The sequence below is a fragment of the Argentina silus genome, assembly GCF_951799395.1.
Source record: "Argentina silus genome assembly, chromosome: 13".
NCBI lineage: Eukaryota > Metazoa > Chordata > Actinopteri > Argentiniformes > Argentinidae > Argentina > Argentina silus.
In genome coordinates this window covers 16,546,895-16,691,073 of record NC_139667.1, presented here as the reverse complement: position 1 = coordinate 16,691,073, position 144,179 = coordinate 16,546,895, and the positions used below count along the sequence as shown (strand labels likewise).

At 40.5% G+C, this 144,179-nt stretch overlaps 3 protein-coding genes across 3 annotated transcripts; 2 read left to right on the top strand and 1 right to left on the bottom strand.

Annotated features, from left to right (window-relative positions):
• Positions 1-1,809: 1,809 nt before the first annotated feature.
• On the bottom strand, positions 1,810-47,782 carry gabrb1 (gamma-aminobutyric acid type A receptor subunit beta1; the record flags this gene model as incomplete). Its single annotated transcript, XM_083682872.1, has 9 exons — positions 1,810-2,157; positions 2,945-3,195; positions 10,627-10,779; positions 11,035-11,169; positions 13,550-13,632; positions 26,490-26,710; positions 47,246-47,313; positions 47,466-47,557; positions 47,703-47,782. 9 exons carry the CDS (start codon positions 47,780-47,782, stop codon positions 1,810-1,812), a joined length of 1,431 nt encoding a protein of 476 aa, XP_083538998.1.
• A 27,434-nt stretch (positions 47,783-75,216) lies between these two features.
• Positions 75,217-98,892, top strand: gabra2a (gamma-aminobutyric acid type A receptor subunit alpha2a; the record flags this gene model as incomplete). Its single annotated transcript, XM_083683055.1, has 9 exons — positions 75,217-75,287; positions 76,320-76,435; positions 82,054-82,121; positions 84,727-84,947; positions 86,538-86,620; positions 87,140-87,283; positions 88,044-88,196; positions 96,282-96,484; positions 98,590-98,892. 9 exons carry the CDS (start codon positions 75,217-75,219, stop codon positions 98,890-98,892), a joined length of 1,362 nt encoding a protein of 453 aa, XP_083539181.1.
• A 13,663-nt stretch (positions 98,893-112,555) lies between these two features.
• On the top strand, positions 112,556-125,009 carry gabrg1 (gamma-aminobutyric acid type A receptor subunit gamma1; the record flags this gene model as incomplete). Its single annotated transcript, XM_083684114.1, has 9 exons — positions 112,556-112,656; positions 116,867-117,030; positions 117,924-117,991; positions 118,419-118,639; positions 118,972-119,054; positions 119,639-119,776; positions 120,101-120,253; positions 122,676-122,881; positions 124,734-125,009. 9 exons carry the CDS (start codon positions 112,556-112,558, stop codon positions 125,007-125,009), a joined length of 1,410 nt encoding a protein of 469 aa, XP_083540240.1.
• Between the last annotated feature and the right edge of the window lie 19,170 nt (positions 125,010-144,179).

The following is a 144,179-nucleotide window of genomic DNA, read 5'->3' as shown; positions in this document are numbered from 1 at the left end:
ACGTTAGGATCAGATAGAATGTTGTGCAGGCCAATTTAGTTTTTTCCTTCCAAATGGTAAAGGTTAAAAATACACTTCAATTCACTTAAAGACATATACTTATGCAGTATAGGCTTACTAAATATACCTAGTGTGACACTAATAATTACCCCTTGATACTACCAAATTACAGCTTTTTCTACTACTCTCACCACTTATCTTATTTGTCTTGGTTTAAATTGTTTCTGTTCTTTAAATGGTAGCAATGAAACCAGTGGAAATTAAAGCTTACAGCAGTTCACACAATTGATTATCACCCTTGACTATACAGTATAGGCATAAAAATCAAGAGAGGGGAAATACAATTGAAATCCAGAGAAGGGTAAAATGACCCCTCGGTTTCCTTCCCACATCCTGCTCTTTCTTTGAGCTAAAGGTTGATGGAGTTCCATGCCAAATCGAATAGGTGTCCCCCACTTTCACTCTTTGCTATTTTCTCAATGCCAATGCTGGATTACTTGCCACATAGGATATCAATTGGGGTATACTTTTTATATAATGTATTTATCACCACATGTGAACAACATTCCAATATTTTAGCTGTATATTGAGAATTTGGATGGAGATTTAGAGAGATCGGCAGGACTCAACACTTACAGCATGTATTATCAGGGCTTCCATGTTTTGATGTGGTTTCGAAAGCTTGGTGGTGACATCATAAGTCATTCTTTACCTGATTTCTTTTAAAGAAAATTACATTTTACATGCTCACAGACGCTGTGAGAATAGATACAAATTTGAACATATAACTTTTTTTGAGATTAGTCGAGTTCCAATTAACATCTGTCTTGTACTTACCCTAAATGCAATGATTGTTCAAAAGCATACAGTATAATGATTATAATACAGGTAGGCTCAACTATGGAGCCTCGCTAAGCTCTTTATACAAAGGAAAGAAAACAGGCTTTGTTCTAGAGTGAAAAAAGCAGGTAAGCGCTCATGCACCCAGCAGAAACCCAACAAAACCATGTCACACATTGAGAACATGCACGGTAGCATGTTCTTAAACTCTAAAGACTGCTGTAGTCACAAGGTCATTTTTCTTTTTTTCCCCTTTTTTTAACACAATAACTGCTTGAATCATGGCATGGAGCCTACACTCCATGAGGATTAACTTAGTCAAAACATGGAGTTCAAAAAATGAGTACAACCTTATTCACAAGATGAAGTTTAACTCAGCTTCGAATCACAAGATGGGGTTTAACAAAAGTGAAAACCGTCTTTGATACCCACTGTTTTTGCACTGGGCTTTTTTTTCTTTTCGAAGCAAATAAAATGTGTGTTCGGTCTGCATGCAGAGAGTGAGAGGAAATAAGGGTGAGAGCAGGAGTTCCAATAAATTAAATGCCATTGCATCCTATAGTAACAATGGAGTCACCATAGCCGATTTGGCATAAAGTTCAGACTTATAAATGCGAGTGCACAGCTTCAACGTGTCTTAATTCAGAACTAATGACTAGTTAGAATAGTATTCTATGTTGTATGGATGAATACAGCGAAAAGTGAGAGAATTTATTAAATTATACTTCTCTTTTTATATATATATATATATATATATATATATATATATATATATATATATATATATATATATAATATTAAATTGTATTTACATTGGAAAGACATCTGCGTTGCCTTGCATTCCTCAACAGAAGTCATACAAACAGGGGCTGAATGAATGCCCTGTCTTGCCCTCACTGTACAAGAACCTAGCTAGCTAGATAAATAAAGTGCTAGCGAAAGTAGCAGCGCAGGCTAGCTAGTGCCACTCTACTGGACATAGTAGAGCCAGTAGACCAGGTTGAAGAAAGTGAAGGTGATGGGGAAGATGACACGGGACCACTTGTCTATGGCGTTGACGTCCGTCAGGTCGGGGATCTTCACTTTGAGCTGCGATGCCCTCCTCCTCAAACGACCCTTCTTGTGGCCAATTGGGCGGTCGATAGCCGGTCGACCGTACAGGTCCCGGCTGGTCATGGGCTTGCGGTACTGTATGCTGGCGCTGTCATAGGAGAACATAGTTGCCCGGGGATCATTCAGAGCCCCCATCATATCTGCCCCTCCCATCTCATTACGGATCTCCAGGTTAGTCAGAAGAATGTTGCCGTGGGCGTCTACCTGAGGAATGAGGAGTAGAGAAAGTCATGTCAAATTATGTTACAAAAAAAAGCAATCTGGGCTTTAAATGTGGCACAGAGTCTGACACGTTTTAATGTTTAATGTATGAAATACATGCCATACAAACTCAGTTTCATCATGAAGACAGGGTTTCAAAAATCCAAAGACTAGTACTAGATACAGACTAGTCTGCAGATTGAATGATTTACAACTGGTCAATGAGACCTTAAAGAGTAACTCCAGTGACAAATCGAGCCCCTTATCCATTCATAAAATGCTTGAATACTAAAAGATGGGAGTGGCGTGTGGAGCAGTCAAATGGACTTGTGATTTTTCTACAGTTTTAGCCCATTCCTGCACTTTTCAGTATGGATTTTTTCACAAGGATTGATGCATTTCACCATGTACAACCTGGTCAACGTTTTTCAACTAAAAAAGTAGATTTATGTTTTTCAACGCAAAAAAAGGAAAAAAAACCCCACTGAAGTCATACAAGTGTTGATTCCAAAATGGACTGTCATAGCATGACAATTTTGGACCAATTTGCAAGTCATAGAAGAAACATGCATATATTTATAATGCAAATTATGTATTTAGAAATTGTATTTGGTGCACAAGGGCCTTGAAGGTACAGTCCTTAAAGGCATGCTCCAGAGGGAGCGTCACTGCGTTCTGTGATTCAATTTATCCAAACTCTAGAATATTAGGTGTGAGGGGTTGTCTAGGATGGTGTGACAATTCACTGTAAATGAATATGATTGAGCTGGGGCATTCAGGCATTCCACACCTGTACTTTGTTGCTCTCCAATCTCTTGTTCTCATTGTTGGTCTTAGCCGCCTTCTCTGCTACCTTCTTCTGCAAGTGAGGGCCCCGTCCAAAGAAAATATAGTTGACAAATGCGTATTCCAGCAGGGCGAGGAAGACGAAGACAAAGCAGCCCATCAGGTAAATGTCTATGGCCTTGACGTACGGGATCTTGGGTAGAGTCTCCCTCAAGTGGGTGTTGATGGTGGTCATCGTCAGTACAGTGGTTATACCTGAGGGAAGGTGAGGGAAGGGCTTACAGTAGATCAAAGGTTCACTGAGAAATGTCATCAATGAAATGGGGTTCCTGCTTAAACATCAACATTACCAGAGTTAAAATCTACCAAGGTTGTCATCATTGGCTTCCATTATACTCTTCATGACTTTGTACACCTCCCCTTGCCTAAATAATTCAACCCAGTCCAGGGGTAAACCATTACACTCTAATGCATTGCATTTGATCTTGTTTCACTATATTAAATCTAGGTGCACATACAAGAAAACCTGGTGGATCAAGGAAAGATTCTAATATATTGGTATGCTACCCACATCGATCTGCCCATTCTTAGAGAAAAAAGGTTCTACCTAGACATTGAGAACATCTTAGCAGTGTGTTCTGGATAATTAAAGTTGCATAGCCAATATGCCAAGGTTTAATTCAGATGTAATTGGATGCACCTGTGCAGCAATGCTGAAGGTTTAATCTCTCTTGCAACGTACCAGTTTCAAATGTTGGTGGGTGGATATGTTCTTCTATTGTTGTTCCACACGTTAGACCAAGGTTTACCAGCATGCCTATATAGTCTACTGGAGTGCTACATTGTTTATTCTCTGAAATCGTAATGCTTGAAACCCTAACCCTAACCCTCATACACATAATCTCCATTGTGAGAAATGGAGTTATAATATATATTATATAAGGTTTTTGATAAACAGAGTAGGCTACAGCTCAAACTCTTCATCTGGGAAAACATAAAACAGCTGTTATGAACAAAATATTTCATTTCCCAGACCTACTCCTATATTCCTTCAACAAATCATTGCTTGTTTAATGGGTTTAGAAATGTTTATTAAGCCAACTCATCATAGGCTGACATAAGCCCAAAATGCATACTGTACCTTTTGAATTAATTGATAGATAACCTTTCCTGTCCTTGGTTGAATGAACTGTGTTATACCAAGTTAAGACATCTGAAATAACCAGGCTTATGTTGTAGGCTACATCTTTATTATTGTTTCCAACTTGCATTAAAGTAAACATTTATTGATCAGCAATGATAAGTCTATTGTGCGCACACAGGCAGCTACTGTATACGGCTTGGCATGAAACAATAAGTTTGGGTACAAAACAAACGGGGCACATTACAAGATCCTTCCACAGGCCTGGCAGAACATCACTAGAGAAGATACCCAGCATCTGGTGGGGTCAATAGGTCACAGACTTCAGGCAGTTATTGCATGCAAAGTATTCCAAATTCCAAACATGAGTGCTTAATTTGGACATTTGATAAATCTGTTGCATTACTTTTGGGTACCCTGAAATAGGGGGACTATGCATAAAAAGTGGTGTAATTTTTGAATGGTGATACCAATATATACACAAATACCATCAAATAAAAGCTAAGAATCTCTGCTTTAACCGCAGAGGTAGTTGTTTGATTTCAAATCTTTTGGAGAGTTGGGCTGAAAGAAGAAAAAATGCTTCACTGTCCCATTACTTACGCAAGGCACTGTATGTCATCATCATACTGGTGCAACTTCCTGCTGACAGACATCAACAATAACAGAGCTCAAATCTCTTAAGTCTGCCCAATATGCACCCTGCCTCACAGCACAAACATATTGGGAAGAGCCAGATTTCAATAAAAAGCTATTTCCTTAGTTGTATGTGTGATGATGTCATATTGATGAGTCTACCTTTAATTGTACTAGAATCACAAGATCTAAGATAAAGTATAAATTGGGTAAATTTTCCTACATTCATTTCATTAAAATACCCTCTACCTAATAAGATTTTATTCTTTGTCATACATTTTTGCCTACTATCTCTAGTTACTCGCATTCAAAATGATGTCAATGTGTGTAGGTCACCTATGTACAGTACAGTGTGTGACAAACAGACACACCAATAAATCAGATTCTAAAACATCTGTATCATGTTCAGTCTTGGCATTAAAGGCATAATCTCATATGTGTCTCTTAGCAAAACAGCGGCCTTACTCTTGTTTCGTTATACAGCTGAGGGATAGGGCTGAGGAAAAGGATTTATTGAGCTGTATAGCCGTGTACTGTCTCTCAGAATCCTCGTATTTGAAATGTTCTGTTTGCTCCATAGAAAATGGTCTATAGACGTAAGTTTGAGTGGCCTTGCTTTTGTGCGTTTCAGCTCTCACCTCAAACTCAGGTTATATCACTGATGCACACCAATGACTCAGTAGCTTAGTCCTGTATTTGTAAGGGTACAAACCGCCCCAGGGTGAGGACATGTACGCATGTAAGGACACAAGGACACACCCTGCTGAGGGGTGTGTGTGAGTGTGTGAGTGTGTGAGTGTGTGTGTGTGTGTCCATTTCAGGATTTATCTCTGCTTTTTGTGTGTAAGGCTACACACTTTCATGGTTAGTAGGTGGGGGAGGATGCAAATAAAGAAACACCTTGGAGGCTGTGTTGGTGGGGGCACACTGGCTCCAGAGAAACAGATAGACTCTGCCTCAGGGGCTGAGTGTAAGGATTCACTCTAGGGATGGGCATGAACGGACGTTAACTCGATCTTTAACCAGAGATAAAACAAAATGTTTAATACAGTCAATTCTAAACATGCGTGGTATTATTTTTGGAATGTAGATAAGATAGGAGGCTCTATGTATTTGTGAGACTAAACTCAGTCAATGGTGAAATGTTCAGGTTATTTACGGAAAAAATTAGTTTTATTATGTTATGCCACTCCTCTGCTATCAGCCTGCACACACAGATCACACATCTTTGCTGCTCCTGCCTTATGACAGTCAGCCTCTGATTAGTTAGACTCAGTAACCAGTGTCTGTTTTGATTCAGTTTGGCAGCTTCACTAGCTTCTATAAGCAAATTAGTTCTTTGATACATTGATAGACTAATAACTCCCATATTCAGCTGATGGTTGGCTGATTGATGGAAAATCATTTTTCCTCTCAGGTCCTCTCGTTTTGGGTCCGGATGGTCAATGTATAGTTCGTTCAAATATAATCTACAAATTGAATCATCGTTTTACCTCATTCAGCTACGGAATCCCTAGTTTATCAGTGCCAGCTTTTGAAGCAGCAGTACTGTTTAACTGTCAAGTGCCTGTGGCATTGGGCTGTGTGGAATCCACGTGCATACGAGCCACACTGCGGGCACGTGACAGGGGATCAATCGGCAGTCAGGCGTACACGCCGCAAAAGCTCGTGGCCACTCGTGGTACCGTTGTAGTTCTGCACAAAAAGACAATTCCCAATGTAATTCCAATGGCAGAGTCGGTATTGTTCCTGGCCAAATCAGGTCGATTCCAGCGTGACTTTGATGTTCTACAATTACTTATACAAATAATATATAGAAATATACAAATTCATACCTTGGCCGGTATATTTGCCCTATGTCCATTGCATTTTTATGGGATAAACTAACATAGCCTATTGATCTATGGCATTCTACTTATAATGCCCAGGCAATTGAGCGTGTAATTTTCACCTTGATGTTGATGAGCTGTGCTAGCATTAGCCTATTGCCAACGCGAGTAGTTGTTGTCTTGTATCTCAGATTGTAGGCATAGGCATATTTACTGTGCATCAGCCTACACAACGTTACACTGAAGTTAGCAGCATCGCTTCTCTCGAATGACTCGTGACTTTACTAGTCTCCAGGTGTGTGTTATATTCTACGACAGTTATATTTCTGCATCCATTTAGTGGAAATACTCATTTAGTTATGTACGCCATGTCTTCAAATAAATCCATGGCATTTGCATACCTGTGACACAATTACAGTGAAATCTGTGCTAATCAAGGGTTGATAGAACTGAGGGACGCTGCCATGAGCAATGAGATGATCATGAGATGAGATCAACAATCTTGTCAGTTGTGTCTGGAAGATATTAAGAAGGCTTATTTGGCTATTTAAAATTGTGTGATATTTGGACCATGTTTTCTGTGGGATGGTAATTTACTTCAGATGATGATATCAAGTGGATAATAACTGTAAACATCATGGCTGAAGGTAAGGCTTTCTATAAGTATACTGCAATGTTTACTGTTCTCTCACGATCGTTATGCTTTGGATCAAACAGTTAATTCATTTCACAAATCATTACTATATGAGTGAACTTCAAATGCAGTACTGAGTTTCTCAAATTACCTAACTCCTATACTTTTCTGAGTAGGCTACGTCGAGAATAACATGAGATTTAGTAGGCTAGATGGGATTGACAATAAATTAGTTGAGGATGAAATAACATTAAATATCGTGTCCATATTGAAACTAATAGCTTGCTATATTTTGAACACCTCTGCAGATTAGGAGCTTCTCATACGTAATACAAAAAATGGATTTGCACAGAATCTGGATAAATTACACTACGTGTATCCTTATTTTACAGTCGTTGATTTTTACAGTCGTGACCCTACCATTCCAAAATTCAATCTGCCTCTGACCCAATGAAACTGTTCTCCACAATTTCCTCCCTCCTCAACCTACCTCCTACCTGTCTGCGGATGACTGTCACCTACTTTGAAAAGAAGGTTGATGACATATTGCAGCTCTTTCTCTCTACCTCTCGCCAACACTGTTACTACTCCTCGCAAGCCCACTGCGCTACACTCGGTTTCTGGTGTATCAGCTCTTTCCCCCCTCTCCCCTGATGATATTCTAAAACTGGTCACATCCAAGCGGGCAACCACCTGCCCCCTCAATCCTATCCCCTCCCCCTTTCTCCAATCCATCTCCAAAGATCCATCTCTTCCATTCCTTACCACCATAGTCAAGTCATAGAGTCACGCCTCTTCTCAAGAAACTAACTCTTGACCCGTCTGCTGTCCATAACTACAGACCGGTATCTCTTCTCTCCTTCTTATCTAAAACCCTTGAACATGCTGGCTCTAACCAATTGTCTCACTATCTCCTTCAGAACAACCTCCTTGACCCTCACCAATCCAGCTTTAAGGCTGGGCACCCTACTGTGACTGCTCTCCTTGCTGTCACGGAGGCCCTCCACTCTGCTCGAGCTTCCTCCCTCTCCTCTATTCTCATTCTTCTGGACCTGTCTGCTGCATTCGACACAGTAAACCACCCAATCCTTCTCTCCACCCTCTCAGAACTGGGCATCTCTGGCTCTGCACTCTCCTGGTTTGCATCCTACCTGGCCATTCGCTCTCACCAGGTGACATGGAGAGGTTCGCTGTCCTCTCCATGAGCCCTCACCACTGGGGTCCCCCAGGGCTCTGTCGTAGGGCCCTTACTGTTCTCCCTCTATACCAAATCTCTTGGCTCGGTAATTTCCTCACATGGTTTCTCCTACCACTGCTACGCAGATGACACTCAACTCTTTCTCTCTTCCCCCCCCTCTGAGTCACAGGTGGCAACACGTGTCTTTGCGTGTCTTGCAGACATTTCCGCTTGGATGTCAGCCCATCACCTCAAGCTCAACCTTAACTGAGTTGCTTTTCTTCCTGGGGAAAGCCTGCCCTCTCCAAGACTTCTACTGTGACCTCCTCTCAGACAGCCAAGAACCTTGGGGTGGTCCTTGACAACCACTTATCCTGTGCGGCGAACATCACAGCGACAGCACGCTCCTGTAAATTCTTCCTCTACATCATCAGAAGGATACGTCCATTCCTCACCAGAGAAGCAGCACAACTCTTGGTCCAGACACTTGTGATCTCTCGCCTTGACTACTGCAAGGCACTCTTGGCTGGGCTCCCCGTCTCCGCCATCAGACCTCTGCAGCTCGTCCAGAATGCTGCCGCCTGTCTGGTGTTCAATCTCCCAAAATTCTCCCAAACCCCTGCCCAATCACTCCACTCTTCCACTTCAGCTACTCGGTCACGGCTTTTCACTGTCCTAGCGCCCCGCTGGTGGAACGAGCTTCCCACTGCTGTCAGGACTACAGAGTCACTACCTATCTACCGCTGTAGATAGAAGACCCATCTCTACAGGCTACATCTTAACTGTCCCTCCTAAAGACTCCTAAAAAAATTCTTCCTTCTTCTAGCATTGTGATTGCCAACCGCCCCTTGTCCTAGCATAGATTACTTTTTCTTATGATGACTGATGGATAGATGATTCACTTACTTAGACAAATGTATTTGTTGTCAGTCGCTTTGGATAAAGGTGTCTGCTAAATGGCAAAAATGTGAATGTAATAATCAATAATCAAGATTTAGGCTACCCATTAAGGTTACTGCAGTTTATCTATATGTGCTTTAGCCTTGGTTAAAGAAAAGCAACTTCTATGGCGGGTATTGTTTTATCAGCTGAATGATGTTCTGTGTCTGTATTGCCCTCTTGCCAGCATTGCTTGCTGGCCGAGGGCTGAGGCACATTCCCCTGTGCTTCTCGTTTGGTAACTCAGTGTGCGTGCTCGATCAACAGAGGCCTACACGTTCCTGTGTGCTTCTTGTCTTGGTAACCCTGTGCGCATGCTAGATCGGCAGAGGCCTGCACGGGGCTGCCCAGGGGTCACCTTTTGCTCATGCGTTCTTCTCGAGTTGTTCTAGACGAGAGCGAATACTGAGCACAGTTCAGACGGACCAAAATGGCGACGAGGAAATACAGATTTGGTTTCTGCTAATCAGCGCTACGTTTAGAACTGTAGACTGAAATTATCAAATTATCCTGTAGCTTTAAAGCTGCAGTCAAGTTATTTTTTTTACATGTTTATACAAGTACAAAAAAAATCATGAGGGTACTCGAACAGTCAAAATATTTAAAATGCTCATCCCTAGTAAGCATACACTCTGTTCAAGGGGCTGTGTGTATAAGTACACTCTGTTTAGGGGGTTGTGTGTGTAAGTATACACTGCCCTTAGGGCTGTGAGTGTAAGTACACTCTGTCTATGGGGGTTGTGTGTGCAAGTATACGTTCATATTCTGCCTAACAGACTGTGTAGGCTCGGGGCTATGTGTGTAAGAGCATAACACTGAAAGGGTTGTGTACAGACCTGTGTGTAGGACCAAGTTGTGGTCAATTCTAATTGGAATTCCATTTATTTATAGAAATCACAATGAACGACAATGGGCCATATTTAATTCACACATTTAATTTGAATTCCCTTTTTACATTGGGTACATTTAAATTCAAATGAACCCAAACCCTGCAGTATCGACTACTGGTATACAGTATATTCCTGGGTAACCAATACCGCCGTACCTTTTACTAAGGCTCCATTTTCCTTTGACTAAGGCAAACAAAAAAAGGGTAACATTCCAAATAGATGGGATGTGGCAATCATTCAAACAGAGTTTGAAATTATCCAGGTTGCAATGAATCAATTGAATTGTTCCATATATTTGGAATGTTACCATTTGCATTAGATTTTTTAATTTGATTTTGTCACTGGGACTGCTATTAAGTTGAGGGAAAATGGAGCCCTCTATTGAAGAGCCCCAAACCCATAAACCCCCCTCCGCCCCACACCAAAAGATATATACTGACCTAGGGCAACTCTGGCCGCAGAGGCATCATAGTTGATCCAGAAGGAGACCCAGGACAGGATGGTGATCAGGGTGGAGGGCATGTAGGTCTGTAGGATGAAGTAGCCGATGTTCCTCTTCAGCTTAAAGCTCAGAGATAGCCTAGGGTAGGAGCCTGGGAGAGACAAGCCAACATCAGGGCCAATTCCATTTCAGTTACTATAATTAATAAATAAGTTTCATTGAAAGTATTGCCATTTATCTGTTAATATATTCATATTTTATTAATATATAATATTGTATCTTATCTCAGATGCTACCCTCCACACTCTAGTACTACCTTTATCTGAGTTTTAAACTACCAATTATAATAAAGCACTATGCTACATTTCAAGACCAAATATCACAAAAAAATGATCTATAATATTACCTGTGGCGAACACTGCTTTTTTAGACAGGGTTTGGTAGTCTATTATGGAGAATTGGGGAAGTTCAATGTTCTCCACACCAGTAACGGAACTTCCGCCTTGCCAGTAGAACTCAATGTCATCAGTGGTGTAACCGTCTAAGCAAAGGAAAGAATGTTGTGTCGACTGAAGTGGACATAAAATTGTTAAAACATTTTTTTACCAAATCTAAAAGAAAATTATGCAAATGGTATGCTGTACAAGGGTACAGACATTTTTTTTGTTAATTCGCTTGCTTTTGAGAAACTTACCCCACCAGCGATACCCCTCAGGCTACAATAGAAGTACTAGGAGCAATTAAGCAACTGAACAAAGGCTTCAAAAACACCTAAATACATTGTTTGTGACCCTCCAAAGGCTCCCAGTATAGTGATGCAGGTATTTAGATGTTGCACATGTGAAATTGTGGCATTGCTGTATTATATTTTGCTGGACTTCTCGATTATTGCATTTCTTTCTTACTTTGTGAAGTATGACTTGAGTCAACAAAATGGAATATGGTGGGGTAAGTTTCTCAAAACCAAGCTAATTCACAGAAAATGGACAAACAGAAAGCTATGTTATTGGTGATGCATCCAAAAAAAGAAAAGGAAACATGTTATGTAATTTAAGATCAACAGTAAGCTATGTCATTGAAAGTGTACTTGTCTGAAGCAGTGGGTCAACTCAACGTGTCAGTCATTTTCTAAGACTTCTCTTTGACCGGTCTTAGATTGAACAGAAATGAATGAAACAGTCAGTTATTGGCCTTTCAGTAATTAGACAAACTTAATTGCACTGGGTTGGCTTTTTCTCCCCTCAGACCTCTCCGTTTATCTAAAGGGAACCGCAGGATTTCAGGGAATTAGCTTCTTCTCATAACTGGATGCAGTCCATCAGTAGGTTTTTGTCTTTATTTGTTCCTTTCATTTCAGTAATATGTGAGAGGGTCTTGGGTTATCAAATCACCAAAAGACTATGAGAAAATGATGTGTGAAGAAATGTGTGCACAAATAGAGCATATGCTTGGAGCATAATACAGAAAAATTGCTTCATGAATAAAGGTATTACTATCTACTGGATTTCAAGGGGAATGCATTGAATACTGCATGACTTGGTGTGTTCCAATGTGTTAAATCAATGATCTTAAAGATCAAATTATATAGTTAAGTAAGTAAATCGGTAAGATTATGAACAGTAGTCACTCCACAATCACAGTCATGCCACCACTATAGGTGGTGCTACTGTACACTATTACCTAAAAGCACCTTAACCCTAACCCCACAAAGAAGTGCGAAGGCAGCACTTTTGACAAGAAATACAAGTTACACAATGTGCCATTACACTGTTAAAGGAAAGTGTTTTGAAACACTACCAATTTGGATGAATGTTTTTAACTAGCTGCCACTGTTGGGGGGTCTTGTAATTCAACTTGTTCAACTGTGTGCTGATGCCTCACCCAGGTGGGTGCTATTACATTGGCAGTGGATGAGGTCCAATGTGACATACAATGTGATGTGCTTTGACCACTGGAAAAGTGCTATTTTGCAATCCATTTTCACTTGTCATAAATCAGTAAGGTCAGTTGTTGAAAGCTGACACCAGCTTTCCTGACTGCTTATGTTATGTCATTTTCATGACAGCTGATAACGTCATAAGGCTCTTTTAAAGAGAGCTGAGGAAAAATGTGGTTACATTTGTTTTAATAAATCAACACTGGCTGATAGTGATAGCTATACCCTTGCCGTATCCCAAACCCAAAAGCACACGGCCCACGTCTATGTGGACTGTGTCGGGTGATTTAACTATGCATGCAGGTAACATCTATTATTCAACTGAAGCACTCCGGCAAAGTTTGATTGAACAAGAAATGCCAGTTTGCATTAGTTGGCATAAAGTGCTGACGTTTTTGTTCTTAATTTACAGTATGTCCTTAATGTGGGAGGCATTTTGCAATAACTTTTAGGAAAGTGTGCCTGCAACTGATTTGTACACCTGTGTAATTGAATAATGTGTGGCTTATCTTAGATCCTTGTTTTTATCTCATAAATTATGATGCTGGGCATCATCTCACCCTTATACATAAGAGGCTGGCATTGGCTGGTTTCAAAGCTGCCAAAAAACCTATTCTACAGAGATGGGTCTTTCCAGACATTATATCCCCAGAATGTAGTACAGCTAAGATTAATAAGGCTTTGTTTGTTTTGTTTTAATTTTTCTTTTACTTTTCCCTTTTAGTTTTTTATTGTTTAATTGGATTATTGCATTCATGTATATTTGTAGCATTAGTACATTTTCAATTACTCAGTTGGTATAATGAAAAATTTAAAAATCAACAACAACAAAAATATCTGATGATAGCATTGTGCCCAATGACGGTATATTGAGCTCCATTTTAGCTTTTATGATGTGTTAAGAGAGAAGTCTCCACAATGACGTTAGAGATTAGTCTACACAGTGAAATCATTGACTTGCACATGCACACACGCGGTCACTCACAGCTCTCAATCTCCAGGGTGCAGTTCTGCTCGTCCAGCGGGTATCTGCGCAGGTCCATCATGCAGGCTGCAGTAGTGGTGATCCTGAGAGACAGAGAGAGAGAGAGAGAGAGAGACGGTGGGGAGGGGAGGGGAGGGGGGGGAGCAGGCATGCAGGCAGGCAGGCAGGCAAAGGGGTTGGTGGATGAAAATATGTGGATGAAAGATAGAAAAAGTGGGTGAGGGAGGTAGAGAAAGAAAGTGAGAGAGAGAAGACACTGGTGTCATTTACTGGTATGTCGTGCAGAACTGTGAAATCCATCTTGCTGCAATCCCCCATAATATATGTCCTTATATGTGCTGAATGTAATTTCTTGCACTGGCATAGGCAGGAATATGTAAATTAGTAAACTACATTAACAAGGATATCATGACCTATTCCTTATTATTCTTTTTTAAGTTTTGGGTGGGAGAAGGGCTCAATTTCATAAATATGAACACTCCCAGGTGCTCATAGAACTTGTTCTTTTGACTTAATAGGAGAAACTGCACACTCAGTACCTACTCAGCCCTCAATCACACAAATCCCTCCATGGTTTCACTGGAACTGAACTCTCTGTTTTTCTCTCATAATTGCCTTCATAATGCTTAAGTCATGGCTGTGCCCCCCCCCCCCCCCACCCACCCACCCACACACACACCACCGCCAACCCCTCTTTGAAATGCTTAATTACCACTATGATTAATTAAGAATTAACAAAAAAATCCAGGCAATCGGGGGACTCTAAAATCCGTGACTTCTTCGCTTTGAGGTCTCATTTGAAGGAGCCCACTTCAATTTGACGATTTCAGATTGAATTTGCGTTGGAGTGCTTTCATTCTTTTAGTATTGATTAAAGCCCCCAAATTTTCCCAAACAGACGGCCATGCTGATGTATTCACAGCGCTCATTTGGTCCCTGACAGATAAAGGTCAAGGTTATGGCCACATGCAGCCGTGTATTACAGGATGGTTGTCGAGGAGGATGACTGGCCCTTAGGAGCGAAAGGGTCTGAGTGACATCCATTATAGTGTTTACTGTCTACAAAGAGTAAGAATATTATTGATTTTTAACGTAACTGTGTTTTTTTGTTGATGAACAGTGAACATTAAGGTGCCATCAGGAGTTTCCATTTTCAATGATATCATCCCTGTTTAAAATTGGAAAGAAAAATAACACGTACACACACACACACACACACACACACACACAAACACACTGACGAGAAGTGTGTGAGTCATAGACCGCAATGAATTCACCTAACCAAAACAGAGCCCTCCAGCTGTTTGAGACATTTCCAGGGATCCTCCACAGTTTTTCCCATTATTCTACAGCTTTCCTGGCCACAAAATGCCATGCATCACCAAGCTCCTAAAACTCATTCGAGCTGTCACCCATTTAACTGGAAAGCATACTGTAGTGGTATTTATACGATGCTTAATTCCAAAACGACCCCTTAGCCTAGCCTCTACCCCATAGACATGTGTGGACGTATGTGGATCTGAAAGCATTGGATAGGTGTTACCAACATGGTGAATATGCCAACCCCACAGTTAATAATAATAATAATAATAATACTTCATTACATTTATGAAGCGATTTTCATGATAAAAGAATAATCTCAAAGTGCATAAAATAAAAGATTAAAAAATAATCATAATATCATAATAATCATAATGTCATAATATATATATATCATAAAAGCAGCAATCAAAGTCTAGGAGGAAGGGTTGGCCAGCCGATAAAGGCCTGCGTCTTAAAGCCTGCTTTAAAAGACCCAACAGTCTTAACAGCCCTCAGACTGTCAGGAATACAATTGGACAATATAGAGCTATGGACCATATTCTGTGTTTCCAATCATTTCAAATCTGCATAAAGTCCCTAGGGGTTAGAGTTCTGCGCAGGTCCATTTTTCACAATCAACACCCAACCTGACCCGCAAGAATTCTGCCACAACCCGAACCCTGACCCGCCATCAGGAGAGTGTTCTGCTGCAACCCGGAGAGTGTTTAGGAGAACCGCAGATAACCGACCCGATGCAGGACTCTTCTAGGGGGCTGGGGGATTTGGAATTCAGCATGAGAACAAAATGAAATCCTATGGTGATCTCCATTAGTCCATGTCTCCATCCACTCCAAGGGCCTTGTCTTGTTAAAGGCTAAAGACCCATTGCCCACGCTCTTCACCGAGTGATGGTGAGTGTCCAGTGAGACCAATATCCGTCAATTTTAGCAGCAACGATGTAGAGAAATAAAAAGTCCCCCCCTGGCCATGAATATTCATTATTTTCTTACACTGCTGAATATCTTGTGGCTGTCAACCCATGTCTTAGACACACCAAATGCATTAGGGAGCCCCGGATGAATTATAAACCAGGTGCGGAGAACATGGACGGGGTAAAAATAGGGCATCAGACCTGTAACATGTCAGTATCGGGTGTGTACTCTACATCCACTCCCCATATATATGAATCCCCATGGAACAACCCTACCAATTAAAAATGCTGATCAATGCAGATCAAATTAGCATCAGAAAAAGAGCTTTGCAGCCGTGGCAGTAATGACTTACGTTATGGGAGTGACCAGATAGGAGTGATTGGTGTTACAGGGGTGACTAGATAAATGCTCTCAGGATTTGGCTAAAGCAGAGAGAGTGAGCAATGATATGGGAGTGAGCTTCTATCTATTGGAATAACTGATTTTAGACAAGAGAAATGTTATGGATATGACTCTTGTTGGATATGGTCTGTCTAATAAAGAGAAGTACTTTGGAGCTTGTTACAGTGTGCAGGTACATTTCAATCTAGCACCTGGTTTCTCTCAGTGTGTGCATACCATTCCTTAAGAACAATTAATACCATTATACCAGTAATTGTCACTCCACTTTGCCAAATTTAGATCAGACATTTATTGGCATGGTTATAAGGGTCAAACGTGAATACTTGGAACAGTGGTAATAATTATAATAGGAGTGCTTAAACAAAGCTGATCCATGTCATTTAACATGTCTTATTTTCTGTTTATCATGTATGTTCAAGTAATGTCTTAAATATTTTTCTTTTCATTTGATTTTTTTTTTGAGGCCCCAGAAAAAAACACTTGTTTGTGTTGTTTTTTTCTTCTCACCTTTTCACCTTGTTTCACTCTCTTATTTTTAAAGTGCCAATCAAATCAAAATCAAAATAAAATTGTGTGCACTATAGGTAAGATTGAGAGTATTAAGATTAGAATCACTAATAAAAACACTAATAATAACATTAAATTATATTTATTATGTCAGCAGGCCAGCTGGCTTTTTAATGTGACATGCTTGCAGTCTCAACTGAGGCGACGTGAAATGACAGTCTGATACTGTTTAAGCTACGTCCAAAACGGCAATATAATCCTTTCATCTGCAAGGGCCCAGTAGCAGAGTCAAAACAATCCCCCTCTATCATCTCTTTTTTTTTTTATGCGGCAAGCCAGAATTGGTCAATCTGCATTGAGCATAACTAATGCTGTTAGGTGGTGTGTGCAGTGACCATTGAAACTCGCCATATGTATATGGCTAGATTACAGTAGGTGTTCAGCTGGCAACAGCAGACATGTGTACACCACAGTCACTGGTGAGGTCATTTTAGGCAGCCTAAATATAGCTCACTGTAGGCAGCAGCACACTGGCTGAATAATTGTGTTAGTCTGCGGGGAATAATAATTCTGCAGCATGCGAGTGTGAAAGAAATCTCCCGGCTCCATGTGAAACTGTGAGAATTTCTGTGCGAAAGAGGCAGATAAAAGTGAAAAGTTGTCACAATGACATGCACATTATTTCTGGGTTCTCTCGTGAAGGACGGAAGCAGGAAGGGGGAAGCAGAGTGGCACAGCGAGACATCAGAGCAGGGAGCGACGCACATACACTCGCACACTCGCGCACTCACACACACACACACACACACACACACACACACACACAGATAGGCATCTGAATGACATGGCTGTGGTACATAGTAATACTTGACTGAGCATCATAAGTGTCATGGTACGTTAATGGTATGGTAATGTTATAAAAATAGCTTTTTGTATGACTTGACTAAGTGTCATAACCATGGTTCATATAATTCTACTGTCATATGACCAAGTGTCCTAGATTATGACATATATGTAGTTCAGAATATACTGGTGTTTTATGTGTTATTGAGTGTTATTTTAAATGACAAAGGCATTATTCATATTCCTATAGTATTACTTGACTAAGCATCAGAGAAAATGACAGAACCATGGCTCAGAATACATTGGTATTTCATGACTAAGCTTCATAGGAAATGACAGCTTCAGTTCAGAATATTTTGGTATTACATGACTACATGCCATTTGAATGACAAAGCTTTGGATCAACATAATTTACTATAATACTGACCAAGGGCCATTGGACTGGCACAACTATGGCTCAAAGTACTGCAGTATTTAACAAGGACACTGGTTATAGTATCACTCTTATTTGACAAATGAGGGGAAGATATTCATTGGGGCACATTTATGAAAGCAGCTTTAAGAAATATACAGTGTATATTGTACAGTGAATGCTCACCATAATTAAGAAAAAACCCAGATCAGGAACGCTCTCCAGGAGGTAGGCGTGAATGTGTCAGAGACTACCATCCGCAGAATACATCACCAGACGCTTCACTGCAAGGTACAAACCACTAGTTATTTTGAAAAAGGATGGTCATGTTACAGTTTGGTAAAAGGTACCTAAAAAGCCTGCAGAGGTCTGGGAAAAGGTATTGTGGACAGATAATATTCATCTTATCATGTACCAGAGTGAAAGTTTGGAGGAAAAAAGGATCTGCCCAAGATTTACAGCACATCACCATCTGTGAAACATGGTGCAGGGGGTGTTTGGGCATGTATAACTTGCGAAGTTGTCTTAATTGATGATTGTAACTGCCGACGGCAGCAGCAGAATGTATTCTGAAGTGTACAGAAACATCTTGTCTGCTCGAGCAAATGCCTAATTCATTGGATGGCGCTTCTTCGTACAGTAAGACAATGACTGAAAACATACTGCCATAGCAACTAGGGAGTTTTTCAGGGCCAAAAAGTGGAAAGGTCTTTCCTGGCCAATTCAATCTTAAGATTTAAATCCAATTTAACATGTATTTCATTTCCTGATGATAAGATTTTAGGCAAACAAACAAAACAAAGATGACTGCAGTGCAGGCCTGGCAGAGCATCACCAGAGAAGATACCCAGCGTCTGGTGGGGTCAATGGGTCACAGACTTCAGGGAGTTATTGCATGCAAAGGATTCTCAACCAAATACTAAACATGAGTGCTTAATTTGGGCATTTGATAAATCTGTCCCATTACTTTTGGTTACCCTGAAATAGGGGGACTATGCATAAAAAGTGGTGTTATCTCTGAATGGTGAAACCAATATGTACACAAATAGCATAAAATAAAACAGAAAATCTCCACTTTAACCTCATAGTAATTGTTTTATTAAAAATCCAAACTTTTGGAATAGGATATAGAGCCAAAAGAAGAAAAGATGCTTCCATTATGCAGGGCACTGCATATACTGTGTATATTGCATTAGTCTCTACAGTCTTCTACAGTCTTCTCTTGATCTTTGTTTTTTACTGTTTATGTACAACAGTGTGTGAAATACAAATGAAATTTGAGTTGATGATTTTGATTTGATTTACAAATCCAAGCATTGCTGCAGTGGTGGAGTCCATGTGGGAGACACATACTATATCAGGGAACTCAAATTTGGATGCCAAAAAGGAAAGTACAACCAGATAACTGGATGTACAAAGCCTTGTTTACCTGCTCGTAAAAGGCACATAGACATTGTCAATACGATACAGTTTTGGGTTAGGGTTAGGGAGAATACTTGAGGATACTTCTATATGAGCATATAGTGGTATATTGAGCATTTTCATAAAGGCACATGTTGCGTGTTGTACTGTACATGACTGTTCTGTACTGTGTCATGTGTTCTATGTTATGAGTGGACCCCCGGAAGAGTACATGCTGCAAGAGCAACAGCTAATGGGGATCCTTAAAAACTAAACTAAACTAAATTATGCATAAATACAAATACTGCTGGATTGGTGGGGGGTATGACTTAAACTCAAAACCGGAAGGCAGTAAAGGATGTACTAGTTACCTGGATACACAAGGCACAATTTCCTGTAGAGTCATATCATATACACTACAGTAACATAATCTACTTTATGTATGGTTTTACCATTTGTGGTGACAGGGACTGGAAATGAGCTGCAAAACAGTGTGTTTAGTTGCACAAACAGAAAACATTTTGAAATGGAAAACAAGCATGCCTACTGAACACGACCCAGGTTTTTTTCTGATGCTAGTGCTGAGGGTCCATGTTGTGGCCACCCAGGGAGTGTGCGTATGGTTAGGGCAGACGCTCAGCTGCCAGTTTCAGCAGGGTGACTCACCTGATCCGCAGAGCATGGCTATCGATAATGAATCTCTCCACAGGGCCAAAGCCAGCACCAAGCCACTGCCGACTGACTGACCATGGCCAGCTGAACCAACAGACAGCCAAACTACAACTATAGGCTATAAGTACATATGTGTGCTTCCACTGTATCTCCAAGCGTCAATTAGCAATATAAGATATTATTTGTTAAATGTAAATTTAATTTCAATTCAGTAAATGTTGGGTGATAGGATGAGTACACGACTTTCAATATAGTTCAATGAATGAATTGAAAAGTACCCTTTATTTTGTATGAGGGCTTTTCAACACATTAATTTAGATGGAATTCACCCTGACCCGGCTACAGGTCTCACACTGGATGGTTTGGGGACAATTATTGTTGTTGTCATAACGTCTTTTGTTGTTCACTGTCATGGAATGATGTGACAGGTGTTGTCATTCATATGAGGGGGATTTCAGGACGCTATGGCGGCACATTTCAAATTAAGTGTTACTGTGATAATCATGTCTCCATTGGCACAGACATTCATGCCAGTAAACTATCAGGAGCATGCTGTTCAGCCACCTGGTACACCAAACCAAATCCTTTGGCATTGTAAACGAGGACAAAACAAGCCATGCTAGCCACCAAATGACACAACACAAACTGGACTGTACATATGCACACCAAAAATAACCACCAGGGTTTGGGTCAATTCCATCAATTCAGGAAGTGATTTGAAATTCCAAAGCTTTTTATTTTCAAATGACTGTAGAACGTAAATAAAGAAGAGACACTACTGTAGGTGAACCAATACCTGGATACTCAGATGTTCCAATTTACTTAGTGAATACTTTACTTTTCAATAATCTAATTGGAATGAAATTCACTTCCTGAACTGACAGAATTTTAATGGAATTGACCCCAACCCTGATAACCACATTTAATGGACCCTGCAAATATGAGCTGCATGAACCAATACTCAATGACATTACACAATTAGAAACGTTCCTTAGTGTAGGCCTACACAAGATTGGCAACACTCACTACATACTACTTCTACCTCTTAGCCATAATTAGCCTAACAAGGTAAATGGATGTCTGCACAAGCACTGTGAGCATCCTGACAAGGACAACAACCGCACCAACTACACTGAATAAAGCACAGTGAAATCACAACAGCTCATGCTAATGAGCTTAATTGCCTGGTTGTCGTCAGCTACCGCCATGACAGATTCTAGCTCCAGATGTTAGCTTTTAGGGCTAACGGCTAGATCAGAGAGTTAACTGTCCTTTTTGGTTGGGGGTGCACAGTAGGCTATGTACAGTTACACCAATTATGACCTCAATATGTTATTTTCAATATGTAAGCTCTTTAAAATACAAAATGTGATAAGGATATACAAGGGCGAAACCTCTTCACGGTTCGATTTGAATGATCACTGCACACAATGTGACAAGAATAATTTCTCCTTTCCCAGGCTTATCTCATGAAATGCACTTGCCGAAATAAAGATTTGATTTGACTTTGCTTGCGTGATTTGTGAATTGCACCAGCGGAGCGAACTCATTTGATGGTTAGAATGTTACCAATTTGGAGACGCGATTGCATCAGCGATTCTCTTGTCACACTGAACAGCAACCAGTGACAGCAGTCACATCTGGTGAAGCCTTTACTGCTAGCAGGCTGATTTAACTTTTCGTCTGGATTGCTGCTAGCTAGCTGTAGACGGGCGCTTTCACACCTAGTTCGTTCGATTCAAAGTTCGCTTGGTTGTTACATGGCATATTTTTAATTTGGTCCCCTTCGTTTCACATTGCACAATTGCAAGTGCACCACAGTTCTATACAAAATCATGCCCTGATGCAGGATCGTTCGCTCGTTGGCCCGACATTTGTTAACAAACAAATCGCACACTATATCACACACACACTTCACAATCCAAAGGTTATCAAAAGGACACACAGTCACAACAAAAACAAAAAGGCCAAAACAAAAAATATATATTCTTACGTAAATGAAGGGGCACAGGGACATATGCCTACGTAATAATTTAGTAGCTCACCACTGTCTTGAGTCATCTGTATGAATTAGCGGAGATTATTGGGTAGGAGCCGGAGGGTTCTTGACAAATGACTCCATAATGTTGGGTGGGTTACTTGTTGGTCTTGTCCCTAGTATTTTCTCCAGGTCATCATACAGTGGGAACTTGTCCTTCTCATTTACTATGAAACATTGGTTTATGGCTTACCGATAATTACTAAATCAATTTATAAATACATAGTACAACAACAATTTAACACACTCTTGCACAGAATAAAACATTGATGGGACAATGTTGTACAATCATTATTAAGGCTTTTCCAATTGAGGGACTTCTTTTTTCATTCAGGAGTTGCACATTCCGCGAATCCACTGGGAGGGCAGTGGTCATCAAGAAGACCCCCACTCTGGGGTGACTGTTCCAGGCATGACAGCCCACTGACTGACCAAATGGAACAGCTGAGAGAGACCATTGACCCCATGGAGTCATTTGGCATTGACATTTACTTAAACACACTCCAGTTTGTCCAAACTATGCTCAAGGTCACTGTAGACGCATAGCCAGGGGAACCTTTTTTTTTTCTTTCAGCTGTGCTGACTGCATTGGGGGGTTATTTTATTATTTTGCCAGTGCATTCATCCCAAAGACATTGTTCTCATCATTACTATATCGTTTCAGTTAAAGACAGTTTGGAGTTTAGATGGAGGGTGCCTCTGTGGTGGAATACCACGTTAAAAATACTTTGAAATAAAAAATGCCAATAACCAGAGCTGATGGTTTATCCAGAGACTTTTATTCACAAGTAATAAAAGTGAACAAGTTTGCAAAGAAGTTCCTGTTATCATTTCAGTCCGCCATTTTATACTTTCAAATATAGGTTACCTCCCTCATATGCAAATCACTTATATCCACCAATATCATTCGTCTCCTACATCTCGTCATGGCCTGGTTTCCCCTCCCATTTCTAAAGACAGTTCTCGTGTTACTTCATATTGGTGATGAGCTCATTGTGTTTATTACTGTGATTCTGGTGCCTGGCAACGGTTGACCTTATCTTCACCTATCAATCGCAGTGTTTATTAGGGTTTTAATAAATCTTCACTCCCTCTCTCCCTTTTCCTGTTTTTCTCATAGAATAAGTGTATCTGGTTTCCATAATCTGCTCTCAGCTTCTTTGTCCTGTCCACTTGGAATGTTCACAACTGGTTACATTTACATCCGCTTCTCTTTTCTGTTTACCATATCCTGCTTTCCCATGCCCTGGTCATCTGTTTTCTCCAACCTTTGCTCCCTCCTCGTAACCTTTAAAACATCTTCACTACTCTCCCCTCACAAATCAACCACTGGCCATCCTGGTCTTAATCCTCTCTCTACCTTTCCTTTGTGGAATTAGGAATCTTTATTTTCTATAGAAATGTACCATACCTCTCCCACGAACATTTTGGTCTTCTATAAGAACATGTAATGATTTCTGGGGGAAAACCTGCTACCATGCGTCAATTTAGTCCCTTGTATCAAGGGCGCAATTTCACTACACAGTAGTCTGGCCTGACTGACCAGACTACAGTTTGCTTATACTGTAGGTTTTCGGTTAGTGTGCATGTTCAATTATTTCATTATTTTCTTTTGGTGGCTGCTAACACGGGGAAACTGGGCTTGGAACCCATTTTTACTGTACATGTTAGTTTTATTATGTCAATATAGGCTGTATTAACAAGTACTGCAGTGCTTTTTTTTATAGCATTTTGTGACAGCAAACGGAAGGCTTGATGTGACCTCTGGAGACTTGGACCACAATTGGTCATGATGAGCATGAAAATGTGTAATTTGGAAAAGAGTGCTCTTGTTTCAATTACTCCAGAGGTACAGCCAGAAGAGCTCTAAAAATGACCAAATAGCAGGTTTTCTGACACTTTTATAAATTACTTACACCTGTGGCCATTGCCATTGTGACCGTGAATGTCCCTAACCCCAAATGTCCAATTACTTACAGATATAAATCAGCAATGCAATGACTATATTGAGTGTTATGTCAGATAAACATCTAAGTTATCCATACGGTTCCACGTAAGTAAAGTTTAAAAGTAGTTATCTAACATCTTGCCAGGCAACATCATGCATGCATTATGTCGTAGAGTACATGGTATATAGGTAGAAACACAAATCAATCTGTGCAGTCACAAATGCAAGGCAACACAGAAGACAGCAGCATGGACAAATGTATAACCTGCAGAGATCAAGAACAGCTACAGTATGGAAGGGGCAGGTAGCTCCAGTGAAAACAAAAACAAACAACAGCTGGTTACAAACACACACACGTCCACCCACGTCCAGTCTCCCCTGCTTATTTAGCCTTCTTCATATTTCAGTGGCCTAGTAAAAAACTAATAAAAATGTCACAAGTTAGAACTTATTATCCTTCCTGTCCTGGCCTGTTCCTGTGCACGTATCCTGTCCTATCTTTTATATTACACTCCTGTAGCAGTGTCCCGCAAGATTCCTAGCCTAACTTTACCTGTAGTGTACTTGCTTTCCAGCTGGAAGGCTTCAGCAAAACGCACGTGTTGAAAGAATAAACCCTCAGAACTAAATAAAGTTGAAACTTATCTGCTGTTGGGAAATCAGCACAGCCTAACTTTTTTCCTGTGCAGACTCAGTGAAACCAATCTTAATAAACCGACAAATACCATACATAGTTTATAGAACACCACAGAAAGGCTAACAACAAAACAAGGCATGATGTCATCAAACAACGTTACCTGATTGGCTGGAAAAAAGAATCCGCAAAGATCTTCGATTGCAGTGGAGATAGCTAGCTCCGCTAAAGCCCTGCATGTTACAAGCGAAAAGTTAGTGCCAAAATTCTGTAAACAAATGTAAACAGATCCACAGACGTAATGTGGTCCGCAAATGCAGATTTGTTGAACCCCTGCAACATTTCTGGCCAATGAGCAAACAAATCCCGCATCAGGACATGATTTTGTATAGAACTATGGTGCGTTTGCAATTGGGCAATGTGAAACGAACTGGACCAATTTTCTAAAAAATACAATGTCACAACCAAGCAACTTTGAGTCGAACTTTAGCAAACGAACTAGGTGTGAAAGCGCCCTTAGTTAACCTTGGGGTGTCCACGTATATAACATTAATTACCTACCGACCTGACTCACTTTTGTTAGCAATCGCTACACTGCTGCCTGTCTAAAAAAAATGACACGGTGTCTCCAGTTTTGTTGACTTTTTGCAGTTTATGGCGTATCATACTTTCATAGCGTCAGTTTCACTGATTCAGCGAATAGGAAACTCCTAAAACACAGACAAAGCAGGTCTACACCTCTCAGCTGAAAACCACTTCAAAGGACCTTTTTGCCAAAATCCACATCTGTAAAGTTTTTTTTCTTTTTTTTTTAAAGGATGGAATCAAAATGGAATTAAAATGGAAAATGGGGGTATACTGTACTGTAAGTAAAGGGGGAGTAACATGATAGAAGTGTCAGGTGGGGTTCAGATTCAGTCCCATGCCATTGTGGACAATGTGTGGCCGGTAGTATACAGCACTAAACACTGTGCTATTCTCTGGCACCACATCAGTAAGGTTCTATCACTACCAGCATGATTAGAACATCAGCCATCCAACTGATGTAACAAACCGGGACAAGACACATGCTGCATAGGAACATCCCCTCAAAACATATGTCTCTGCCTCATGGTTCAAAAATGGTATCTAAGTCGAAAACTGTCAAGTCATCATCTACCCCCTCCCTCCATTTCCCCCTCACCAAAGTGCTGAAGCTCTTTGAACTCAGACTGCATTATTGACAGTGGGTGCCCTTCAGGTCTCTTCGTTAGCTCGGTGCGGCGCAGCTCAGCACTGCTGCTGCAGAGGCCGGAGCCGCATGTAGCCAACGAGGCTCTGCTGCCGTGCTCTGGACTGCAGGGGAGCACGGCTCCATAAATTATTCACCACCTGGGTCTCCCTCTCACGCTAGGAGAAAGAGCAACGCCGGCTGTTTGAGAGAGGGCTTTGAGGAACAGCGTATTTATGCGATGCTCAACCAAATGATGACATGCAGGGGCTGCAATTTAATTTATTTCTAGTCGGGTACACAGAAAATGGAGGCACTCACCTGTGACCAGACCAGTGATATTCACCTGAGCAAATAGGAGTACTAAATACTCACACGAGTGCAATGAGACATCATTCAACACACACAACTCACCTGGGCATACATATTCACATTGTGAATTACAGTGGTGGAACTCACACTTGCACACACATATACACACACACACACATATACACACACACACATATACACACACACACACACACACATACACACACACACACTCAGTCATTCAACTGAGAACACAACGTTGACATACCCACATGAGCACACACACACATACGTACAAGCACACCATCCACACACAAACACCCTCACCTGAGGCCGTAGAGCACTGTTCCATCTGGGTGCAGTCGGATCATGCGGTTCTTCACTGTGACCCCATGGACGAAGGACTTCTTGTCATTAATGAAGTACGTGTCAGGGACCCAGAGTTGGTCTGCCACCCTGTTGTCCAGAGTCAGATTGAGGGGAATCCCTGTGTAGGACAAGCGCTTGTCCCTCCAGGACTGCTGGAAGTACATGGTGATGGTGTAGTCCTATGGGACAGAGGGAGAGGAGAAGGGGGTAGGAGCGTTAGGGACACAAAGGGAAAGCACATGGTGCATAGCCCCCCCTCCCTGATGGAAATACATATTAATGGTGTAGTCCTAGAGGTAGAGGATAAGGGGGTATGATGATTAAGGACACAATGGTACGCAATGGTGCATAGCCCCTTCCTCAACTCGAGGCCTCAGACCTGCAGCACTGCTGTTTTTGTCATGGCTCCCCTTTGATCAGGGTTGATCAAACGGGAGAAAGCGTTTCAAAACTGAGTGTAACTACCTGAACTGGTCCAATAAGAACATTTATTTTCATGAAACACTGCAAAACAGGTTTTTACCACTGAACATGGCCCCGGTGAATGGAATCTCTAGCCAATTAGGGCCATTATTCAAGCGGAACAGAAATATAGGCTGGGTTTTGAGTAAAAGCAAAAACTGCCTGAAATCTACAACCCATTGACCCCACTATATGCTGGGTATCTTCTCTGGTGATGCTCTGCCAGGCCTGTACTGCAGCCATCTTCAGTTGTCTTTTTGCCTAAAGTCTTATTTACATTTACCTTTTGCTTTTATCCAAAGCGACTTACAACAAGTACATTTGTCTAAGTAAGTGAATAATCTATACATCAGTCATCATAAGAAAAACACATCTATGCTAGGACCAGGGGTCACAATACTTTTTTTTAAATTATTATTATTTTTATTTACAGTAGAGAAACTGTACAGGGGTGGTAGTGGGGATGTAGAGGTCTTTAGGAGGGACAGTCAAGATGTAGCCTGAAGAGATGGGTCTGTGACTCTGCAGTCCTGACAGCAGTGGGAAGCTCGTTCCACCAGCAGGGCGCCAGGACCGAATAGCGCGACTGCTGCATCCACGTAGAGGCAGCAGTGCCAGGCGTCAGCCGAGGTGGAAGAGCGGAGTGATCGGGCAGGTGTTTGGGGGCTGACCATTGCTTGCAAGTAGAGAGGGGCTGTTCCCTTTGCCGCCCAGTAGGCAAGCACCAGGGTCTTGAATCTGATGCGAGCTGCTACCGGGAACCAGTGAAGGGTGCTAAGGAGGGGGGTAACATGGGAGAATTTGGGGAGATTGAACACCAGACGGGCGGCAGCATTCTGGATGAGCTGCAGAGGTCTGATGGTGGAGGCGGAGAGCCCGGCCAAGGGTGCATTGCAACTAAGAGTTGTTCTGCTTCTCTCGTGAGGAATGGATGTATCCTTCTGATATTGTAGAGGAAATATCTACAGGAGCGTGCTGTCGCTGTGATGTTCGCCACACAGGATAAGTGGTTGTCAAGAGGTTGTCAAGGATCAAGAATGAAGAATGACTTGACCAGTCAAGACCTTTCCACTTTTGGGCCCTGAAAAACTCCATAACTGCTATGGCAGTGTGTTTTGGGTCATTGTCTTACTGTATGATGAAACCCCATCCAATGAATTTGACAGCATTTGCTTGCACTCAAGCAGACAAGATGTTTCTATACACTTCAGAATTCATTCTGCTGCTGCCGTCAGCAGTTACATCAATAAAGAAAATATAGTGGCAGCTATACATGCCCAAACCTAACACCCCCTGCACCATGTTTCACAAATGAGGTGGTATGCTGTAAATCTTGGGCAGATCCTTTTTTCTCCAAACTTTCCTCTTGCAATCACTTTGGTACATGATACATATTCGTTTTATCTGTCCACAACACCTTTTTCCAGACCTCTGCAGGCTTTTAAGGCTTTTTAAAGAAAACTGTAACCTGATCATCCTTTTTGAGGATAACTAGTGGTTTGTACCTTGCAGTGAAGTGTCTGTAGTTTGGCTAGTGAAGTATTCTGCAGATGGTAGTCTCTGACACATTCAAACTTACCTCCTGGAGAGTGTTCCTAATCTGTGGGACAGTTGTTTTGGGGGTTTTCTTAATTAACGTTAGCATTCTTCAGTCATCCACTGTAGAAGTCTGCCTTGGCCTGCCAACCCATTTGCAATTGCTGAGCTCACCAGTTTTTTTCTTTGTAATGTTCCAAACTGTTGATTTTGGCAAGCCTAAGGCTTGCATACATGATGTGACAGAAGACACCTGACTTACCAGAAACACCTGTCAAGCCAATTACTTTTCCCAAGTCCCATTACTTTTGGGTACCCTAAAATAGGGGGACTCAATAGCTCATGTGTACAGTATGTGTGTACAGTGTATAATATATTCTCTATACAGGTGTGTGTGTGCGTCTGTGTGTGTGTGTGAGTGGCTGATTGTTTGTGAATGTGTTATTACGTACATAGAGGTGTGTGTGTGTGTCTGATTGTTTGTGATTATGAGCATAGATGTATGAGTGTGTGTACGTTTGCGTGTGTGTCAGATAGTCTGTGAGTTTATGATTACTCGCATAGGTGTCTTAGTGTGTGTGCATGCGTGCGTGTGCATGCATGCGTGCCTGCGTGTGTGCGTGTGTAACCAATGATTCAGTCTCAGCTGTCAGCCACGGTTGCACTGCAGTCTCCCACACAGTGTGCACCTTCTTTTAAAAATAACTTGGCACAACCACAGACTCAACAATAAGGCCACATACTGCTGAGGTGGATTATGTTGTGTAACGTCAGTTCATATTAAGCGCAGCAAATAGTCGCTCTCCACCTCTCGCTTCACTTCACTCCGCTTCTCCTCCGAGCTACCTCTTCACCTGCCCCATGGTCACTCCTGTCACGTCATCAATCCTGCCCTCTTAACTCTCCGTATCTTTCTACCCCTTGTGTCAGCAATCCCCACGTCAATCTGTATCTTCACTTTGGTTACACTTGAAGCCATAGTAATGGGGCTACTTGAAACACTGTCATGGTCTCTTTTTTTTCACACTTCCATCGTTAAGACATAATAGATGTCATAGATCTTCATGACATCTGGTGTTAGCTATAATATGGTAATTTACTTACAACCTACATTGTCATGACATCAATTGTTGGTTGGCTATCTGGCAAGATAAAATCCTAACTATAGTAAGCCACTAGCTAACTGTTACAGTATAATGTTGATAATGTGTATTCAGCCATTAAACAGTATAAGTGATTTGCTGTTTTACCGGCAACTGTTCTGATTGGTTGAAACAATATGTCTTAGAGTCAGACATCTAGCTTCAGCTTGCTTAATCACGTCACAAAAACATGTCAAGCCCTCTTCCATGAGAGGCACACTAAACACCAATCAGAAGGTCCGTTTTTACAAGACGTGTTTTTGTTTGATGCAAATTTGGCACATTTTCATGCATTCTCTGCTTTGGTCCACTCACAATACCGCTATGTCCTCCTCCATGTCACAGACTGGGTTTGAACCAGGTCTGTTCATGGTTCACCGAACCACCCACATGGCTTTCAAAGCATTGGATAGGCGTACAACAGGGTGGAAATTCCCTAGGGTGGTGTAAGACTAGGGTGGTGTATATTGTTTACACCTATCGAATGGTCTTAAACCCACAAGGAGGAATGAGTGAGATTATACAGAGGGGATCAGGGTTAGGGTCAGAGAGAGGTCAATGGATAGGTTTAAAAGTTTGTGTTGGTTTCTAGGTTAGTTTGCATATGGAAGAAAGTTACCGGTGATTGGGGAGGAATGATTTGTCAATATATTAGAGGTTCAATGAGAAGGTCATCATTTAGACTGTGCCGTAAACACACTGTCCAATATCAGAAGGTAACGTCCCTTGCATATCGATTGTTTTGTATCACAGTGCAAGAGAGGGGGAGAGAGGTGTGGAATAACAATAACAGAGCTGATCATTAGGTGACAGAAGCGGTTGCCAAGGTGCACAAGGTCCTCAAGATCGTTCAAGGTCGTTTAGGAAAAAATGGGCTCCTTGCATAATACTGCGCCAGCAGCAGCAAAACATCTGACTACCAAGACTGAATAACAAATGATGGTAGAAGACTGTTGGATAGAGCGTTGGCACCCATTATATTCCAAAGAGAAAAACACATGATTAGTAGAACAAAAGGAATAAGGGTAACATTAAGGTCACATTTGTAAAGTGTTTATAAATGGTTTATAATTAGTTAATAAATCACTTAATCAGTTTATTATTCAATTATAAACCATTTACAAACAGTTATAAGTCATTCATTTAGACTGATCGATATTCACTTGGTGCTTGCCAAATAGAGAGCTTGCAGTAGCCAGTTATTCATGCTTTATAAATGCACTTATAAAAGCTTTGAAAACTAACCCTGATGTGAAATAATTCCATATTGATTCCTATGCAAATCAGAGACCCTATAAAAACAAAGATATTAATTCCAAAATTACATGAACTATTATCCTTGCATTAAGATGGACTCAATTCAACTTACTGAGTGATTTGTTGATGACATTTTTGCATTTTAGCTAATTTTAAGAGAGTCATAGCAAAGGGTCTGAATACTCATGTACTTCTGTATTTCAATTTGAATTGAATTTCTAAAGACCTGTTTTCGCTTTGTCATTCTGGGGTATTGTGTGTGGATTGATGGGAATTGAGTCTATAACACAACAAAATGTGGAAAAAGTGAAGGGGTCTGAATACTTTCCGAAGGCACTGTATATTTGCTAGTTTTTACACCATAACATTATGGGTGTAATTACTCTTAATCAATGTACTCTATCTATCTATGCCTCTAACCACCATCACTACCCTCATCAGATATAGTTGAAACTGAGACGCTCTATATTTATTGATTAATTTCTGGTATGGCAAGACCTCATTGGACAACAGCAATAGCAGACCGGTTCGCTAATAATTTAAAACATTTAGAAAATGTATTAATTAACAACAACAATAATATTTCATGATAATTGTCTAATACTGTAATAATGTCTCTATAAAATATATAATGATATTAAATGAGTTCTCTATGTTGCCTAAATGGTACAATGATATAATGAAATAGGCAAAATGTACAGGCAACGTTGTGCTTAGAATAATAGTCTGAAGCAATGATGGTCAAGGTTTGTAGGTTTGGATTTAATGGCTGCTACTGGGGCACAATATACAGGTCACTCTCTATGTTACAGCAGGCTGGTTACACTTCAGCATGACTAGTATTTAAACCATTTATAGGGCAGTACTCTTATTTTGAAGAGGAAAAAAACTACTATTTTGAAGAACTTTCAAAAAACATCAGGAACGCGGAACTGGGTTTGACAGCTCTGTTGTGTTGCTATCTTTACTCAGTAATTGGTCAAAACTATCAAATGATATATAACAAATACAAACGATTGCTAAGCTATGGCCAGCTGCTGCCTCGAAGAAAAAGATAAAGATGTAAATCACATAGCGCTAGCAACATACTTCAAAGGTGATGTTACTAACTAGCTACACAAGGTAGCTAGCAAAATGCTTGTTTTGATACTGTCATGACTGGCTAATGTAGAGCTAGTTACCTCCACACCAGTGTGGCTTTGTTGTATGCTTGAAACAACTTGTAGTTTAAATACCAATCGCAGGCCAGTAGCCTTGCTGCAGTTTCTTTTGGTCATGCTTAGTTAAAAGTGAATGCCATCTGTCATTACTATAGTATAGACAATCATGACTAAATGTATGTGAATTATTCGTTTATGACTACTTATTATGAATCATGCAATGTTGGATCACTTTACTTGATGTCCCCTATAAACATGCATTACTGTTCATAATTGCTTATGAAAGGTAAGGCTACTTCACTTGGAGTGCCTTATTTTACAGTAGATGTTATACTGTAGGTGCACATTATTTATGCTTAGTTACAAATGTTTGTGTCTCAATAATTAATGTTAGTAACTCATTCATACATGGTAAATGGCGTTACACTTTACATTAACATCAGTTATTATATATAACATCAGTCTTTATACATCAGTTAAAAATGTTGATAACTCATTCAACTCATTAATAAATGGTTAACAATGTGACATTTCATCAGTTATACATGTAGGTACCTTTTATATGACTTAGTTATCAATGTGGTCTTCTACTCAATGATATACCCACACCAGCTCAAAGCACAAACCACATCAGTGAACACAGAGAAGGGGTAAGTAGTGGATCAAATCTGTGAACCTGCATAGTGGACATTTTTAAATGAGGAATGTGTTGACAAGGACATCAGGATTTCAAGGGCCATGGTTAAAAAAAACATGGTTAGATTAGATTAGATTCAACTTTATTGTCATTGCACAGACTGCAAGTACTGAGACATTGCAAGTACTGAGACAACGAAATGCAGTTTGGAATCTAACCAGATAATGCAAAAGACATGAAATTGTAGACAGTGCATGGTATTACAGTATAAGGTATTACAGTGAGTATAAATAAATGAATATAACAAGTGAATATACATGAGATGAATATCAATATGATATGTACAGTTGAACAAGGGCAATAGGTCTTGAGGTATGTTACATATGTGTAAGATGTATAATTAGAGACCAATATAATAAATATGCTATGTGCAAACAAGCAGTAGTGCAAAAGCTAAATTGAAGTCCTGAGTGTGCAGCCAGTAGAGGTATGGGCATCGGTGATGTACTTGATGGTTTTCACCACCCATTGCAGGGCCTTCCGGTCGGAGACAGAGCAGCTGAGACAGAGCATACCACACTGTGATGCAGTTTGTCAGAATGCTCTCGATGGTGCACCGATAGAAGTTGACCAGGATCCTAGGAGACAGTCTCCTCAGGAAGTATAGGCTCTGCTTCGACTTTTTGACCAGGGTGGAGGAGTTGAGGGTCCAAGAGAGGTCCTCGGAGATGTGGACACCCAGGAACTTGAAGCTGGAGACACGCTCCACCTCCATCCCATTGATGTAGATGGGGGTGTGTCTGCAGCCCCCAGCTTTCCTGTAGTCCACAATGAGCTCCTTGGTCTTCTTGCTATTGAGGGCCAGGTTGTTGTTGGCACACCACACCGCCAGGTGCCTCCTCCCTGTAGGCCGACTCGTCATTGTTACTGATCATGCCTACCACCGTGGTGTTGTCTGCGACCTTGATGATGGTGTTAGAGCCATGGTGACAGCTGAACTGTACTTTGGGGAGATCTTCACATTGTACTGTATGTAAAGATGTGTTTGGTGCCAGAATAACATGGGGTTCATTCTTACATCTGTGCCTCTTGTAGTGAATGGTGACAGTGCAACAGGAATCAAACCAGAGAACTTCCAATCCGTAGGCAAGATCACTATCCGTGTTTTTACTCGCCAGCCATTCTTCATTGACTACTGCTCATTTATGAATGTTATAATGTAGTGGTAGGGGTAGTGCTCCATTGAAACCAATGCAAAAACCGTTCTAAACATTGACTAGCAGATTAAAAACCGCTGGACACCTACGCACCCAAAATACATTATTTGATGTGGGATACTCATTTTTAGAAGGTTGTCTTCATCATCAGCCCTAATTTTAGAAGCCATGACTGTTTATTAGCAAATCACACTTGCTGTCAATGGTAGAACGTTCATCCCCATTAGCTGTGAATAAAGTGTATCTCCTGTGCTGAATAGGGTATATTAGTGTTAAGTTTGAAAGTCCAGGTTCTTTTCTCCAAGGGGTGTTACACTGTCACCATTCACTACAAGATCTTGGAACACAGAATATGTGTACTGCACATAGGAAATATCTAGTATTTCATATGAGTTAACATCAGGAGCATGAAATTAAGTTCCAACCTAATCTATGTACAATTTAGTTGAAGGTTTTAGATTTGTTATCATGAGGTCAAGTGAGGTGTTCCCCAGGGCTCTCTGCTGGTTCCGCATTTACAATCTTGTCCTTCTGATCCGCTGCTGCAGTTTGATTCAAGTGACAGCACTGCGGCAGCTTTTCCCAATCTGAAGACATGCAGTTAAGGGGAAAGCAGAAACATGGACAAACAAAAACATTGAATTAAAAATGAATGGAGATCATTTAAATCAGCCATCCGAAAAGCCTTGCAGGCATTTTGATGAACTGCACTTCAAAATGCTTCACTTGACTGCTGGTAACCTTCTCAGAGGGGCTGGCAGGGGAGCGTTGCATCATTCCCGTTCTATCAGTCTAATCTGGGTTGCAAAGCTGCAGTTAAGATTCCACTCACAGCGATCAAGCTTTCCAGCATTCGTTGCAGTTTGCAAAGATGCTTATGCAGGCGTTTCAGAACATGCTTGAGGGAAATAAACTTTCTGGAAAAAAATAACATATTGGAGGTACATTTTCACATTGTCTTATTCACAGATGAAGGAACAACCCATTGGTCATGAAAGGTGAATTGCGAACAATTCAGTGTTAGAGATACTGGAATGCAGATACTATATGAAAATATAATTTCCATAATAATATATATTAAAATATATATGAATAATAATATAACAATTGTTTAACTAGAGTGGAATCCCACACTCTTTTATTGACTATTATTTAGACAGGAGGAATGTAAAGATGAAAACAGATGACAGGGAGGACATGACAGCCTGCTGGACTTTGGCTGTGAACCAGGGACCTTCTTCGTGGCAAAGCATACGGTACATTGGTGGGCATTGGTGGGCATTCCCACTTAGCCACACATCTCATTATAAATTAAACATACAGGCATCTAAGTGATGTACTTTTTTGTACATTTGTATTGTGCATATAAGATTTATGTAATATGAAATTGAATATAGGAGATTATTATAAAATTTGGAGAGAGTGTGACTAAAAATGATTTATTTACAGGGCTTGGGGCTCAACAATACCAGTTTGATAACATACAAACAAATAACAGATACAAGGGTTAACAATCTATGGAAACTGTTAGTGAGCAATGTAAACCTGCGATGACATAGCTTTAAGTGAGAAACTGCTGCCTCATGAGGCAGTGAACAGAGAATAGGAAGGAGAAGGAGGAGGGGGGTGGGGGGGTATTGCAGCCCTGCCTCATTGGGGATGAACACTTTCCTTGGAGCCTATTATTAGAAACAGCTGTTCCCCCTGACGCCTGCTTTCCCATCTTCACTCTGGCACCTCAGCGTTTCCACGGCAGAAAGTCTGCCTAAACGTGAACGGAATACCATTATGCATGATATTATGCACCGCGCCAAAACTGAAGAAAGCGACACTGCTGCTGCACTGCATTCCGTACAGCAGAGAAGGAGAAAGGGGCATGTTTTCCTTTCCCTGCAATTTCCTTTGTTGATGCATGATAGGCACTCATGAGCGCTACTCCCCTACTCCTCTTAATATTTCCCCGCACCTAGGAGGAGGACAATGTGGGCTCCTACGCAAGCCGGCACCACGCTAGCCCCTCTGCAGTGTGCTTCTTCCTGACCTAATTCCTCCCCAATCCATGCCCATCTATGGGTGCAGCCTCTAATACATCACAGGATAGAGAGCGGGGAGAAAAAAGAGGGAGGGCCAGAGGGGGGAAAATAGCAGTGCAGTCCTCCCTGTCGAGTTAAACTTCTGCAGCTTTTGGAAGTCATGATGCAAGAAAAGTTACTGGCAAACAGGTCTGCAGATACTGTATAGCAGTACGACTGTTTTGCATTGCTCGGAAATTGTGGTCATTGCACTGACTGAACTGACTGAATTCATATTTTGTTGGGCACCTTTGCGGTATGTGCACATGTGCAATGTGATATAAAAGGCTTCAGATGTAAGAAACCCTACACCTTGACAGACACTCTAGTCGCTGGCACAGACTACCATGATAGAGTAGGCCAGTGCTTAAAAGGTTCATACTGCCATCGCAACAGTGGTATGAAGATGTGTGAAGTGCTCCCGAAAGCCACCACAAGGTGGTGACGAGCTGTGAAGGATGTTCCGTTGGTATTATTTACTGACAGTGCTGACATTATTGGTGTTCCTTCCAAATAATCACTAAAATAAAAATGACAGAGAATTGTTTGTGATGGTTTGCATATCAGATAGATTTGCAAAATCAAGTTTATTATAGCAAGTCGTGAATTACAGAGATTAAGAGTAAAAATGGTTTAAATATCTGGTTATGTTAACAAGGACAAGCAATGGGACTAAATCGTGTTGTAATTTGCTACCCATTATAGACCCATTGAAACACTCCCTTTGAAAAGAGAGATTGTTCTGTCTGTATAAATGTACTGACCTCCTCTAGCATTGAGCCCACTAAATGTTTTTATTTGTTCCATAATAGACAGTGTCTTCAGTAACTTTTGAAAAATCTATTTCATTTGTACAATGACTTCTTCTATAAGAACATGCCCCCTATACACTCAGTGGTGATGTTTCAGCTAAACCTGTCATTGGCACTAAAATTCATGATCATAATTTGGATGTAGGGTCTGGGAGAAATTGGTGGATAGACAAAGTCCTTTTTTGTGCTGGCTGCGCTTTTTGCAGCATGCTTTTCATTCAGGAACACGTGCAATAGAATGTAAAGCTATTTGTGGCAATGTCTATACAGATCTTTCCATGATCAGTCTGGCATGCCCAAAGGCATATATGAACAATACTGCGCATCTTGTGGAGGAACATGAGAAGCGAGGAACATGAGAAGCGGGGGGCCTGTTTTAGCGGTCATTTGACATGAATAAGCGCAAGTCGGAATTTCTTTTTTTTCAAGACAGCAAGGATTTTATGTTTCAGTGGGATTGAGACTGCATGGAAAAGTAGCCTAATTACGACATGAGAAGATGGCTGTGACAGGGATGCCGGTGCATCTTGCATAGTGCAGAAAACTGTCGTTTTTTCTTGATGTTTAATTCCCCCTTCACCTTCCCCCATCCATTTGTTAACAATGGCCAGGGTGCGAAGTCTCTTAACGACCCGGTCGCTTCAGGTTTTCACCCCCTATTTTGGTGGGGTGAAGCAGGGCGAGAAAGGTTGGCAATGGCATTATGATAAGAAAAATGTGTGCACAAAACAAGATTGAATTACATTATTTTATTTGTTCCATGTGAAAAAATCTAGATTTAGCCTACTCTGGTAGTTAGGGTTTTGGTATCTCTGGTAGTTAGAGATTTGTTCAGTTACGGTTCTCTATGACAACTGTAGTAGACAGACCTGTGTCATTGCAACAGAGATCCGAACTAAACAAATCTCAGTTTTGCCGCGTCTCTATTAACAGACTTCTACTACGAAGTTACAGCTGATGTATGGCTGTTGATGTATGTATGTTCATTACAATGAGTGTGTGAGAATGAGAGGGGGAGAGAGAGATACAGCAGAGTGTGTGTCCAAACCAAGGGTGCATTTTCTTGTGGGGGGGGGGGGAACCGGCTGAAAGGTCCTGCACATATCAGTGTTTCCCGTAGAATTTCTTTAGGTGGTGGCAGGTGTTTGCAGCAGCTCGGTGCAGCGTATGCATTTGTCTAATATTGGTTAATATTGTCACATTATATGTCCACAGGGGGACCAGGGAAATGTATAACTTTATAAGGTTCTTTGAGGGGGGTTCGCAGACATGTTCTGCAATCTAGATCCTTGAAGGGAGCCAAAGTTACTACACATTACATTATCACCAAAGATACAGGGGCATGATGACTACAACAAATGCTATGAGTCGAGAATACATAACGATTTTTCAATTTATTTTAAAGGTCTCCTTTAAAATACCTTGATATTTAAACAATTTCCTCTCTTCATCTTGCCATTCTTCATGAGCTGATCTGCTATAGCCGACTCTCCCACGCTGTCCTTCACTCTAGACCCACCTGCTCGCTCTCATTATCCCTTGACGCCCCTCAGATTTATTCTCCCCATTGCACATGGCATGTAAATTGTTTTGATTGATTCATGAAAGCTATTATTTCAATTATGTGAAACTTGTGGTGCCCGAGCAGAAAATTCATGAAACAAACTGCGCTCTTTGCGCTGTGAATGCACTTTGTCCATATAGCCTATTGCTGAAATGCATTGAATAAACTGAGAAACATTATATCACTATGAGTTAATTAATATGCAATCTCAGATTTTCTGCCCGCCACGCCGATTCAGTGGTCAGGTAAACACTGTCTGACATCATTTTATCAAGTGTCCATGAAGACATGATTTGTTCTAAAGGAAGGTTTATCCAAGGACATAATTTCGAATTTCTCTGACCAGACAATAATTTGTCCTTTTCCAAATTGAAACAACAACTCATAGGCTACTCCTTACGTAATTCATCCAGGCTGCCATTGTTGTTAATTCAGACTGATGAATATATAATATTAATATCAGCTGACAAATTGGGAGAGTTAAGATGCAGATATGAGCTACTGTTTCCCAACAAGCCAATCCATTAGAATTGCTCAACGATGACCATGGTGGCTGTTTTGCTGAAGTGAAATACCTAAAATAAAACGTGTGGAAAAGGCCAGTTGACTCGCTACTCCTGTCACGGTACCCCTGTAATACCGTTGCTCAACCATTTACATTTTGTAAATCACAAATAGATTTTTTTTTTGAAGCACTTTGACTTTTTACCTCTAAGAAACGCTTTAGACAATATGTCTCTTTCTCCTCATTGATGATCATAGTTTATTGAAATTCACATCAAAACTAAAACTTATGATTATCGACATAACAACAGGATTGAATTGAGAACAATACTGTAATGATGGGGATAATGGATGAAAGAGAGACAAACAATTTGCATCATCAGGTTTAATCCTGTCATTACTATTTCAAATAAATAAATAAAAGCCCTCATCTGTTGTAAGTTGTTAGCATTATAACACCATTCTATTTCATAAGCATGTGCTACCGAATAAGTATGAAACAACATAGCATTTTTAGTTTTGAAGGGATTGATGCAATTGTAACAAGCCCCTGGTTAAGACTGTGTCTGTTCATAAGATTGTGCCTACAGGATTTCAGGGAATATGTCTGCATAGCAGAGATGGGTGTCAAATTAATCTAAATTCTAATCAATTCAGGAATTCAATTGGACATGGAATTCAAATAAATTCAAAATTCAAATAAATTTGACCCCAACATAGATGTGTTCACATAAGCTCACTGCAGAGACTTTAATATCATTCCCTTCACCCTGGCCCCGCCTCTTCCTGTGCCCTCAACCACCCACTGTCTCCCATCCCTCCCCTTGTTTCCATGCCAACACCTCTGCATGCAGTAACACACGGGTAAGAAAGTGACAATTCAATAAAACTATAGTCAAGCTTCTCGTAGGAGGGGAGTGCAGAAAAGAAAAAGGGGAGATTACTTTCTTTCCCCCTGTGACTTCCTATCTTTTAGATTCCCAGAGAGACTTAGGTCAGGGGAGAATTATTACATTAAGCATTAACCCTGAGTGCCCTCTGCTGCTTGGTACTGTCGATGCCATCATAATTTATCCTATGTCGCTCTCGCTGGCTGGACAGGCAGCGCCAGTGCCTGTGAGCTCCCTTATAGGAAATGCCATTGGACATCTGATCAGATGTTGGTCCATTAACAGCCACTCCTAATGGGTCATAATTCCTGAGTATAGATGGAGTAACACTCTAGTGTGCTATCTGTCGGTAACAGACAACATGAGTGCTGTTTCTCTGTGAGTATACATTGGTTAGTTGACTAAAAAAGCTCATGTGAGAATAACAAGAATACCCTTTCAGATGTTCCATAGTTACTTCACACTAATATGAATTCAAAAGTGACGTGGAAATAAAACTTCACTACAGTATTCATCCATGTGCCTGGCTTTAGATGCAGGAAGGGGTTGAAAAAATTAAGCAACTCGCTTGAAATTCATCCCACAAAGCTCTTAGCGCAATGTCCCCACTCATCTCCTCATTGCCATTATTTCAAGGCATGAATGGTAAGAGAGCACAAAGAAAGCCAGCAGTTCCACTGCAGCAGTCAGTCTGCCTCACGCGGGGGAAATGTCACATATTACTCTGCATACATATCACATAGAACCCCTAACTTGTGTGGCAAATGAGAAAAGATGGGGGAACAGCGTATTTGTGTCATCATTTAGGTCTACTGTACCAGTAACTCCCTATCTCATCAGAGATCATATAAATCACATACATTGTTCATTCATGAATCTGAGACACAGGCTCTCTTTTTTTAAATAAACTTTTTTTGTATTGAAAAGTTATGGTGCAGTAATATAAATGTAGTGTCAGAGACTACAGGGATATCTTCTCAGTATTTACTGGCAGTGGAACTCTATCTACTGTATTCAAACAATGAAGCCATGTGCTTCACTGTAACGTTTACAAGTACAGGGCCTTGGTTGTTATCTTTGTCAATACCATAGGTCCCTAAAGCCCAGTTCAGAAACAACAGCCGAGATCAGCGAGATCAGTTTTAGAACAGTTTCATTGACCTGAACTACCTGAACTATCATTTTTGAGGACTGAGAGACAGAATGGGTCCATTTTAGCAATTTTCGGTTTTGATTACATACATAGATACAGTATTATGACAGAAACAAACTTCAAATTCAGTTTTCTGAAACAACAGCTAGCACTGTATTAAGAAATGCTATTGAAAAGGGAGGCAGAAAGCGGTAAATGATAGGGCAGTGCTTGGACGCCTGATCATAGTGCATGGCATGGTTTGGAGTTTAAATGAGTTGTTTGAACTGAGAACCTGCCGTGACACCTTGATCTTTTTCCACTGCTGAGATGAACTGCTATCGGCAGAGCATCACATAAATCCTCATCCTAAGGAGGTGCCGGACACATCAATCTCCTGTACCGATCAATAACCCCTGACCATAAGCTTCTATGAGGGCTTCATAAGGTGTTTAATAGAGGAACTGCCATGAAGATACATAAGGAACATATGACAGGAGAAGTGGCATGGTTCTTAAAATTCCTGATGCAATGGGGAGCTCTCAAACACATCTATCTATCTATCTATCTATATCTATATCTATATATATATATAAAGTATAATTAATTTTTTTGTTGGCCAGCGCAACAAAGGACACATGTCGAGAGGGATGAGGGCATTACCTGCATTTTCATTAACAACCAATAAAGTAATTATTGCCTGCCTGCCCTGTTGATTGATTTTGGCACAATCCATCTTCCATGAGCCTGAGAGAGAGTTTCTATGGGTGTGGCTGTAATTTTATTAGAGTCATGGCTTTACAGTTTACTAACCACATACACATTCTACCCCCCCCCCCCTCTAACCTTGAGAATGCAATGCTGCTTTCAAATCTCCACCAAAATCTCCAAGGAAATAGACTGTGACACAGAGTCAAAGCAATTCCATTGTGGTTGCCACGATAACAAAACAGCTTTTGCACATTGCTAACAAAACACAACTTTTACTCATCACTCAAGCTCATAAAAGCATAGCCACTGCACGTCGCATAAGTAGAATCTTGCCAACCTTCGCTAACATCTGTACTATCTGCAATGTGAAAGCTGAGCACATAGAGAAAGCTAGTCCCAAGAGACAGGAGAGAGAGAGCAAGTGAGTGAGAGAGGAGAGAGAGATAGAGAGAGGGAGGGAGGAAAAGAGGAGGGGAGCAAGGGGGAAAGAGATAGCCCAGCAGATACATTTATTACAGTATCTTAAACCAGCCACAAGGGGAGAATGACCTGCTATCTTAGCCCAATGCAAAGTCTTAAAGTGGAGCACAGAGTGCTCAAGCCTCTCAGATGTTACAGTCCTGCAGAGATCAGACCATTAAATCATCTGAAAACAAGACCACTTACCTCTGTCTTGATCCAAAAAGGATAAGTCAGATATAACCTATGTCAGATATGGCTAAGCACGAGATGTACTGTAAGCACCCGTTATAAGCCTTTATAACTCTAAAAACAGGGATTCTGAAGGCTTGATTAAGCCTGTAAAATATATTGTTTGAAGTGTTTCACAACTGGAAAACATATAGTTACTTATTGAAACATGCACTTCATTGGTAAATGTTTGCAACAGTAACTCTAGACTGAACAGAGATTCACTACTCTACTGAGAAAGCACCACCACCATGTATCACATCCAGAAGACAAACAACAATGAACAGTATCCAAGACTTGAACACATGCAGTAGCCTTTTTCTAATGAATGTTCTGCCTCGCTCAGGCAGAAATGTTGCCACAGCCAATCACTCAACTCGAGAAGAGGGAGAATACGATTGTGACCCGCATGACCTTACAGCAAACCTCCTACAGCTCATGTCGCATCAGTGTCGTCTGGTCCATGAGCCAGTTGCCTTTGACAGCACAGCATGTCTGATGACTAAGGCCGGTGTGAGTGAGACAATGATCTGAAATATCTTTGTAATCCTTTCTCTACTGCCACGTTCTAGCACTAAATCAGCATCGAGTCTCTCAGACCCGTCTCTCATCCAAATGTCAATGTCACCGCAAGGTCATATGATTTGTGAAAAAACTAACAATGGGGTTATCAGAAACTCTCCTCACTGAAATTTGAAATGATCACACAGCCCCTAGCATATTCCAAAGGTATGATATTTGCTGGGGTTTTTTCAGTTTAACCTCAGTTAGGACGAAAGGTTACTATCTATGATGTTCCAGAACCTTTTTGATAACATTGTAGATTGGTAGATGGTAAGGGTTTATAAGTCGTTTTTTTTTGACAAATTATTTGTTTGTAGGTAGTTAAATCGTAATAAACCATTATAACGTTTGAGGCTTGATAAATAATGAGCTTGAATGTGGCTTGGTTTTATATACCAAAATCCAGTACATCCAGTACAGTCCAAATGTCTGCATCATCACTGGGAGACAGTGTCAGGAATGTTGGATTGGAAGCAACAAGGAACCTTGATACAGTAGTACTGTACCATTATGTTGTTGTAAATCAGCAATTTAAGGTTAATGCATGACAGGATCTTTATAAATAAAGTTATTATCATTATTATCAATACATATCGATGCATATGATACTATATGTGGCCTGACCAACATTTCGGCGCGTCCTCCTCTCAACAAATGCTTGTTCTAAACGTCTCTATCAAACGGACCATAAAAAACCCTACCCATCCTCCCATACCCATTAAAATGCAAAAACAGGCAGAGAGTCCCAATCAATGACCTGTCCAGGCAGGCTGGTGTATACAATCCAATCAGATGCCTTCTGGGATACCTTCCATTTTCCCAGTGGAGATTTTTGTCTATAGCAATCCAAGCTAATAAACAATTCATAACCTTAACTCACGATGACAGCACATCATTGACTCCGCAAACTCTGTCTATATTTACTTGGGCAAATTCAGTATCTCATGTGAAAATGACTTATGTATGAATGCTATGAATGTAAATAATGTAAAAGGCTTTGTTCAAATACAGGCCTGTGACTTCCAATTTATAATTCAATGGAGCCTTTTTACAAGCCAAGGATGAGAGGCCATTTTAGAAGTGAGACTCACCTGTGGCAAACACCCTTTTGAAGCATTATGCTATAGTATTCTAATGTCTCAAGTAACTCGAATAACCTTTACTTTTGAATGATGGGTTCGCGACAACTACTACGTTTTTTCAAGGCACAGATCAGGCTAGAGTTAAGCTTCACTTTGTCATTAGCCTCCTTGGACCATCAATTCATTGAAGCATATGGGACATATGTGTAGCATGCTCTAAAAAGCATGAACATCTCTTCAGAGTAACCACAAACCAACCTTCATAGTGACCTTGTGCCCTCTGGCGTTGCACAAATGAACTGATAATGCCCTTACAATATATACAATATAAAAACACCAGCTACAATACCAATTCTATATAGAACCTTCAAAGGCTCAAGGTTGCCATACCAGTTGCTTTGGACTTTGTTTTTTAGAGCACGCTATGCATATACCATATTCATATACCATATGCATATACTATATTCATATACTATATTCATATACCATATTCATATACCATATTCATATACTATATGCATATACCATATTCATATACCATATTCATATACCATATTGCCTTACATTTGTTTTTTGGTCCAAGGAGGCCAGTGCTAGCTAGAGGCTGTTGTAACACAGCTGAATAAAGAAATATGCACTTAAAATCATCTGTCTCAATCAATAATAGGCAAAGTAGGGAGGAAAATATGTAAATCTGTATTTTGAGTCACCTATCCCTTTAAGAGTATAAGCTAACAGAGCTGACCAGGAAAGTAATGTTTGTGTTCTGCCAGTATAGCTTTTGACCTGCTACACCAGCAGTGTAAAACTCGAGAAGTGCAAGACCATTTTTCTAGTTATTTACTAGTAGTTTACGTGTGTGTATTTTTAAAAATAGACTCAAGGCGGAAAATAATGATGGTGCTGCTTGCTTACGCTGCCCATGGCCGTCAGCGTGGTTTTTTACCTGCTACACTTGAAGTGTCAAATTTCAGTGTAGTGAAGTGTAAAATGTTTTGTCTGTTTATGTTTTATCTTTTTAAATATATTCAAAGCATAAATTATGCTGCAGAGACGACCAACGTTAATGGTCACATGGCCGATGATAAGCTTGACCTGAGAAATTCTTGACCAACTGACCTGTCACATTATCAACATGTAATTCAAAGTTTATCCTCAAGGCGGCACTGCATGAGCTTCCACAATTCAGACAATTAGCAAAAGATGTTCACCCTTTTTACTAAATTTGCTTATATAATTGGAATCCTTCTATGAACATCATTAAAAGTGAAGTGTATATGTATTCTGGTTAAAGTATTGAGAGTATTATGGATCTGCAAATTGTGTATTAACACATTGTTTGAGAGGGCACTATGTCGCCTTTTTGGTGCTGGGGGATGGAACTACAAGAGAGAAAACAAGTCAAGAATTCCTCAGGTCCCCAGGTATAAGTGACTACAGTGGGAGCATTTCAACTCCTTTCACACCCATCTCACGACCGGCAATTTTCCAGACTGTTTGTGTGCTCTGAAGGTTATAGCTCACTTGTCCCGCTGGTAAAGTAATGCATGCCCGTGTCATGTCCATAGTCCTGCCAAGTCCCACCAGAGGCAAGCTTGTTTGCTGTCCAGCCACAGTGACTAGCTGGCAGACTCTGTTATTGTCACAAATACACTGTGTGTATGGAATGAGACACGCACACGTACACATGCATGCATGCACACGCATGCGGATGCACACACACACACACACACACACACACACACACACACACACACACACACACACACACACACCTGCAATATGCATGTCACGTCAAAGGTCCCAAATGTCTTTGGATGAGAGGAGGGTAAAAGAACAATGGCTGTTAAGCTGTCAGTTCGGTGTGCCTGTTTGTGTAACTGCAAATTGTGTGTGTGAGAGAGAGAGAGATCTTCCACTGCCCTCTTGTCTGAGTTGTGTGTGTGTGTGTGTGTGTGTGTGCGTGCGTTCGTGCGTGCGTGTGTGTGTGTGTGTGTGTGTGTGTGTGTGTGTGAATGATTTGGGAGGGGACTTGCAAGTGTGATGCCATAGTAGGTATCCACAGTATTAAATATTCAATTTACAGTATGTTGGTCATTTGTTTTCATCACTTGCTATAGCTTCCACACAGACACAGGTTTCATGAACATGCCTACTTATGGATTGTACATTTCTACAAAACATCTAATTTTGCAGCAAAATACTTCTTAGAACATTCCAAGGATACTAAATATTATAGGAGCATCATTCTATCCGGTTGTCATTTTTGAGAAGTTATTTCTAAAGCTGTTCCCATGAGATTCCCAGAGGAACCATCTTGGGACCAAGCACATGACAGTTTCATCAACCAAATAGAAACAATATGATTTCAGTTTTGACTGATTGAAAATGATTGAAAAACTCTAACCCTCTAACCCTAACCCTAACCCTAACCTTGAGGGAACTTTGTGTGATGTTCCACAAACATTGTATTCTCTCTCTATCTCTCTCTCTTTCTCTGTCTCTCACACATGCAAGACATTAACATTTGCACATATCTTATGTGGCAGGGACATGAATTCATTGTTTCCATCATTGGTACCCTAATAATGTAGCATTGACATGCACACTAAGTGCCCAAATTCAGTATCACAATTTGGCTTTTCTGGGCCTCCTTGTTGAGTCACTGACAATGTTATGTAATTACTGCATTGAGGCCAAAACAGCAAAACATGCTCACAAGCACTATGTTTCAATCTCCTAGTCGTCACTTCATCCTGTTTCAGTGCGGGTACTGTATGGATCTGACACCTCGCAATTCTGTAGGTACAGGCGCGTGTGTGGAATATCTAAACAGTGGCAAAATCCATGTGCAGCACCAACGTTTTCTCTCTCTCTCTCTCTCTCTCTCTCTCTCTCTCTCTCTCTCTCTCTCTCTCTCTCTCTCTCTCTCTCTCTCTCTCTCTCTCTCTGTCGTTAATTCTCAGTCTTGACTGGTTCTGACACCATAGGGAAGTTTATGCATATGGATTGATTTGACACATTGCGGATCTTGGTGCTAAAACGCAGTGAATCATTAATTTCCTCCGAAAACGTTACATCAATCAAGGGCGCAAAACGAAAAATACATAGATTTATCATGAACATCTAGAGGACAGCGATGAAAGGCGCAAATATGCAGACATAAGAAATTTACCCGAGCGGTTATCACGTGTCATGTGTTCTCACACCATCTAACATATGTTTGCACGGGGCACATTTGTATCTATCTCCCTGACAAGGAAAATAAGGCAGCCTACTCACCATGTTGACTTCCGAAACCATATCGATACTGGCGATATCAATGCTCATGCCAACGTCCACAGGGGCACCTTTAAATCGCATGTATAAAACAGATATCAGTGGAGATCAGACAGTCACTGCGACAATTGATCCACATAACATTGTGGTAAGATGCTTATACATTAGTTATTATAAGTTCTTAACGAACATTGGGTAGGTTTCACCCCAAAAAGGTGTTTACCTCCAAAATCAGGCCTCAGACGAATGTCATACCCCTTTAGCAGTTTGTCCACAGTCGCTTTCACATATGACATGTTGCTAGGCTCGTTGGCGCTAAGGGGTAAAATAGAGAAATCCGAATCTTTACAAATGGCACAGTTAGGGACAGGCAAGACTGGCTGAAATAAGACCCCCCCCCATAAGCCCCCACCCCCCCCCAGTGCCCCCCCCCCCCCCCCCCCCCGCCGTGGGATCTCACCTTTGAGCACCGCAGACCATGGCGACCATGAGGGGTAGACAAAAAATCCCCCAGCGTCCGCGGTCTAAAGCCGTCCACATCACTAACTTTGATCAGGGAGATGACTTTGAGGGAATATTTCAGGAATGCAACTTAGTCACAGGCTGCCCAATTATTCCAAGACCAACGCATGCGCGTCGTTTTACCAACATCAAAACGTATTTGCACGAAAACCACGCTATTTTGTTGAATAAATGCGGAGACTTTGAAAGAAAAAAGGTGTTCGCTTTTCACCTGGGGTGTCGATGCTGGCGCAAGAGGTCGCGGGGATGCATGCAGTAGCCGTATCAATATGCTAGGCAGATTCCATCTCCTCCGGCTAATTCAAGCATTTCAGCAGACACAGCAGTGTCCGGAGCAGATTTGCATCAAGCAGGTCTCTGTGTTGGTCGGCTGAAGATCTTAAAAGAATAAGCATTGAGCGCAGCTCCCCGTTCACCTTTAGTCAGCTCTATGTGGGGCATCGTGCAATACAAGCACGTCTGAGGAGCTGCGCATTTTCTGAGGTGTACCTGGACGCCCGAGCTCCCTCGCAGCGGATTCCATTCGCCACGCGTCACGGGCTAGAGCTCAAGTTAATAATTTGTTAAAAACCCAGAAAACGCATTAAAAATCGCAACGCACGAATAATTAATGAGAGAGAGGAGATAAGACACGCTATAGGAGCCGAAATGGCTCTTGCATCCGCATGACGTGCAATACCACAGCATGAGTAAGAAAACCGTTCTGCTATTTCCAGTGATAATATTGACAGAATTCTCGGCTAATTTGGCAAATCGATGTTGGTTTCTCCTGCGCACCGTACGCTATGCCACATGTTTACTTGAATTCCAATCAGTGGTCTATTGAGAAGTGGTGGCTTCTAGGATAATTGCTTATCATCAAAAGACAAAACTGTCATTGAACTATTTATGGCAAAATATTGGATCAGCGTTGGGTGTGTGTGTGTGTGTGTGTGTGTGTGTGTGCGTGCGTGCGTGCGTGCGTGCGTGCGTGTGTGTGTGTGTGTGAGAGAGAGAGAGAGTATGAGTGAGAGTGAGAAACATTCTGATACTGTTTCAGTTGTATGAATTACTGAGTGGAAAATACATTTTACCTATCCTTCACATGCCTGCAGGTTTAGTTTTCACTTTGTCTCTAAGGGGCAATAAATGGTTGGGCAGTTGGAGTTTGAAGATGCATCATAGGACAACATTCTTTAAAGATTTATTAGTTCTGATAGGTGGAGTGGTACTGCATCAGTTAAAGCCTGCTTGCTAGAGAGTTAAAAGCCATGCCCTAGTTTGAAAAATCAACAACAATGCACTGATATCAACTGTCATATGTCTCAAACATTCTAAAGTTATATGTCCTCATTTATTTGATGGGATGATTTACACATGCTTGTGTAAATGTTTGTCACGTATCTGTTTTTGAAATTTTTACAACTACAATTAATCAAAGTTTTAATTTCTTTCCTTTTTCGCTAGTTGACCTGGAAGTTACTGACCAGCAGCCATAACATGGACCGTTCGAATTGTACCAGACATAAAGGAGCATAAAGGAAGATCCTTTCCTATCACCCTTTACCAAGACTGCTTGGCTGTAATTTTGTGGAAGCTTTTGAGGAAACGTTGCCCCATAATGCATCACTCCGTTAATTACATATTTTTACAGGTTAAAATATTTTTGTTGTGTTCTGTGACACATTTATTATCAATGATATGCCCACTGTAGCATCAGTGTGTTGTTATTAGTACATTTGGTGAATGAATAAATCCATAAAAATATTGCTTCACGTGACATTATCTGAATCTTCAGCCTGAATCATACTTGGAGATGTTGTTCAGGGATTTTCACTGTTGGTTCCTCTGCGTTATGGTCTAGAAGGGTTGTTGATTCAAGTAGGCCTACCTTCTGTGTTAAGTTGCTGTCTTGACAGTCTGACTTCTACATTTATTTATTTTTTTACAGATAATGTATAAAGTTACAGTACCTCACTGTATTACCTTAGAGTAAGTCTATATTATAGTACATTATTGTAATATTCCAACTTTGTAAGAATTTGCAACAATGCAATGCAGTCTACTGTGTATTCCAGAATGTTTTACGATAGAAACTATACAGCCAAGTTTTATAGTGCAGGACAACAAAAACTCTGAAGCCTTAAGTGTGTTTTTTGAGAAGGATCCAGATGAAGGACTTGTGTGAAGGACTTAATCTGATTCAATGTTTCAAGCCATAGATGTATATCCACTCAGGGTTTGAGTACACCCATAACAAAGCAGGACCCCCACCATCCAAATTCCCATAAGTGTTGTCATAATATCTTTACTATCATTAACGTAGGTCCAATTAGTGTACGCTCTTAAGAGTAAATTATTTGAACCTTGTAATTTAGGGTTAATAGGTACGTAATGTATTTGAAAACACCTAAAAACAGAGGGACATGGGTGAAAGGGGCATTGTGAAGAACCCCTAGTTATCTTTGTGGCCCCAGATGTCTTTGTGTTAATGTTGCAGTGCTGCCCATCATGCCCACAACGGGTCTAGGGACATTTTAGTTCCTTAGCTCACAATGGTTGAGATCAGAACTTGGTACAGCCTGATCTAGGCTTCTTGCTGAGGGAGGAAAGGGACTGGTAGTGTCAAGTTGAGCTTTGTGGCTGCATTTTATAACATTTTGTTGCTGAATGTTGTTCATCTGCACTGGTTAAAGAGTTGTTAGGAGCTTGCTCATGGTCTTTGGTTGGGAGCTGTCCTTAGGCCATACATGCTCATGGTCTTCAGTGGAGGTGTGGAATTGACAGCTGCACTTTGTAAAGCCTATGGGAATTGTCCATGGTGCTGAAATACTCATGATCTTTGATGGTGTTGCTGAATGCACACCTGCATTTGTAAAGCCCAGTTACTGTAGGAACTGTATAGTACAATGTTCATTCATTATAGTTGCTTTCAGACCTGGGCACAAACATTGTATTTCATAGTTTTATTTGAAAATACCAACCTTTACAAATAGTTTAGGTAGTCTGGTATTTTTGTACATATTGGTTTCACCATTCAGAAATTACAACACTTTTTATGCATAGTCCCCCTGTTTCAGGGTACACAAAAGTGATGGGACAGATTTATCAAATGTCCAAATTGAGCACTCATGTTTAGTATTTGATCAACAATCCTTTGAATGCCTGAATTCTGCGATCCATTGACGCCACCAAACGCTGGGTGTCTTCTCTGGTGATGCTCTGCCAGGCCTGTACTGCAGCCATCTTCAGTTGTTGTTTGTTTTGAGGTATTTTTGCCTAAAATCTTATCATCAGGAAATTAAATTCAAGTAATTGGAAATAAATCTGAAGACTGACTTGGCCAGTCAAGAACTAGTTGCTGTGACAGTATGTTTTGCGGCATTTTCTTACTATATGATGAAGCGCCATCCAATGAATTTGGAGGCATTTGTTTGTACTTGAGCTGACAAGATGTTTCTGTACACTTCAGAATACATTCTGCTGCTGCCTCAGCAGTTTCATCATCAATTAAGACAAGTTAGCCAGTTCTAGTGGTAGCTATACATGCCCTATGAGGCGGTATGCTGTAAATCTTGGATCCTTTTTTCTCTTGCGTCTTGCAGTGAAGCCTCTGTAGTTCGGCTGGTGACATGTTCTGTGGATGGTAATCTCTGACAAATTCACGCCTAACCCCTGGAGAGTGTTCCTGATCAGTCTGACAGTTGTTTTGGGGGTTTTCTTTATTATGGTGAGCAATCTTTGGTCATCTACTGTAGAAGTCTGCCTTGGCCTACCAGCCCATTTTCGATTGCTGAGGTCATCAGTGATTTTTTTTTTTTAATGATACTCCAAACTGTTGATTCTGGCAAGCCTACTGTTTGTAATTTCTTTCTTGATTTTTCAGCCTAGTAATGACTTCCTTGACTTTCATTGCCACCTCTTTGGTCCTCATGTTTACAGACACCAATAGAGTGTAGAATCAATACCAGACATTGACAGCTCTCTTATGCCTGCACAAATGATGTGACGGAACACACATGACTTCCCAAAAACACCTGTCAAGCCAATTGTCCCATTACTTTTGGATACCCTGAAATAGGGGGACTATGCATAAAAAGTGTTGTAATTTCTGAATGGTGAAACCAATATGTACATAAATACTGTCAAATAACCTCACAGTAATTGTTTGATTTCAAATCTAAGCTTTTGGGGTGTAGAGTCAAAAGAAGAAAAAATGCTTCACTGTCCCATTACTTGTGCAGGGCACTGTATACAGTGCCTTCAGAAAGTATTCAGACTCCTTCACTTTTTCCACATTTTGTTGTGTTATAGACTCAATTTAAAATGGAGTAAATTAAAATAATTTGCCATCAATCCACACACAATACCCCAGAATGACAAAGTGAAAACAGGTTTTTAGAAATGTCAGTACCTTTATTCAAATTAAAAGACAGAAATACCTCATGTACATAAGTATTCAGACCCTTTGCTATGACACTCTTAAAATTAGCTAAAATGCAAAAATGTCATCAACAAATCACTCAATAAGTTGAATTGAGTCCATCTTAATGCAAGGATAATAGTTCATGTGTATAGGGTCTCTGATCAGATGAGTAATCTACCTGAGATACTGTATGTCTCTACAGCAGATGTTTTCCTCAACTGTTGGCAATGACCACATGAACACCTACGGATAAAAATAATAAGAAAATGATGTTAGATAGATCCAGAGGGCACATCTTTTGTAGAGTGGTAGGCTACAAAGTGTCAGCTCTAATCGACACCATCTGTCGCCATTACAGCACCAATAAAATGATAATAAACAAACAAATGGTGGGAGATCTTGTGTGCAGCTCGTTCAAATTGGTTATATTGTTTATTTTAATTTTAAACTTTACACAAGCTGTTGTGAGCATTCATTCATTCATTAAGCCCTGACAATGTCATTAAATGCTAGCTAGCTTTTTGTTGAAGTTAATTTTATTTCATTCACATGTCAGAGGTTATTTGACCTCTGAATTGCATGATGAAGACATACACTCACCGGCCACTTTATTGGGTACACCTGTTCAACTGCTCGGTAATGCAAATATCTAATCAGCCAATCACATGGCAGCAACTCAATGCATTTAGGCATGTAGACATGGTCAAGACGACCTGCTGAAGTTCAAACCGAGCATCAGAAAGGGGAAAAAAGGTGATTTAAGTGACTTTGAACGTGGCATGGTTGTTGGTGCCAGACGGGCTGGTCTGAGTATTTCAGAAACTGCTGATCTACTGGGATTTTCACACACAACCATCTCTGAAAAAGAGAAAATATCCAGTGAGTGGCAATTCTCTGGGCAAAAATGCCTTGTTGATGCCAGAGGTCAGAGGAGAATGGCCAGACTGGTTCGAGAGGATAGAAAGGCAACAGTAACTCAAATAACCACTCGTTACAACCAAGGTATGCAGAAGATCATCTCTGAACACACAACACGTCGAACCTTGAAGCAGATGGGCTACAAAAGGGGGTCCAACCCAGTACTAGCAAGGTGTACCTAACAAAGTGGCCGGTGAGTGTAGGCTAAATCAATAACAAACAAAACACAATAAAGTACAATATAAAGGGATGAAGAGATTGTCAGAACTCTTGTCAAGAGTTTTGACAATCAAGCAATAGGTCTTTGTTTGTTTATGATAAGGTTATTGAAGTTATTCTACTCTAATTGAGGTATTTATCAAATATATTAATCAAAATGAAAGTGTATAAACAGCATTATTCTTTTAAATATCTGCACATAACAGTGGATTTAAAACCCTCATAAATCCTACAAAGATGCCTTATTGACAGTTCATTGTCACGCCTGAGGTTGCTGTCTGGTGACTCTGGTGCCCTCCTCTGGCGGTCCGGTGCCAGTGTTCTCCTCCCAATCACCAGGATTCATATCACCTGTGTGTTCTGTCTTGTGTTTGTTATATGTAGCCTGTGTGTTCCCTATGTCTTTGTCGGAGATACTCGCTGTACGTTTGTGAGTACCCTGTCTGCCAGTCGGTTTCGTGTATCCAGTTGTTTACCCCGTTGCCCTAGAACGTTATTATTATTTCTTAAGTTCAAGTTTATTCCACTTTTTAAGTGAGTACTTTTGTTAACGGAGTTTGGTTTTCTCCACCTTTATTTTACACTTTTCCCCCAGTGTTTGTTTGTGTGCCATGCCCCAACTATCTTATTAAAACATTCTTTATTTTTGACTATTCCGCTGTTAGTCTGAGTATTTCCCCGCACTTGGGTCCACCGCACCATCATTGCTAACTGTTCATAAACATATTCATACTATATAAAGGGTGTTATAACAGGTCCTTACATAGAATAACATTTGCTTATTAACGCAGCCATCTATGTATGCCTTATAAAGGATTAAAAGAATTATCCCACTTATAAAACCTTAATAACCCTTTGTAAGACCCACATAGATGCTTTATGAATCATTTATAATCAAATGTCAAACTACAGTACATAAAAGGCTGCAAAATAGTAAACCCTAACTTAGGAAAGAGGCATGTTAAGAATCGGCTAATGATTTGTGTAGCATCTATGTAATCTACAGTATGTGATTTAAGATGGCTTCATAAACATCTTAAGTTGTGGGACCATGCAAACCCAAAATTCTGTTGTTTGTTTACCTGTGCGATGCTATCAAATGTGAAACTGAATATTCAACCCTCACACTGCCATTGTATTATGTTGAGATGTCCTGCTATCTCTACCCTCCCGTTTCCCTCCTTTACTACTTCTCACTCTTTCACCCCTAGGGCAGACAGAGGTGTCGCCCACGTGACTGGCTGGCACCAGCTGCCACTTTTCCACTCTTGCCCCTCCTCCTACTCATCCTCCGTCTGCCCTCATCTCCAAACTAGTAGCAGGGCATCTGCTCTCTTCCCTGCCCTTGTGTTCTGAGGAAAGATGGTGAGTTAGATAACTATTGTGAAATGTTAGTAATTGTCATTTCATAATGAAAACAGACCCGCAATGGATATGCTATTCATATAACACGTTTCCAGAGCTGAAGTGATGCTACAGGATAAAAAAAATCAAAAAAATCAGTCACTAGTTCTAAAACGAGCCAAAAACCATGAAAATAAATTGTCAAGAAATTAGCTGATTGGACAGAGAGGGGCACACCTGCCATTAACATAAATAAAAGCTTATTTTGCTAAAGTTTGTTGCCTTAAATTAAGGACGGTGTTGTCTAATGACAAGAAATCGATTACAATTATATAATGAACCATACAACACTTAAGCCAAAATTTGATGTAAAGAATTGTGTAGCATATCTTTAGGAGAAAGCCTCAGTCCCATCTACTGTGAACTGTAGTTGATTTTCAACTGCATCTTTATATCCATTCAGTTCAATTTTCAATGAAAAGCATGCCTAAACTATCTGTTGTATTTCATCTTTAGAAACATTCATAATCATTTATAAGCATGTATTATGGCTTACTTATGCTTTACTAAGGTTTTGCAGTATGAGAAAATTGCAATATGAGACAGAGTATCGCATTGAGGACAATTTAGGTCTCAGATCGAATTATTTTCCAGACTTAATGTGCAGGTGGATGGTCCTAAGTGAGTAATGACAAAAAGTGGTGCACTGTTTGCAAGGCAAGCTTCCTGTAATTGATACCAGATTTTCTCAGGGATGAACAGATGATGTGCATTATTTGCTCAGCGAGTTTTCATCACTGTGAGGGTGGCATTACAACAGCTGCATCTAAGACCAATGTGCACATTGTTGACATGACTAATTCATTCACATTGCCATGTAATGTTGGATAAAATGTGTAGATATATACCATACCAATAGTATATTGTGACTATCAATTACCTCAAACTACTTGTTTAATGCTGATATTCAATAACACAAGCTATACTGCATGTTCAAAACATTTTCTTATAACCTCCCCCCAAGGAGCCTCTCCAAACCATCTCCTAAACCAAGCAACCATCAAAAGAACATCTCCACACTGAAGACCACAGGCCTCTCTCACCCTCTTCCTCCTCCTCCTGCTGCTTGGCCTCTCACAGGCAAACCCTCTCATGGAGGATGAGGTGGAGAACAGAGCCAGGTAGGGTAGACAACACTGAAGCTGTAGATACAGACATCACCACCTGAAATCTGGCCAACTGTCTGCTACAGCCAATGGACAACTCTCCTGCCAAGGCTGAACCAGCTTTGATAGCCAGCCCTGGTGACCCTGCCTCTCTGAATTCAGAAACCTCTGAAACTTCCATAACTACCCATATGGAAAACATTTATAAAAAGCCTATAAGAAACATATATGTTGTATATGGAACCTACAAGTAATGCATATCGTATAAAACATTCAAGGTAGATTCTAGTCATGTCTGACATACAGTATATGCGTTGAGAAATGTGTAGACATACAGAAAATGTATCACCTATTGTATAAAAATACATATAAGGACTCCCACATAGAAAATATTTGTGAAAATACAATACGATTCCTACGTGTTGTATATGGAACTTCTAAGTAGGGATGGAAGTGTAGATATCTCGCCTAAGGTTACATTTTGGTCCTCTAATCGCAATTAATGGCTAAATCACAATTGAACTTTCCCAAAGTTATGTCGGTGTACTATATATTTATGGAAAATAATATTTCATTTTTACTATATAATTAATACTAATTATATAGTATATCAGATATGAGTTTGCCAACATTGTTTATGTATCTCACACACACACACACACACACACACACACACACACACACACACACACACACACACACACACACACACACACACACACACACACACACACACACACACACACACACACACACACACACACACACACACACACACACACACACACACACACAGGGTCTGAAAAATAGAACTTCAGAGTACTATAGCTAATTCCAAAATTCTAAATGAATCTCAACCCTGATCTGAAAACACAACACAAAGATGAAGTCAATTTTTACCTGTAATTTCAACAATGCTAACTTAGGGTCCGTTGGAATCCTGTCTATTGGAGAGGGAGCTGCTAACTGTGAGCCTGTGCTGCGGGTAGGAAAGTAGAAAAAGGCGTACAGGAGAGGATTTCACTACTGGCCTATCAGGACAATTCAAGATGATATTTCACCTAAACATGACAATAGGCTGAACCATCCCTTTAAGCTAAAGCCCTGAAATTAGCTAAGGATGGCAGTGCTAAAGCATGACTTTACAACACCCCCACTTCACAGGAAAAACGTGTCTGTTGTTTTTATGGTGGCTACTGTTGTGCTGTACTGACGAATGCAGGATTAATAATTTAAAAAAAAGTTAAAAGTATAATGTAATTTAATCTCTTTTGCTATGTCCACTTCAAGAACCAAACCGACTGAAATAAAAAATGATATAAAACTCTTACTGCAACACTTCTGTTCTTTGAGTGTTGCCTACACTGCAATTACAGTTGAGGTATACATTGTAAGATTACACACAAAACAAAACATAACAGTAACCCTTTATTTTAGTCCCCTATTTACTAGGTATTTTCCAGGAAAGTAGATTTAGATTTATTTTAAAATACAGTGCCCTCCGTAAGTATTAGAAAGAGGAAGCATTTTGTCTTCTTTTAGTTTGATACTCCAACTTATCCAAAATCCAGTTTGGATTTGAAATCAAAAAATTACTATGGGGTCAAAGTAGACCCAACAAAGTAATCCCAACAACCTTAAGAACTTCCGGCCAATCTCAAATCTCTCCTTCCTCTCTAAAGTACTAGAACATGTAGTGGCTTTCCAACTCCAATCCCACCTGGACTTTAACGACCTGCATGAACCTCTTAACACAGCAAAGAGACTGCAGTTATTATAATCACCAACGACCTCCTTTGTGCAGCTGACTCAGGACTATTAACCATCCTCATCCTCCTTGACCTCAGTGCTGCCTATGACACCATCCCCATCTGAGGATCACAGAGGTTGCACTCTCCTGGTTTTCGATCATACCTATCAGACAGAAAACAGTTTGTCTAGCTACAACAACACCAGTCTGGACATCCTGCAGTTGCACAGGCTGTCCTCCTGGGGCCAGTACTAGGTCCATTCCTTTTTATCATTCTGCCCCTTGGCCAGATCATGCGCCATCATGGAGTCATGTTCCACTGTTATGCAGACGACACTCAGTTATACCCGAATGCCTATGTCAGAGTAAGTACATACACTTAACATTACGTTATACAGGTAGATATACATGCTTCACATAATAACACAGACACAGGACAACATCAAGGGGTAGGGGCTTGCCCACATCAGCATCCACTTAAGAGTTGGTTCAAACACTGAACAGGAAACAGGAACAGGAACCTTCACTGTCACAGTTCAAATGAAATATAAAAACACTATGCCCTCTAGTGGTGTGACAAACATTCCACATGTTCTTCTTAAGCTGTTCACTGCTATGTCTGTATCAGTTTCTTACATTTGGAATAGTTCAAATTTAAATATTTTAAGCGTTCCAAAGATACAGTGAGAAAATGAAATCTTTGTTGAAAGTCTAGCAGTAAACAAACAACAATCATGGAACATATTCAGTTCTCCCCCATACAGTATATTGCTTTCAAGTAAGAAAACATTTCAAACAACACAAAAATGAACGGTGAAGAAGGAGCAGCATAAAGAAAGAGTGGCAGATGACAGAGGTGCGAGAGGCTGAGCAGATGAAGGGTTTGTGTTGTAACAAATTGTAATGACTGTAGTACGCAGGCAGAGGACTCAACTGCACGACTCGGAGACAAAGACTTAAATCCAAAAAGCAGGGTTCGGTACACAGGTAGGCAGTCAATGAATAGGCAGATAATCCAGTAAGGGGTAGGCAAAGCAGGGTATGGTACACAGGTTGGCAGTCAAAGAGTATGCAGATAATTCAGTTAGGGGTAGGCAAAAAAGCAAAGTCAGAAAACCAATCGTAGATCAAAAAACAGGAATACTTAACACAAGGAAAATTGCTGGGACGTATGACACGAAGGTACAAAGACGAACTGGCACAGACACAGGGGAACACACAGACTAAATACACAGGGAAGGATGATTAGGGACAGGTGAAACCAATCAGGGCGGGGTAGACAATCACAGAGACAAGGTGAGTAACACAAAAATAAACAGGAAACAATAAATGAATAACATGAAACAAAGACAAACATAAACTAAGGAACAGGATGAGACGTTACACAAATGGACAATTGAATTAAAACTTCTACTTTACAGTACTATTTGTATAGTCTGGTTGTACTGTAGTTCATCTTCTGTCACTGTTGTTTTGCTGTGGTGATGGCAATTCCTGGAAGCAGCTCACAGCCTTGTTTGTAGCCTAAAGCGCTAACTGTTCTCAGCTGGCATTTTCAGAACACCCCTCATTGTTTTGAGGTTAGCATTCTTAGCTTGCTAGCAGTATGGTGTTTATGGCTGTGTTGATAGTGATACAGCAGGCAGCTGAGAATGAAGTCCTGAGCAACCTGCTAATCTGCATTTTAAGACCAGTTTATGGACCATTTCACATTCAGCAGCTCTCATTAAAGAGATGCTACAGGATTTCTGGCCCAAATTCACATTGACTGTGTGGTTCATGATATGATGCTAATCGATTTGTTCTGTCATTAGACCACACAGTCCTCAGTTTAAGGCCAACAAACATTTGCCCTATCTGCCCTTTTTTGGCTTGTGAGCGCTAATTATAGAACTGGTGGCTGAAAAAAAGAAAACATCTGTAGCATCTCTTTAATAAGCTGAAATCTTATAAGACACAAGGTAGATAGATAGATAGGTATTTTATTGATCCCCGAGGGGAAATTACGGCGTTACAGCAGCTCACATCACAAACAACAACAACAAAATAAAGTTACAATAGAATAGAATAGAATTAGTAGTATTCATGCAGTAGTATTCAATTAGTGGTATTCATGCAGCTGCTTAGTGGTAGGGTTCTGAGCCAACGGACAACCATCGCTAAGTACTGTATACCTGCATGACTCCCTGCTACAGCAAGACACATTTAGCCACTTACGGTAAAGACAAGGTCCTTAGCCCAAGCAGCTAATCAAATTTAACCTTCACACAATAGTGACTCCATTCACTATAACAGTCTCCCTGAGTGCAGTTATGCAAGTGTACCGCTCAGTAGCTGTAATTTAGGAATCTCACTTTTTCTTAATGCTGAGTAGCTCAGCTGTGGGTCAAGGACGAGTTTGTTTCCCATAATTAGCATTCAACTGCTGGGGACTCTTTACACTGCTTAAGGTTGCAATAGATGGTTCTGGGTCACCCCCAAACATCAACTCATAAGCAGTGTCAGTCATCTTACTTTAGGGACCATTTCTTTGAAGCCAAATGCCAAATACAGTGCCTTGAAAAAGCATCCCTCGAAAGTCTAATATTGAACAGCATAAAATCCAGATTTATTTCACAGAACTACCCAGCCTTTGGGTGGAAGTTTGAAAATGGCACACTTTCAGACACACTTATTATTCATTCCTGCCAAACCTGTACTTTATTCAATCTCATCACACAAGGAAATCAGTCCCAGTGCAGTGTCTATTAAACTGTAGTGCCATCCAATGGTGAAAAGGGTTCCTACAGCCTTCAACACAGCATTTACAGTGCATTGGGAAAGTATTCAGAACCTTTCACTTTTTTCACATTTTGTTATGTTTCAGCCTTATTCTAAAATGGATTCAATTCATTTTTTCCCTCATCAATCTACACACAATACCCCATAATGACAAAGTGAAAACAGGTTTTTAGAAATGACCAGAACCAGAACCAGACCCCAGTTCTTTTAGTCAATGTCTACGCTCCCAATTGGGATGATGCCAATTTTATGAACAAGCTCTCTCCCAAACCTGAATACGCATCATCTTATTTTTGGAGTGGACTTAAATTGTGTTTTGAACCCTGTTCTGGACCGCTCTAGCCCCAAACCCTCAGCTCCTTCCAAAATGTCCAGCTCTCTGTCGACCTTCATGGGAGAGAATGGGTGTGTGGACCCCTGGAGATCCCTGAACCCACTTTCAAAATCTTTTTCTTTTTTTTCACATGTTCATCACTCTTTCTCCCGGATAGACTATTTTTTTTATCGACAGAGCTCTCATGGACTCTGTCCAGTCAGTTGACTATCGTGATCTCAGATCATGCTCCCTTACAGTTAGATATTTCCTTTAGCCTAAATAGAAAGGAGCGCCCTCTCTGGAAATTTGATGTCTTGCTACTTTCCGACAAGGATTTCTGTGATAAAATATCTAAATCTATCGATACCTTCATTCTCACTAATAAATCAGACGAAATATCTCATTCATTATTCTGGGAGACGTTAAAAGCTGTTCTGCATGGAGAAATTATTTCTTATGCATCTCACAAGAATAGTGATAGAAAAAAACGTTTGCAAGAGCTCACCAACTCTATTCTCGAGCTTGATACACAATATGCTACAGACCCTTCTCCAGAGCTGTATAAAAAAAGGTTAGACATACAATCAGAATTTAACTTATTATCCACCAAAACGGCGGAGCGCTTGCTTATGCACTCCCGTGGTCTATCGTATGAGTATGGAGACAAGAATAGTTGACTATTGGCACACCAGCTCAAGCGCCAAGCAGCTTCTCGCTTGATACCTCAGATTAGGGATTGGTCAAACAATCTTGTTTCGGACCCCCAAGATGTAAACAGGGTCTTTGAGACCTTTTACACCTCTCTCTACAAATCTGAACCTCCCTCTGACAGAAACAGTATGGATAATTTTCTTAATGGTTTAGAGTTCCCCATTATTGACCCACAGGGCTGGCCAGTGAACTTGAGAGACCTTTGCAAATAGATGAGATCATAGAGGTTATTAAATCTATGCAAAGTGGCAAGGCGCCGGCCGGGATGGCTACGGCACAGAGTTTTATAAGAAGTTTTGTGGCAAACTTGCACCAATATTATTAGATATGTTTAACGAGTCATTGGAGAATGGATCTCTGCCCCATACACTCACTCAAGCAGCTATTACACTCTTACTTAAAACGGACAAAGACTCCACAGAATGCGGTTCCTATTGGCCTATCTCTTTACTCAACACCGAAAGTAAACTTATTGCTAAGGTGATGGCCAGACACCTCGAAGGCATTCTTCCTCGTATTATCTCTGAAGATCAGACTGGCTTTATCAGGGGTCGGCATTCATTTTCCAGTGTCCGAAGACTCTTACATATAATTCACACTACTGGTTCCTCTCTCCCTCCTGAGGCCATTGTCTCCTTAGATGCAGAGAAGGCCTTCGACTGTGTAGAGTGGGAGTATTTATTTACAGTTTTACAGAAATTTGGAATTAGTGACGCATTTACCTCATGGATTAGGCTGCTGTACTCCTCCCCCCTGGCCTGTGTCACTACAAACTCTATACACTCCCCATACTTTTCACTGTCTAGGGGGACACGCCAGGGGTGTCCGTTGTCACCGCTGCTCTTAGTCATAGCGATTGAGCCACTCTCTATAGCGCTCAAGTCCTCACCCCATTTCCAAGGGTCCTCACCCCATTTCCACACGCTATGGTGTCGAGCATAGGGTATCTCTTTACGCAGAAGATCTCTTGCTTTATATAACAAACCCAATGTCCTCTATTCCCCCAATTGAATCTATCCTGAGGGATCATTTTCGGGTTACAAACAACATTTTCAGAAAAGTGAATGTTTCCCTATCAATTGGCTCAAAAATTCTCAATCTTCTATTCCTTTTCGTCTGTCTAATCCAGGCTTTAAATATCTGTGTATCAAGATTACCCGCACATTACCCTCCCTTATTGAAGCCAATTGCAATGCGTTAAGATGAACATTCTACCCAAGTTTCTGTATGTTTTTCAATGCCTTCCGTTATTTGTACCCAAGTCTTATTTTCGCACATTGGATCAAGCAATAACTACATTTATTTGGGGGTGAAAGGTTCCTAGAATCAGTAAAACTGCTTTACAGAGACGAAGGAACCGTGGTGGTCTCGCGCTCCCTAATTTTATGCTCTACTATTGGGCTGCCAATATTCAAAAACGTACCTACTGGTTAAAATCTCCAGAGACTAATTGGTGTAGCCTAGAGGCACAATCACGCCATTCATCCTCCCTACCTGCCCTGGTATATTCCTCTCTCCCTCTATCTCCCTCCCGCCACTCCTCAAACCCTTTGGTGCTGTCCACTTTAAAGATGTGGATACAGTTCCGTCATCAATTTAAGTTCTCCTCAGCTTCGAGTTTGGGGCCTATAAGCAATAACCACTTATTTACTCTCTCCATTTTGGACTCCACCTTTACTCTCGGGGGCAGATTGGGTATCAATTGTTTCAAAGACCTGTATGACGGTGATATTTTTTCTAGCTTTGATTCTTTATGTCTCAAATTTAATCTGCCACGTTCAAATTTATTCCGCTATCTTCAGGTCCGAAACCGCACAACATTCGATTCCTTTCCTGGGTTCCCCCAAGAATCTTTATAGGAGAGCCTTTTTAAGCTATCTCCTACTCAGAGGCGGTTTATATCCAGTATTTATCAAAACACCATGTCTTTGAATGCTGACACAGTCTCCAAGTCAAAGTCCAGATGGGAGGAGGAACTGGGTGTGGAGCTGACGGGGGACTGGTGGGAGGTGGCATTGGACAGGGTGAATTCTTCATCATCCTGTGCTCGACTTAGTCTGATCCAGCTAAAGGTGGTGCACAGAGCTCATTTCAGTAAATCCAGACTACATGACATTTACCCTGACTCTGATCCCAAATGTGATCGTTGTGGAAGTCTACAGGCAGACCTCTCACATACGTCATCTGGTCTTGCCCAAAGCTTGAAACATATTGGTCTTTGATCTTTGGCGTATTCTCGACATTGCTGAAAAATAGTGTACGACCTTGCCCGTTACTGGCTATTTTCGGTGTGTCTGCTGAACCCCTCCCTTGCAACTCCAGCGAGGCTGACATGATTGCTTTCGCATTGCTGCTAGCCAGGCGGAGAATACTCCTGACCTGGAAGTCGCCTACTCCCCCCTCATTCTCTGCATGGCTGACAGATTTGATGTATTTTTTACATCTAGAAAATATCAAGTTCACACTTAGAGGGTCTGACGAGCGATTCTTAAAAACGTCGCAACTCATTGTCTCCTACTTTAATGGCTTACCTGTTCTTCCTTCGGACTGAGTACCTATATGTCTGTATGATGGTGTTGGCCTGTGACTGACTCCTGCCCAATGTGCTCCTTGGCCCCATGACCATATTTTGACAGGCTGAAGCAGAGGTTTTCTAGTTTTTGTTTTGCTTTGATTTGTTTTGTTGTTTTATTTTTTTTTAACTTATTTTTCTTTTAAATGTGAAGTGTGTTGTTGTTGTCGTAGGGTTGGGAGGGGTGGTGGGGTGGGCGGGGAAAAAGAAAATGTAAAAGGAAAGAAAAATGGTGATGTTAACCTGGCGCTGTACCCATTGTGCTTTTCACCAATAAAAATATGTTTAAAAAAAAAAAAAAGAACTTGGTGTATACGTTTGCATTAAAGAAGTTATTAATGAGTTGCTTTAGCACGTTGGTAGACTAGAGTAGTAGGAAGTGAGCATTAGTTATACACCAGGGTAACAGAGAATATGTGGGTCATTGGGATATGGTAGTGCCTCTTTAGAAGAAAAAACATTGTTACGACTCTCCTTGTGGGGTGGTCACTGTGGGAGTCGTTGAGTGTGAGGCTGCATGGTGGTCATCCTGGCTACACGGCTGGAGCCACTCCGAGGAGAGGCGGTACTGTCATGGTTTCATCTGGACACTAGGGGGAGGCAGAGACCACCCCATGAACTGACAGGCACATCTTATTATTTAATTATGACCTTCTATTTAAGTTGTGTGTTTTGTATACTGAGTGTAGTAGCATGACTCTCTACAGAGGTATGTTCTCTAATGGTCCTTAAAGCCATGTCTTGGTGAAAGATTTTCTAGCGTCCTGGATGTTTAGGTTGAGACGTGTTTATTATTTTCCAAAGTTCGTTCCTGTCTACCCTGTGGTTTATTCAAAGTAAAGTGGCTTTGCCTCTCAACTGCACTTTAGGGTTAGGGTTTAGGGTCAGACACTTTAGGGTCAGACTTGTGGTTTCCACCATTTTTCAGAGAGACATTTTACCAGGTGTTTAAATACATTGTTGCCTACGTATATGCAACATCAGGTGTTAAAGTTGCATGAATTAACTTGGGTTTCTATGAGGACCATTGGGTTCCTATGATACATTTGCAAAATGCATCTCGGTAACACTTAAGTATTGGGAACATTTATACAAGGCACTAATTTGAAGCTTATACGCGTTTAAGAAGTAACTAATTATGCGATTTTGGGGTACTACTAACCATTTATTAGGTCTTTATTCAGTGTTTTCTTATTCTTATGTAGGAGCTGGCCAGTTATATGTGATTTCAGAAACCCTTCAATCATTGGCTAGCCTCCCTAACTTCAAGGCCAACCTTTCCCCCAATAACATTGTTGTGTGTGTGTGTGTGTGTGTGTGGGTGTGTATTACTTATAAGCTACAAATGTGTACCTAATGCAGTATATGTTCACTAAAATAAAGTGTCACCATCATTTCTATACAGATTTTTGATACTTTTTAAACATTAAGCACATTTACACACTCTCTCTCTTTATCTAGTTATCTATTCATGTATCGGCCTATCTATAGTCCAAACCATCTTTGAACTTTGTCAACTACCAAAAGAAGACTACCACAAAGTTTCTTCAGGAACTTATTTTTCTAGTTTGTCATATCATGAATGACTTTTAAATAATACATATACACAGTAGTAATAATAATGTAATTGTTTGAGACAAACTGCAACAGTACATTTCCAAGCCAGTTCAGTCCTTTGATAACATTGTTGTCCTTCCATTCTTCTCCACAAGATGGTAATCTAAGTTTGCTTAATCTGCTGCATGGAATAGCTCTAGTAGTGGCTCTTACCGGGATTCACATGGGAAATTCATATCTGCTCATCATGTGCTCATGTACGAGAGAGTGTCATGCATCTTAATTGAGTAAGGTATCATTGAGAGTGTTCGGCATCCTTTATGTCTCCTCTCTTGTTGATGCAAACTCACTGACACACACACACACACACACACACACACACACGCACACACACACACACACACACACTGTAAACACTTGATATTATTATCCAGTGTTGGATAACATAATCCAAATGAGTAGCTGTTGCGTATGTTCCTGATAGCACAACATTCATATTACTATTGATATCCCTTCAGCAATATAATATTCAGAATTAAAATAGAATGTGCGCAAACACGCAAAGGATCATGTGGCCTATTATCCTAAAAGTGTTCCTACCACAGTACACCTGTATAAAGAGTGTGCCTCCTCATCTCTAGGTAATTTGTGTTTTGATTAGTGTTTTGAATATCTAATTTATTTATGGATGTATTAGATACAACATCAAACTATATTTTATCTTGATCTTCAGACTACTGAAGCACATTAGTATATGGTTATTGAACATTACTATTCAGATTTATTTTTGATAGCAACATGTTCATAATGTTGTGACTCTTCTTAGAAATTATAAGAATCATAATTAGAATTTGACCAGTTTGATGTGTATCATGCTTCAGGTGAATAATAAATTGTTAAATGTGAAAGCTATTGAGGCCCTGGATGAACGCCCTTAAATTGTAATCTAGTATGAATTCCTCTATTGATTATTGAGTTTATGATTTAACTGATTATTGAACCAACAGATAACAGTAGGCCAAACCTTTAAAAGGTTCATATTGCCATCGCAATGTACCTCAAAGCTGCTGCTGCAGCAGACACAAATTCCGAAGACGTTAACTCAAATCAAATCAAATTAATTTGCATCGCACTTTTTACATAGACAAATGTTGCAAAGTGCTTCACAACAAAAAACAATACTAAACAATATAAACAATCAGATCAAACCATAGACCCCCCAAAAATAAGGCACGGTAAAACTCCCTGGGAGGAAGAAACCTTGAGAGGAACCAGACTCCAGGGGGGATCCATCCTCTGATTGATCAGGTGCATTGAACAGTAAAGTAATGTGGAATGTGGAACTGCTACCAAAAGCCACCACAAGGAGGAGACAAGAGCTGTGAAAGATGTTTGAAAAGATCCATTCATTGTTGGTATTATTTACTGATGGTGCTGACATTATTGGTGTCCCCTCCCATCTGTTTCAATGGTCACATTTCATACCCATTTCAACATGCTATATTAATTACACCTTAATACAATTCTAACACCCCCCCCACATTTGCATCAACACACAATGAAAAATGCAGTCAATCCTCATGCCAATCTAAGGAATCAAGGATTCAATGGGTCTGCGAACCATTAATCCTGCGGATTGTAGACAGATTTGGTTTAAATGTGGTTTAGACAAGGACAGTGACCGTTTGATCTTCCAAGTGTGAATGGTTATCAATGCCCCCTCTCTCCAGCCCAGAATACCTATTTACACTTGAATGAGCTTGCCTGGCAGACATCCTGAAGAAATCGCGCCTAACCTGCCGTCAATTCCTTTGATGTCTATCACACCTATGTCTTATTGTTGTGATGGTATTTAAGGACAAGGACAGCAAGACTTACTTTGAGTTTTGGGTTAAGCCTGTGATAGGCACCATTCCCCTCTGTTGTCCTTGACACACATAGCGTTAAACGTGTGGTTAAACTTACAGTCATATGTGGCTTTGAAACTGTTAAATTGGTTAATTTGTTGATACTCTATTCTCATTCCTCCTTCGTGCATTAATGTGATGTTGTGCGCCAGATAAAGGTTATGTTAATACAGCACGACATAATCGTGACCAGGTTCTCCCATTAATGTCTAATGTTCACATTTATTGCTAACGACACGTAGACTCGAGTCATCAGCTTCAGATATTGGCTTGAGCGTAAACTCCTCGCGATTTATCTTAACATGACGGCATGGTAAAATAGCATCTTGAGTATTCTTAATGGAAACTAGGATCCGATATGATCGATTGTCTGTCACACAGGGATGAGCAAAGCATTATCAATCATTATTAACCATGAAATATCTTTTGGAGTCAGATATAACATAATGTTAACTTGTGGTAGTTCACTTCATCATGTCCATCATGGTGAAGCAGCGTTTGCATTTTTGAGATTATTCTGGTGCTTCCATTGTGCCTTACAAATCAATTAACCACACCTCATGTTTTTCAAATATTTTTCCAGGTCTCTGAGGTAACTACAAAGACACGGGTATTTATTGAAAAATTGTGTGAACTATCATTATTGCACTCAGATGGACTCAATTCAACTTGGCAGAGGATAGCTGTAAAAAACGGTCTTCTGCTTGAACGTCTTGAAGATGAAGGCATTTCAGTTTTCATCAGTGACCACATTCTCAGCTCTTCAGTTGTTAGGACCTTTTGACAGTGAACTGTCCCAGGTAAAATGCCAGATTCAAACATCAGTTAAAACTGATACTGAATCGTTTCACACTCTATTTAGATGTATCTCAGAAACTAGCAGAGATAAATACAATGATGCAATATTTTGATACAGACATTGTAGATAGTCTCTTCACTGGACCCAAGACATCCCATGGTGCCTATGCTGCAACTCATGTTTGTAGCCTAATCAGTTGTGACGTGTTCAGTGCAGTATAAACATTCCACCTGAGGCTACAGAGCTTTTGCTTATAGGGCCACAGACTGGAAATCTCCTGTTGTGTTACTGACATAAAGCTAATCAGGAATCCACTGGATTGGGGATATTCCCACACATTCAAATAAATCCATAGGTTGTAACCCAGTTTAGATCCAATACATAGCTAGTTACAAAATGCCTTTTCAACTATATTATTCATATGATTAAAATGTGGATTCTATAATTGAGTCATACCTATATTCATCATAACAATGGATCTGTAATCTCTACAATTTTGAAACTATCACAACTAGGAGGTCCAGCACCTGGCGGTGTGGTGTGTCGACAACAACCTGGCCCTCAACACCAAGGAGCTCATTGTGGAAAGCTCCTTGGTGTTGAGGAAAGCTGGGGGCTGCAGACACACCCCCATCGACATCAATGGGACGGAGGTGGAGCGTGTCTCCAGCTTCAAGTTCCTGGGTGTCCACATCTCCGAGGACCTCTCTTGGACCCTCAACTCCTCCACCCTGGTCAAAAAGGCGCATCAGCGTCTATACTTCCTGAGGAGACTGAAGAAAGCCCATCTGTTTTCTATAGGTGCAATATCCAGCTGCTCTGTCTCCGACCGGAAGGCCCTGCAACGGGTGGTGAAAACCACCCAGTACATCAACGGTGCCCAACTCCCTGCCATCGAGGTCCTCCAGCGCAGGTGGTGTCTGCGGAGGGTGCAAGGCATCAGTAGGAACACCTCTCACCCCAGCCACTGACTGTTTGCCCTCCTCCCATCAGGGAGGCAGTACAGGAGTCTCTGTTCCCGCACCAGCAGGCTCAGGAACAGCTTCTCCCCTGCAACTGTTACTCTGCTGAACTCAGAAACCTGGCGGTAGCCCAGCCACCCCCCAGCAAGAGGAACATTGACTCCCAGTATCAGTGTACCCTCCGCCCATACCTCTACTGGCTGCACACTCAGGACTTCAATTTAGATTTTGCACTACTGCATGTTTGCACATACCGTATTTATTATATTAGTCTCTAATACATTTTACATATGTAACATACCTCACGACCTATTGCCCTTGTTCAACTGCACATATCATATTGATATTCATCTCATGCATATTCACTTATTATATTCAGTTATTTATACTCACTGTAATACCTTATACTGTAATACCATTTCATGTCTTTTGCACTAACTACATTTCGTTGTCTCAGTACTACATTTTATGCAGTGTCTTCGAAGACACCATGAATCAAAACTGGGCTATGCTAGTTTCAGTGTTAGCTCCCAGAAGAAACAAAAGAGGTCAAATTGTAAATGTCTACACAATACAGAGTTGCCTGAAGCTTATTCAGCTCAGCCATGAACTGCTCAAGTGCTTGACTTTTTTGGATTGCTTGCTTATACTTCTCTCAAAAACACAGAGTTTTGGTTCTATATAGATGATGAGTGTCTAGGTAAGCATTGGCCAAATTGTTTATCAAAGGGATCTTCCACTCTATGTTTCCCCCCCTGCATTTAAACTTACCTTGACTTAATGAATTAGGTAGGACAGTTTCTGCTTTATTAGATACCTAACCTTGTTGGGAAATCCTTTGCAGAATGAAGCTACAAAGGGGTGGAAACCTGTTTGAAAGAAGTGATATCTCGTGAGATGTTATAGCAATCAAATACCTTGTTTGGGCAGAGCTAAAAAAACAGAATTCAGTTTGTCCTTCGGGTTTTCTTCCATTTTCTACAATGTTGCAAGATATCTTGGAATGTAACATCTTGGAATGTACAGTTGGCAGAACTTTAGAGCCAAGCTGCTAATGTGACGATGTCACGACTGCACTGGTGAGTTATTTTTTCAGGTCATTCACCTCGTCAAAACAATCATATGTTTGAACACCTTGCATTTGGAAAAGGATTGTTGTGATGAGTTATTTGCAGAGTATTAACTCATAGTGAAATAATAGTGCAATGACGAGAATAAAACAAACTATATTTTCACTGTTGTATTGCCCGTACAGTATGAGTTATTTGAACACCTCCCACAGTGGCCACACCCCCTGGCAGCGGGTGTGTTTTAAAAAAAAACGAAAGAAAATGATGAATTAATGTGTGTGAATCAATGTGGAAGTATATGTGTGTCATCTAGGCTACTGGTTAAATTGTGTGACTGCTGGATTCTATGCTTTTCACTCTCACTAACCAGTATGTTATTCTCCCGTCAAAAGTCACCAGAATTGCTAGTTTAACAGGTGATAGGCAACGTTTTCGCTAGGTACATAAAGGGGAGTGTTCATCTTCTGTCATTGTCGGAATCAGGACAAAACTCACGTTGACATAGGCACCTGCTTGATTGTAATGCAGGTTTGGATGAGTTGGCATTGATATACTGATAAATGTATGCAATGCTCTCATGATCAGAGCTGTTTATCTGGTCTAGACGGGTGCACTCGTGTCGTTTACCTGAGACCTGATCATGTCATGCTTTTCACGCGCACTAACCACTACGTTATTCTGCAAACGAAAGTCACCAGAATTGCTTGTTTAAAAGGTGATATGCCTTTTTCGCTGGGTAGAAGGCACAGCGCCCCCTTCAACCCCCTCACTACATTTTAGGTAGCACCCCCTCGTGAAATATACTTACTACATCCCCGAATAGGCTACATTTTCGCTGGGTACATAAATGGGATGACGACGACAGGGCAATGCAAGGTGTTCACCTTACTCTCGAATTTCGCTGCTCTTTCTCACTATACAGCATGTGATATTCAACACCCCCTTCACAACATTTTAGACACCTCCCCCCACTCATAGGAACTTGTGGTTACAACAACCTAGTTTCCCATTAACAAACAAAAGTGTGAAAATGTATCTAGCCACTGGAGAAATACAATTGGAATGATCCCACTCCTCCCCCAGAACAGTACAGTTCTTCATTTAACGAATTCCATTAGTTCATAGAAGATTGACATGCACTAGCTGGGTGAAAGGAATATGAATGACAGTCATCCAATATGCTGTAATAGAAATAACGCCTTGCTCATAACAAAAATTATCAGCCTCCCTAATCTTGAATGGCACCTCCCAAATAGGCAATGGCATTATGATAAAACATTTCTGGAAACACATACATTACTATGAGGTTAAAAGTCTAGATTCTCAGCTTTAATTACATTTTTTCTTTTTACAGACTGGTTTTACCATTTAGAAATTACAACCCTATTTATATATAGTCCCTAAAAGGGGACCAAAAGTACTGGAAAAATGGCTTGACAGGTGTTTCTGGTTAGTCATCGTCTTTGTTGAAAAATCTAGGTAACAATATGAAGTTTATGTAAGTTCAGGCAGGATACTTTCGACCAGCACAGGTGACGGACAGCTGATCTCATGTATGCAAAACATGTCACATGTTCATGGGACAAGGCTTAAAAAAAGACTTATGCAACACTCCACCATGGTTAAACAGTGAGTTAAACAATCCAACGTGATTAATCCTACTTCATGGTAAATGACTTGACTGAACTTTTTTGTTTCAAAACGAGATGTGCTTGTTTGTGATATCTGATTGGTGCTACAACCTGTAATTTCATTTTTAACATCATCAGCCCACCCACTTCTGACTGCTCAGTAACCATTGAACAAGCTATGGTTGACAGACTCTAGAGTGTGGAGTGTGAAGAGTGCTCTAAATCTGTCGTGGAGAGGCTATCATAGTGACTAGAACCAATAGTCAGTAACATATTATGGTAAGCCATTTCAGCATTTTCAATGTCAATAATTGTATCTTTTAATATCAAAAAATGTTTTTTATATTAATAATTCAAGGGGACATCTGTAATTGGCACATACATCTTTGGACTTTTAGATGAATGATACCCTCACCGAGCACTTTATTAGGAGCACTATACTAATACTGGGTAGGGCCTCCCTTTGCTCTCAAAACAGCCTCAATTCTTTGTGACATTGATTCCACAAGATGTTGGAAACATTCCTTTGATATTCAGGTCCATGATGACATGATTGCATCACGCAATTGCTGCAGATTTTTCAGGTGCACTTTCAAGCTGTGAATCTCCTGTTCTACCACATCCCAAAGGTGTTTGGTTGGATTAAGACCTGGTGACTGGGAAGGCCACTGAAGAACACTGAACTCATTGTCATGTTCATGAAACCAGTTTGAGACGACTTTTGCTTTGTGACATGGTGCATTATCATGCTGGAAGTAGCCATTAGAAGATGGGTAAATTGTGGCCATGAAGGGATGCACATGGTCAGCAACAATACTCAAATAGGCTGTGGCATTCAAGCAATGATTGATTGGTATTAGCGGAAAGTGTGCCAAGAAAACATTCCCCACACCATTACACCACCTCCACCATGAGAAGGTGTACAGGTGTTCCTAATAAAGTGTTTAGTAAATGTATATAGCCATTGATTCTTGAAGAATATAATTTCTGAATGACTCATGAGCTTATTTCATCTGTTTTACCAAATCTGAGTCCTATATACTACGAAGTGAGCTATACATATTCAGCATTAATATATGCCATCTTGCGTTTATACAAAGCTATTTACATTGCAATGAGTGTATACATTTTTTCAGTATATATGGTCCTAGTGGGAAACGAACCCACAACCTAAGTGTTGTCGGCGTCATCCTCTACCAACTGAGCCACAGAGGTCCGCTATCCAACATTACTCAAAGATAGCGGGCTTGAGTTATCGCCAAGTTCAGGTTCAGGCTTCCCTGATGTCATGAACGCGGATCCTGATTCACACCTGCTGCTAATTCAAGCCAGACTGGAGTAGTGCTGCCTCGCAGACGATCAGTCGTCTTTTGTGCAATAACAAGGGGAGAGAGGTGGGATGATTTTCAGCACACGGCATAGGGCACACATTCAGGATAATGTGCAGTTAGCCTGCCCCCGAGCAGGTTAGAGCTTCACGATAAGTTGCTATTGGAATTTACCTCGCTAAAGGGCGAGGCACCTTCTTGACATGGGTTATGCCTTGTTGGGGCTAAATTTGTTAAAAGTTAGCTTGCTAACTCCTTTAGCTCGCTTTGTAGTAGTCCCCTGAACCCAAAATATAAGCTTGTTTTACTCCATTGTTTGTAAACAATGCAATTGTAAACAAACACTGTAGTTTCAAAATGGTTAAAACTATAATTTTGATCCCATGGATGGTCAGTCGTTGCATCCGTAGCTCTGTTTATGAAATTGAGAGTCGTTACATTTCTCCAGCCCCATCCCTCAGCTGTTTACCAAAAAAGTGTTGTTGTTTGAATAACAGATTGCACCTTTAACATTTTGAATTTTCTGATATCAAAAAATACAATTATTTATAAAGAAAATGATATTGATATTTTTTAAATTATAATTCTTGATATCAAAAAGCGATTGATATATGTTAAAACGGCTTTCCATGCTCTATTATAAACAATACATGTATATAATGTTTTCATCTGAATTGACATCTAAAGATGAGTCTAGTATAGAGGTCATGCCTGTGTGTTGATATGTAGATGGCATAACCTTTATACTAGACTCATCTTCAGAGTGGCCTTCTTCCCTGAGCTCCAAGCTGTTTGTTCCTCTCCATCAATGGAGCACATACTTGTCACCTTTCAGTATGGAGGTAGGGGCCTCCTATTTACTGTAGCTGTAAATAATAATAAAGTACATATGGTTGCTTGTGACTAAATTGTGTTATGCATGAGAAAATCAATTAAAATCTTACAAGGTGCAGCAAATCAATGTACAAGGCTACTTGCATACATTTGTGAGATCATTAAGACAGCCAGTCACATGGACTCTGAGCGCAGCAAAATTGCCATCCATAACACCATATGGTTCCAGCTCCTTCAGTCGCGCCCAGTTCTAATTTCTACGTTGGTGCCCTTTGGAATACAGAAAATAGATTTTGTGGACATCTCACTCCTCAAATTTACATCATGGACTTCTAATATGGCATTTTCTAGGGTGGTCATCGGGTGGACGCTTTAAGCGCAGCTGGCTCTAGGACCTATTGTTGCCTTGCTCCTCTTCCTCAGACTTTTGTGTCAGTGGCTCCAGCCACACGGAGTTGTGGGCGCGGGTACAGCGGTTACATGTGAAAGGCGGGAGTCGACATCTGGGGTAATCGAGAGACTACACCACTTCGGAATGGATAGATAGTAGCTTCAGTCGATGTTCTGTCTCTCAGGGAACTTGCAATTCGTCAAGGTCGTCTTTATCTATCTTGCGCTCAGTCGGTGTGTATCTGCAAATCTCTGTGGTGTGATTTAGTTGATTCCCAGCGCACTTGGGCACAACTTTACATCTGAGTTATTCGAAAAATCACAGGGAGATACATCGCGCTGTTCAGGTAGGTGTCAACCGCCTCATTGTCACTGACGAACTCGACAAGTTGATTGTTAGGCTACGATTTTCAAAACCATTTCCAAAATCTCAGAAGATCCATTATCAAAGACATTCCTAATAATTATTAATGAATGTATTAAGATAATCTTTGCTCATATCCACACATTCATAACATAAATGTATCACTTCACATATTTATTTGTTATTTTGTTTTCATGTAGCCTCTCCAAATTTGATGAGTATATGCATGGACTTGACATGGAGGGGTTGTGAGAAGGATTATTCGAAATCGACTTTTTGTATTGATTTGTAGACAGCAATGCAACAATTTGGAATGAATGCCATTTTTGCTCATCATCATCAGCGTGGAAAAATAAGCTGTCTTCAATAGTGAAATTACGGGCTCTTAATATTGCACATCCCCCCTTCTGTAGGTTTGCATATCAGCAATGAGAGAGCGATGGGACGTATCGCATTTTCTAGCGATGTTCTTCTCTTTGGTTGTATTGTGGCAGTCACGGTAAGTTTAATTCCATTATTTTTCTTTAGTAACATACATTTAATCAGAAAAGCATAGAATGAGCAGTGCGTGCGCGCACAGAGAACTGTTGCATATTTCTCAGCCCGATCCACCTCCTGACTTGCGTCAACTGTTTTAGACCGCGAACAAATAAAGAGATGGCCGATTCTTCTCATTCGTAATATATACTTGCAAAAATGTTTATAAGAACAAGTCGTGATAACATAATAGCACTTGCGTGGACAACGGAAACATGCGCAGACTCTAGGTGGCTACCGCACACAGCTATTCACCTCTTACATATTCAAATGATAAGCCTGTTTGTTGTCTGTTGAAAGCGGTAAACCATTTGCATGTCTCATCTAGATAATTACAAAGTACTTAAGCCACATAATCGAAAAAGGTACTCAAAAAGAGCATTATTTCCAGAAGTGCGTCTACTATAGCCAGCACAGAGGATATTTTACTTGACTTTTTCATGCCAGATGAGATGACAATCCCTACACACATTCCATCGTTAAAAAAAAGATGGATAGGTTTTTTTTCATATAACTTATTTATTTTCTCTGATATTGTAGGGTTGCAAGAAAGAAAATGGTCAGTGTCCAATACATTGAATAGTGACTGTTGCGGAATTAAATATCTAAATGTGCTGGACCAAAAGAAGCCTGATGAAGCCTATTGTGGCTGTAACATTGTTTGTTTGGTGGTGCAAGTTTAGCAACAAGCAACAATTGCTAGCAGCAATTGCCTTGTGCAGGCATTTCTTTATTTCCTGTGGAATTAAAAACACAACACCAACATACATTTAGTAGCTGGGGTAGTATGTGTGCTTTTGTGACTGAGAGAAAGGGGGCTCTACTAACTAGCATTAAGTGATATCAAGAGGAGGTGGAAGTGTGAGTTTAAATCCAGGTTTGTTACCTAAGGATATGAAAGGTATGTTATTTAATCTGACTGACATTTTTTTCCCACACATCTCTCACATATCTCTCGCTCTATCTTATAATGATTTATGTTTCTCCCCATAAGATCAAGAGCAGAATCCAATGCAACAGATGCCTTCAACAGTGATATCAAAACCTTCACCAAAATCTTGGACAGCCTTTTGGATGGCTATGACAACAGATTGAGACCTGGACTTGGGGGTGAGCAACTAACATGCAATACAACTGGGGCTGTGTACTAGCTTCAATAATGTATGCATTCTATGGGCTGTCTCCTCTTGATGACCTCTCAGATCTGATTGCTACATTGGGTGTGGTGCCATTTCAGATCTACACTCATTTGATATCAATCCAAGTAGCGCCAGGAGTTTTCCTGACCACGCGACCAGGACATTTCCAGGCCCTTATAGCCAATAACTTATAACAAGGGCCTCTCTAGGTCAGGTGGTCAGGAAAAACACCTGGACCTAATATAATATGTTTATGTGCCTTACATTAGGTCCACTCTAACAGTATTAGAGTTGCGCAAATTCACTTGTGGTTTACACATGCAGAGGAGCTGGTTCAATAAACTACACTTGCGTGATGAGTAACCTTGTCTGAGACCTGAAGACTTATGTTTGCTGCCCATGCAAATACAGAGGCTTTAGGTCAGCAGGCTCAAACCGGTGATGGGGTGGACAGTTGACCCAAGTTTAAACCCAGTCGGTCATACACAGATTGAGCTCGGTCAATAAGCAAGTGTAGAACAGCATGGCGTACAGCATGCACAAAAGCAAAAAAAAAAAAATGTATTTTACATCAGTCACTAGGACTTTTCCCCCACCACTAGTCCTTTATGTATGTTTAAAGACCACCTCATAAAATGCCACTCAACTGTCTTTTTGCAGACCATGATATCTGGCAGATTTTTGTGAGTGTGAATTTATGTATGTCATGTTTTTAATGAATGACATACTGTATATGGGTCTGTAAATTATGTAATGTAGTTGTGTCATATGGGCATATGGTTCTCTAATATTAAAGGATTGATTCTAGTTGCTCTGTCAGTTTGTCAGCAGACACACTGTCTATGGCCAACAGTGAATATTAGTTACCTGTGGCAGATTAGTGATCATTTACTGGCAGGGATAGATGTCTTTTACTTAACTCCAGTTAAGGCTGCCAGGCATACCTCTGTAGGACAGACTACACTAGGATTTAGTGAATTTTTCTTTAAAGGGTAGCACCTACACAAGTTAGTAGCATGAAACATACACTTTGCATGAATGCATCAATAAAATGCATATAAAAAACATTTTCAAAATGTTTTAAAAAAGAAACATTGTGCAGTAACCCAAAATCCAATGAATCGAGTGTTACCCATGAAATAAAGTGTAAAAAAAAGAGCAAAATGGTGTGTTGAAATTGTATCTGGGATTTGTATCTAGCAATTGTTCTGCTGTTTAATGGACATTTTAATTCATAATAAATATCCAGTATTTGTTGCTTTCTGGGAATCACTGGCATAGTAGAGCAGGGTCGCTAAACTCTCATCTGACGTATTTTAATGAGGTATGACACTTTTTTAGGTTTTGATAGCTATTATGCAGCTGCAAGCAAAATTATGATAGTTCAAGACGGTATGCATTATGGATTGACCAGAAATACACATGAAAATGGATTTCAAGTAAACTGTCTTACCTTATTATAACCCAAAATATACATTTGTTTTACTTCATTGTTTATAAATAATGCCTTTGTAAACAAACAATGCATACCTCTGAAATATGTTTAACATAATAATTTCAATATCATGAAATGTTAGTCCTTGCATCCATAGTTCTGATTATGAATTTGAGAGTGATCACATTTCCCGAGCCCCTTCTTTGTACCAAAACAAGAGGCAGGCAAGCCTCCTTATCACAAGGACAACAACAATGTATTATGTTGTGTAACAAAAAAGTGAAGTAAAGAGCTATTTTAAGCAGTCCTATTTTCTTATTTAGGGCTGACCCAATCACTTTGAAGTTTTGTTAGCTTGCTTCCAATTTCTAACACACACTCCCTCTGGAGTCTAAGCCCCATTTTCAGTTTAACAGAATTACCCCCCCCCCCCCCCCCCCCATCTCATAAATTCATCTTTCACAACAATCCAATAAACATGAGCTATCAACTGTTATACATTTTCTTTTTCAGGACAGTTAGGGGGATTTAGATATATAGGTTTCATGTGTTTTTATGGAAGCTGAGAAAATAGCATGTCTAGAATCAAGCATTAAATCTTTAAATCATTTTCAATATACTGTATATATCAGATTATGGCAGGATCTCATGTGTGGTGAATAAGAAAAAAGCATGGCGCTTTATGGAATGGCACTAAATCAAAGCGTTTGTGTTCTGGAGCCGATAGTCTGCAGCATACTTTCAGTCACTCAATACTAGGAGCACTCATTGTCTTAAGATCGCTGCAGTTAGAGTTCTATAAATCCTAGCGGAAAGCCAAATTCAAATAAATAAAAAAACCTAGAGTCTCTAGCTGCTTGCGTTCGGCTTCAGGACCCGCGGCAATTCTCTTGGGTCACCCACAAACCGGTGGACATTTCCTGTTGAGCCACTCTATTTAAAGTGGCAATCTGGGATTGGTAGATTCATTGTTTTACTTTTAAATGAACCCATTAATGCCCGATGTTGCATATAGGCACCTGGTAACACCTGGTAAAATGTCTCTACGCGATCAATTCACAAAAGGAAAGTACTTTCTTGGACAATAGATCCTAATAACCACTTTTAACAATAGATGCTAATAAACACTTACAACCGATTGTTGTAATTACACCCGCATACGTTTTCTCTGAAAAATGGAGATCACACGTCTGTAAACACAAATTCTGCTCCTGTGAAAGAGGCTTGTATGTGGTCAAAAGGGGTAATGTCTGAGTCTTGGGCAGGGCCTTTTTTCTGCAAACTTTCTTCTTACAATCACTCTGGTACTCTGGTCTTATCTGTCCACAAGTCCGTTTGCCAGAGCTCTGCAGGCTTTTTAGGTAGCAAGCTAGCTAGTAAATATTGATCTACTACGTCCCCAGCAGGCTAGAGAGGCGTTTGTTTACAAACATTCTGATCTCTCCTATACTGAATCCTTCACTGAAATGATTCACAGATAGTTTCACAAATGCAGTGTTATTTTGGACTAAAAAGATGAATTGGGGTGGAATTTAGGCTAACTGAGAAAAATCCCAGATTTTCTTTGTCATTGTACAATCTATTATTTATAGTATATTACCATAATCTCCTGTGTTAAACCTTTTGTTGCAGTGCTTTGAGAGTTGTCAGTTCCATGTGATTCCTTTCATCGACAGCGCAAATTGTTTGGGTGTGGTTGCAGACTCACTTTATTTGCATCAATACTTCTGTGAACAGTCATTAAGATGTCACAGATAGAGTTTGCATCCTGCACATGCAATTCATTTTTAGTGAGTTGTCCCCTGATTTGGCTCTGTTTAATAAGGACTTACTTTGTTCTTAGCTTCTTGCTGCTCCTAGAATAACCCACGCATAAGGTACTATGATTTATGTTTATGCTTACCTTGTTATGTGGGGTGTTAAGATGACAAAGACACCATAATGTGCTGTGGAATTGGAGCTCTGTGGGCTGCTGGGAACTCAAATGAAGACAGATGCACAATCGAGCCAGATGTGCATGGGGGGGAAAATGTTTTTTCAGGTTTTAGAATTGCACTAGTTCCAGTTGTTATTTTAAATCAGCACTGGCAGTTATTGACAATTCAATGTAATTCAAAATAAGTAGCTCTTGACCCTATAACAGATAAAAACACGTATTTTAGGTCACATCAGTTTTTCTTTAAACATTTGAAAATAAAGTGTAAATGAGGTACACAATAGTGTTGACCTACTTGAGAAATACAAGGGTGGAATAAACTTTGCTTTCTATTAAGTTATATTGTATAGTGTGTGTGTAAAAGATGTACTAAATCAATAAATCCACTATGTCAAACACTGTAAAAGTGATTGAATCAAATGTGATTAAAATGTTATAATAATCAAAACACTCCTTGCAGAGAGTATTTTTTTAGTCTGGCCACAGACACTCCCTGAAATTGAGTGAATTGAGCACTGGCAAGAAGAAAACCAAAGAAAGAAAGCTTTCATATCAGAAATTGTGTAGCCAGGACTAACTCCTCTCTCTAACTTAGTGGTCACTGTCTAGATGTTTATGTTTATAGGTGTGACTGTCAGCGTCCTATGGCAGTGTTTGAGATTGGAATGGTGAGGAGGCTAGGCTAAGAAGAATGGCCCTGTCAACCTCAGTCATAAGAGTGATTGTGTTGAATGGCTGCTCTGTGCTTCAGCTACCACTCGTCGAGACCTCAGGAGCACATATAACCTTTACTGGCTTTGACTCAACACTAGGGCGCTGCCGGAAATGATGCTGTTGTGAGTTGTTTATTTATAGTCTGCGTATTCTTCCTTGTGAGTTTTAGAGGAGGTATGGGAAACATGGGTGTGGCTATTTGCTAGCCAGTCTTGCACACATGCAACTGAGGGAGAGAGGTTCAATGATGTTGTATCTAAACAGTACTTTTTACAAGGTCTCAAATCACTTTTACATTATTTAGAGCTGCCTGGGTGATACGTGACAGCTATTTTTGCGCCAGAAAGCTCACCACAGATTAGCTATCATAGGAGGTGTGTGTGTGTAAGTGAGAGAGAGAGAGGACATGAACCAGACTGATGACATTTAACTTGAGAATGGTGTGATAGAAGACCTGAACTTGAGAATAGTGTAGATGTCTTTGACTCTCCAGTGGAGAACACACACACACGCACGCATGCACGCACGCACGCACACACACACACACAACCTATGAAGACATGCTCATCAGAAAGTGATCAAATTAGACCAGTGAAAGCAAATAACTGACCTCCTACCATACTATACTATCTACCATATTTTCTTCACATATCTGTTCAGATCAGAACAGAGCCCTCTAGACTACTGAGTTACCCTTATTTGGGTACACCAAATTGCCTGAAGGGCACTGAGATTAGTAAGGTTTTTTTCCCCCTGTATGACGTCAGTGCTGACGTAGCAAGACAGACTGTGTGTATGTGTGTGTGTGTGTGTGTGTATGTATGGGGGGGGGGGGTTCCCACCAGTAGAGAGTCGGAGACAGGCGAATGAGCGATGAGCCAATGGAAATAAGCCATCGTGGACAAAGCGTTGCCATGACAGCAGAGTCATCTAAGTTTAATGTGAAATCATGGCTTTCAGCGGCTGAATTTATCTCGACTACTCCGTCACAAATGTTCAGTACCTCACAGTTCTCAAAAATGTGCTTATTAACATGTGATGCAAGTGAGTTGTTTATTTACAGAGAACCACATAGATATTCAATGTGTTAAATTTCAAAAGTTAGTTATTAATCAAACATATCCAGCTTTTTAAATCATGGTCAGGATCTCATCTTATCTATTCATTTATATTTAAAATACTGGATTTATTTTTAATGCAGTCAGGTTGCATTGGTGCCATATCTCTGCGCAGAGGAAGAGATCAAAGGGTTTAATGTAGATGGTTTGGAACCATGCTCAGGTGATGAGTAGCCTTGACTGAGTGTGTGTTAGTATGAGAATGGTGTGATAGAAGACCTGAACTTGAGAATAGTGTAGTTGTCTTTGACTCACGTCTTTAACACACTTGCATCATCAGCAGGAGAAATCGATGTTTGCAAACTGGATTAGAGTTGAAATAAATTAAAATATTAAATATTATTATTATTTGTTTATGGTTTTGTCTTTTTGTGTGTATTTCACAGATCGGGTGACAGAGGTCAAGACCGATATTTATGTTACCAGTTTCGGGCCAGTGTCAGACACAGATATGGTGAGTTTTTCAATATATTATACTACTGTATTTAGGAGAAAATGTGTGTTTAGAAAGCAAGCACAAGGTCTGGAGATAAGATATCCAATGCCAAACAAGACCTACAACTTATAGAGTTAAGCTCAATGACCCTTTGGAGTCTCTGATGAAGAATATCTTAAGAATGTTTTGTTATAACCAATGGCAAGAGGTAGTGGGAGGCTAACTCTTACATTATCATGACTTGCTCATACCATAAATCCACTTGGTAAAATGTATTTGTATTGATGTGCAATTCATTGCACATAATGGATGTTGCACTACATACAGATAGATCCCCCCCACCTCGCTAAACACACACACACACACACACACACACACACACACACACACACACACACACACACACACACACACACACACACACACCACAGGAGCCTTCTTTCTCTGTCACTTTGTCTTTTTCCATCTTCCTCTCTGTCTAACCCTCTCTCTCCCGTCCGCCCCTCCGGCCTTGTTCTCCAAGCTCTTACCTGCTGGGTCTTAAAAGCTTTTCTTAGTTCCTACACCACACTCTCAGCCCCTCCACTTCAGCAGACTCTCACATCTTTAAATGATAAGGAAGAGGGGGGAAATGGTTACGATCAAGCCAGTGTCTTAAAAGAAGAGATGGCACATGTATAATTAATGTGGTGGCTCCCTCAGACTCACAGTGAATAATTTCACACAGGGGCCATATCTCTCTCTGCTTAGTGTACAGGTAGCTCTGATAGTGGCATCTTTCTATCTGATGTATTTGACAGCATTTCTGCTGCATGTCCACTGAAATAACAAACCAGGTACAATTGTAGGCACCGACTCATAAGACCAAGGCTGAAACAGGCAGGCTAATTTAGACCAGCGCAAGCCTATTTGTGACCTATAGAGAAACTTGTTTTATATAATAGTGACAATAATGAGCCTATCTTTATAGACTACCAGGATCCTTGATACTGTATGCTATCATATGTCTTGAAGACAACAGCAACAGCATGCCTCACTCAGCATTGTTTGATTCATTCAACACTTTGCATGAGTAGGTTTTCCAGATTCAGAGTGGGTTTGGATAGAACCCTCTTGCCATCTCTCATACAGTTTTTGGATGTGAATTGTGATGTTGCTTAAGGCGACTAGTCCGTCAGAAGACAAAACGTATACGTATGAAGTCCCTTTTTAACCGTGAAGTTCAGGCATAAACAAACAGAGGAACGAATGCCGCCTCTTTTCTAATTGGCTAAATGGTCGAGATGTACAGTATAGCGCCCCAATTTGCTTCCACTAAAGATAGCTGTACAACACAGTTCCAATGATCAGTGGGGGTTATCATGCGTGGGGGGTAGCCTTAAATAGGCCTATTGTATGCTTCCTTCCAAATATTACCAGGGATTGAAGAAGTGGAATTTGACAACTTTCATATGTTTTAGAGAATATAGCGTACAGAATTTCATAATGCGAAAATATACACTAGGCCTACTTCCATATATTGGTGGTATGCGGGATTATCCCTGACAACTGCTGTGCCCGTTATGGTCAAATACAGTGCCCTGCGTAAATAATGGGACAGTGAAGCATTTGTTCTTCTTTTGGATCTATACGTTTATAAAAATGAGGTTAAAGTAGAGATTCTCAGCTTTTATTTGATGGTATTTATGTACATATTGGTTTCACTATTTCAAAACGAAAACATAATTTCACATCATTTGTACAGCATAAATGACCAAAGGTGTTACAATTTACATTAAGGTAACATTTTATCAGTTACAAATGTTGATAACACATTAATTAATGTTGGTAACTCATTAATACATGGTTAGGGTGTTTTTTGATATTTTGATATTTGATATTTCATCAATTATAAATGTTGCTAACTCAATAATAAATGCTCAGAGATTTTCAAGTACACAGAATAGAAGAGTACTCACATTTCACTTAATTATCAATGTGGTCTGCTCATTGATTAAACCAAACCAGCTCAGAACACTAACCACACATCGGTGAACACAGAGAAGGGGAAAGTGGATAGATATATAAACAAATAAATTCTGGGAACCTGCACGATGGACATGTTTAAATGAAGAACGTGTTGACAAGAAATGTGGTGACAGCTGTACTGTAGTCTACTTTGGGAAATCTGTATGTAAAGATGTGTTGAATCGGTTTGGTGCCTGCTGAATCATCGTCACAATTCAGGAAATAACTTTCCCAACTGTCAACCATCGCATGATTTCACATCAGGGTTAGTTTTCAAAGCATTTATAAGTGCATTTATAAAGCATTAATAACTGCAAGCTGTCTATTTCGTGAATATCGAGCAATCTAAACTCTGTTTGTAAACTTTGAGTTATAACAGTTTGTCAATGATTTATATATATGATAAATAATAAACTGGTTATAAGTGATGTATTAACTAATTATAAACCATTTTTAGACCCTTTACAAAGGGGACCTTAATGTAAAGTGTTACCTGACAAATCATATGGAAATGGACACATACAGACACTTGTCATCTCTGTTAGAGAAACCATTGGCCAGGACCTTACTCATTCCAGTCCAGCTTCAGTCTTTTTTGTCATTGTCTCCTCATCAGGAATACACTGTGGACGTATTCTTCCGTCAAAGCTGGAAGGATGAGCGGCTGAAATTCCACGGGCCCATGAACATCCTCCGACTGAACAACCTGATGGCCAGTAAGATCTGGACGCCTGACACATTCTTCCACAACGGGAAGAAGTCAGTGGCCCACAACATGACCATGCCAAACAAACTCCTGAGGATAATGGAGGATGGCACACTGCTGTACACTATGAGGTACACTGAGGTATCAATTGGACCTAGGTCAGAACAGTATTAAAAAAAAAAAAAAAAAAGTATTTTTGGGGGTGCATGATTTGCTTGCTTGGTGGTGCAGTGGAAATAGTTGTATAGTTGAAACACAGATCACACCCAGTGTACCTGGCAAGTTGAATTTGAAATAATAACATGTTTTGACCCCGGTCTGGTATCAATTGATCTTTATTTGCCCTTTGTTGTCCTCAAGTCCATACCACAGCTACAGGGCCAGTGTTGAATAGGAGTATGATTAAATTGATTAAGTTTATGATTAATCAGAAGGTAGGTTGGCCATCCCTCTCTACAAGGAGAAAACAGCATTGCTTTCTGTTTATTTATGAAGCCCTTTTATAAAAACTTCCACATCAAACTTCTACATCACATAACTCCTAAATTATAGAACCACTAGATATTCCGCCCGATCACAGGAGTGGTTAGTTCTCGAGGTCCTGCATGTTTCCACCAACCTTGGAAAAACAGCTTTTAGCCAGTATGGTCAGAAAAAGTGGAACCATCTCCAAGCGATACTCAAACTAGAATCCTTAGTACCGCTTGGGCATTTTTGGTCACTCTGAGGGGACCTGGTTACAGAGGAGTGTTCATGTCATGTACGAAATTTTATCTTTTTTAGTTTTGGTTTGTTTTCTTTATGCATGTATTGCAGGGCTCCCTTGAAAAAGAGACTCTGGTCTCAATGTGACTTAAAAATAAAATAAACAAAAGTTGCCTCTTGATTAAGTCGATACCACAGCTACAGTACAGGACCAGTATTAAATAGGAGTATGATTAAATTGCTTTTCGATACTGACCTAATGTTGTTCAGTTAAAATGTGGTTAAAACTCAAATTTGAGGAGGTCAGCTTTCTTTTTTTTACTTGGTTTGGTGAAATTTAGTCAAAATTGTACATTTGTCCATCACATCAATATACAGTCAGGGTGATTTTCAAACGGGTGCAAGCAGATACGCAAGCCTAATCTGAGGTTTGAGCCTGACTTGCTCTCTTGGCAAACCTCTGTGCTTCACCTGGGCCTAGCTCGCAGAGAGGGGTGTGTCGTCTTAAAAAGATATGCTAATACGATATTTGCACCTCACGCCTCATTTTTCAAAAAGCACCAGGGTAGGATGTAGCGCACCGTATTTCGGGAAAATGGCATTTCAATTGCTTTATCACCATACAAAGACGCTACCCTGAAAATAGAATATGTAAGATTCATCACAGTCTTGTAGATTCTAGATGCTTTAGAAGCTACTGATGATCAAGTGATCAGAAAATATAGATTTGACAATCACGGCATTCTGGATTTAGCTTTGGGGATCGGGACCAAAGCTTTTCCAATGCTTTGCATTCCATTGCTGACATTCTCATCAACTGCTTGATTAAGATTTTGTCATCTACTGTAGGAAGTAGGGTGTCAAGTAATTTAAATGCTTTTAAATGTATTGGAATATTCAAGAAAAACAAAAGGTTGATTAGGCAGTGAAAACCCCAGGTGGTGCCGACATGATATATAACATCAATTCACTTCATAGTTGGAGACCCTGTGAATTTGTATCTTTGTGTTTGTAAGGTTAACGGTCCAGGCTGAATGTCCCATGCACCTTGAAGACTTCCCCATGGACTCTCACTCCTGCCCACTCAAGTTTGGCAGCTGTAAGAGTGAATAGATTTCTTGTGAACACACACACACACACACACACACACACACACACACACACCAGTTTTTTTTGCATTGGGCTTTTTACAACAATACAAAATGCCACTCTACAAAGCAGTATATGCCCTGTTCTATCAAATGTCTTGAAGTCTTGTATCTCAATTCATAAAAACAGAGATAATCATGTGTTGATTAATGTAGATTCCAGAACATGATCAGATCCAGACCCATTAGGGTAGGCTGAAACTCATCCCGGGGGAGGGGGGGAGTGCTGTAGGCATCCTTCACATTAGCATATAACAGGTCCAGTGTTCCATCCCTCTCCTTAGTGCTGTGTAGATCAGGGGTGGGCAACTGTGATTATCCTGCAAGGCATCAGTGCAGTGACTGCCTATCACATTTTGTACACAAGCACACTTGAACAGACAAACACCTATCCAAGTTGTCTATTTATCTACGCTATTCACTGGCGATGGCCATTACATTAGACTTTTGCCCTTTGTTCCTTTTGACAGATGCCTACACTATGGCAGAGGTAACATACGTTTGGACTCGAAATGCATCAGAGTCGGTGGAGGTAGCTGATGACGGATCCAGACTGAACCAGTATGATCTGCTGGGCCAAACTGTGGGGAAAGAGACCATCAAATCCAGCACTGGTGAGCATACACTAACTCGCTTTCAACCACACTGATACCGAGACGAGAGTTTACCGTCAACGTGGTTTTTAGGATGCTGCACTGGGAGCATGACGGTGGTGTAGTTTGGCCGAAAATAGCATAACTGAAAACACAAAAGGTCCATCTGTAACCGAGTTGAGATGGTAAAATGTAATGATGTAAAATGTATGATGGTAAAATGTTTCTGTAAGTGGAGCTGTTCCCCTGTTCTCCCTGAACTATTTAGGGGACTGATATAGTTGACCTGCCTGCTCTCACAGAACTGATATGGATATGAAGGATGATCCTAATAAGTAGTTCAGTGCAGGACCATACTTGGCTGTCAGTAGAGCACAGGTCATGAAATGTACTGTAGGGTGTGACAGTGCAGGCCTCTTTCAGTTGTCTAAATGCACACTTGCAGTACACAAAGTAACCCATTTCAAATAGACAGAATGCGATAAAACGAGCTTGGAATGCCACAGGACGCATATCTCTGCATGAGGAAAACGGATAGAAGAAAATAACTTCTTTGCCACCCTGAATAATCTATAATGTCTGCAACTTTCTGAATGTTTCACCCTTCTGAACACACCCCAGATGAGAGTGGAGAGAGTTGGCAGACAAAAAGGAAAATCACTCCCAACAGTTATTGATACCATTTGATAGTTCCTGCGTCTCAAAATACTAACATAATCTATATTGTGGTACTCGTCCGTTCTCCTCTCTCTCAGTCACTCGACTCTCTTCCTCTCTACAGGCGAGTACACGGTTATGACGGCCCACTTCCACCTGAAGAGGAAGATTGGCTACTTTGTTATTCAGACCTACCTGCCCTGTATCATGACCGTCATCCTTTCCCAGGTCTCTTTCTGGCTCAACCGTGAATCTGTGCCGGCTAGGACTGTCTTTGGTGAGTGTTTAAAACCTTGGTTTCAGGTCAAACTTCTCGATAACAATTTATATGAAAGGGGTATACATAACACATTCATAAAATCTGACAAACACTTCATAACACCTTCATAAATGTTGTATCAGCCTTTTATAAAGTATGGAACAGCTTTATTTTTTCGTCAGATTAAATCGAAAATGGATGTCAAAACTATACATTTTTCTGTCTGAATTTGCCTTTTTGGCATACAACCAATAATTGGTCTTTGCCCCTCTATCACAATTGTGTAATTAACTGAATTTTTTAAATATATATGTTTTAGGGCATTTCTGCTTTTATTGAGAGATAGAGACAGGAAGAATGGGTGAGAGAGAGGAGGGATGACATGCAAGATATGTCGAGGGTCGGAATCGAACCAGGAACCTTGCGATTACGTGGTATGCGCATTAGTATGCTATGCCACAAGCGCCCCCTAATAAACTGAATTGGTATAAATACTTCCTTGAATGAAATGTGCGTTGGCTGGAGTTCTGAGGTGAAGTCCAGTACATGGAGGACCAGCATGTTAAACATTTGTGAAAACTCAGTAAGCGGTCTTCATGTTCGTTATAAGTATGATAGTAGACTAGAGGCTATTACAATACACTTGTATAAGGGTCAGTCATTATAATTGCAAAATGACTTATACCAACTCATTCATTAATTATTCATAATAAACATATTAAGCATGTATCGCCCCTATAGTAATGTGAAATGCAAAGCAATACTCATGTATGATTCATAGCATATCTACCTACAGAGGTTTTTGGATAAGGGGAATCTGATGTGAAACTACAGGGGGCAGTAAGTAAAAACAATAAAAAAAGACATGCCATGAAAAAACAAAACACCTGGGCTTACTTTGAGACACAGCCAGCAAAACAGCCAGAGTATACAGATGTAGCAATTGTTATCTTTAAGTCTTAATTCACACTATCACCATACTAACTTTACAAGTCACAGTGATTCCACACTTTAATATAGGACTGATCGTTATAGTATTTGACTTACCATGTCTGGGGGTCTGCAGAGTAGATGATGTCATGGAACGGGGGGGGGGGGGGGGGTCCTTCAACATATTTGAACCCAAAAAGATGTCAAAGGATAACTATCCTTGGATAGCGATCCATCTTTTCATGTTGCCATCAGTGTTTTTGGTAGAATCAGCAATATGACAACTTACACCACAGGTTGAGTTCCTGCTCACAGACACAAATCTGACAACAACCTTAAGCCCCTACCCTCTAGCCACTTGTATAGATCTGAGAGGACTGGATAGAGGTAAGTCATATGGTAGTCATTTCATCTAATGTAAGCTCTCTGATAGGCCAGGTGAAATCTGCAGATTCACTAGGTACACCTATCCAATCTCAGGTCTACAGGGGTAGGGGTTTGTGGTTGACGAGAATCAAGTATAAACGGCAGACTTTTGGTCTGTACAATGGAAGTCACCTAATGTCATGTGATGATGCGTGAGAATTGCAGATTCTACCTTTCCTGCCACTCTCTCATGGCATGGCTGTTGTACCCTTTTAGAAATCAGAAGTGCTTACCTGACTGATCATTACACAATACTTCTTAGCACATCAGGGAAAGGCATTGTGCAGAGTAGATGCAAATGATCTTATGAATGTGGAAGGGGAAGTCAAGTCATCGTGAATCTGTCATCAATATTTGAGCACAAAATGGGCACAATGCAACATTTTATATGGCAAAAAACAGTGGCATATACAGTGGGAACATTTAAAGCCATTTTACATGAAAAACCCAATCATGAATAAGAAAACTAGCTGCGGCATGCTAGCAACAATTACAGCTTGAATTGGCTAGCTACCTACCATTAGCTCCATCATTCTATAGCCTTATTTTAAATCTAAAACTGATAATGGCACATTACCTGTGCAAACTAGTAGCAAACTATGACTTTCTATCGCTGGCTGAAGCCTAGAAGCAAGGACCATAGGTTCATTATGTCCATGTTGTAGCTAGCTGTGATCTAGCTAGCTACAAGGTCACATGCTTGCTTATCAATAGGACAGAACGAACATAACTAAAACGTAGTACTTGCAAAATGGCTACGCTAATTTTATACATGTAGGAAATGCTTTTGCCGACCATTATTCACAGGTTACTTTTGTTCCTGTAACTTACCGGCATAGCTAGCAACTCCTGAATCCTGGCTCTCTGCAATCTCTTTCCCCACTCTGTTCTTCTTCTGCTGGCTTTTCACCAGACGAGACGCTTTCCTGCGTATTGCTAGCTTCCACAGGTCAGAGTGGGATATGCACATTTCGAGTACATCCTCAGTCATATCCCTCACACCCAGGTGCCATTGATAATACATAAATATCGGTAGGTGCAGGCCAGTGGTTTCCCCACTCATCTCGCACATGACATGTCTTCTTTTTGCCTAAAAAATACTGCGATACCAATCGCAACTTCACAGTACAGAGAGTTTTTTTAACCATGCTCTATCTACTGTACTTCACCTTTCAATCCGAGAGCTCCATCCGACACGTTTCATTCAAGTAAGCATTTATATAAATTCAGATGCGGAGGCAGCGTGTGAGACTATGCACACTGTTATCGCGAGACTACAGACCCAGCACCCCAGCGCATTCATTGCAATCTCCGAGGATTTTAACCATGTAACCCTGACAAAAACACTGGCAATGTTCTCCCAGTTTGTGAAGTGCCCCACTAGGGAGAACAAAACACTGGACCTGTTATATGCTAATGTGAAGGATGCCTACAGCACTCCCCCCCTCCCCCGGGCAGACCACAACCTAGTCCACCTCAAGCCCATGTATGAGCCTCTAGCCCAGCAGCGCTCTGTGACCACTAGGACTGTGAGGAGATGGACACAGGAGGCTGATGAGGCTCTACAAGACTGTTTTGAGACAACGGACTGGGAAGTTCTCTGTGAGTCACATGAGGAGGACATTGATGGTCTTTCACATTGCATCTCGGACGACATTAACTTCTGTGTGGAGAACATCGTACCTACTAGGAGGGTGCAGTGTTTTCCCAACAACAAGCCTTGGATTACAAGTGACGTAAAGGCCCTCCTCACCAACAAGAAGAGAGCCTTCAGGTCTGGTGATAAGGAAGAACTGAAGTGGGTGCAGAGGAAGCTCACCTACAGGTGGAAGATGGAGGACAGCCTGCAGGATAACAACATAAGAGAGGTATGGAGCAGCGTGAGGAAGATCACCGGCTACAAGCAGGAGTTGAACCAGTTCTTCAACTGGTTTGACTCGGGGGCTCATTGTCTCCCTCCCCCCAGCTCCACCGACGACTCTCCACTCCATCCTCCTTCTCCTTCTCGCCCTGCTCAGCTACCGGTCCATTTTGCAGTCCACGTTGCACTAAGGAGCGCTATAGGAGATCTTTTCTGCCTGCCGCAATAAGACTGTACAACTCCTCCTCTGGCTGGCTCGATCGGGGTGATCAGAGTCAGGCTGGGGGATGGTAAATCATACTGGACTGTTCTTACTGTATATTTACATTTACATTTATGGCATTTAGCAGATGCCTTTATCCAAACTGACTTACAACAAATACATTTGACTAAGTAAGTGAATCATCTATCCATCAGTCATCATAAGAAAAAATAATCTATGCTAGGACCAGGGGCTATTGGCAGTCACAGTGCTAGAAGAAAGGAAGATATTTTTGTTTTTAATTTTTTTAAATTTATTTACAGGATAGAAACGTGCACGGGGGGTAGTGGGGATGAAGAGGTCTTTAGGAGGGACAGTTAAGATGTAGCCTGAAGAGATGGGTCTTCAATCTACGGTGGAAGATAGTTAGTGACTCTGCAGTCTTAACAGCAGTGGGAAGCTCGTTCCACCAGAGGGGCGCCAGGACAGTGAAAAGCTGTGACCGAGTAGTGCGGCTGCTGTATCCACTTAGAGGCGGCGGTGCCAGGCGGCCAGCCGAGGTGGAAGAGCGGAGTGATCGGGCAGTGGTTTGGGGGCTGACCATTGCTTGCAAGTACGGAGGGGCTGTTTCCTTTGCCGCCCGGTAGGCGAGCACCAGGGTCTTGAATCTGATGCGAGCTGCTACCGGGAGCCAGTGAAGGGTGCGAAGGAGGGGGGTGACATGGGAGAATTTGGGGAGATTGAACACCAGATGGGCTGCAGCATTCTGGATGAGCTGCAGAGGCCTGATGGCAGAGGCAGGGAGCCCGGCCAAGAGTGCGTTGCAGCAGTCAAGGCGAGAGATTACAAGTGATTGGACCAAAAGTTGTGCTGCTTCTCTGGTGAGGAATGGACGTATCCTTCTGATATTGAGGAAGAATGTACAGGAGCATGCTGTCGCTGTGATGTTCGCCACACAGGATAAGTGGTTGTCAAGGATCACCCCAAGGTTCTTGGCTGTCTGGGAGGAGGTCACAGTAGATTTCTCTACTGTGATGGAGAAGTCTTGGAGAGGGCAGGCTTTCCCCGGGAGGAAGAGCTGCTCAGTCTTGTTAAGGTTGAGCTTGAGGTTGACATCCAAGCAGAAATGTCTGCAAGACACGCAGAGACACGTGTTGCCACCTATGAGTCAGAAGGGGGGAAAGAGAGAAAGAATTGAGTGTCGTCTACGTAGCAGTGGTAAGAGAAACCATGTGAGGAAATTACTGAGCCAAGACATTTGGTATAGAGGGAGAACAGTAAGGGCCCTAGGACAGAGCCCTGGTGGACCCCAGTGGTGAGGGCTCATGGAGAGGAGTCAGCTCCATATCACCTGGTAAGAGCGATCGGCCAGGTAGTATACAAACCAGGAGAGTGCAGAGCCCAGTTCTGAGAGGGTGGAGAGAAGGATCGGGTGGTTTACTGTGAATGCAGCAGACAGGTCCAGAAGAATGAGAACAGAGGAGAGGGAGGAAGCTCGAGCAGAGTGGAGGGCCTCGGTGACACCAAGGAGAGCAGTCTCAGTAGAGTGCCCAGCCTTAAAGCCGGATTGGTGATGGTCAAGGAGGTTGTTCTGAAGGAGGTAGTGAGATAGTTAGTTCAAGGGTTGTTTCAGATGTCTATTTTATTTGATTATTCTATTGTCACTTTATTTTGTTGTTGTTTGATGTGAGCTACTGTAACGCCTTAATTTCCCCTCAGGGATCAATAAAGTACCTATCTATCTATCTATCTATCTATCTATCTATCTATCTATATTTGTTGCTCACTCACAGGTCAATTTTATTACTGGAATGGCATTGACGTATCAATAGAATGGTGCCATGGAACGTATCCGCTCCAGGGAGTAGTCAGGCCCCTACAACCAGTTACTTGCAATCTATGCACATTTGGATTTAAAAGAAGCAAGGAAAATGGATAGGTGCATCAGCAGGAGACTGTCACAGGTGCAGTAGTATTCATTAAATTGGATAGCTTGGTATATCCATCACTGGTTGATTTGAGGAGAGAAGTGCAAATGTGCAAACTATGATAACGTTTTATGGATGCTGACATTATCACCACCCCAAATATAAAGTGTTACCAAACAAAGGCTAAGAGAAGGAGTTCTAAAGGAATCCTTTTTAGAGAGGCGTCCCTTGTTGTCTCTGTTCTTTGAGGTCTGGAGCTCTACTGTTGTCCTGGTTGAATTATTAATGCAGTCACCACTTCCAGCCATCCAACAAACATTCCCATAGGGCTTTTGATTCTCGCAATCGGCTGATTGTTATGTTCCCCAATTAGCTTGTGTGATGTTTGATGTAGTTTGATGTTTGCTGAAATGCAGTGAAAAAGAGGACAAATGTATCAGTTGGCATGAGAGAACAAACACACACGTGCACCATACGCACACGCACACACACACAAACACAGATTCTTTCATTTCAATGTCATTTTAGTCCAAGGGTTTGAAGAAAGAAATGCTAACTCTATTATAATCTATTATCTGTTTTGTCACCTTTACAAAAGTGGAACAGAATACACAGTGGCAATTTGGACTGTCAATTATAATACATGTTTTTGCAGACTTGTTTGTCCTCCCAGCTCCCTCTACAGTCCTGTTATCCAAGGTTTTCTTTTCTATGTACACATGAATATGAAACCAGAGGCCATCTGTAAACAATCAGGAAAATTCTTTACATTTGCTTTCACTGTACAAGATGTCCATTGATCCTAAAAGAGGAAACTCAGGAAAGGGGAGGAAATCTGTAGACCTGTCTTTGTGTGTGTGTGTGTGTGTTTGTGTGTGTGTATGTGTGTGTGTATGAGAGAGAGAGAGAGAGAGAGAGAGAGTGAAGCAACATCAAAAGGAAAACACATTAGCCTCTCAAAGCCTTTGAGTGGTGTGTTAGGGGTGTGATAGGGTAGGATTTCCGCATCCTGATTACCGTCACCCAGCATCCAGTGTGTTTGTGCACCATGTGGAGTGCTCCATATAGGGTAATACTTTGCTTGCAGTACAATGCCTGAATGCCTACATAAACCTGTCATAAGAATGATGTAGTACCTGTCCTATAACATCACAGAAGTTATTGACAGCCGATCTCTCACTTGAGTGAAATGACACATGGAAGTCATTGATAATTAGAATAGAACAACAGTTAAAGATGAAGTAAATTGCCATATCAGTCATGAATGGCTTTGTCATTCTTATGACATTGTTATGGGTGTATTAAGGTACTCCACTTCAACAAACTTGTGAAATTAAATCTATGATAGCAAAGAGGTGTATCATCAATGATGAAAATCTATCCACCACACACGTTTAGCTCTGTCCAGTTGACCTTTATCAAGACATTCAAGACACATGACCAAAACGTTGACATGTAATTGTGCAGATAGTAAGCAGAGGTAGGTGTCTGTGGCTGAGGTATTCTTATCATCAAAGTTGAAGTGTTTTTCAACCCCTTTCTCTCAACCCCTTCACAGAGAATTTGAATTTGTGGTGGTGTGCTCTCAAAACAAAGAGGTGACTATGATTGTGGAGGGGGGATTCTGTGAGAGAGGGAGAAGTTGCACGAGTGAGTCCCCTAAGGCGTTCACAGTGACAACAGCCATCGTAGTTACATCTTCAAAGCATGCTTCACTCAACACAGGTGTTCCCACTACGCATGGGAGTACTCTCTGTGTACCATAACATCATCAACATTAATAAACTATTTTCTTTGTGGTTGGAAATACCATTGTGTGCCACATATTGAAATGCAATTGTTGGATGAACATAGAAATACTATTGCATACAGCCCCAGTTCTCATACTGGGATTCCAGGAGAATTTCTGGGTCACTTAGGCCTCGTACACACTGTAGGTAAAAACGTTTTGAAAATCAGTTTTGTCATTTTAGTTTTCGTTACCCTCATGTGTTGGTACACACTGAAATGAGGTTATCGTTGTGAACACCAGAGAATGTTGCCCATCTGAAAGTTGAATGTGAAGAGAGGCAGAACGCAAACCCGAAAGCATTGGTTTGTTGGAGATTTTATTAATTCATCCCTATTAAAATGGTTAAAACATCAGACACAGCATAAGTGACAGACACTTGCTCATTTGCAGGTTGAACCCTCTAGATAATCTTTTTCTGTTTCTGCAATAAATAAAATATTTTCTTGATGTTTTCATGCAGACGTGCGCAAGTGCATGATGTGACAAATGGAGCAGAGTGTTGTGAGTACTGCTCCCTGTACACATTCACGGCTAAAACCTTTTCCAAAAGGTTTCAGACACTTACTCTGAGGAGGTGCAAAATAAAACATGTTGGCAACCCCTGGACTTTTAAGGAGCCAAAACTGATTTTCAAATGTTTTTACCTGCTGTGTGTATGATGCCTTACAGAGTTAAGACTCTGCTTAAAACAATGAGAAATCAGTAATAAAGTATTTGATGTTTAGACTGGATTTACAGGAGAATTCTTGGCTCCAAGATTACTGGGCATCTCCGGGCACCCGGGAGTCAAGGCCCATTTGTGAGAGACTCCCAGACGGAAATCTGTGCTTAAAATGTATTATGTTTTATGTTTAAAATGTCCCAAGTTTAAACAATGGATACACTATGCTACAGTAGTTCTCAGCATCTGAACAAATTAAAAAATACTTGGTCATTGTTATTTTCTTTTCCTCTGTCGATGCAGGAGTAACCACGGTCCTCACCATGACGACTCTAAGTATCAGCGCCCGTAACTCATTGCCAAAAGTCGCCTACGCCACGGCCATGGATTGGTTCATTGCTGTGTGCTATGCCTTTGTGTTCTCCGCCCTCATCGAATTTGCCACTGTCAACTACTTCACCAAAAGAGGCTGGGCCTGGGATGGCAAAAGTGTGGTCAATGACAAGGTAACCTAGTCTATTGTTGAGCTTTGTCCATACCAAAAAAGGTTCCATGCTTTGATACATAAAAGGCACCCCTAAAAGTGCTATATAGAACCATATTTACAAAATAACCATATGGGGTTCTCTAAATGGTTCTAAATAGAACCATGTATTGTGCCATTTATGAATCATGGTTCAAAAGAACCTTAAATGTTTCTATTTTATAGTCTAAGGTACCTTAAATGGTTCTATATTGTAGAATTTTTTAACTAGTAGAAATAGTGGCTTAGCTTCAGAAAGAGTCCAGGCAATTTTAGATTGGCAGACCGCAACATATCTCAAAGCTAAAAACGTCAAGATACCTCAAAGGTAATTGGCCTGGCGCAACAATTTCTTTTCATTTTTAATGGTTCCATTACTAATAGAAGGCACTGTAACCTGGGTCAAATTGGTAAACAGAGCACACGCTGAGTAGAGGACCCAAGCACCAATGCACAAGCAAGGAGCCCATCTTCACTGACAATACAGTAGCATCAAAAACAATGTGATATACAGTGCTCTGCATAGGTAAAGGGATAGTGAAGCATTTTTTCTTTATTTGGCTCTATACTCCAAAAGAGTTTGGATTTGAACTCAAACAATTACTCTGAGGTTAAAGTAGAGATTCTCAGCTTCTATTTGATGGTATTTGTGTACATATTGATTTCACCATTTAGAAATGACAACACAGAGTCACCCTATTTCAGGGCAGCAAAAGTAATAGGACTATTGGCTTGACAGATGTTTCTGGTAAGTCAGGTGTGTCACATCTTTTGTGCAGGCATAAAAGAGCTGTAAATGTTGAATATTGATTCTAGGCTTTGCGTTTGCCGTTGGACTCTGCTATTGGTGTCTGTCAACATTGGGCCAAAGAGGTGTCAATGAAAGTCAAGGAAGCCATTATTAGACAATCTGAACAATCTGGAAAAATATATCAGAAACGCAGCCAAAACTGTAGGCTTGCCAAAATCAACAGTTTAGAACATCATTAAAATGAAGAGCTCAGCAATTGCAAACGGGCTGGTAGGCCAATGAACACTTCTACAGTGGATGACCGAAGAATGCTCACCATAGTAAGTAAATGCTTCCAAATTCATTGGATGGCGCTTCATCATACAGTAAGACAATGACCCAAAATGTCCTGCTATAAAAGTTTTTCAGGGCCAAAAAGTGGAAAGTTCTACACTGGCCAAGTTAATCTTCAGATTTAACATGCATTTCGTTTCCAGATGATAAGATTTTCTGCAAAAAGCAAACCTAAAAACAAACAACAACTGAAGCTGCAATACAGGCACCTGGATATGATGCCAGTAACCCTCCAGTCACCAGCTCATATCCGGCTCCCTCCTGGAGTGGGGATCAAACCAGCAACCTTCCGATTGCTGGCCGGCCTCTCTAACCTCCAGGCTACCTGAAATATTTAATTGTGCGCAGTATAATTAATCATGTTGTCTTAATTAGTTAACATGTAAAGCCAGGCCAGGCCAAAAAAATAAGTGTGTAAGATGTGTTCTATTTCCTTCAATGGCATTTCTACAGTTTCATTAAACCCGATATTGATGAATTGATGGACTCTCCAGTCAAGTAATGTAGACATGAAATGTTGTGCTTTCAGGCTCCATACAGAGCCATGACACAATGAATACATGTTGAGATGAGAATAACTTCTTAGCTGTGACAGAAAAAACAAAGGGCAATGAGTTTCCCGAAAGCTTTATCGCTAACGTGGAACTTTATCTTTCTACAACCCAGGCCTCATAGAACAGCAATGTGCTTCATTTGGCAGACTTCACTCATTTATATACACAGGACTGACAATCAAATATAAATATACAATTATCACTTTCTTGCTGCTGTCGAGTCGGGTTGTCGAGAAATAATGTACCACACTAGCTGCTTTAAAAATCTCTCAATGCAGTTTTATATGTGACTTATTATGTGTTTGACATAATAATTACAACAAATAATCATGTTATAATGCATGACATAATATAACTCTACATAGCTATCATTTCATATGTCACAAGAGCAATACTCAATCATTGTCAAAGAAAGCCACGTTTGATTTTCTTTATTTAATCACACAACAGAAAAAGGAGGCGTCTGTCATGAAGAAGAACAATGCCTATGCTGTCGCTGTGGCAAACTACGCTCCCAATATCACCAAGGACTCAGCGCTGCCAACCATATCCAAGAGTGCGACCTCTGACCCCGGTAAAGCAAAACCGGAGGCCAAGCCCGAGCAGAACAAGAAGACCTTCAACAGCGTGAGCAAAATCGACCGCATGTCCCGGATAATGTTCCCCGTGCTCTTCAGCAGCTTCAACCTGGTCTACTGGGCCACGTACCTGAACAAAGAACCCCTCATAAAGGACATGGTCCCGTCCAAATGAAAACGAGAACATACATCTTTCGAGACAGCGACTCTTTTAAACACAACCAACCCAGGACTAATGATCTGTCTGCTTTTTTTGTGTGTGAGTTTGGCCACATGGAGCCGTACACTAGAGTCAGTATGGGGTGAGTTTCCCAAAAGCTTTGTAGCTTATGTAGTACTCTTTTGGCAAGCCCATTCCAGAAGATTTACCTGCAAACATTGATTTTATAATTGTTACTCTCTAAAGGTTTTGCGGCTGGGTTGTCATGAGAAATGTAATACTTATTAAGCTTTTGGAAAACTGACCCCTAGTTGCTTTCTTTTGCAGTGCATTTATTACAAAGATGTAATAAGGTAAATGATTGGTAGCTTTTAAGATTGGATTATAATTAGTTTTATACTTCTACACATCAACATGCTAACATTCAGGATGTACAAAAGATAGCTAGCACCATTTTTTGTCTGTGCTACTTAATTCAGTACACGATTCCTATAAATGTTGTATCTTCATTCCTGTTTGTTTGTATAATAAGATCACATTGTTAAATTTATCCATGTCAAATAAGAACTGGTACAGTACTTTACCTACTGTTCTATTTGAGGCCTTTGCTAATGTACCTCTAAGTACCAACTGTTATGATTCAGTCCTCACAAAGAATAGTGGCCATTTCTTTAACTGACCCATTTACTTCCTTGTAATGAAGACACCCATGAAAGAAAGCACAATCGCCACGTTCAGTTTGTACCCTTATTTTCTTCACCAAGCTACTCATACCTAGCATATTGTAAATGTTCACGAACACTTACATGCTTTTCTTTACATTTAGGTTTTTCTAATCAAATGTATGAGAGGTACTTTGAAACACACTGACCAAAATAATTATGTTGCACCATTTTTAAACATGGATGTCTCATCTTATCTGCAGAGAGGACCAATGTGGGCCCAGGCTTTCAATCCAACCATGCAGTAAAACATACCTCATTCAACTAATCAAAGTATTTTTTTTTTTATAATACTGTATAAAATATTTTTTTATTAAAGATAGGGAATTCAAAGTAAAGTAGTATTACAATGTGTCTACAAAATATACATCTAAGTTATCCCTCCCTCCACCCCAACCAGTAAAATAGTAAAGTAAATGTACTAATCGTAATACCAGCATCAACAATACTACTAATAATATATTAATAATATATTAATTAATAACTAATCAAAGTCTAACAAAATCCTGGACCCACACAGGCCCACTGCAATCCACCTCTGATTTTATGACACACAGAGTGAACACAAACGTACATACGTGAGTGCTGTTCCTACAGAACTACTACACAGCTCCACTCACCTCGGGTCAGGGGTAGATGGAGGAACACTGTTCATACTGTAGCTGTACTTGGGCTTTCCATATTGAACATTTCACTTAAGAAACTAAACATGGGCTCAAAGACCCTTTGACAGAGGTCAGTGACTGGACATGACATAATGTATGAGTGTTCGCAGGACTGTATGTCCGTATAATGTTGTCCGACTATTCATATTTATCATAGACAACAAAACCTTGTGTTTATATGTGTTTATTTACATGTTCACATTTTATTGACACTGTGTTTTCCTTTCGTTCCCATTTTATATGCAATGTAGCCCCTCTGCTCTTATATAGATCAAAGGACCCACGCATATAAGTGCAAATTGTGTCATATCAAGTCTAATGTATTCAGTCCACTCCAATCAGTGTGTTGATATTCACTCATATCATCAATCACTGTGAACAGTACAAAAGCCTTGCTATCTATCTCTAGGTAATGTATAATTTATCGTCTGTTCTGAAGAATGATTCTGATGATTCAGCATCTGTCGAAATGAAAGCTTGCCACAAATCTGTTGTTACTTCTTTGTATTTTGTATGATTAAGAGAATATTTATTATGGACAAGACGGTCTCACTCCATTTGATCAAATCTTGAGATGTTTGACATGTTCACATCACTTTTTCTTGTACTGTTTTTCTCTATGTTTCAGCAGGGAGTGAGGGGAGAGCACGATGCTAAGACATTTCTATTGTTAGTAAATATGTAGTGTAGTGGGATATTTTACTGTGTTGTACAAAATTTGGTATATTAAAAGGTGTGGCACAAAAATGTCCAATCTTATTTCAGGACTTTAACTGGATTTTATTTTTTGCTTATTCGTGTTGATATTGTCAAAATCACAGAGACAGAGTTATTTATTATGGCATGCGCTGTCTGTATTATTTTTTTAATACGTTTTATTTCTTAAAGAGCAATTCAGTACAGCAAATATATTTGTATATTGTAGTACATACAAATCTGCAGTTATTAAACCAGAACAAATTTGAATTCCACAACATGTTGGTTAGAAGGTAGTCCCACTAAGTCAGACACCATTTAAATAGGTAGTCTGATAATGCACACCCACCGAAAAGTGCTGATGGGAGGTGGTGTATGCGGAGAATTTCACTAGATTGTATTTCAAATGGAAGCGGGGATTTCAACCAAATTTTACAACTTCCGACAGCACTTTTTACTCCCTGTGATGAGGTTCTGGGATCCGAGATTAGTTAGTTGGTAAATAGGGGTACAGGGTAAATATTACAAGTCACTGTGACCAATTCCACTGTATTTTCAAATAAAACTGAGCACACAGGCTAATTAATTCTCTTGATCTGAACATATTTTTTTCTAGGCCCAGTTAGTTGTTTTGATACCTTTAAAACTGTTTAAAATATTTTTGACATTTCTGTTGACATTGCAAGCATAAGGAATATTGATGAAGTAATCAAAAGCGCTTAGCGTGAGGTTCTGTAGAGAGCCCATCCTTCAGTAACCACCTAGTGATTATTATTGTGAGAAGTTACACATTTCTTAAAGAGTTGACTTTTTCAACGACAGTCAACTTTTTTTTTTTCAGTCATTGGTTATAGTACTGTAGATCAATTTTTTTAAAACTATTTTGTGAAACTATGTAATAGACCTAGGCTAGACAGGAAGCCTTGTGAAGTTATTACACCCCCAATCAAGAAGGCAGGGTCGGTAATGCAAGCTTCCGTTGATAATGGTGACATCCAGGTAAGTAAAATATTGTAGCCGGCTTGCCAGAGGAAATTATTTTGCGGAGCAGACAAGTAAAATATGTGTTAATCTAAGCGGCAGTGGTTGCCAGGTGAATGGGTTTTCACCCTCTCACAAAAAAACAGATAAGGTGAGTGAGGGTGTATGGGAAATGGTTTTAGTGATGGCTTAATGAAAGCAGGTCCACCTTAACAACTATTTGATTTGCCTTGATGTGCACACAACACATGCTTGTTTTATAAAATGACTGGGTCTCATGGGCTACCCCTGAAAGGGTTTACGTTTTTTTTCTTCCACTGGAGTTTCTCTTTTCATAGTCATTGCTCATTTGAAAAAGAATAAGAACGATAAGAGATGGTGGTTCATACACTTTCTATCCTGTGACACCCTTTTTTGTTTAGTATTTCGAGTGAAGTGTCTTGTGTCTGCCAAGTCACTGAGCCAAAGTTGACATCTAAAGATTTTTGTCTTCTTAATAAAAAACAAATTTTGGCTCTATACCCAATTTTGGCTCTATTTTGGCTCAATTTTGGCTCTTTTGGCACAAGATATTTAAGGCCATTCTTAGCCTAGTAACTGTTACAACACACAGTGAATGATTGCACAATGTAGGCAAATACAACAGTCAATGTCACATGATACCTCAGTCCTACAAGCATGATGAGGTAACCAGGAAGATAGCTGAAACACTGGTGCTAGCATAATAGAGCACGCTGCTATCTGCTGGTTAGCACCTTCTTGTTTAATAGAGGCTTGTGCTGTCATTTACCACTGAACTACACCCAGCATGAGCAATACCCAGAACCCACACAGTTACATTGTTGAAGCTAGAAAACACCAACCAACTCGGACATTCAGAACTCTATATAAAGAACCCCAAGACCTTTTGATACTGAATTGATACCACACACCCACATGAGCTATTGATCATACTGAAGATATCTTCTCAACCGGTACATCTGGCTGTAGGCCTTACCGACATGTGTAACAACAGCAGAAACTCAACCTGCAAGAGAAGATAATGAGACAATAAACAAATGTTTAACTTCCCTGGTTACGATGGGAACGGCGGAGCACATCGCTTGACAGGAGAGAGGCAACCGCTGGCTGCGGTCAGGACTGCAATTCTTGTCTGGCCTTGCTAGCCTGGATGCAGAAATATCTGTATCCAGCATTCAATGAAAACTGAATGGTCTGCAGGTGGTAATGGGTTTAGGTTGCCAGAGTTTAAGCGGAGGATGCATAGCCGTAGTGTCCAATATACAGTGCCCTCCATAAGTATTGGAAAGAGGAAGCATAGCATAGCTCTATCGTCCAACCATTTGGATTTCAAATCAAAGAAATTAATATCGTGTCAAAGTAGAGATTTTCAGCTGTAATTCAATGTTATTATCTTTCAGATTGATTTCATAATTTAGAAGGTACAAGATTGGAAAAATCATATAATCTCAAAATAAAGCACTCATGTTTAGTATTTTGCTGTTTTCGCCTCAGATGGCCAACCTACTTCCTGATAGAGATGGCAATGATGTGTGTTAAATGTGTCTCACATAGAGATAGAGATAGCTACCTTAAATGTTAAGCATAATACATAGTAAGTTAGCTAGTTAACTAGCCATGCTGTGTCGCTGTGCTGAAAACGGACACCTGGTAAGATAGCTGAAAACTTAATTCAAACCTTCATAATTGTAAATTACTCAAAACATAAACCCTTCTACTAGAAAGCCCAACTGTGGAAATTCACCAGGCTTGTTCACTAGGCTCGAAGCATCAGGCTTTGCATTGGCACTGCTGTTCATTCAGTTATTGAATGCAAAGCATATGCGGCCTAATACTAAATATGAGTGCTTATCATAATCATAATATGAATCTGTCCAAATACTTTTGGTGCCCTGAAATAGGGGGACTGTGTATACAAAGTATTGTTTTTTCTAAATGGTGAAACCAATATTTATACAAATGTCCTCAAATAAAATTTGCCAATCTGTACTTAAACCTCTAAATAATTGTTTGATTTCAAATCCAAATGTTAAACCTCAAAATTATTGTTTGATTTCAAATCCAAACATTTGGAGTTAGAGCCAAAAGAAGAACAAATGCTTTCCATAATTATTGAACCACACACAATTTCCATTAAATTCAACCCCAAATGTGAGATAAACAATTAGTAATTGAGCTTGCGTAATGTACCTTTAATGAATGGTCCTGGATGGAGCAGACACATTAAGGCTTGAGTCAGCATTCTTACACAGTAGCCCAAAGGCTCAATTTGATGAATCACTAAGGACAAAAGTACATCATCCCCGAAAATATCCAGGTCAGTTGCACAGTACTGTATGTTTTGTTTCTTTACTCAAAGACGCCACTGACACAGCCTAAATATAAAGCTGCCATAACATGTTAATAGACATCAACTTCGCTTTGAAGTAGTGAAAAGTGTGACAATTATTGGTGAACATCTGTCACATGATTGCAATGTTCATTTGGACAACTGTCATAAACTGTTATGGCATGCGCTGTCATTTAATTTTCTGTATTTTTCTACTAATTAAATATACCCCTTGTTAATGATTAATATGACTTCCAAATATTATAGAGTAGAACAACTGTATTAACCCATTATAATAAGGACCGATTACTCCATTAGTTGTTTTTGTGGTAATATCATAAACAAATGATGTATAGCCTCAAATCATGTTTTAAAAAGGAAATGCTGTTCTCATGGAATCCTATACCTTGCACACAACCAATATGTCATAGAAATCATGTACTATTAGTAGTAGTCTATGCAGTTCAGTTGCAAATACGGGATTTGTATGAAAATTCAGTTGACACAGCCCAATCACGTCACTAAAGCTGAAGCTATGAGAGAGAGGTGGCCAACCAAGACATCCCTCACCCCACCATACCTCAACATTCTAATCCCTACATATGCACACGTGCACACACACACACACACACACACACACACACACACACACACACACACACACACACACACACACACACACACACTATTCTCTCTCTCTCTCTCTCTCTCTCTCTCACACAGACACACACACACACACAATCCAGCTACAGCTCTCTCATCCAGACATACACACACACACACACACACACACACACCTTAACTCTTATATCCCCAAACACAACCCAGCCAGCTCTCTCATCCAGACACACACACCACCACCACATACACCTCCCTTAGGCAGCCTCTGCAGTCCAAGCCAACACACGAGAGTCAGCAGGACATCTGGCGCCCAAATCCCAATGCTTCTAAAATCCTAACACTGCTGAAATCCCCAGCACTGCTGATACCCCAACACTGCTGAAATACCTAGTGTTGCTGAAGCGTTCACAATCGATATCAGAGTAGGCTATGTGCTCAAATGAAAGCAGCAAGCTGTGCACAGTGCATCAGCAGTTTTACTTCACTGTGTGAAATTTCTTCCTTCTGCTGGCCCTTAATTCTCAGACTGCCTCTCTCCTTATCAGTGACAGTGTTGGCTTTTGAATAGATGTCAACTGCAAACACCAATAGGATTGACCCACCTAGAACTCCATAGATATTAGCCGTGAATGGATTAGGTAGCAGAAAGTAAAATGTAAAGTTAGAGACCATTTAAAATAAACCATATTGTCCTCTTAAGGACCCACATTAATCAAACGAGTCTACCCACAAATCTGATTGTAAAGTGATATATATTAATTTTCATAAGAAGTTTGGGATCTATCAGTTTGAGTAAACACTCGGTTTTGGGTGAATAAGTGGCGCTGACTGTAAACAAATATTGGGTTGGGGTATATACATAATAAACTAATATTATTTAAGTCAAAAGCAATGCGAGGGTTGCTGTTCAAAATAGAAACTGATAGGTTATTTTCTGCAAATATATCTTTGTATAGATCTCTATCAAATCTGTTTGCATTTATTGTCACAATTACATTGTTTCATGTGTCATATAATCCTTGGCACATCATATTATTACAATACTCTATATTACAGTAACCTATATTCAGCCTACACTCAATGCCTCATTTCTACAGAGCTCAAAATTACAATGTTACATCATAAGTAGCCTTGTCAAACTCAGATGAATGCTTAATTATCAAGATGGGTTCATCTGTGGGCATCTGAAGGTTGGAACTAAAAATATAATTAATAATGAATTAACCAATATACTTATAAGTCCATAAGAAGCAATAATAAGAAACTATAGACAGATATATACTGTATATATATATATATATATATATATTACATGTACCTTACGAAGTACAATAAATAGGAGTCTTCATGTCCTCCAATCAGGGGAGGGGGTAGTAGGGATTAAATATAAAATAAAAAAGGATAAGACATTATGCAAGCAATCATTTCTGAAAGAACTTAATTATTATCTTCCCATTTCAAAGCTGATCTATACTTGGGGATGATCACGTGTTAAACCGGGGTGCATTCAGATTTTCTAATTTTTAACCAGAAGTTTGCACTTGTGCACTTCCCCTTGTGCATTTAAAATAATCTGATTGGTACAAACATGGCTAGAAAAGAGTTTCCACCATATTCCTTATACAAGTTCATTCGTTTTAAATCCATGAGGGAGAGTGTATGAGTGCACATCTCAGGAGAAGGGTACAGAATCTGAACGCACCCTGGTTTAACAATTCATCATCTTGCTAACATCTTGCTATCATCTGTTAACGATTCCACAAACGAGCATAGATGTGCAACTTTTTTTTGTAGGTGTGGTCTACCCGTAAAAGGTGACATGTGGATGTGCATATATGGTAATTTCATGATGTGTGCATGTGACCCAGTGCACTAGTCTGATTAATCAACCAAGCGAAGTCATCTACGCTCAGATCTGTGGCATACAAATGTTGGATCAATCAAACATGATATTTTGCTTATGACTACTTCTCTTTCATAAATCAGGGCCAATGTTTTTTATTGCAATGGGAATTGAACCTTGACAACGTTGCTGAAATGATGAACCATGTTTAAGTGAATCAAGTCTGTCCATACAACATAAATGTTTAGGGTGTTTTAAGGAGATGTAAGATATTCTTTATTCCCATAACCCACTTGACAAAACTTCTGTGTTGCTCGCTAATGTCTGTGGGTTTACACACTGTCACATATAGTACAGTACATATAGACATGCACTGTAATTAGTGTATACATTCACAGGCTAATGCACAGTCTGTACACATACACACACAGTGACAGCAGCTGTCAGTGTGTCGTATGTGTGTTTACAAGTTCACACACACACACACACACACACACACACACACACACACACACAAACAAACACACACACAGGCTCTGTCAGTACACCTTACATTTGTCCACAGGTTTAGACACACACCAAACCCCCATAGCTGTCTGGGGAAGCACTATCTCTCTTCGTGATCTCTCTTAAGGTGGACCTCTGAGGGTCAGTCCATTACCAACGGGCAGGGCTGTCGAGTGTCATCAGAGCTCTCATGTCTTTTCCTGAATCCCCTGTGCCCCCTTAACCAGTCAGCTTGTCTCTGTCCGCACATGTCAGGACAGCTTGTCTTCATCTAACTGCTATAAGAGCAGAAAAGCATCGGTGCCTCAGACTGAAAATATGGCTAGAGATTGAGAGTCAAGGTAAAAGAAAACCCCAAATCTGCACATTCTGGTATGAAGATAATAAAGTTTAAGTGGTATGTATCTATCCAGCTAGCTATTCAACATTAATTCATCCATCCATCCAACCGCCATTCACTGATCCAGCCATCGAAACCCTCACCCACCCAACGTTCATTCACTCAACCGGTAATTTAGCCATCTATTTATTTATCAATCCAGACTTGTCATCCATTTATACTCCATCCATCCAATCATCCATCCATCCTCCCAACCATTCACCCATCCATCATTCATTCACCCAGCTTTCACCAGTCCATCCATTCATCAAGCCAAAGTTAACTTATCTGCCTATCCAACCTATATTTGTCTATCCAACCAACCTTCCTTCATCCCTACATCCATCCATCCATCCATGAAATCTCCCTTCATCCCTTCAGGGAAGGGTTAATTCAGAATATGTTAAAGGTGATATAACAGACAAAGCTAGAAGAGCAATGTTTCAGTTCATTTAATTAATGTACACACCTGCCAAAGTCCAATGTCCTTTTCAAAGGCAATTCAAACTAAACTATTTGTTGGACATGTGTGTCTGTTCAAAATGGCCTTACACAGTTGTGAATTGGCTGACCCACCACTTTGTTTACAATGCGGAAAGCATGATGTTGCAGCTTGTCAAAGCAACTCAGATGCTAAGCAACTGCCCGTAAACAATTTGTTCAGAGGTTAAATCATAGCAACCTCCTTTCGGACTGTGGAGAAAGGACGATGCATTCTGCACTCCGGTAACCTTATACCGTACGTTGCTATCTCCCAACAACTATAAATCTAAACGTTTCAGGATTGTTGTGTTGATAAACTGTCTCCGCACTTTACTTTTACTAAGCACAATGTCATGTTTTCAATATTGTTACCATCACAACATCATCTTGGACAGACCCTAAAAGACCACAGCATCGGCATAATGCTCATACTAAACAAAATATTGATTCAACCCTCAATGACCACAGTGCACCTTCATACCAAGCACACAGCGACTACAATATGACCACACACTGCATACCAGACATGGGGAAAATGCATATTTCAGTATACAAAAAGAATGAAAAACATGAGTTTTCCTTGATTGACTTTTTGTTTAAAAAGTTTTTCAAATCTTTAAAACCATTTAAAATATATGTTTTGCCCAAGTCTGTTGCATACTGAATGCAGCTTTTGTCTTTTGTCAGCTTTTGTCTTTACCTTTATGACAGTGCACATCCAGTGCACAATGAGCGCAGACTTGGCCCATATACTGTAGTGGACATGGTCAACAGGCCATCGGCACAGTACAGTGTGTGATTCATCTGGGACGAGGCCCCGCCAAATATAATTAACAGACTCCTGGCCAGAGGAGACAAGTCTCAAGACTCTAAATAAGTAACCTTGGCTTTAAATATCGAGAGAGCCCTGTGCTGTTTGTCTGTACCCTAAACCCTATGCTTCAAGCAGTTTCATGGAACAAAACCAACCACACATTTTCAAAATCAATATGCAGTTACTCTTATATGTATGTATGCATAAGCTGCATCTAAAAAGTTTTTAAAGTAGGCATTTTATTTGTGGGTCAAAGCCGCTCTGGAGTACACTGATTTAGATTCATGTTAATTAAGGCCTGAAGTAGCTGCTTGTGATGTAACCAAAGCCTTCGCTTTCTAACTCCCTCTCGCCTCCCATTATCAGTAGCTTTCTCCTCCTCCTCTTTCACTGCTTCACCACTCTCTCTTACTGTACTAACCCTCATCCCTCTTTTTCCTTTTTCCCCCTCAATAATAGCTCACTGAAAATAATGATTGTCTGAATATTTGTTTATTGTCTTTAAATAACATGCCACAACCCATCATGTCAACGTGACTTACTTTTTCAATGTCATAAATGCATCATACTTTATGGCATGACAATGGAGACGAGTTGGCTAAAGCCGACAGATTCAGGGACATGGCTAGTTTCAATAGCATTTTGAAAAACGTCTTTATACGAGTGTAACTGAAACACATAAAATACCCGCAATTTCCCAGCCAGTAAAGAGTTTCAACAGTGTGCCTTTATGCTGTTTCATCACTCTTTCAGTTTCTCTTTAACTGTGTTTACTTTTTCTAAGATATGGAATTATTTGCCTTGAGGATGTTTTGCAAGAGATGCTTGGGTAAGCTGATACAGTGCAGTGAGCTTGATTACACTGAATTTGTTTTTCTGTAATGGCTTTCCTTTAACATGAGTACATACAGTGCCTTCGGAAAGTATTCAGACCCCTTCAATTTTTCCACATTTTGTTGTGTTATAGACTCAATTTAAAATGGATTAAATAAAACATTTCTAAAAATGTGTTTTTACTTTGTCATTCTGGGGTATTGTGGTGGATTGATGGCAAATTCTTTTAATTTAATCCATTTTAAATTGAACCTATAACACAACAAATGTGGAAAAAGTGAAGGGGTCTGAATACTTTCCGAAGGCACTGTACACAGACATGGCCCTGGTGGAAAAGGGAGCTAGGTGGAAACAACAGTGATGAAAAACCAGGAGATGTGAGATTCCCTTTAAAGGAGCACCAGTCAGGCGTGAACAAGGTGTTTATACAGTTGCCTAGCAACAGAAGATGGGGCCCCCGAAGAAGGCTTTGATGTGAAAAGTCAGTGAAACCCCTTTGCGCGTCAGAATTATCATTAGGATCATTCCACAAGATAAGAAGAGTGAAACAGTCATCTATCCACAAAGGGAGATGGAACCTGGACTACTGAGTGGCTTATTGAGATGGTGCATGGTTAGTTATTTAAACCAACGGTTATATCAGTCAGCCACTCTAGGTTGTTTTCCTTTGGAAACTCACTCAGCCTTTCATTAACCATGACCTCATCCCTATGGTCTCTCTTCAATACAAGGAGACATTTTCTGTAATGGATGATATTTTGTGAGAAAGGTATCTCCCTGGATCATTGGTGTCAACCCCATTTCCAAATAGATCAGAGTCAGTCATTCTAGTTTTTGAAAAAAATTAAAATCTCAAAATGACTGTAGCAAGGGCTCTGAACCAAGAATCTCATCTTTCGATTGCAATTCTGGGGCGTATAAAGTAAACACTGGGGATGGGAAGTTGTCAGCAAGTCTCCACCACCCTAAAGTGGAAGTGCCCCTCCCATTCCACCCTGCCCTATGTTTACAACCTGCCTTGCATGCATTGCACAAAATGAAAACTTGGAGTTAGCTGAATGTGTTTTCGATGTCGATGCATTAAATTCCCTGTTTGAAGAAAAAGGAAATCTGGTTGAAATCCAAACTCCATTTAATGGAGAGTCTAACTTAGTGAGACTAGCTCCCACCTCCTTCTATCCCTATTTTCAGTAAGAAAAGGAGAAACAACTGGAGTAGAGGTGCTGCCTCAAAATGAGTAATACCAATTAATATGCCACATTCTCCTCATGTATTACTTTATTAGATAATGTCAATGTGAAATGTAAAGATTCCCTCTAGTTGATTTACTAGATCACTGCCTAGCTCAGTGATAGGCATAGCTAAATGAGACAGTGAAGAATGAGCAGTAGTAAAATTTGTATGCTGGCGCACTCCTGATTTTCTTAGTGCAGAAGAATAAGTAGAACTGAGGTGTCACCATGGAAATGCCATCCATTAGCATTCCAAACTACTCTGAATCGGCTGGCTCTGTCTCCTCCAAACAAAGCTGGCTGTCTTGCCCCAATGTTTTCACCAACTAAGACATAAGCATACATGTATAGCACCACATTTGCTCTCACCCCTCACACCCCTGTGTTTGCATTTATATTTATATTTCTAAGTATAGATTCCATCATTATTTTAAATCTAACCATGTGTTGTTTTTTTGTAGTGTTGTTTTTATGTAGGTAAGGTTGTGTGCTGTGAAATTCTTCAATGGTATTGTATATGCATCTATAGCCAAGTTATCAAGTATTATTCACCCAATAAATAATGAGTAATTGCTAATTGCTAAGCGAGTCAACTGGTACGTTCAATTGATGATACAGAGTATCCTGCCACAACATGCCATTGAGCAAAGCTAGTGTCTGCCATTGTCTGTGTTGCAGAGACAGGTCGATGTGAGTAACCCTGCCTGAGATTACCCAAATGTTAGGTTCCACAGCTAATGCAAAGGCTCAGTCATAAAATGATTTAGCTATGCACTATGTAGATAAAAGTGGATACCAAATGGCATATTTGTTTTACTATTATTTTGACCTCCCTCGAAGGAAGGCCCAGGTTTGTCAAAGGCATATCCCTGTTACATTAAGGTAGGTGCAAAGGCAATCCACAGCTTAAGGCAGGTGCAAATACAACCAGAACAGGATTGAAATGGTACTGATTGAAAGGACATGAATGGATAATTTGTAATTTGTAATGACCACATCAATTAAGTCAGTGCTCAGCAATAGTTTGATATAGACTTCTTGACAGAGACTCGGATGCTACAGTAATGATGACAATAACAACAATAATTCATAATGATATGATTATTAATACAAATAGTGGTAGTAGTAGTTTTATTATTTTTTTATGGGCTATACATTCAAGACTAGTGCTATTAAATCTAGAAAACAAAACATTCAACGACGTTCTAGACACTGCAGAACAGTTAGAAGGCCATGTCAGCGGGTTGGAGATTCAAAATGAGCGTAAAAGATCCATGGTGCAGCACTCGTTGAAGCACCTCACCTCCAGCAAAGCGCACGCAGGCTCTCTCAAGTCATTATAGGAGGACTACTTTATCCTCGCCCGCCTTACTGGATGGAGCACAACACCATAATGATAATATATGCAACATTCAAATGCACCGATTGGTAGAATTTACCGTCAATTCGGAAACATCTGTACCGTATCCCCACTGACAGGGGAGAAATTGCTAAAAAAAAAAAAAATATTATCCAGACACACGGTTCTGATTATTTTTGTGTTTTGTGAAAATGAATTGGGAATTTTCCACGATTTTCGCCAAGGTTCTGCTGCAACATGCCAAAGACAAAGCGATGAATACGTGGCTGTTGCTTGCTCTCCTCGGAGTCTGGTAAGTTTGCGCTGGACTGACGGGGCAGGGGAATGACCGAGGAGCTTTCGGTGGTTCTGAATTAGGGTAGTAGTCGACGAGGCGTTTATGGTACGAAATAAGGGTGAAAGGGTTTGAGGATGATGCTATAGCCTATGTTCAAGTCGCTGTACCATTTGTACCAGAGGGCTCCCGCGGTGTTGTCAATTGCCAAGCCACAATGCACCGTTAGCGATTTATATGTTTTCGATATAATTTACTTAGATGCGTATGCTGTAAGGATCTAGAATAACTAGACAAATTATCTATACGAGTTTAAGACATTACAGTTTGTCTATCATTTAGTTCAGGTGGCCTGCAGGCAGCCTATTCCCCTGTGTTTCAATGGGCAATGTCACTTAAGTCAAAGAGACAACCTTGAGCAAATACCCTTGCATTTTATTGTTTTTGTATAATCGAATTATCCACCCCAAAATATATCCATTTAGCAACAAAAAAATATGTCTGCATTATTTCGCCATGGTATAATGTTCTTTCAACCTCCGCCAACACATTAAGCATACAACAACACATTTTTAAACATCAGTTTTTTGTGTGTGTAATATGCTTAGCTTGGTTATACACAAACATATCACATGCGGGTTTATTATACAGTATGCGGCAAGGACCTTAACCTGGGTCAATATCAAGCTGTCAGTCCAAGATCAAGAGTCATGATTGATGAGTTTGATCCTTATTCAATTGCCCAATACCACACTGACCAAAATATCAATGTGGGCCGAAATGTATGTCTAAGCCTAACGTAAACACATGAAGATAAAGTAGGAACATGAATGTATGAATTGGTTGCTTGATTGATTAATATATTAATGAATTAATGAAAGAACTAGGCATTGGCCAGTCCCAGTTTCTTCATAGCAATCATACTATTTCAGTCCTCTTTTGTCAGGAACTCCACTGTCATTTTGTAGTATACAATACACGCTCTTATATATTATATTGCTCTGTATTATATAGAATTATATTATACACTCACCAAACACTTTATTAGGAACACCTGTACACCTTCTCACGGTGGAGGTGTAATGGTGTGGGGAATGTTTTCTTGGCACACTTTGGGCCCGTTAACACCAATAAATCATCGCTTGAATGCCACAGCCTATTTGAGTATTGTTGCAAACCAAGTGCATCCCTTCATGGCCACAATTTACCAATCTTCTAATGGCTACTTCCAGCATGATAATGCACCATGTCACAAAGCAAAAGTCATCTCAAACTGGTTTCATGAACATGACAATGAGTTCAATGTTCTTCAGTGGCCTTCCCAGTCACCGGATCTGAATCCAATAGAACACCTTTGGAATATGGTAGAACGGGAGATTCACAGCTTGAAAGTGCACCTGAAAAATCTGCAGGAATTGCGTGCAATGCAATCATGTCATCATGGACCAGAATCTCAAAGGAATGTTTCCAACATCTTGTGTAATCAATGCCACGAAGAATTGAGGCTGTTTTGAGAGCAAAGGGAGGCCCTACCCAGTATTAGTATAGTGTTCCTAAAAGTGTTCGGTGAGTGTATATATAATATCTATATAATATATTGCTCTGCCTACACCATCAGTTTCTTTATAACAACCATACTATTTTGTCTGAAAAACTGTCACATTGTCGCCTACAAGATGCTATAGCATAGCATCATTTGGCTTTGAACAGCATAATGTCACCCTACATGCTGTCTCTGGGTTGGGTTTTGTGAAAAGTACTCAGCTACTCTTGGACGACAAATGGAAGTTTGTTGAAGTAGCTTATTTAAACCCAACCTAATTCAGCCCAACATCCTTTATCTCTGCTCTATCCTCAATGCAAGCTCCTCGGTTGGACTGCATGGTTGAACAGCATACCTTTTGTATGAGGTTTCAATTGTTAGCCGGAGTGGGCCGCAACACTATGCAACACCCCCACACCCACACCCACATACTATCAATTGTGCAAGCCCTGAATAAATATGTTGAACACTCACTCAACATTCAGGAATTACGTGCATTCCTCATTATCATCATCTAGCCCTGTTAATCCTCATCCTCATTCATCCTTGTTCACCAATGGGGTGTAGAGGGTATAGTTGCAGCTCAGCAATGCTCTCCATTCAACTAATCTGGGTCTTGATGAGCAGTTCATTCAGTGAATCTAGTTTTTATTGCTGGAGAGGTCCAAAGACTTGCACACAGCTACATTGGATGCAATGGGGGCTTCTATCTGGAGCTGTAAAAGAAAAGCCTGTGCCTATCTATTGTTCTCTTTTGTACACCCTGAGCTAGATGTCTTTACAGAGGTTTGAAGTTGATGCGTGGGCGGGTCAATTTGATTGGTTGGTCAATTTTGACAGGTTGGGCTCACACCTTTCAAATGAAAGTCACACCGTTCACACAGTGCTTGAATAAAAGCCTCAAAACCTGAATATGCAAACACAGTATTTTAAACATTTTTGATTTAACGTTTACACTTACATGAGAGGTGTGCATTGCATTCAACTAAAGGCTTTTCATGAATTTAATCATGGTTATATGATTTAACTGGTATTTGTTTGATTTGAAAGCTGGGCATTTGTTCATTTAAGAGAATAAACTTCAGTTTGTAGTTTAATTAGTTCAACTAAGTTTTTAGTTAATTTAGAGATATTTTTCACCCCCCCATAATGAAGAAGGTTTAATTGTCCCTTGGGGTCTTTTTGGTGCAGTTAGATCCATGAACCAAAAAGACCAAACAGGCCTATTGCTGCCAACTTTGACAGGGGATGATCACGGGATGATGTAGAGTAAACTCTACACACTAGCGCACAGATTATGGTCTAACTGATTCTGATCTGGGCACTAGTGTGTAGAGTTTACTCAACATCAGTGCAGATAGCTTGTTTTCTAAGTCGCTTTTGGCACGTTAGCCATTGGCATCTGTCTTGTGCATGACTTGCGCCTCATTTCTTCACTCATAACTAGATTTTATAAACAGCTATACAATACTTCAAATGTTTATATACTGTTGTTATGATATACAAAATCATAACAAATTATATAAATAATTTTTTTATCATTCACATATGTTTAATATGACTTTATTGAGATTGTAGAGTTACTCTAGATCACTTTACAAACTACTGGTCAGCAGCCAGCCATTTCTAGAAATAGCCCACCCACCAACTGACATAATTGACAGTTTGGGGAATACAGTTGGGACATTTAGTCTCTTTTGGTTGGGTAACATTACAAGGTATGAAATCATGATTGGGGTTGTGTAACGCGAATGCAGAGCTTAAAGATCCAGTAGTACACACAGCCTAGGCTCTGATGCTGTAGTCCAATTCTGCACTGGCATCTGGGAAGGACTGCTGAATGGCCTGGGCATGGTGCCAACTCCTCAGGTCTCTTAACGGTATTGGATACATGTTCATTAACACCAAACAACAGCAACGCAGTTTGACATTAACAGAGCATTTGTTCATCTGTGACCGCTGTGGTTGTAGAAGCACCGTCGCAGAGCGCTTGGTAAGGGATGTACACATCTACCCAAAGCTCAAGTTTTAAATCGTGCTACTACTGCCTTAAATCCAGACTGCGTTTCTGTTTAGCCTCTTCCTTAGGCCTTTTTTCTCTGCTTCTCTGCACTCCCCTTATCTCATAACACCTAAGTTCTATGTTAATTTCTCAAATCTGAAGTTTGTACTCGTGTGTTAATTGTGTGTTAATATATTCAGTACACACTTGTCCAAGAAGTTATAGCTACATCTGGAGATGCAATTTATTCAATAGCAGTTTAAGGCAAAGCACACTCTGCATGTTCATGTTGTATTTTAAAAGACATATGTGGGTTTTTGTCGATATCCAGTAGAGGAACTGCTGTCCTTTTTTAATGTGGTTGAACCTGCAGTGCTGTTCGCCTTTATCTGCCATTGATTGGGGTTTATGGCCTTGTCCCCCGATTAGGTGTCTTATTGACACTTGTGCTAGTGGCAGTGAGTTTGAGTCCTGTCAGCCCTCAAACCCTTGCTCCACTCTCCCCCCAGCACCCTTTTCCACTCTGCCAATACACCTGGCAAACACACAAAAACACACACACACACACACACACACCTACTGCACACACACGACTCTCTCTCCCTTTTCACCCCCCCCCCCCCCCACACACACAGTTCTTGCTCTCTCTCTCTCTTTAGCTTCTCTCTCTCTTCTCTTCACAGTGTTGTGGCATTTGGGCCTAGTAAACAGGATGAGGAGGACTATGAAGACGTCCCCATAAATAAGACGTGGGTTTTATCGCCCAAGGTCTACGAGAGCGATGTCACCTTGATCTTAAATAAATTGCTGGAGGGCTATGACAACAAACTCCGACCTGACATTGGAGGCAAGTAGTCCAACCGCAGTCACTGGGAATCTGTTTCTGGGAACACTCCATTGTAGGTGTCCACTCACAGAGCACTAATCAAGCCAGTAATAGTCCAACATCATCAGTGCGTTATTTAGCATTGTTCAGCGCTCCCAAGGAATTTCCTAAGATTAGGTTGTAGGTGCTCAAATGGCAATCTCTGTAAATGCCTACTAGGTGCTTAACAATGCCAAATGAGGAACTAATAATAGATTAATTACAGGACCAAATATATTATTTATATATTAAGCTTGTATACCTAGATACAGCAAGTTGACATCATCATGACCAACGGGGGACTTCCCACTTACAGATATCAACATCAACAGAATTCAGAGAACTGCCATTAGAATAGCCAATGATGGCAATCTAGACAGATTTGAATTATGTTCATGTAAGTGGGAAGTCTCTCTGATGTTGATGGTTAAAAGCCACAATCCATAATTCGAAAAACAACAAAAAGTCACCCCCGCCACATAAAGCTGAGGGATAGGGATGGAGAAATGCTACCATTCTCAAATTCTTAGACAGAACTCTGGATGCAAGGACTGGCAGTCTGTGATGATGCCAGTAAAAGTAAATCTGAGTGGTAGTTATTGAACAAAATATTTACCAAGATTTACTTAATTTACTGGAATTTACCGTAAATAAGCTACCACACTAACTCTCTTTTGCTAGCCGCCATTCTGCAGTTTGTGATGTATGGACTTTCATAGCGTATAGGGAGAATGTGGTTTTGTAAGTACATCATTATACATTACACCATGCTGTTTAAAGGGAGAGTTCATAAAATTACTATGACATTTTATGGAAAAGTTTGGTATAAAGGTATGCACAGACATTTGTGAAAGGTCTTGCTTCATGTGTTTCAGTGAGGCCAACAGTGATTGAGACAGCAGTGTATGTCAACAGCATTGGACCAGTCGATCCCATCAACATGGTGAGTCTGTCTTCTAACATTAAGGTCACCTTTGTTAAGGGTTTATAATTCATTAATAAATAAATGAATTTGGCCTGTGATTTTAGCCAATCAGGGAAGAGAATGCCATGCTAGCTACCTGCTGGATTTGCTAACACCTAGATTGCGTCGCCAAGAAGGAACCCCTCCAAGAGGAGGCTTGGCAATGTCTCAAGATAAAATTGCTAGCTGTATGAATTTATTTCAGTGAGAGTATGTAGACTCTTCATTGAAATAGAATTAATACAGAAGATCATCTAATATGTCCAGATAATGATCAATGGTCAGCCATTGATGGTTTGGGGCATTAACCTAGTGTGTCCTGGCCATGAGAAGGAGTCTACTGCTGTGTGCTCTGAGAATACAGAAATGATCAACAGGGTCAATTGATGTATTTATCTTGTTACAGGAATACACCATAGATATCTTCTTTGCTCAGACCTGGTACGACAGCCGGCTCAAATTCAACAGCTCCATGAAAGTCCTCATGCTCAACAGCAACATGGTGGGAAAGATTTGGATCCCTGACACCTTCTTCCGCAATTCCAGGAAGTCCGACGCCCACTGGATCACGACTCCGAACCGTCTGCTGCGATTGTGGAACAACGGGAGAGTGATGTACACTCTGAGGTATGAGTGAACCGCGGCCATTTTATGTTTATCCCTGGGTATCCCTCATGTTAGGTACTCGTTGTTTGTGCAGCTATAGTTTGTGCATCTATAGTTTTGCATCTGTATCTGTAGTCTTGTCTTGTAGCCCTCTCTTAGACACCGCTGTTTGTCAATGCATGAACTTGAAGTCTTTGTTATGTTTTCCAACTTTTGTACAGATAAAGGCGAGAGAAAGACACAAGTATTCTTATGTTCAAACTTTAATTGAAAGAAAACAAAACACATGACAAAACCAATGAAAAACACCACTAAGACTTACCTTTCTTTCTGTCACAATTCTGTTTTGTCAGGTTGACTATTAATGCGGAGTGCTACCTTAAGCTGCATAACTTTCCTATGGATGAGCACTCGTGTCCGCTGGAGTTTTCGAGCTGTAGGTCTTCAAACACTCTCCTCCTTCCCCCCTCGTTTTGATTAAGTCATTTCGAGTTCAGCTTCTGTCTCAAGCCCCTGAGAGGCGGGTTAGCATTAGGAGCTAAGCCCCCCCCCCACTCCTCCCCCCAAAAACCCCATCTGCTTGAGGCCGTCTCGACAGCCTGTACGATCTATCATCTGCTCCAACAGCGGAGAAAGGAGGTCATGTAGTCCCATTCTCCGACAGACTAATTAATTATGCAAGTCCCGCCCACCCCAACCTATCTGATTCATGCTGTCTGTGTCATTCTCCATCCGTTTCCTGCATCATGCCTAAGCTTCTCATGCCCGGTCATGATCTTAACCCCCACACACACACCCCGTCAAGCACTACAGTCTAATCTGCAAGGGCATCCCATGGTTAGAAGAAAGATGTGTTCCATCTTGAATGCTCCCCTGCTTGACCATATAGTATGACCGCCCTGTAGTGTACTGACATTCACTGTTGTGTGGCTGGATTGTGGCTTTCACACGGCTTCACCAAAAGTGGTCTCTAATGTGTGTGTGTGTGTGTGTGTGTCCAATCTTGTGCTCCCTCTCTAGATGGCTATCCTAGAAATGAGATACTCTACCGTTGGCAAAGGCGGTCTGTGGAAGTGGCAGACCAGAAGTACTGGAGACTCTACCAGTTTGCGTTCGTCGGCTTACGGAACGCGACTGACGTGGCACACACCCAGTCAGGTGAGAGGGCCATAAACAACCTTTCAGATACAGTAACTTCAGTGATGCTACTTGTGCTACACATGAACCAAACCAAACCAAAGCACCAAGGGTTTATTTAAACGTAACATTTAAATAAATTCAGAATAAAAAAGTACTACTCTATTTCGCAATGCAAGACTACTATGCATGCATAAATCCAACTGTCCTACTTCTTCTGGGTAGTTGTAGGCTATAGGAATAAGGTAATATTGTATCTCTCACTGTATGAGAGATTGTAGTTGTATGATTATAAAATGTGTAATAACTGTATTTGCTTCTTTTGTCCCTTCCTTGAATGTCCAGGAGAATATGTCATCCTGACAATCTTTTTCGACCTGAGTCGTAGAATGGGTTACTTTACCATTCAGACGTACATTCCCTGCAGCATGATCGTGGTGCTGTCGTGGGTTTCCTTCTGGATCAACAAAGATGCTGTCCCTGCTAGGACCTCATTGGGTATGATCAAGCCCTTAATAACTAACTGAAGAACAGCTTTTCTTACCTCACTGTTAATCCTAATAATTGTCATCTAAACCAACTAACAGCCTCTGGAAGTTGTTGTTGGTCAAATGATGGAATCCTCAACTATACTAGGAATACAGAGAAGTGTCTATGGATAATAAGACAATATGCAGTGTATCGCATTTGCTATGAGGCAGAATAGGCTATTGTGATGAGATTGACATTGGCCTACTGTCCCTTTGACATACAGTGCCCTGCGTAAGTAATGGGACAGTGAAGCATTTTTTTCTTCTTTTGGCTACATTCCAAAAGCTTGGATTTGAAATCAAACAATTACTATGGAGTTAAAGTAGAGATTCACAGCTTTTATTTGATGATATTTAGTCACCATTCAGAAATTACAACACGTTTTATGCATTTCAAGGGACCCAAAAGTGATGGGACAATTGGCTTGATGGGTGTCACATAATTCCTAAGTCATAAGAGAGCTCTCAATGTCTTGATTCTAGGCTTTGCGTTTGCCTTTGAAGTATGCTATAGATGTCTGTCAAGATGAGGACCAAAGAGACGTCAGTGAAAGTCAGGGAAGCCATTATGAGGCTGAAATATTAGTAACATAGCCAAAACCTTAAACCTACCAAAATCAACAGTTTGGAACATCATTAAAAGAAAAGAAAGCACTGGTAAGCTCAGAAATAGCAAATGGCCTGGTAGGCCAAGGAAGACTTCTACAGTGGATGACTGAAGAATCCTCACCATGATTAAGAATAACCCCAAAACAACTGTCCCACATATCAGGAACATTCTCCAGGAGGTAGGCATGAATGTGTCAGAGATGTAGAAGAACTACAGGAGCTACACTGCAAGGTACAAACCACTAGTCAGCCACAAAAACAGGATGGCCAGGTTATGGTTTGCTAAAAAAACAAAACGTAAAGGAGCCTGCAGTGTTCTGGAAAAAGGTCTTGTGGACAGATGAGACAAACATTAACATGTACCAGAGTGATGGCAAGAGTAAAGTTTGGAGAAAAAAAGGAAATGCCCAATATCCACAGCATATGACCTCATCTGTGAAATATGGTGGAGGGGGTGTTATGGCTTGGGGATGTATGGCTTCCACTGTAACTGGCTCACTTGTCTTCATTAATGATTCAACTGCTGATGGCAGCAGCAGGATGAATTCTGATGCGTACAGAAACGTCTGCCCAAGTACAAGCAAATGCCTCCAAACTCATTGGATGGCGCTTCATCATACAGCAGGACAATGACACAATGAGGGAGTTTTTCAGGGCCAACATTTGAAAAGTTCCAGATTTATACAACATGCATCCTATACAACAATCATTTCATTTGATGAAGAGGAGACTTAAGGCAAACATCCTCAAAACAAACAACAACTGAAGATGGCTGCAGTACAGGCCTGGCAGAGCATCACCAGTTCAGTCAGGACACTTACGTTGTTAAATGTAAATGTGGTTTTATGAAAATGTACACGTTAGGTTTGGCATAATGGATGGCTCTGCTCTGATATAGCTGCTGCTTGAATTAAAACAACATTATAAACAATATAATATACATAGCAGACAGCCGGTAAACTTCAACCCCCTGTAGGTAGGTAAACACCGAGCGAACCTGCAGGTGGAAGCTGGGGTAGTCGGTGGGATACCCAAAACGTATCACAAGCCAGTGCAACAACTGCTCAGCTAGGTGGAGTCTAAGCATAACTCAGCTTTTATAGCCTATCCCATGAACATGTGACATGATCTGCATAACGTGAGAATGTCCCTGACGGCCAGCTGCCGTCCTCCTTGAACTGTCTTGCCTGAACCTTTGTGAACTTCAAAGAAGATACCCAGTGTCTGGTGAAGATACCCAGCGTCAGTATTTGCACGCAAAAGATTGTCGACCAAATACTAAACGTTTGAACATTTGATAAATCTGTTCCATATCTTTTGGGTACTCTGAAATATGAGGACTATGCATAAAGTGTTTGTCATTTCTGAATGGTGAAACCAAATGGTGTGATTTCAAGAAAAATGCTTCACTGTCCCATAACTTATACAGGGCACTGTATTTGCTCTAGTATCTCTTGGAATGTTGATTACATGGATAAGCTTGCTCAGATTTGCTCATAGTACAAACAAGCAACATACGACATGGTCCATACTACAAAGAAGCACAGAAAGATAAAAAAGTTCAAAAGAAAGAAACAATTCACATACATACAACGACCACACATACGACCACAAACTGTCATCACACCATGCTACTCAAACATACAACACGTCACACATGGCACATCCATATTGCACTATTGTATAGCATCTAAATTGCTGTATAATGGTAGTAATTGTAAATGACCATGCGTTCCAATCAGAGGGCTGAAGCAATGACATCATTGGTATTTCCTGTGCAGGAATCACCACGGTGCTCACCATGACAACCCTCAGCACCATCTCCAGGAAGTCCCTGCCCAAGGTGTCCTACGTGACGGCCATGGACCTATTTGTGTCTGTTTGCTTCATCTTCACCTTCGCTGCTCTCATGGAGTACGGCACTCTGCATTACTTCACCAGCAACCGGCAGACCAAAAAGGCAAAGGCTAACAACACGCAGGAACAGGTACTTTTGTTGCCTCTGTGTACTGATAAAACTAAGATTCCTTGAAGGTAAAAGTTAGCCTTTTACTCAATAGAGTCCAAAACCCTGAGTGAGGTTTCAATTGTTTAATCCCAAAATGCATCTGCTGAATACACACAGAATGAAAGTTGCAGTACTCCCATGAAACTCCTATGAACTCCTATGTACTCTCATGAAAACACAACCACGCCCCAAGAGATTAGACTTGTAGGAAAGGTACAATATAGTGAACAAAACACAGTCACAATCTGCAAGCATGAAGATAGATGCAGGGGTCCACCAGTAAAGCTGTACTCCCCAATGTTATCTTGTGGGAGAGTGTTCCACAGAACCTTGAGAAACTTGAGCTACAATAGCACATTTCAATACATGTTACACAGTTCACATACAGTTTCTATGCAATCTATCAGTACCCACCCTGCTTTATTTCCAAATATTTACATTAAAAAGCTGTACGACTGGGATATTCACAGCTCAAAATGTACAGCATGAGAACACCCACACAGACACACACAGATTTGGAATAACTTTATTTAGGTTCACAGTAAAGCATTACATCAAAGAACCCAAAATATATTAAAGGTCATACCTATTCTTAGCTAAGTTTCCCATAACTGCTTGGCTTTCTTCACATTCACTCTCACTCACTCACACATGCACAGACGTCTACTGTATGTTCTATAAGCATAGACACATGATACATGATACAGTGACGGTTATTGTTATTTTTATTTTTGCACCATTTATGAAATAAGCATTCACATGGCAAGGCCTAGGGGGTTGTAACCTTTCAGGTGGGTGGCACACCATCTCATCAAATATTATGGCAATATGGTAGTTGTTGCAAACTTTTCAGTGCTCATCACCTCGTATTTACCTATATCTCACTGAATCATTGTTTTAAAACAATGTATTTCTTTGTAAGTAAAGCACTGTATAACCTTAACAACTGCACACATCAACAATGGAAAATAGCTGCTGTAACATTTTACTGTAATCTGCATCCTTTTTTAATGTAAACATCATTAACTATAATATACTGTAGCCAATTCCAAGATCAAGTTAGTTGGATCCCACTTTAACTCAAGGCATTTCTTTTTGCATTAACCAAGGGATTAAGATAGATTTCCTTTTGAGCTGCAAAATTCGTGTGCTCTGTAATCTTATTTACCCGGTTTTCAAAGACTTTGTGCTGCAGAGGTTTCTGGGGGAAAGCAAATACACACTCGACAGATGAGTGGGAGTGCAAGAGAGAGGATGTGTCACATTGCCATGGTTGATCACGCATCTCTCCAGCAGGGCTTTTGTACACAGTAATATTGTGCTGGAAAAGCAAATCCCAGTAAATTGCATGCATACCCATATTCTGTTCAATAAGCAAACAGCATGAAATTCTAAGAAAAGGACCAATAATAATTCCCCACTAAGGAGCTACTGTGTCAACACACAAGACACGACTGAATCTCTACTTTCCCTCATACTGTGTTAGCACTTTCCCAGAGCCTTCATAACAATGTAAACACCCTGACAACAAGTGGCCTTTTTGCAACGATGCTAGCATATTAAATTGAAGTAACGTTGTCAGGCTGCAAATTACAGTAACATAGTTAGTTTAAACGTAGTTCAAATCATTTAAACGATTTAAAAAGATTCGTAAAACAGTGTATGTTATGGTCTTAGCCTAAAAAGATGTCTAGCCAACATATGCAAGGAACAAAGGTTGTTGTGTTACATCCCAATATTAAAGCTTGCATACCTTTTATAAACAATGTATAAATTGTATGCCTTGGATATTGGAACTGAGCCTACAAGTGTGCGTATTATCCCCCAACAGAAATCCACCATGGTGAACATTAGGCCAGGGACGTCACTTCTCCAGATGAACAACATTGCCCCCTATCAGGACGAGGATGACTATGCTTACGAGTGTCTGGATGGCAAAGACTGCAAAAGCTTCTTTTGCTGCTTTGATGACTGTCGCTCTGGCGCCTGGCGTGAAAACAGGATGCATGTCCGAGTCTCGAAAATTGACTCCTACTCGCGAATATTTTTCCCCACCGCCTTTGGCCTTTTCAACCTGGTGTACTGGATAGGGTATCTGTACTTGTAAAACCATAGCAGAAGAGGAGCAATTGCCATTAAAGTTGTGCTTCAGAGGAGAAAACATGTCAAAATGTTTGTTTACTCTCTATTGCCTTGCTATTCCTGGCACCGTTGACCATTGAAATGAGGGAAGTCGTGCTTTGCACTTTGTAGCTAGGGAATTATGGGTAAAATTGCGTCTTCTCAACAATATTTGAACAGCTGTAATGTTTGTAATGTTACCATTTTTCTAGGCAGTAGGCAATGCCACACAGATGTAGGCAGCCAGGTCAAACAAGGCCTGACTTTGTCTCATACCCAGGAGCCATGATGAATTGTGAGAAACTGTGCTTTTTCCCCCCCCCACAACCTGCTTTTGTAACTTCACCTTATCTGAAGTTACATAATCTACCCCTCCCCCTCTCTTCTTTTCTGTGCATCCCTGTTAACTTTATTGCTTTATTCGGTTCCACATTAGTTGTCAGCAACATACTCTTCCTGGTATCCACACCAAAAACATATCACATATCAAAAACAATTGCACAAACTTCACAGAAAACACAAACTTAACACGCAAAAACATTATTAATGCGAACAATAAACTGCAGGCCCCAACATAAAAAACAAGACATTGAATTAACCCAGGATGAAATAATATGCACAACAACAAAAAAATGAAATCATCAGCATAACATTGACTAAATTTCAACTGCCAGTAGATTCAACACAAATAAATAATGAATTATTATTGAGGCAATCAATTATTAAAGTCCTATTATATACATTTCAATGGCATGGTTTGGTAGTAGTCAGACACCTTTGCGGCTTATTATGAGGGTATTAGTAGATTTGTTCACTTCCACAGACATTTATTGTGCAGGAAATTGATAGAATTTACATTCTAATACTTGTAATATTGCCTACTAATTTTCAGACATTCTCTTGATATGATTACCACAAAATGGCAACTGTAAATAGCCTGTATTATTATCATATATAAAAGCAGCAATAAACTCAATACAAGTGAAATCAACTTTTTAGTACCTTGAAACTGTAGGAGAGCTATTCCATTGATATCATACGTCTAAAGGGGGAATGTGATGCATGCGCTGGTTCTAGTAGTAAGTGTTGTGCTACAATTCCCGCACAGTATATAGACTTTAGATGGCATTGATTAGTCTAGTATATGTACAAACATTGGAATTCTAGATATTTCAGACTCATTAAAAAATATATCTATAAAGCACACACACATAACTCATTATAGGCATGTATCATGCTTGATAATGTCTTTATAATATATTATATCATGTCAGTCTATAATACATTTCATAACAGGATCATAATCAGATGATATGACATTATAATGCAGTCATACATGTTCATAACTAGTTTTATAATGCGCTATGAACACATTATAACTATGCTCCAAGTAAAGTGTTACCACAAACAGATCTACAACTTAGAATAGTTGGCCCTTTATCTGAATAACCAGCTCATTGGTTTCTCATTATTTGCTTGACAAGACCAATAGTGGTAATATAGTATACTGTTTTGATGCTTTATGAAATACAGCTGTCGGTACAAGCTAATCTAACCATATTTTCTCTGAAATGGTGGCAGACGTATGTCTTTCCTAAGCGACAGCAAATGATTACTCCTGTACTATTAATCTCAGATCCCAGAATCTCATCTCTCGATTGAAATTCTGGGGGGCAAAGAAAGTAAAAAGTGGGGACGAAAGCCCTTCTGCCCTTGGTCTTGTTTACAACAAGATTTGCACGTGTTGTATGAAATAAAAACATGGAGTTGGCTAAAGAGGTTTTCAAAGCCATAATTTTGCAGGTGAGCAGTATGCTTTGAATTATATGTAAAAACTAAACAAAAAAAAAAGCTGTTTGAAATCCCCGCCTCCATTTGAAGCGCCTCCTCAACTAATCTTTATTTGTCGATAAAATCTGTGGCATTGGTCTAATTCACCGGATGCAACAGCCTCCCAGCCCCGTCAGGTGAGACTACTGTACTATTAATACAGGACAGTTAGGTTAACAGTGTTTGTTTTGGAGGTTTCCACAACAAGCCAAAGACATTAACCATCAGTAAGGATTTCGTAGCATTTCATGTTTAAATATTATGTCATCAATGTCATGAGACATAAAAAATAACATATGTAATATGTAAAGAATAAAGCCATTGAGAATAGAAATTAATACCATGTGAAATACACGAGTCATATAACAAGAAGATATTTTGAATGGCCCTACTGTAATTGGATGTCAGACCAGTTTCTGTCTGTATGTTTTTTAGTTTTTTTTTAGTTTTTTACCATTTTAATTCTCTAAACACAAAAACAACACAGAGAGCATATCGGTATTACTTTCTATGAGCCACCTGTTTTGTAAGGCATTATAAATACATACTATTTAGGTATTTACAGTAATGCAGATGGTGTTTTACAAGGAGCTATTAGCTATTGTAGATGCTTATCACAGGTTCTGATGTATACCACCATCTGTCTTTTAGTGCACTGTGGAGTGACGATAGACATCATAAGTGTATTCATTATGCTTTATCAGTAGGTGGCTCATAGAAAATGTGAACTAAATATCCACCAATATTAGTTGTATTGTCCAGCTGAGAGAACAGAGTACTGTATGTGCAGAACGTGAAGTGATTAATCGGGCACTGTAAATATAGCCCTGAGCATTTAGTCTTGTTTCATGGACATGGCTACATCCCGCAAGTGTTTGTCAGCTGTAGCAAGTAGTGTTACAAGTAACCTTGTACATTGTACTTGCATTACAGTTAAAATTGGTGCTTTAAGATGGTTGTCATTACATTCAGTAAATGCAATGGTGATCCATTATAAAGATATGAAGCTTGCTGACTGATGGGATTTTCAATTGTTCAGACAATTTATCACAACTCTAAAATGGCAAAGCTAAATGTATTTATTTATTTGACTTTTATTCATCCAGGGATTGCAATTGAAGTCAATAGATCTCTATCAGGAGGGAAACCTGTGTATGTTTTGGAACTAGCTCAAATGGAACCGTAGCCTTTTAACAGAACAGAACAATAGCTTTGAATTACTGTTGATGTCTTATGCTTTGTTGTTAGGCCAGGCCAAAAAAGATTATCGTTGAGGCGCCACCTCTGAAAATTTAAAAATTCAATTATCAATTATCAGTCAATTATTTTATTTAACTCACCATCTCTGCAGTTGACATGTTCTCTCGCACGGGTGCCTTGTGTCAGTAATAGTTTACTGTACCACAAACTGATCATGTATAGACTCATGTTGCATCCTTCTGTACAGTACCTGTCGCTCACCCCATTGTTAAGCTTTTGAATTTCCGTGATAATACCCTGGTCACCGGTCAAAGTGAGTACATTTTTTTTTACACCATGTATAATTCACTGTTTGTATTGGATAAAGAATCTCACGGGTGCCTGTTAAAGTATTCATTATTTTGGCCTGGCCTTACATTTTACAAAGTATGTTTGTAGATACCATGCCTGCTGAAAGTGAGCTGCAATTAAGATTTTAATGTAATGTGTGTTAACGTAATGTGATATGTGTTTATCCACTGTACAAATTCCAAATGTATTTCATTTAATCATTGTAAAATGCACATTTATCTAATACATGAGAAAATTAAGCTTCTGGGCCTCATGATTGGAATCCAATTTAATAATCAGTTAACTAAGTTTAAATTGAAAGGCTTTGTTAGATCTTCACTTTAAAAGGTCCACATCACCAGTGTTGCTTCCTATCTTTTCTTGGAAAAAATACTCAAAGAATGGAAGCAACAAGAGGTGACGTTAGTCATTTACGGAGCTATTTGGTAAAGTAACGCTAGATATAGTTAGGAGCAATTTTCAAGAATGTGTCGAAAGGTTGTTTGACTAAGTTGCAAAAAGCAACTTAGGAGGTTCAGAGGGTAAAGCCAGGCAGACACTGTGATTTTCACAAACGCATACAACTCCAACCAATGAGAGGGTCTCATACTGCAAGACAAATTCTCCACGTCGCGCTGTCTTGATGCAATGTACACTGCACAAGCAGACCCGATGGTAGCTCTCACACTGGGCGATGCGAAAAGGCCCCTCTCAACTTCCCCTACAATGTTTGTTCATTGCCAATGGCACTGGAAATAGAAAGACATTTCAGTCTTCTCATGCGCCAAGAAAAAAACTAAAAACATAAGGAGAATTTGGACATGATATCCAGGCGTGGACAGCAGGGCTGTCCATTTCTTTAAAAATATTTGCAATTTCTAACGATCATGATAATTTTTGCTCTATCTAAACTCACAATTATTATTTAAATGTCATAGTTCCAAGAGCAACTTGCATGTTGCCATTGTGCACAGGATCCTGGATTCCCATTGGTTGACTCTTAATCGCCCTGCAGCACATCTCACACTGCACGAGTAGAAAGGAGCCCTGACCCCAGAAGTCTGACATGTCAGAATTCAAATTGGACGTAATCGCATCTTCTCTTCATGTCGTTGACAACTCACACTGTGCAAGTCAAGGCGTCAAGTTCACTGCAGATGACCCGCATTTACAGCAGATATATAAATGTCATGGCTCACGGCAAATTTGTGGCTGAAATCGTGCAGTGTCTGCCCGGCTTTATATTTGACTCTGGGCGCTAACTTCAGCAGGCTAGCGACGCCAGACTAATATAACTGTGTGAAATGTCATACATCACGGTACGTGGGAAATCCTATTAGGAGGAGCTAAGAAAGTAGAATATATCACCCCAAAATACACATACTGGAAATTAATCATTGTGCAATAACATTGTGCAGCACCAGGATGTCATATATCAGCTAGAAAACTAATGTGGGCCTTTAAAAGAATATATGTGTCACAAATAACGTATGAGCAAATGTTATAGATGTGCTCAAATTAATTGTGAAGCATCCATGTTGGCTTTATGAAGGGTATATGAAGGCTTTTTAAGTCTTATTCATATTTACTTTGTTTAAAGTGGGGCCAAATCATTATACCCATGTATAATACAAATGATGAGGCTTTGGTGTGAGAGAAGAGGGAAGGGCATCAATGGCAACACATAAGAAAGTGCAAAAATGTATTGCATTTGGTCAATGCTTTTTTACAGTGAAAGCCCATCACACATTGATCTGTTATTTCCATTTGGTAGTAGTTTTAAGCATGGTAACTCACATCAGCCATTTTGTTTCAGAACACTTACCACACAAATAATGTCATGAAGAGGTGAGAAGACTTGAGTCCACTAATTTTGAGGCCCAAAAGCTTAATTTCTCAGCCAGCAATGTACTGCTATACATATTGTTGCATACTCCTCATTGTAAGTATTTGTAAAAAAATGTGAATCAAAATGTATATCTGCTTTATTTTTCCATCCAGAAAACCTCAATGACATAAACATATGTAATGGACGTTAACATGTGTGTTGTTTCTTGGTTGTGTACTACTTGTCATGTCACTCATGTGACATGAAACATGGAAGATGTTTTGGACTGTTTCAATGATGTCATCAGCATACACATTCAATCCAAGCCACATTTAAGCCACATATGTATGTTATGTATGGAGTACTATTACCTCATTCTCTCCAAATGTCTGTGTTGTTTTGTGACAAATAATTAAATACACTGTGAGAGAATAAAGCAGTGCCTGAAAAAGTCATGTTGTCAAATTTAATTATTTGATTTACTACTTTCCTTAGTTCTAGTAATACAAATGCATACAACAGCACTCACTTGAACATAATAAATAAAATGTAGCTTTTTGGGAAGGGATAGAGAGAGAAAAAATCCTTACAGATTGTACACTTTCCTCCTATACTAACACCATTGATCAAGTGCAGTTGGGCATACGAATCAGGCTTATGGAAATTGTGTATACTTTGGGGTTTATTCTTTTGGTCTGTGTCACTTTTCTGTTCCAGGGTCTCGGTTTTTGGTATGGGTTTTTCAATGGATTTCCCCTGTTGGTTTCATATTGTCTGCTCGTCTGGTGGGTTGTTCGTTGGGTTTGTGGTGGTGTCAACTGTCTATACAGTCATGAGAAAAAGTTAGGACACCCCCCAAAATATTAAGTTATTCTCTTAAAAATATGGACATATCAATATGTTATCTTCTTTCTAACAATGTCTATAGATAAAGGGGATGTAATTGAACAAAAAACTATGAAAATGTAACTTTGTAATCATTTATTTAACGAAAAATTAACAATAATGCCAATTCCTACTGAGGAAAAAGTTAGGACACCCTATGCCCTAATAGCTAGTATTGCCCCCCTTGGCTGAAATAACCTCAATTAGATGTTTCTTATAACTGTCTACAGGTCTCTGACATCAATTGGGAGAAAGTTTTTCCCACTCCTCCTTGCAGAATTCTTTCAGCTGTGTGATGTTCGGTGTCTTGCATGCACAGCCAGTTTCAAATCAATCCACAGCATCTCAATAAGATTAAGATCCGGGCTTTGACTTGACCATTCCAGAACTCAATTTATTTTTCTTGAGCCATTCCTTGGTAGATTTACTGGAATGTTTTGGGTCATTGTCATGTTGCATGGTCCACATCTGCTTCAGCTTCAACTGTCGAACAGATGGTCTCACATTTTCCTCAAGCACCCTCTGATACAATACAAAATTCATAGTGGATTCTATGATGGTGAGCTGACCAGGCCCTGCTGCAGAAAAGCAGCCCCAAACCATGACATTTCCACCCCCATGCTTCACAGTTGGTATGAGGTTCTTGTTCTCAAATGCTGTCTTGGTTTTGCGCCAAACATGTTTACTCTTACTGTGCCCAAATAGTTCAACTTTGGATTCATCTGTCCAAAGCACATTGTTCCAGAAGTTCTGGTCTTTCTCTAGGTGTTCTCTGGCAAACTTTAGTCTTGCCCTGATGTTTTTTTTTGACAGCAGGGGTTTCCTCCTTGCACACCTCCCATGTAATGCAAACTTGTTCAGTCTCTTTCTTATGGTGGATGCATGTACTTTGACATCAATTGTGGCAAGAGATTACCTGTAGGTCTCGTGATGACATTCTGGGATTGTTGGAGACTTCTTTAAGCATCTTTCGGTCAGCTCTTATGCTGAACTTGCTTGGGCGGCCTGACCTGGCCATGTTGGTGGTGGTTTTAAATGTTCTCCACTTGTAAATTATTTTCCGGACAGTGGAATGGCCAATTTCGAATAGTTTGGAGATCTTTTTATATCCCTTCCCAGACTCATATGCATCTACAATTTTCTTCTGAAGGCCTCAGAGAGCTCTTTTGATCTCGCCATGGTGATGCAACTCACTTCAACAATCAAGAGCAAACCAAACTAAATATCTGAGGCTTAAATAGGACAGGCTCCTCCAAAATCCTCTGTAACGATGTTCTAATCATTTGCACCTGATGTGGTGCTCTTTATTATAATTTTAGGCATTTTAAGTGGAACTAAATGTGGGGGTGTCCTAACTTTTTCCTCACAAGAAGATTGCATTTCTATTAATTACATTTTACCAATCATTTTTTAAATAATTTGTTTCAGTTGTATTTGTTTAATTTTTCAATATTGTTCAAATGAATATCAAATGTCCATATGTTTGAATATGTTGAAGAAGACAAAGGTTTTCATAGGGTGTCCTAATTTTTTCTCATGACTGTATATATATTTGGCTTTGCTGTTGTAAAATGTTTTCCTGAATGTAACTGGTTAAATAGTCTCAAAATTATCTGCGCCTCTTCCCTGTGACCGCAACAGAGCTATTCCCGATATCCACTTTTAACACACGTGTTATTGCGAAGAGGAGGGCTTGCGAGTAAGAATTGAATTGTACTGTGACATCATGAATTGTTCCTCTCTTGCTCAAGTCTCTGCACCCCTTTCCAGATGGAACGTTCAGCAACAGTATCCTCCATTTTTGTTGGGTTGAGGCTGCACTTTTTCAGGGATGTTTTTAGCTGGTCCTTATATTGCTTTTCTGGCCACCTACAGAGTGCTGGCCTACTGTAGGTGCAGCTGGCTGTACAGAATCTTTCGAGGCAGTCATTCCTTCTGCATTCTGATCACATGGCTGAGCCAGTGCAGGTGGTGCTGGGTTACGGTGGCCTCCATACTTGGGCAGCTTGTGTTTGCTAGTATGTCAGTGTAGGGTACTCGGTCATGCCAGATTATCCCCAGAATGCACTAGAGACATCTGATGTGGAAAGCCTTGAGCATCTTTATGTGCCGGTGATAGATGGTCCATGACTCACAGCTGTAGAGGAGTGTTGAGATGTACTACCTGATACAGAGATACCTTTGTATGTATGATGAGGTCCTTGTGGAGAAAGACCCTCCTCTTGAGCCTGTCAAAGGAGGCAGAGGCTTGTTTGATCCAATTTTGAACTTCCTCTTCAATGCTGCAGTCATCAGAGAGGAAGCTGCCCAGGTATTTGAAAATTGGAACTGTGGTGAGTGTATTGTTGTTGATGGTAAAGATGGGCGGATCAGGTGGAGTGGCAATGTCCATTGGCATATCACCCGTCTTTTTGATGTTCACCGAGTGTCCCATTTTGCTATAAGCCCCTACAGCAGCTGCAAGGGTAGCTTGCAGGGCCTCCAGTTTGTGTACCACAAACGAGCAGTCGTCCATGTACTGCAGTTCGAGGTCATGCTCGGATGTTGTTTTGGTGGTAGCTTGGAGCCTCCTGATAATAAAGACAACGCTCTCACAATGCTGCTGTTCTCGATTTTCTTGTAAAGTAGCACTGTGACGCATAGGAGGAAGATGATGAAGAGCACTAGAGCGAGAATACACCCGTCTCACTCCAGTGCACACTCTAAAGGGCTTCAACTCCTGGCCTCCTATTGCCACTTGTCATCATGCGCTCATGAAACTGCCCCAGGATGTTGACAATCTTCCTTGGGCATCCAACCTTGAGGAGGACATCCCACAGGAGATCTCTGTTGACCATATCAAAGGCCATGGATAGGTCAACAAAGGCCATGAATAGGTCTTGGTGTTGTTCCTGGCACTTCTCTTTTAGTTGCCATGTCCACAGTGCTCTTATTCCTCCTGAAGCCACACTGCGACTCAGGCAGCAGGTCTTCAGTGATGTTCTGAACTAGTCTGAGGAGCATCACCTTGGCCACGACTTTGCCAGCAAGAACCAGTAGTGATATTCCACGACTATTGCCGCAGATGGATTTGTTGACCTTTCCTTTATAGATTTACGCTCCCACACCTCCCTGACAAATAGATGCAATGGTGGCCTCCCTGTTTAAAGACTTAAGCAGAGATGTCTTGTTGTTTTTTTGGGATCTGATTAGATTGGACCTTCAGGAAGGTTGGTGGGAGATCCAGATCTTGAATGGTGGGATGGTCAGGTAATTCTTCCAGAACTGAGGAGGGTTTGGGGAGGGCTGATTCAGGAGGGCTTCAAAGTGTTCAGCCAATCTTAGTTGTTTCTGGTTCTTTATAAGAGTCAGGACATCAGCAGATTTCAGGGGGAGAAGGAACAGTTCCTGGGACCATAGATGGTTTATAGAAGATGGATCATAGAAGTTGTGCATATTATTTGTATTGGCAAGCTTGTATTCCATGTGCCTTTGATTTCCATGCATCTCATTCTGCAGGGTTCACAGGGTGAACTGTACCTCGTTTCTTGATGTTCTCCATTTCTGCTTGAGGGTTTCATCCATTTCTCATCTGTGGAGCGCTCCATGTTCAGGAGAGGTTCAATGTCATCCAGTTTCTCAGCAAGAGAACGGTGAAGATCGTTTCGGGCCTCAGCTTTCCTTGAGCTAAGCGCATTGAAGCCGCCTCTTGCCAGATTTCTGGAGACGGATGGGAAATTGTACTTTCACCTGGAGCTTGGTTAGGATCAGGTGGTAGTCTGTTCAACACTCAGCACCTTTTCAACATGTATGTTGTGGTCGCTCTGCAGAGTGGAGCCATCCAATTATCCCAAGCTTAAATGTATTACCATTTTCATGCAATAAATGGTTAAACTGAGGTGAGTTTCCTGACTGAACCTAAGTTTGCGTTGTTTAAATTACATGCCACAGGTTCAAACAAAGTTTAGTTGTGAGCTACACTTGAAAGGATTTTTTTTTTAAATTTTTGATGCATTCTATTGAAAATCAAACAATTACAGTCTCTATAATCGATTTGCTCAGAACTGGAACTATTTCCTCTTCGTAGATTCATTGCCTCTGTGTTTCAGTTTCACCAGCCAAGCACTCCACTCGCAGTGCAGGCACTCGACTGTGGAGTGATTATTAGCTGAACAAAACGTTGCCGGTATTTAAATAGAATCCAGGAAGTATAAATGACAACCGATCATTGCATATTATTGCAAAACTAGGTCATTTGCAATTACAATAAAAGCATGTACAGTTTCTTGTAGTATATAGCCGCTACTACACTTCACACTTTGAGATTTATTTTAGAATTGAACGATTCTAATTTAAGGTCTGTCGGAATCCTAACCTAATGGAGAGGGCACTGCTAACTGTTAGCCTGTGCTGCGGTAGCGAAATGGAGAACAGAGAACCAGAGAAAATTTCACTACTGGCCTATGAGGACAACTCAGGGTAAGATGACATTTCACCTAAACATGAAAATGGGCTCTCCAGCGCGCAAGCAACATGTCGATTTTTGGCTGAAAAATTAGACATACCCCTCAAATGTGAGTTTCTCTTCTTCGCGAAGAAGCCGCACTGGAGATCCGCACCACATTCGGCGCGTAAATCACAGATCCGCATGCGTGATCCGCACCACATTACACCCTATGTAAATAGTCAAAGCAGTATCATAGATTTGTGTCATATAATCATGTGATTCATATTGTGATCACATGATTCATATGGACGCTTGTATTTCAACTACTTTATGTCGTTAGTTTATTTTGTAATTGTTGTGCCATACTATCTTGGAAATATATATATACGTAGATCTCTGGTAAATCTGTTTGAATGAATTCTGACCAATTCTTATGTATATGTGGTATACTGTATTTGCACGAGTATATAGCAATGATATTATATTGTAAATATATTTATTTTTGGTCTGGGCTTTTAGAGCTTTCTTGTCGTGTTGTTGTTTTTGTTAATTGGAACCGTGTTCAGCTCCCTTTTCTTGGTAGTCGTGCCTCTCCCTCATTCTCCCCCTGCCTCTCGCTGTGCTCAGGTACCAATTACAAGCTGAGCTGATTGCCATAGTCGGGAAGTAAAGCAGTAGTGCCAGAAAGAGAGCGTTGTTTAGGAGGAATTAATTAAAAGACCATTGTCATCTCCTGGTGCAACGTGATAATGGGGGCAGAACACGGTTGAAACTTAAAATATAAAATTAAAAAAAAGACAGCAGTCTGAGAGCAATGGCTTACACAACTCGAAATAGATTCCTTCTAGATTTATCCTGTTCCACTGAACTGCATTATTTGATACCTGTCCCTATGCTTTTCTTTTCTTTTGTGATACTTGTTAATGCATGCAATTAACAATGCCATAAGTGTCCGTTGATGCATCACATCTACTTTAGATACCCAGATCAGCATTTAATATGTGGCTCTTCCATCCTTCAAATGCCTGTTACAAGACTCCTTGCCTGTCGGCTTACACTATCCTGTCCACTTCTATCTTCACACGGTAGGGGATACCCATTGTCCGCCTCTAGGAACGCAGCTGCTGTTTGGCTACTGCATTATACATGGCGAAAAAATGGGGTTAGGTGTCTGACCCTAGGCAAAAGGTGCCACACATGGCTTTTAGCCATACTGGCCCATTGCTCTGAGTAGACATGGGTTTCCGGGGTTTCCCTGAAAAAGACGAGTGCACTCTTGAAGTCTCCCTGATCTGAGTAGGGGGAAGAAATATTTAATGATGGCACGTTGTCGCTTGGCTGAGCGGGTGGCTTGCGTAAATATTAACTCAAATCTGCCCCTTGATGTCTCTTGTTCCTAGGCTTCGGAACACTTAAAAGGCCAGTGCCAGAGCACTCGAGGGATATACTGAGTAAAAGTGATTTATAAACTAATAAAATCATCATCTACTGCTACTTTACTGCTACACAATGTATAGGTCACTCTCTATATTACAGCATATATGTTCTCTGGTTACTGTTCAACATGACTAGCATTTAAACTGAAAAAAAAACCCTGAAAGATGTGCATCACATAGAAACAAAAACAAAAAATCACCTTTGAAGTAACTTTATAGTGCTAACTAGCTAGCTAGCAATATGCTTGTTTTTATGCTGTTGTCATTACTGGCTAACATAGAGCTGCCTAGCTAGCTCCACCAGTGTGGCTTTGTCGTAATACTGATTATTGTAACTCATTAATAAGTAGTTAACAGTCTTGAAAGGAAAAACCCAGATCTGCCCCCCTTATTGAGATCTCTTCCCCCGATGGGCCTCTGGCCATTGTGAAATCTCACTTTGAAGTTGTGTCTTTGGGAATGTTTGAATACTGAGTGTCATTTGACTGTAACTGATAGGATAAGGTCCACCCTTACAAGTAACTCTTGATTTGAATACTGATGGTTGAAAGACAGGTATAAAACAAAATGTTGAGGAACATATCATTCTCTTTGTCTTGCTGTTGTTGTCCAGCTGTGAGTATTCAGGCAATGTGGTCTGATCTCGATCTTAATCTCTCTCGTCAAGCCAAACTCAACAATTCTTTGCACATATTGTTAATTAAATTAAATGGAATCAGATTATTAATATAAAAGTAACTCATTGATAAATGGATGATAGAAGAGTACTTACATGACTTTATTATCAATGTTGTCTACTCATTGGTTAACCCAAACCAGCTCAGAGCACTAACACATTGGTGAGAAGGGGTAAGCAGTGGATAGATATATCAACAAATATGTTACTGTATATGGTACTCGAAGTTCTTCACTGCTGGGCGCGACATACTCCCACTACAATGTTCTATTTTGCCAGAGGTTTAAATAAGTGGGTAGAAAGAGGATAGAAATTCCCCACAGTTAATTACAGCTGTAATGAACAGGAGCAATACGCCCACAAAATCTTTCCCTTCTTTTGTTAGTTTTAATTCTACATCCAAAATGAATCGGCAACCAACATAATATATTATAGGTCATTGCGAATTTCTGGTCCACACCTCCAATGGGGAATCAAAGTCTTTGGACTGTCGTTCTCTCATTTATGTATCTCCCCTCTCTTTCCAAATTAATGTGCACAAATATACAAGGGAAAGCACACACACATCTAGCATTTGATCTGCTGTTCAAGAGTAATTTTAATTCAGATGACACATTTCCTAGCCCCCTCTCTCAACTTTACACCAAAGCAAGTGGTGTGCCAGCCTTTTGGCAGAACAACTAATTAAGGATTGCACCTTTAAAGAAAAAATCAGTTCACATTTTTTTACATCTTGATTCCTGGTTGCTGTAATTAAGAACTCCTGAAATAATTGGCCAAGTCAATTCAAGAACATAACCAATTTCAGTGCTTGCCGATATACTTGACATGAACATCAACGGTAAAAAGCCACTTTTATTTTCAGATATATACCGAGGACAGGAATGAGGTATTACTTCTCAAGAGCCTAATGACTAATGTAAGGGGAATATGACTTTTGATCTATTATTTAGACAGATTGTGACTTTTCCATTCCTAGTGCTTGGCCTTTGCTATTCCCGTTTCTCCTCTTCCTATAATTCTGTGGTTATCTCTGCACAAAATGGCAGTGTAGCTACTGTAGTCGTCCAACAAACCTCACACACTGACCTTTTAAATAATGCTTTGCTCACTGGGAGCATGTGAATGCAGACAACAATACTATAAATGCCTTTGTATGTGTGTGTGCATGCGCTTTAATCCCAGTTGTACACTTGGACATATATTACACTTCATAATACCCCTATAATTCACGAACAACACATTTATACCCCCCTCTCTACATTTATTTCGCTCTATTGCTTCGTAATACTGCTTTGTGTGCGGTTTGTCTGTCTCCAGTCATTAGACCTAGACAGGTGTGCATTGTTAACTGTTGAATATTCTTCTCTCTCTCCTTCACAGGATGAATCAGAGACAACCTACTCCACACCCAGAGTGGATGTGTGTGCAGCAGGACAATGAGCTAGATGAATATGGGATGAATATTGCATGAGGCCAGCTCTGTAACATATGCATCCCCATCCTGGCAATGATAGACCTGCTCAGCTACAGCCCCTTCAGTCCATTTATCCAGCACAGTGTTTTTATAACAGATGACTCACTCACTGACAGGGGAGGGTGGGGAGGAGTGACAGAGACAACCTGCCAGCTTGGGTTGAGAGTTGTTTGTTGACGAAGTGAAGAGTTGAGTAGGATTTAATTAATCAAAATGTCTAAAAACATTGTCTACTGTATGTTTAAAGTTTGGTGGAGACGTAATGAACCAGCATAGAAATGCATTAGAGTAAAGAGATGACTATAAGCCATGAAGACACTTATAAGATGACGTGTAAATAATTGTTGTCTGACTAATGTAAGAAAATAAAGGACATTAACAACTTCTGTGTTTAATGAATATTTTACTTGTGTATCAAGCAGCAGAGCAAATCCATGCACTGGGCCCAGTAGTCCAAGAGTTCACCGGGTGTGGTGAAAACCAGTTCCAAATGGTTGGCCTGATTAGTTTCCCAACAGTCTAAATCTTACACTAACACGCTTATAAACATATTTACCGTTTAGTCGCAAATTAGTCCCACTCTTCACAGACCTGAACCCTTCATCAGCGGATTAGTTGGGAAATAAAAAACCCACCCCAGAAAAAAAAAACACCACTGATGTTACAGAACTCCCCTGACGATCCCTGCATTGAAGGATTGTTGGATGCTAAGGCTCGTGTTAGCGGTGATTTAGCTGCCGAGGTTCCTTGAGCGTGTCTTTTGGAGTTGATAGGATTTCACAGGCTTTAGATGAGTGTGGCGAATGACGGCCTCGCTCATCTCCGCCCAGTCACGAAGTGAGAGACATACACTGATTACCGCAGGTGTAGTCTAAACTCCCCCGGGGGGCCTGTCGTATCTTTATATAGGGGGGATGATTACTCAAGGAATGGGGTAAGTGGTTTGCTGCTGTCTAGAAATGTTGGTGGGGATCCATTTAATTTGAATTCAAGTCGATTCAGGAAATGAGACCGGGGCTTGAAGTCACAGTGTTTGGTTGTCACAATGATCATAACAAAAAACTGGAGGGTTTATTTTACATTAAGATGTGTCCCCCCGTCATTGGATTAATCATGTTGTGAATAGAATGTCAGCGTCGCAAAACATTGAGATAAGTAGGACTGTCAATTTTTCATGACCAAGATTATACTATTTGTATGTTGTTCTTTAGGCTATAGCCTACTTCTCACGGTTTTGCAGTATCCACAAACAACCATAAAAAGTGTAGGATAGAGGGAGGAAAACTCTACAATATGGTGCATGATATCACAAGGTCAAAGTACTGTATATGCTCAAGGGGCCTGAGGTTCTGTGGCCTGGGGTGGTCCAGTGGTCTACCATGGCCTGGGGTGGTCCAGTGGTCTACCATGGCCTGGGGTGGTCCAGTGGTCTACCATGGCCTGGGGTGGTCCAGTGGTCTACCATGGCCTGGGGTGGTCCAGTGGTCTACCATGGCCTGGGGTGCTCCAGTGGTCTACCATGGCCTACAGTTTGGACGACAGAAGAATTTCTCTTAGTTCTATAAAGTGCTGATGTCATATGGTAGCGCCAGCCAGCCATGCTTTTTTTATTTTTTTATTTTAATTTACATTTATGGCATTTAGCAGACGCCTTTATCCAAAGCGACTTACAACAAATACATTTGTTTAAGTAAGTGAATCATCTGTCCATCAGTCATCATAAGATAAAGTAATCAATGCTCAGACCAGGGGCCATAGGCAGTCACAATGCTAGAAGAAGGAACACATTTTTTTATTTTTTATTATTAACAGGAAAGAAACTTGTAGTGGGGGTGAAGAGGTCTTTAGGAGGGACCGTTAAGATGAAGAGATAGGTCTTCAATCTACGACGGAAGATTTGTAGTGACTCTGCAGTCATGACAGCAGTGGGAAACTCATTCCACCAGCAGGAGCACCAGGACAGTGAAAAGCTGTGACCGAGTAGTGCAGCTGCTGCATCCACGTAGAGGTGGTGGTGCCAGGCGACCAGCCGAGGTGGAAGAGCGGAGTGATCGGGCAGGGGTTTGAGGGCTGACCATTGCTTGCAAGTAGGAAGGGGCTGTTCCCTTTGCCGCCCAGTAGGCGAGCACCAGGGTCTTGAATCTGATGCGAGCTGCTACCGGGAGCCAATGAAGGGAGTGGAGGAGGGGAGTGACATGGGAGAATTTGGGGAGATTGAACACCAGACAGGCGGCAGCGTTCTGGATGAGCTGCAGAGGCCTGATGGTGGAGGCGGGGAGACCGGTCAAGAGTGCGTTGCAGTAGTCAAGGCGAGAGATCACAAGTGTTTGGACCAAAAGTTGTGCTGCTTCTCTGGTGAGGAATGGACGTATCCTTCTGATGTTGTAGAGGAAGGAGTGTGCTGTCGCTGTGATGTTCGCCACATAGGATAAGTGGTTGTCAAGGATCACCCCAAGGTTCTTGGCTGTATAGTAGTAGAGTTCTCTACTGTGATGGAGAAGTCTTGGAGAGGGCAGGCTTTCCCTGGGAGGAAGAGCAGCTCAGTCTTGTTAAGGTTGAGCTTGAGGTGGTGGGCTGACATCCAAGCAGAAATGTCTGCAAGACACGCAAACACGTATTGCCACCTGTGAGTCAGAAGGGGGGAAAGAGAGAAAGAGTTGAGTGTCACCTGCGTAACTGTGGTAGCCAAAAGATTTGGTATAGAGGGAGAACAGTAAGGGCCCTAGGACAGAGCCCTGGTGGACCCCAGTGGTGAGGGCTCGTGGAGAGGACAGCGCTCCTCTCCATGTCACCTGGTAAGAGCGATCGGCCAGGTAGGATGCAAACCAGGAGAGTGCAGAGCCAGAGATGCCCAATTCTGAGAGGGTGGATGCGCAGAGAATGTTTGAGCAGAGTGGAAAACTGATAGAAACAGCTGCAATTAGTAGGTTACAGTACATTATAGTAGATTGTCTGTGCATCATTAGACTACAGGATTCGATTTATAACTAGGCTTCTGTACAACTCTGACAAATGCCAACTGGCGGCAAACTCAGGACAAGCAGACCACACAAATCTGACATTGATGTAGGAAAAATCTGTGCACTGTGCAATTGCTTTTGTTCTGTTTTTATTTGTTTATAACAGCTCTTTGAATCAACATTTGTCTGCACTTATTAACAAGGAAACCTTTTTGATAAGTGCAGACAAATGAACATTTGATATCAAAGTATTTTTGTGCATAAATAATAATTGACAGCAAATGTATTATCATGCTACAGTGTGATTGTGTATCCTATTCCACTTTATGTAAATACAGTCCCTTGAGAAAGTATGAAGCCGTTTGATTGCGCTGTCAGGATGAGACTGTCATCGAAATTGACTTGCATCGCCTAGCAACAATCTTGTGGCACCATCCACCCAGCCAAGCACATTTTTAATATGAAAATTACCAATCTTTCAGACAGCTCGGAAACAGAGGGAAGACTTAATTAATAAATGAATTGTGTGTACCTGTCACCATATATAGATAATATAGTTCTGTCACTGTAAGTGCTAACAAGGACCTCTGTACTTTTGTACAAATAGAGTAGCCCCTAACATGGTTGAAATACAAAATGTGTGATGCGGCCTGTGTGGTACTCCAGGCATTCACGGCAGGAAGCCTGGGCTGCAGGGGGAGACAACTGCTATCCACCCTGCAGTCACTGGCTCTGAGGTCACACAGAGACCGATGCAATGCTAGTGCTGGAGATCAGAATTTTTTCTCCACATCAAAACAAGGGTGTCATTTGGAAAAAAACAGCAACATATTCTCTGTTCATCACCAACATACTTTTGCATCTTTGTCAAAAGTATGCTTGTGTCTAGGAATCAGTTGAATTGTGTCAATGCTCGTATTGAATTATGATTGCCATGCCTAAAACTATTACTTCAAACTTTCCATTAAAAGCAGATGATGTGCTGTATGTATGTAACTATAGAATTGATTGTAAAATAACATATCGCCATCTCCACTTAAATGACAACAGGCTCTTAATATAGTTTATGTTACTGAAATTATTACTAAATAACAAAATCTAAAATCTAAATCGAAACACAGCAGCAAATGTCTGACACTGCAAGTCTATTCTGGGGGGTTATATTATTAACGTTACGGAGGATGGAGGTGGTTAGGAACTGAATTTCTCTGCGATGGCCAGATGTGGCAGATTTCCGACAAATTTGAGATAAAATCCCAGATTTTTCAGCCAAACAACAACCAAGCCACTTGCAGAGGGATGGGGCTGGAAACATTTAACCACTCTCAAATTAATAGATGCTTTGAATGCAAAGACCGACTATTGTGAAGCAATACATTGTTTGTTTATAAGGATATTGTTTACAAACAATGAAGTAAAATAAACCTTTTATTTGCACTATACGCTCATGAGGTATTCATAGGTTATATTCCTACAAAACCAATAGGCACAGTACATATCATTAATTGAATTGATCATTGAACAAATGTGTTGCAGATGATACCTTTAAGCATCACTAATTGTAAAGTGTGACCCCTTGTGAACATCGTGTTGGGGGTTGTTACTATGATGTCTCTTTCAAACTATATGTTTACATTCTTGTTTCGTTTCTTCTTAATGTCCCTGAGTGTTGCAGGCCAAAAGCACATCATAAAATTCATGCGCACACCTCTAGGTAATGAGACCACTCTGGCCTGAACGCCCTGAGCTGCTAGCCTCTCGTGATGTCGAGCCAAATCAGAGAGGTTCTGGAGAACAACCGCTTTCAGTTTCCTTGGCAACAGAGAAAGAGATAGATTTTCTGGTTTGAACAGTTAAGCCACCCATAAAGTCTCGCTGTTGGATATTTCCAAGAAACATGCTGGACTCCGACCGCCTGCTTGCTTCTCCTGCTGAATGTTTTGCAGTTACTAATCCTACCCCATAATTCAATGCTCGAAGGCTGGACTCTTTATAGCTGAGGTATCCTTGAAGCCCCGGGAGTGTGTTAACACTGCTTGTCAATATGCCTAATAATATTCAGCATCACATCATTCTGAAATGGCCCGGTCAAGCAGAAACTACAGCTG